Consider the following 144,179-nt stretch of genomic DNA (forward strand, 5'->3'; position numbering starts at 1 on the left):
TTAGTGTATGTTTGTTTTGAAAGTAAACACATCATGTTTGTAGTAAAGCCCTCACTCACCAACCTAGTTGGTGACATGCTTCATCATCGGGCCCCACCCAAGGCACCGAATGCACCTTGGGTGTGCTACAACGCCTGGATACAGCGGAGCTGGAATTGTGCCGTGAGAAGGAGTGAGTGAATATTAAAAAGGCTGTCCTAAGGGTCACTGGGATAAAAAAGATCATTTTAATCAATGGGCCCTCGGTGTTGATAAAAACGAGAGGCGCAGCTCCATGGTGGCTGAAGCAGGTATCGAGGAGGGTCCTTGACCTTGATGGGGAAGCATGTCACCAATGAGGTTAGTGAGTGAGGGCTTTATAATAAACATGTGTTTCCTTCCCAAAACAAGCATACACTAGGAGCACCCACTCCAGAGCCGGTTCTCTTTGATAAAACGTTTATACCAGGGTAGGTGAACTGGCTCCAGTACCTTCCCTCCCTCTCCTTTTGATTCCTAATACAAATAAAGGCTTTTTAAATAAAGCATTTTTTTTAAATGCAGCCCGTTTTCCATAAAGAAAAACAAGATGCATTTAAAAAAGAAAAATAGTCCACTGCTTGCTCCTAAAAATTCTTTTCGCACGCACTTCCCATTTGCGAGTGCCTTCCAACCTACTTAAAGTAGGTGGTAAACTGCGAGTGTTTTGCAACTGCAAATGCTGTTGCAAATCAATCATAGATTGCAGTTAGACTCGTTATTAGGAAGGGACGCCCTTGGCAAGCTCCTTCCTAATAGCGAGTCGCAAACCATATTTTGCAAGTCAGTATTAAGTTACCGTCTCGCAAAATAGAGTTTGTGCATCGGGCAGACCAATTTTGGGGTAAAAAAATGGGCCGAATTCCCGTTTGCGACAGTAAAAAACGGCTGTACGTCTGTCCCTAAGTGCTGGTGCCCAACCTCCGGTCAGAAGCTGGCAGCTGGTTCTATTACATGTCGGCATGCCTAATAAAGAGGCTGAGTAGTCTGGAGCCCACCTCATGCCTCTTTAATCCACTGTCACACACTCCCTGCCCCTTCCTCTCTGGAAGGTCTCTGCTTTCTCCCTTAATGATGATTTTCCTTAATTCTATTTTTACCACTTTTTGTGTTTTTCTCTCTCTTGCTCTCGGGAAATGTCCCATGAGGAAAGATAAGTGCTGGTCCCCCAAAAATTAGTGCAGATGGACCCCTGGCGCAAATTAAGCCCTGGTGGTGACTATTTTTGGCGCTGAAATAGCTGAGTGCAGTGTTCTGGCATGTGGGGTGGCTCTTTCACAGTAGAAGGTAGATGTGAAAAAGCCCTGCACATGCACATTAGGCCTGCTTGCGGCAGGTTCCTGGCGCGGCCCTAATGCTCTGGAAACAATGGCGCCTGCTCCGGGATAACCACTTCATAGAACGGAAACAACAACATTGCGAAGCTCACGTGAAAAAAGCTCATTTGTCCTTTGATTTGTTTAAGCATCATGAGCCAAAGTAGTTTTTAGAACATTCTAGTGTAGCAAGCCCCAGAGAATTTGGATAATAGATGCATTTTCAGAAGCATGTCAGCCGCCACCTCCGATGCTGTTTAAGGACAGGGGTGTAAAGAAACTTGCGGAGCTCCCCTGCAAAGTGCATCAAGGGGACCCCCACACTCCAGACCCAGTCAGAAGCTCTCAGGTCTGCCTTGCAAAGTGCATCAAGGGGACCCCCACACTCCAAACCCAGTCAGAAGCTCTCAGGTCTGCCTTGAAAAGTGCATGAATGGGGCCCCACACTCCAGACCCAGTCAGAAGCTCTCTGGTCTGCCTGCAAAGTGCATAAAGGGCCCCCCCACACTCCAGACCCAGTCAGAAGCTCCCAGGCCTGCCTTGCAAAGTGCATCAAGGGGGCCCCCACACTCCAGACCCAGTCAGAAGCTCTCAGGTCTGCCTTGCAAAGTGCATGAAGGGGGCCCCCACACTCCAGGCCCAGTCAGAAGCTCTCAGGTCTGCTTTGAAAAGTGCATGAAGGGGGCCCCACACTCCAGACCCAGTCAGAAGCTCTCAGGTCTGCCTTGCAAAGTGCATCAAGGGGCCCCCCACACTCCAAACCCAGCCAGAAGCTCTCAGGTCTGCCTTGCAAAGTGCATCAAAGGGGCCCCCACACTCCAGACCCAGTCAGAAGCTCTCAGGTCTGCCTTGCAAAGTGCATCGAGGGGGCCCCCACACTCCAAACCCAGTCAGAAGCTCTCAGGTCTGCCTTGCAAAGTGCATGAAGGGGGCCCCACACTCCAGACCCAGTCAGAAGCTCTCAGGTCTGCCTTGCAAAGTGCATCAAGGGGGCCCCCACACTCCAGACCCAGTCAGAAGCTCTCAGGTCTGCCTTGCAAAGTGCATAAAGGGGACCCCCACACTCCAGACCCAGCCAGAAGCTTTCAGGTCTGCCTTGCAAAGTGCATAAAGGGGGCCCCCACACTCAAGACCCAGTCAGAAGCTCTCAGGTCTGCCTTGCAAAGTGCATCAAGGGGGCCCCACACTCCAGACCCAGTCAGAAGCTCTCAGGTCTGCCTCGCAAAGTGCATAAAGGGGGCCCTCACACTCCAGACACAGTCAGAAGCTCTCAGGTCAGCCTCGCAAAGTGCATAAAGGGGGCCCTCACACTCCAAACCCAATCAGAAGCTCTCAGGTCTGCCTTGCAAAGTGCACCAAGGGGGCCCCCACACTCCAGACCGAGTCAGAAGCTCTCAGGTCTGCCTTGCAAAGTGCATGAAGGGACCCGACACTCCAGACCCAGTCAGAAGCTCTCAGGTCTGCCTTGCAAAGTGCATCAAGGGGGCCCCCACACTCCAGACACAGTCAGAAGCTCTCAGGTCTGCCTTGCAAAGTGCATCAAGGGGGCCCCCACACTCCAGACACAGTCAGAAGCTCTCCGGTCTGCCTTGCAAAGTGCATAAAGGGGCCCCACACACTCCAGACCCAGCCAGAAGCTTTCAGGTCTGCCTTGCAAAGTGCATGAAGGAGGCCCCCACACTCCAAACCCAGTCAGAAGCTCTCAGGTCTGCCTTGAAAAGTGCATGAATGGGGCCCCACACTCCAGACCCAGTCAGAAGCTCTCTGGTCTGCCTTGCAAAGTGCATAAAGGGGGCCCCCACACTCCAGACCCAGTCAGAAGCTCCCAGGCCTGCCTTGCAAAGTGCATCAAGGGGGCCCCCACACTCCAGACCCAGTCAGAAGCTCTCAGGTCTGCCTTGCAAAGTGCATGAAGGGGGCCCCCACACTCCAGGCCCAGTCAGAAGCTCTCAGGTCTGCCTTGCAAAGTGCATCAAGGGGCCCCCACACTCCAAACCCAGCCAGAAGCTCTCAGGTCTGCCTTGCAAAGTGCATGAAGGGGGCCCCACACTCCAGACCCAGTCAGAAGCTCTCAGGTCTGCCTTGCAAAGTGCATCAAGGGGCCCCCCACACTCCAAACCCAGCCAGAAGCTCTCAGGTCTGCCTTGCAAAGTGCATCAAAGGGGCCCGCACACTCCAGACCCAGTCAGAAGCTCTCAGGTCTGCCTTGCAAAGTGCATCGAGGGGGCCCCCACACTCCAAACCCAGTCAGAGGCTCTCAGGTCTGCCTCGCAAAGTGCATGAAGGGCGCCCCACACTCCAGACCCAGTCAGAAGCTCTCAGGTCTGCCTTGCAAAGTGCATCAAGGGGGCCCCCACACTCCAGACCCAGTCAGAAGCTCTCAGGTCTGCCTTGCAAAGTGCATAAAGGGAACCCCCACACTCCAGACCCAGCCAGAAGATTTCAGGTCTGCCTTGCAAAGTGCATAAAGGGGGCCCCCGCACTCAAGACCCAGTCAGAAGCTCTCAGGTCTGCCTTGCAAAGTGCATCAAGGGGGCCCCACACTCCAGACCTAGTCAGAAGCTCTCAGGTCTGCCTCGCAATGTGCATAAAGGGGGCCCTCACACTCCAGACCCAGTCAGAAGCTCTCAGGTCAGCTTCGCAAAGTGAATCAAGGGGGCCCCCATACTCCAGACCCAGTCAGAAGCTCTCAGGTCTGCCTCAAAAAGTGCATCAAGGGGGCCCCCACACTCCAGACCCAGTCAGAAGCTCTCAGGTCTGCCTCGCAAAGTGCATCAAGGGGGCCCCCATACTCCAGACCCAGTCAGAAGCTCTCAGGTCTGCCTTGCAAAGTGCATCAAGGGGGCCCCCACACTCCAGACCCAGTCAGAAGGTCTGAGGTCTGCCTCGCAAAGTGCATCAAGGGGGCCCCCACACTCCAGACCCAGTCAGAAGCTCTCGGGTCTGCCTTACAAAGTGCATCAAGGGGGTCCCCATACTCCAGACCCAGTCAGAAGCTCTCAGGTCTGCCTTGCACAGTGCTTCAAGGGGGCCCCACACTCCAGACCCAGCCAGAAGCTCTCAGGTCTGCCTTGCAAAGTGCATCAAGGGGGCCCCACACTCCAGACCCAGTCAGAGCTCTCAGGTCTGCTTTGCAAAGTGCATCAAGGGGGCCCCCACACTCCAGACCTAGTCAGAAGCTCTCAGGTCTGCCTTGCAAAGTGCATCAAGGGGGCCCCCACACTCCAAACCCAGTCAGAAGCTCTCAGGTCTGCCTTGCAAAGTGCATGAAGGGGGCCCCCACACTCCAGGCCCAGTCAGAAGCTCTCAGGTCTGCTTTGCAAAGTGCATGAAGGGGGCCCCACACTCCAGACCCAGTCAGAAGCTCTCAGGTCTGCCTTGCAAAGTGCATCAAGGGGCCCCCACACTCCAAACCCAGCCAGAAGCTCTCAGGTCTGCCTTGCAAAGTGCATCAAGGGGGCCCCCACACTCCAGACCCAGTCAGAAGCTCTCAGGTCTGCCTTGCAAAGTGCATCGAGGGGGCCCCACACTCCAAACCCAGTCAGAAGCTCTCAGGTCTGCCTTGCAAAGTGCATCCAGGGGGTCCCCACACTCCAGACCCAGTCAGAAGCCCTCAGGTCTGCCTTGCAAAGTGCATCAAGGGGGCCCCCACACTCCAGACCCAGTTGGAAGCTCTCAGGTCTGCCTTGCAAAGTGTATCAAGGGGGCCCCCACACTCCAGACCCAGTCATAAGCTCTGAGGTCTGCCTTGCAAAGAGCATCAAGGGGTCCCCCACACTCCAGACCCAGTCAGAAGCTCTCAGGTCTGCCTTGCAAAGTGCATCAAGGGGGCCCCTACACTCCAAACCCAGTCAGAAGCTCTCAGGTCTGCCTTGCAAAGTGCATCAAGGGGGCCCTCCATACTCCAGACTCAGTCAGAAGCTCTCAGGCCCACCCTGCACATGGGGCACAGAGGGCCCCCGATGCTTGGACCCAGTAAGAAGTTCTCAGGCTTACCCTGTACAGTGCCAGAGGGGGCCCCCCACATTTCAATCCCAGTCAGAAGCTCTCTGGCCCTGCACAGTGCCAGAGGGGGCCCCCATGCTCTGGACCCAGTCAGAAGCTCTCTGGCCCTCCCTGCCCAGTGCTGGAGGGGGCCCCCATGCTCCGGACCCAGTCAGAAGCTCTCTGGCCCTCCTTGCACAGTGCCGGAGGGGGTCCCCATGCACCGGACCCAGTCAAAAGCTCTCAGGCCCTCCCTGCACAGTGCCGGAGGGGGCCCCAATCCCCAGACCCAGTCAGAAGCTCTCAAGCCCGCCCTCCACAATAAGAAATTGTTTTGCTCCAAGCTGTACCAGAATGTTCATGGGGTGGTGGACAATGGAGACAATCACCATCCACCACTAATCTCTCTATTCTGCCCTCAGCAAGATCAAAATACCACAAACACATCTTCCATGAAGAAGCGTCACACTTCAGAACCCTCCTTGACTCTGCAAAAAACAGACCACAAAACAATTTGACCTCATTAAAAATACAAACGTCTCTCCCTCAACCTTGAAGCCTGACGATCCTCCAAAGAAAGCAGCAGAATTTGCTATATTCTTCGATGAAAAAGTGAAATCACTAGTGGATCAGGTCATTCACCCTACCCCCAGAGAAGCGTAAATCCTTAGTCACTTGGCTGCACTTTGACGTCATCTCTGAAGATGTCCTCCTCAAATGCATTCTTGAAACAAAACCCTCTAACCATTTTTCCGACCCCATCCCGAGTGAAATCGCCAATGACTTCTACACCCACACTCTTTCCTATTGGACCAGTCTGATTAATCTCTTCCTCAGTAAAGTCTTCCTTCCTATTGCCCTTAAAACAGGACAGGTTACCCCACTTTAAAAAAAAAACTCTGCTAATGCGAACGACCACAACAACTTCCGCCCCATCACCAACCTCCCTTTTCTTGCTAAAATCCCAGAAAGATGTGTAGCAAAACAACTTTCCCTGAAACAGCCCTGCTGCAAGTGATCGACAATGCCCTGCATGTACTTGACTCGGGGGAGTCTTGTCTTCTGATTCTTCTAGACCTTTCTGCAGCCTCTGACTGGTATCACAACGCTCTCCTAAACACTTTGAAACAGAGAATGGGCGTGGAAGGCACAGTGCTTAAATGGTTTGCTTCATTCCTCTCGGACAGATCTCAAGTGATTAAAATAGTGAACAGCCTTTGGTCTTCAATGGTGGTAGGTCAAGGATCTATCCTCGCACCCACTCTGTTCAATCTGTACGTGGAACCATTGGGTAATCTCTTAAGGAAATCTGGGATACTTTATCACCTTTACGCTGATGAAACCCAAATATACTTTTAGGTGTCTTCTGCACATGATATCTCATTACTCAACTCTACTCTCAACTCTATTCAAAACTGGATGTTAGCTCATCAACTCATTCTGAATCCTTCCAAAATGGAATTCCTTCTCCTCTCTACCTCACTCTCTCCTCCTGTTCAATCTTGGACGAATAAACGGAACTTTCTGAACAACAAACCTATTGTTGTTGACAGCACTAAATCCCTTGGTGTCATTCTTGACAAAAGGCTCAATCTACACTCCTGCATCAATTCCATTGCACGTTACCATCTGCAACTTCTTTGGGGGATTCATGTTTCTTTCCAGAGCAAAACCTAAAAACCGTGGCCCAATCTCTGGTTCTCTCTAGATTGGAATATTGCAATTCTCTGCTTGCTGCCTCCCCAAATCCCACCTTTACCCTCTTAAATCTGTACTCCATTCAGTGGCTCTTTTTGTCATTGGGGCCAAAAGAATTGACCACATCACACCCATACTTATTTCTCTTCGATGGCTTCCCATCGAAGCAATATCAATGTACAAGCTTGCCTGTATCTCCCACAAAGCCTTGCACACTTCCTCCAATTGATTGATTGTGAAATGTCCTCCTTTGCATGCCCCTCACCGCCTATTTATGTGCCTTCAGCTCACACTGTAATGTACTCACAAGCCTGGGAACCTTCCTTTCTACAAGTTGTCAGTGCTTTCTTACAATTTTCTTTTTATGCATTCTCCCTTCTGTTTATTCTCTGTTATCTTTACAAGTTAAGCTGTGTTCTCAGGCCTAGGATGCGAAGCATAAAAACATATAAATAAATTAAATGAATCTCCATTCGGTCGCCCATAACGCTTTATTCTCCAAAATTACTATTGACACCTTTTCGGTTGGGGCAAGAAAAAGGAAGGACCACCAAAAATGTGATTTCTCATGTGAATTCTCATAGAAAGTTTGCTCTCCAATACAGAAAAAGTGGCTGAACGGAATTACATCACATATGTCAAAATGTTAGAACTCTACTCAGAGAGAGTGCTTTTGATATTTGATTTAAATCCATTCTGCCACTTTTGAGAAACTTGCATTTAAAAAGGTTCTAGGGTGGGCATGAAAGGGTTAGCGTTGGTAAAAAGCTAGAGATAGCTGGACCGTTGGTGTCCAAATATGCTCTGATTGGCCTGTTTGAAGTGGATGGGTGGATCGTCATTGGCTCGCCATAAAATGGTGAATATGTTGTGGCAGCCATACAGGAATCCTGGAAAAAATATGAAAGGCCAAATAAGGGGCAGAGTGGACACACCCACCATACGGGGGCCATGTGCCTGAAGAGACCCCTCCTGGTGGATAGAGTGGGCAACCAGGAATAAAAGGACACCACAAATGTCAAAAAAGGCCCATCAGGGGCCGAGACAATATTGAAAGAAGCCAAGTCTACCAGGGCCAGGAACAGCAGCGAGTGTAACCCCGGGGGAGGGCCAAGTACAAAGGAGTGGGAGGGGGCGTGCTTGCATCACCTTCAATGACTACTCACTCCAGGGGACTTACATCACCCTGGGCGTCCAGAATAGGAATGACTGACAACTTGCTTTTTAGTTTTTGGTCCCAGGGGGTCTCATCCCCCCAAGCACAAAGAGGACGGAGAATGTCTGGGATGGGCTACCTGTGTCTTGGTGGTCTGGAGCAGCTGGCCGGAGGTCTAACTGCAGGTGGGAAGAGTGTCCTGTTCCTGGACGGGGAGCAGGATGATGGCTCCCTTGAGTCACGAAACATAGGAGACGGCAGGGGCTGGGGGGCCCTAAGCTCCCCTCAAGGCCTCCAACACATAAAAGGCAATGGGAGCCCCAGCTGGGACTGGGGCACCCAAGATTTAACAAGAAAATACAAATAGACGAATGGCTGGGTTAACAATTGCGCATTGTTGTGAGATTTATAAATTTAAGTTCAATTACTTAGAGCTCAGGATAAAGTGATGGCCATTCAACATTCACCAGAAGGTGTGGAAAATCCAAACCATTAAGTAGAACATAAGGTATATCCTGAGCTCGGGATATACCTTATGTTCCACCCAAGATTTAAAAACAAAAACAGGTTCCCCTGGGTGGCCGCACCAAAGGGCTGCAGCGGGGCTCAGATCAGCTGGAGAAAAACGGGCCCGATAAGGAATTGAGCAGCTATTTGAAATGTGTGCGCTCCACTTGTGGTGCCCCAGAGAGGGCAGGAGCACTATCATCATGCTGCTAAATGTTTGTGGGGCTGTCAGGAGTGCAGCAGTCCCCACAGGAGCTTTGCTAATTTATTTTTTATTTTTTATAAGTTGCCCCAATTCTCCTTTGGGATTAAATTGGTGTCCCCAGTGGAGCTTTCATCACACAGTTTCAAGCATTCTTTGCCCTTAGGCGTTTGCTTGAAGGTTCTGAGGGTGTGAAGACGTAATTTATGGGATCAATTATTGGGTGTTGTTTGCACTAGAGAACTGCCGCCACCACCTCCCCTGCGCAGCCTTTGAGCGGTTCTACCTCACAGCCCAGAGAGAGTCAAGTACTACAACAGGGCGCTTGGTTCCCAGTAGATGGAAGGCGTGGACTGAGTGCTTGAGAAGGACTCACTTTCATCTCAACCAATGACCCATGTTCTCACGTTGGTCGGAGTTGGCCATGTAGAGACAGGACTTCGGGACCTGCAGCGGGTTGGTTGCAGGTACTACTCTGCAGCCAAGCCCTCGCTGTGCACGGCTAAAGTCCAAAGGCCATGAGCAGTGGGGTGTTGGGTGCAAGTCAACCGAATGGTTTGAGAGTATGCTCACGTTTAAATATGATCAAAAAAACTCAGAAACACACTGAAGAAAAACAATGATTAAAAAAACAGGGTTAAAGTGATGCTACTGTTTGGTGTTGAAATAAAATTAGAACTAGCGATTAAAAAACAAAACACTACTGAAATTCGACAGTTGCATTTTAGTGATTGAGCTATAACTTATGCCCCAGTCATGAACTACTTACTACCTCACATATGACATCACTCCTGACATGTTAAATGACATAATTGATGACATCACTGATGCCAGCCCTAATGACATAATTGAAGACATTACTGATTGCATCACTGATGACATCATCTGTGATACTACTATTCCCAGTGCTTCATAAACGCATACATCACTTTGAAGAGAAAGGTTGTTAGTAAAGAAATTACAGCCAAATACAGCACAGAGCTACAGTGAGTAGCCGTTTGGGTGAATCGAAGGGAAATAGGGTCAGCCCTGGAGGCAAATGTGGTTATGCATGTTTAGAATTATAGGGTGCCCTGTTTTATAACCAGTAACGGGCCAAGGGCCAGAACAGGTTTGACCGCTCATCACAGTTAACCCCTCCCCTGCTGTGCTGGGGTGAGAGGGGGCACGCGCAGCGCCGAGGTGCTCATGACGAGCTTGGCTCGTCATGCAGCACGGTGGCGCTGTGCTCCTGACGAGCTGAGCTCGTCATGACCACGCCCGTTCCATGGGAACGCCCCGCATAGCAGGGAAATTATCCCCGCGTGGGCGCGGTGCAACGGTCATGAAGAGCTTAGCTCGTCATGAGCACAGCTCAACCATGCCTCATGACGAACTGAGCTTGTCATGAACACGGAACGGGTTAAAGAACGAGAGTCAGATAACCACACTGGGAGGAAATGGCTATTTGATGAACTCTACTAATTCAAGAGCAATTAAAAAATGATCACCCAGGAAAAATACAGCAGTCTCAGCTCCAGCTATAACTGGTCCCAAGTTAAGACACGCAGCCTTTATGTTTTTACAGAAGAAAGGGGCTTGCACACCCACAGAGGCAGGAGAGGCCACTGTTAACCATGTTGTAAAGAAAGTTCAGGCCAGTGTCCTCCTGTGGATAAGGCAGCAGCAGTTCAACAGCGTGGATGACCCAGGAGCTGTCCAAGGTCCTGAAAACAAGACATGTCACCTGAGCTCTTCTGATCTCCAAGTTTCTGAAGTTTCTGCCTAACTTTCTGTCACACTGAGGAATGAAACAACAGATAGATGGAATGCTTGAATTAATATCAGCCGCTGTTAATTACTCGGGCCTCATTTTAGTCCATCAGTTTTTGCCCACCTCAATTAATCCCAGTAATTTGCCAATCAGTCTTGACCCGGCTCCAATAGGAACATTCTAGCCCACACCGCCGGGCCAGACCCTCTGAGCCGGGAGACAAGCAACACAGTATGTATGTATATGTATAAATGATTTTGTAACGCGCACTGTTACTGGGGAGTATCCTGGCGTGGTGGGAAAAGCAAAGAAGGGTGAACAAGGATCAGCTTATGTACTGCTGCTGAATAGGTAGGTATTTAGATTTTTTTTAATTGGGCTACAGATTGACTGGAGCGCAGATGAAAGGGGAGAGCATTCCAGGCGCGGGCCGCGACCACAGCTATGGACTGTCCCCCTAGTCTGGTTCGCCTGAATTGGGGAAGGGTCATTTTGAATAGCGAAGATGATCGAAGTACTCTCGTAGGGGCATAGAGTGTAAATCTTTTCTTTAAATAGGCTGGACCATGGTCATGATCACAGGGACGGGTTCACCCTGGTTGGAGCCCTTCAGTCAGGTGCAGCTTGCCTCAAAGGCACAGTGAGCGCGGAACCCACGTCCGGGCATATCTGTTGAACTCAAAGCACGGCCTGAAGTAAACAAAAAAGCAATGGGTGGAATGCTTGGATTGGTCGCAGTGACTGTCAATCGCAAAGCTACATCTTGCTTTTGTTGGACTGCAGGCAACCTCCTCAGGCTCCATCTGAACTGGGCAGGACAGCTGTCCCCCTGGGCACAAGGGGTGAACCTCTGCCCCCAGGGGACAGGATGTCAGAGCTTTCACATTGCAGGTGCGGCTTCTCCACAACAAGAGCTCTTTTTAAGGTTCAGGAGCTGGAGATCTTACTGTTTACCAGGCAGTGCTTAATTTGAGCCAATGGTTTACGGTGTTCGGCACTGGCACTTAATTGTCAACACCGGCGCTTATGACAGAATGCCACATGGTGGCGCTGTCCAGCTAATCTAGAGATGAGCACATAACAGTTGTTTATTAATTTAGTATACATGAAAAATGACAAATACTTGTCCCCCAAGCCACTCTTATAGCTTTAGGGTAGTGGAATAGTCGAAGTGTCACACTTGTAGGAGTGTGATGGTTAGTTGTGATGGTGCTGTCATTGGCAGCACTGGGAGGGGCAATGTATGGGGCAAGCTGCAGTGGCCTCCTGACGAGAACCCTGCCACTTATTTTGTTACAAATTAAGCAGTGTACATGGGGCAGCCTTGACTAGACTATGGTGCCATGAGACACTGGGCTATGGCCTTGTCAACAGGTATTAAAATACTTATATCAAGGGCACCAGCACTAGTTAGTACCTGGTATCTCACCAGAGGTCAGGTACTAGTTAGTACCTGGTATCTCACCAGAGGTCAGGCACTAGTTAGTACCTGGTGTCTCACCAGAGGTCAGGCACTAATAGTACCTGGTGACTCGCCGGAGGCCAGGCACTAGTTAATACCTGGTATCTCACCAGAGGTCAGGAACTAACTAGTACCTGGTATCTCACCAGAGGTCAGGCACTAGTTAGTACCTGGTGTCTCACCAGAGGTCAGGCACTAATAGTACCCGGTGACTCGCCAGAGGCCAGGCACTAGTTGGTACCTGGTATCTCACCAGAGGTCAGGCACTAACTAGTACCTGATATCTCACCTGAGGTTTGGCACTAATTATTACCTGGTGTCTCACCCGAGGTCAGGCGCCAGAGGTCAGGCACTAGTTGGTACCTGGCATCTCACCAGAGGTCAGGCACTAACTAGTACCTGGTGTCTCACCAGCAGTCAATTGAGGTGATGTTGTATGTGGAAGCTCACAACACGAGTTTGAATGAGTGATTAAGCCCCGTTTCATGTGAATGGAATACATCATAATGCAGGTTAGGTGAGGTGGGGTGCAGAGAGTTGGTTCAATGCACAAGCTGTGTTTTAAATGGGCCAGTACTCACCGGTACCTAATACCAGCACTTCTAAATCTTCTGTGCTTGAGTACCGGAACTTCTTCTTGTCCAAAGAGAGTACCAGTGCTCATGGGGCAGCAATCCAACTCAGTGCAATTTGGCATTTAAAAAAAGAAGCGTGACACACAGCTGACGAGTCAGTCCATCTGTTTTTGTGAAGCACTCGAGTGCTAATCTCCCTGTACTAACTGAGCAACGCCCCTCCCTTGTCGTACTCTCCAGCCCGGGCTGTTGCAGCCTCCCGGACACACAGGATTCCCTCAGCATACCTGCCCGCTGGGCTATTGTGCTCTGTTGGCCATCCAACTATCTTCGAAAAGCGGAGGTAGCTCTGTTTTTATTTTTACATTTCTTCTTGTGCCCCCTGCAGTCGAGCTGTCTTCAACCCATTTGCAAGGGGTGAAAGACTTGGTGGGGGACAGATGAAAGGCCTAATTTGCATCTCGCCCCTCTCCCTACTAATAAACCCACTGGAGCCCTACCTTGTCAGAGCTTAACTTATAACAAGCATTTACAATGCAATGGTTTCGCCTTTGGAAAAGTTTGAGCTATTGGCATTGTAAATTACAAAATTTGTATTTATGTGTTGTTTTGAAAACAAATAAATAAATGGCATTGTCATTTACATTGCCATTAGCTTAATCTCTCGCAAATGCGAGAACTATTGCATTGCAAATGCTTGTTTGATGAAGTGTGAGAGCCAGGATCTGAACGCAGGAGTCATGCCTCGTGTCAAATTACCCTCTAGCATGTCTGCTGTGCCCCGAGAACAGTTTTGTTTTACAGAAGGATTAATAATCCTCTTTCTGTAGTACTGAATGCAGTTCCATTCTTGCACGTCTGGCCCCATACAAATGAAAGAATTCCTTTGCCCATATTCCATATTACTGAAACATGCCTACACTCGGAGGTACAGGGAAAACTGTAAATGAGCGCTGCGCAGGAGGTGGTGCACATAAAGGACTATGCAGGATGCCACTTGGTAGGAAGTTAGGAGGACTCAAGAAAGGGACCATATCAGGCAACCAGGGTGAATACAGTGACAGTGCGGGCGGGGCTAAGCTTCTAGTATCCACACATAGGGACTCAGCCCCTGAGCACTTAGCCTCTTCGCTGCAGCGGACCTTCGCTGCAGTACTGAAAACTAGCCACCACTTAACTTCATTCATCCACAAGTCATTGAACTAAAGTGCGCTAACAGCACTTTTCGAGCAGCGCCAGCGAGCTACTCTGCTAATCAATTCAGCCCATGCGGAGTGCTGGATTGAGCAAAAGCAACCATGAACACTAAAAATAAACCAAACAGGAGCAAAAATCTCGATTTATGGTATGTGTAGAGACAGGATGCGGCGTGGAAACCAGCATATTCTCGCCTTTGGCGGCTTAGACGCCCATTATGCCATCCCTAAAACAAAGTTATCCTCCATCCAAACTAATGGTCAGAAAACTCGCCATAAACACCACAGGTGGAAACACTCCTTTGAAACACGAGGCGGAGTTAATCTACAACCATGTGACCGCAAACTGAGACAAGAAATAAAAGAAATAGTTCAAAAAAGTAATAGAAGAAAAAATATATAATTGAACAGGACAGAAAACATTTTTGTGTGCACAGTTGTACATTATGTAATAGTGAGCATGCGGAAAGCCCTGTGCATAGCTGCAAGTATAAATTCGCAAATGTTTTTCATTTAGGAGTGTTACAGAAAATCTGAGATTGTGAATTCTAAGATTCTGAAATCTCTAAGCCGAGTATTAGAAGATAACTTGTAGCCATTGGACCATTATTGCACGGCACACAATATTTTTTACTATAAAAAAGCCAAGTCTGTTGGCTTTGACAATATTTGTTTTGCAATATTTGCTTAACAGCTCACAGTCCAGACATCAAAGCATTACGACTGTAAATTTTTTAACCTTCTAAAGAACTAAAACCAGGATGCTGCGTTGTTCCAAATGGAACCGAAAAGGGAAACTTTTTTTTCGTTGTATTGTTTGTTTTTCTCCCTAAAACATTTTTGTGTAAACAAACCTGAAAACGAAGGCGCCAAACTTGAGACACCAGAATAAATGGAAGCCTTGTGCAGAGGCCACATCGTAAAACTATAAAATTCATCCCCCGGTGCCGACCGGAGTCCTTCTGCAACCACCGCGATGCCCCCAAAAATGAAATAAAACAATAAACTTTGTCAGTGTCCTCATACGGCTCGAAACGTTTGACAATAAGGAGCCATGTAGAAATAAAAAATAAAAATAGACGCTGCATCTTTAAAGCCCAAGGCTGCGACATTTTTCGAGTTTAACAATGGAACATTTCTGAGTGTTTCCCTGCAGCGGCCTGACAAGCATTGGCAGCGGCAGGAGAGCTAGCAGAAACTTGTCCCGTTCGGCCCCGGACAGGCTTCACAACTTCCTTCCTGACTTCTAATTGAACAGAAAGAGGAGAGCAGCGGGGCTGGGGCAGCCCGGTGACCTCTGCAGCGCACCGGGGGCCGAGGTGGAGAGCCACCTATGAGGCAGGGGCGGAGCCTGGCCCGGAGGAGCAGGACGGAGGGGCTGGGGCCTGCCGCCGCGGCTCCCTTTCGGGAGGAAATGGACTCCGCAGGCGGCAGGGAGGAGCAGGCGGTAGCTGCAAACAGCTGCGTTCCTGCTGCTCGGGGCGGCTCCGGCCAGGCACTGATGGGACCTTGAGCCCGGGCAGGCTGCAGGAGCCCGGGGGGCCCGCTCCAGAGACCCCGCATCACACCGCAGGTAAGGGCTTGTGTGTTGTGAGCGCTTGCATTCTTTTGTGAGCGGGAAGAGGCGGAGTGTGCCTTCACCCTGTGCTTTGCAGCTCCCTCGTTGCTGCTAAGAGAGCAGGGTGAAGGGAGACCGTGTTACAGTATGGGCAAACTACATATACATGGTATTTAATTATCGCTTCCTACCCCAATGCGAGGCGTTGAAGCGTTTGAGCATGTGTTGTCTCAGTAGGATTTGGCTTTTACCACGTAACCCGTAGTATATCGAGAATTAGTCCAGTCTGGAGCAACTAATCTTCTGTAGAGTTGTATAGACGTTAGCGCTTAGAAATAGGAGTGCGGTTCGTGGCGCTAAATATATAAGCATTACTTCTTCGAACAATAAAAACAACTAGACTTCTTCTAAACCACTGAGAAGATGGAACAAAGACACGGACAGAGGGAGGGGGGACGGACAGCGGGATACAACCAGGCGGGACCAGGACGATCGAACAAATGGCCATGTAAAAAAAAACAAAAAGTACACGCCCACAGTGGACACGTCTTCATGACGTTGCGAAAAGCCTAAAAACCGCCGGAACGCCGACAAATCTGCTCCGGCTATGACGGACAGATCTCTGTTCCAATGGCTAGCCTCCATTTATGGAGCTAGCCAATGGAACAGAGAGGCGGTGACCAAGCCACATACTGTTCTCATTAGATTTCGCCTGCGCCGAAAAGCTGCGCGGTGCGCAGCTTTCGACCAGGCAAAACCTAAAAAGGAGAAATAATATGCATACCTTTCCTTTCAAATGTAATTGAACAAGAAAGTTAGTTATATTGTGTTATGTATGTTTGATTCCTATTGCACTTCCCCAATGCTTGTTGAGGCCCAAGGCGCTATTACCCTGGAAACAATTTAAGAAGGGGTTTACATTCAAGCAAAAGTAAAATCTATATGACAGAAAATAAATGTTAGTGAACTTTTTTCTTAGTGCCTTTGAAAAGCGCCAATTAAAAAAAACTTAAATGAAGAGTTGCATTCGGTCATGAGGTTTTATCAATGATTTTAATTAATGGCCAGCCCTCCACGTTCATGCGCTCGTTGCAGGTAACGAGTTTATTGTGGGTGCGCATGAACTAAATACCCTGTATGCACGCACGAGTGCTTCTATGTCCCTGTGTGTGTTCCTGTATGAGCGAGTGTTGTCTGCAGTGTGCACATCTGCACACCAATTAAATCTCAATCAAATGAAATGTGTGCCTCTGACCCGGTCCCTTAGCACTATCCATAGCCCCGCCCCCATAGCCCCACCCCATAGCCCTGCCCACCCCGAACCCCACCCCCAGCCCACATCTCAATTTGGTGAGCACCTGCACTTATTTTTTTTCTATTTAAAGCACTGTGCACAAGGCATGGTAGGGCTGGCTGGTTGCTTCAACCAGTGTACTCCTGCAATGCTGGCTCACCTCCTGCAGTGGTAAGTAGTACCTGTAGGGTGATGAGGTGTAGGTGCGCCAGCAGCGCCACCCTTTCAGGAGCTCCACCCACCCTTCAAAGCTGGTCCTCTGTTTGCTGGGCCGGCCTCACATTGTGAGTGGGTCAGGCAGGAAGAAGTAGCCCCTTGGCCCAGGGACAACTTACACCTGGTGCAGTTGTTAGAAAAATACCTTCTTAAAGGGCCTGGCCGGTGCGAGCAGTGACCTGCGGGGGGCTGGGGGGGGGGGGGGCTGGGCACAAGTCCTTCAAGGGCTCCTCGGGGCTTCCTAAAGATAAGCTGCTTCTTTTTCATACAACTGCCATACTCCTGTGACATGGAGAGAGGGTCTCGGTATGGGGGAAGAGGTGGAATGTATGAGGGGGCTGCGCCAACAGCCCTAGGCCTGCCAGGTGTCTGCACCAGAGAAAAACACAAGATCTCAACTGAAAGGGTTCTTCCTTGTCAACGAGGCTGCTCAAAGAGGGACCGGGCACTGGGGGTACACTGGGGTGCCCCTGAATGGGGGGTTATTAAGGCACCCCACAGACATGGCACCCTAGGAGATTCCTGGAGTTCAGGCCCCCCTAAGGGTGAGGTGGAACGGGAGAGTCGAGAGGGAAAGCAGGCTGGGGCTGCGAGCAGGGACGGTCCTAGGCATGGGCGGTATGGGCAGCTGCCCAGGGCCTCGCGCTCAGGGGGGCCCGCCGCTGGCCCCCCAGTAGACCACAGAGCAGTGGGCCCACCGCTGGCCGGCCCGCCATGAAATGGGCCCACCGCCGGCCGGCCCGACATGAAATTATTAGGCTGCGCAGCTGAGGCAGTAACCGTGCACGCACCCCACCACCAAGCTTAGTGACCACTTAGCTTAGTAGTGGTGGTGCCGTGCCACGCGCAGTGCACGGGCGCCAGACCAGGCCGTTGCGGGTCCCAGGGCCGTCAATCTAGTAGCGCGCGAAAGCGCTACCAATAACGGCCCTGGACATAATTTTGGCCAGCCCCCGCTCTGCAGACAGTTAACAGCACACTGTGATGCACAGACCTGGTGACGCAGCATCCATGCACCCCATACGCGCCGCACGCTCCCTGGCCAGGAGAAGGGTGGAGTCGGGAGTCGGGACTCGGGAGTCGGTTCGGGATGGGCAGCGTTCAACGGTTGTTGCTGGTTGGCATAAATAAAGTGTTAACATGCGTCTTAAGGTAAGAAAGACGAGACGAGACCTGGCTGGTCCATCGCTTGTCATTCATTCATTTTTTCATTCGTTTTCATCAAGCCCTGCCCTGAAATCCTTGCTCTTAAGCCCCTGACTTAAGAAGTAATGTTGTTCAGCGACGAGGTCACAGGTGTCTACTCGCTTTGTTAGATTGCCTTACCTACATTTTTTATGTCTGGTATGTATTATAGGTAAAGAGGTATGAAAAAGTGTATGACATACAAAACAATGAATTGCCTTCAGACTTTCGGGTTTCTTGCTGCATCTTGTAACAGTACGTGTCATTTGTGGTGGATACTGAATGGATGATGGGTTACTCATTCAGCCTGCCGAACTGCAGTAATGTGCACTACCAAAGTAGGACAAAAAGACACACAGAGCGGGCTCTGGTTCGACCCCATTAAACAGGTAGCTTTCGTCGACCAGCCACTTTTGGCTTAACTCTCCTGACTGTCAGCGATTGACAAGATTGTTATTGTTATTGTTATTGTGGTTTTATATCGCGCCTAATCACCTGCAGGTCTCTAAGCGCTTAGAAAGATGGTAACAGACAATAACTTGGCAAGGTGGAAACTGAGGTCATAGCTGGATTATACTGTGCTCATGCTTTTGCGGGACAGAAATGTTTTTAGGCTCTTCCTGAATCGTAGTAGATTCCCTTCCCGGCGCAGCACCTCCGGCAGCCTGTTCCATAGCTGAGGAACTAGCACTGAAAAGGCTCTCCCTCCCTTGGTCACTAACCTGGAGCGAGGACAGACCAGTAATTGGGAGTCTGAAGATCGAAGTGTTCTCATAGGGCAATACAGCTGCAAACGATCTTTAATGTAGGCTGGGGCCTTGCCATAGATTGCCCTATGGGCCGTGCATAAGTTCTTGAATTCCACTCTTTCTTTAATGGGGAGCCAGTGCAAGCTTTGTAGTAGGGGAGTGGCTTTAGATCTCCTTGGGAGTCTGAAGATCAACCGAGCAGCGTCATTCATTATGACCTGAAGCCTACTGGTCAGAGTTTTAGGTAAGCCAAGGTAAAGGGCATTACCATAATCAATAGAGATGATGGTGGCTGCTACTATTGATCGCATCATGGATTGTGAGAGGACAGGAGTTAGCTTCCGCAGTTGCCGAATGATGTTTGTACAGCTTCCCACAACCGAAGAGATCTGAGGGGCCATTGACAGGTCACCATCCAGCTTGATCCCCAAGCTCTTTACAAATGGGCTTGGTTTTGGAGCAGGGCCTAACTCCGTGGGCCAATAGAGATCACACCAAGGTGAGGTAGTGGATGAGATTACTAATACCTCCGTCTTGTCTGGATTAATTTTTAACAGGTTATCCGTCATCCATTGCACTGTGAACCGCAAGATCTTCTGAGCTTGTAGTTGTGCGGCCGTAGTGTCATCGACACTTAACCGCAATTGCGTGTCGTCCGCGTAGTTAAAGACTTTACAGCCCATGGTGGCCAAAGAAGCAATCAACGGTTGCAGGTAGAGATTAAATAGAAGCGGGGACAGGGCAGACCCCTGTGGTACCCCGCACTCTAAGATCCCCATCTCAGATGTTTCGTCCCCCAGTTGTATCTTTTGGGTCCTTCCTGTAAGGAATGATTGCAACCATTGAAAGGCCAGGCCCTTAATCCCAAAGTCCTGCAGTCTTTCCAAAAGCAAGGCATGGCTGACAGTATCGAACGCCGCTGATAAGTCCAGCAAAATCAGGGCGCTCGGTTTCTTGCAGTCAGCCATGCCTCTTAGTTCATCCAGCACCGAGAGCATCACCAACTCGGTGCTGTGATGAGCTCGGAAACCTGCCTGTCGCTCATGGAGTAGATGATGGGATTCCAGATAGAGGGACAGGGATTTTAACACGTGCTGCTCGAATTTTTGAGAGAAAAGGCAGCTGTGAAATAGGTCTGTAATTCTTTAACACCGCAGGGTCCGACCCAGGTTTTTTCAATAGGGGTCTTACACGCGCCTCCTTAAGTTCAACCGGTAGGTACCCCGTATCTAATGATCTATTGAGGAGGGAGATGATACATTCCTCCAATAAGGGGCGTGCAACACGGAAGATCTCAGGTGGGCATGGATCAGCTGGGGAACCAGATTTGATTTTACCCATCAGCTGTTCCAGAATCAATGCATCCATCTCTGGAAACACTTCAAGGGAGCAGTCAATCACGTTCTCAGATGCTGATGTTATAGCAGTCCCCATTGCCACCCCGTTCTTTATCTCCTGGATGATGATCTTCACCTTCTCCAAAAAGTAAGCCTGAAAGGTGTTACAGTCAATGGGAGCCTTGGAGTTGTCTGGTTTTTTACTCAACTCTGCCAGTATTTTAAAGGTCTCTTTCTGAATATTCCCCTGAGATTCGTAAAAATGTAAACCTGGATGTTTCAGGGACTGAATGAGGAGTGGTACAGGTTGTGTTGCCACTCTTTGAAGAGTAGTATTTACCTTTTAGCTGTTCTTGGGTTGGGCAGGACTGAATGGGATATGCAACAATTAGACAGGATGCTTAGTTCGTCCTATCTGGTGGCGGTAAGAATGTGAGTTTTGCAGTATTACCTTGGCAGTTCAAATTATGATGATGCACCGCATTCTCACCTGGAATGTCAATGGTTTGTTGGACCTATCAAGAACGGTGTGCTCCTCAAGGCAGGACAAACTACACAATTCAGACATACTCTGCCTAGCAGAGACCTGCCTCATGGGTAACAAAGTCCATTTTTGCTCACCTGGGATTCTCACAGGAGGTGCATTCAGGATTTACCAGACGTTTTAGGGGGATAGCCATCCTCCTTGGTAGCCACCAACCTCTGCAATCACAATAACTTGGTACAATAACCTAGGTCGATATGTGTAGGTCACTGAATTGTTCCATGGGAGACCGCTATATTTAATTAGCTTCCCTTACCTGACAGTGACTTTTGTGGAGGTTATGGCATACTGTTGCGCAACTACCACCAGAACCTTGGTTTCTAGAGGAAAACATTTATGGAGAAGCCATGACAGGTGAAGGGGTCCCTGGGGTTTCTCAAAAAGGCACTTTGATATAGGAAAAAGTCCTGGGACCATTGGGACTGAATGATATGTGGTGAGACATCCGCCCACAGGAATGTGGCTCATGGTACGTTCTCCACCCATAATTATTTTCTGTTCCCAAACTCGGAGCAGTCGGGTTGCTTGAGAGTGAATTCTGGTTAGAGGCCTCTCTGATCACTCACTGGTGGAACTTATTCTTTGGGTGGACCTGAAAAAAGCCTGCATGGAAGTGGCATTTGAGTGCCTGGTGGTTGCAGGCCGAACAGTGCAGAACACACTTTAGAGATGCTTTTGAGGCATACTTTAGGGACAATCTTGGGCAGAGGCGCTGACTGCAGACGTGCTGATCAGCTGTATTGCAATGTGGTGAGTGATAAACACACACAGAGGAGTCGGCAAGTGTTACAACCATGGATATTTGCAGCTCTCCTGTTTTCAATCCCCTCTACTTTTGTCCATGTTACTGATGTCCACATTAGTTTACTTCAGTGATGCCAAATAACTAAGATCAAAAGTCCTGCGAAGTCACTTTCTGTGATGTCACTTCTTGCAACACAATATGCAATTAGAGGGGCCTCACATCTTCCCTTTCGCCCGGGTCCTCAGAAGGCCTAGGACCGGCCCTGGCTGCGAGCTGCTCACAGCTCAACACTTCTACAGCCTATCAACAGGCTCTGATACAGGTCGCTTTCCACCCAGTAAGTGAGAAATAGCCAAGTATGTAGAGCCAGGCACGGGATGGAGTCGGGCACCGGTACGAGATGAGTCTGACAGATCCCAGATCGGTTCATGGGCGCTCTGGAGAGATGTGCCGAGGAGCAGACAGTCACCAGCTCCTCCAAGAAGCCGCATATCAGCCAATCTTGATTTTTTAGTGAAGAGGATTTTGACTTTGAGTCTTGACACTTGTTTTCGTTTTAGAAATGAAGTAAGCTAAAATAACATGTTGACTTTATATCCAAGATGTACACGAAAAGTTCCAGAAAAGTTATGCCCAGCGGAGGTTTAACCATGGCCTGGCAGCCGCCCGGGTGATCTAGGAAAGGGGGGGCCGCTCGGCCCCCACGCACGCATGGCTGGGCCCGGCCCCCCTCACCCCTCCTGATTGGTGGGTCCCACCGTTGACCCGGAAGCTGTGTGAGTGCTTCCGGGTCAAGGGGCGGATCTAGGGGTGTTTAAGAGGCCTGGGGGGCGCGGGAAGCGCCATCTTGCACCCGCGCTTCCCAGGCTCGCTCCTTGCCCCGCTGTAGGGCTGATAATTTTTCTCTCTACCTTTATTTTTCAGGTATTCCAGATCGGGTCATCGAGGCGAGCTAAGAGGCGGCTACATCGGAGGAGAGCACCGTTTGGGGCGGGAGGAGCATCGGCCCCGGGATCGGAGCGCGAGTCAGCTCTAGCGCCGGAGGAGAAGCTTGTCTCTGGTCGGGGAACCGTGTGAGCTCTCGGGTTACATCGGCCCAGTGATCCGAGGCCAGATATCAGCGTTCCTGGAACCTTGATTAGTGCCGCCAAACAAAAAGTAAGGTGTCCGAGGCTGGGGAACACGTCAGTGGGTAGCGCAATTACTCAAAGGTAGCGCAACTGCTCAATTGCTCAATGCTCAAGTTGTGGTGAATTCGGGCGGCGGTGCGGTAGTTAAGTGTGAGCCCTTGCCAGCGTCTGTCCTGCGGGGTCGTGTCCGGGCGTTTTCGCTCGCGAGCGTGAGGCATTGTCGGTGCAGGCGGAGGCGGGGGGGCAGCAGTCAGAGAGGCTCCCTTTGTTGGTTTTCTGCGCACTCGGGAGCAATTAGCTACGCGAAGCACACAGGGCAGTTCCTACCTTCTACCAGCGCTAACATCTAGCACTAAAAGGAGTGCATGCGCATTGTGCTAGCGGTTATTGGGGCAGGGGGGACAAGTGTTGCCGGAGTAGTGCTGCGAGGCCATTTAAATTGTGAAAGGACACATGCGAAGCAGGGGCGGCCCTGGTTAGTAGCTGGATGGGAGATCAAACGTAAAGGAACATCCCAAGTAAGCGCTGCGAGGCCATTTAAATTGTGAAAGGACACAAGCAAAGCGGGACATAAATGTGAATTTTGAGCCCCTTTCATTTTCTCCAGGGTCAATGAGTCGGTTTGTTAATTTTAGAACAGTTCGACGCTAACCTGGGGTGCTTCATTCTGGGTAGTTAAGGCTGCCACAGGTGCTTCTACATTGTAAACTACATGTTGGGGGTGATGGTTTTTTCAGCCAGGATTTGCTTGTTAACTCTCCTCTCATCATAGGTCTGCATTCAAGGCCACAGCGGAACGGACTGCCGGGGCAACACATAGTGGACGCTGAGTGCCGAGGACACGGGCAGGCCTGCATTTCCTGCTTCTGGCGGGCCGCGGGGCTGGAGTGCGCTCACCCAAGCACCCAGGCTAGCTGGTCTGTTGCAGTCACAGTTGCGTGGTGCATACGGCCAGCCTGTGAGCTTCCAACTTTGGTGCAGGTACAAGGCACATTGTGCCCAATACATACGTTTTTGTGCAGTGTAGGGGTGTATAACTGTTAAGAAATGTCTAGTAAGCGGGGTGCAGGAAGTTCCCGCATGGAACTCATGTTTCAGACCATGATGCGCAGAATGTCAGCGATGGACAAGAGATTGGGGAAAGTCGATAAGTTGGGAAAGACCATGGCTGAATTGGGGGAGAGGATTGAGACACAAGCAGGGCCATCAGGGAGCCCCAAGCTGGTCATAGTGACACCTAGACCCAGGGGGGAATTAGATGCTGCGCCTAAGCGTGGCAGAGCTAAGAATAGTTATAGTCGCCCGCCCAAGTCACGGGAAGTAGGGGGGTCCCCTGGCTCGGCCCCGGGCGGGGTGCCTGCATCACCTGAGTCACCCATACCAACCCCGCCAATCCCAATAAGTGCACCGGTAGCACCTGCTCCAGCCATGCCGACGTCACCCATAAACTTAGTGCTGCCAGCGGTCCCACCAGTAATTCCAGGGGTGCACACGGTGCCGTCCATGGCGTCACCCCTCCCGGGCAGTCTGCACCCTTGGGTGGGTCAGGTTCCCCCAGGATTGGAAGCACAAATAGCGGCAGTACTCCCCTGGTTGGGGATTGGGGGAATGCTACCCTTCGCGGCTGACCCCACGGAGGAGGCACAGAGAATGTTAGCTAAAACCATGGTGGCTAGGGGTAATGGCAGAATGCCAAGCGCACCAATTTCTCCCCAAACAGGTTCAGCCAGCGATGCTGGGGAAGTCAAGACCTTAGAACCGATGCGAGTCGCTGAAAGTGGTACAGAGGTTGCTTTGCCGGTATTCGGCGAAGGTTCAATACCCTCCAGGGGGGAGAACCTGGCACAACATGTCTCGCAAGGAGTAAAAGAACTGATTTGGCAGACAAATATGTGAATATATTTTCATTGCTGATTGACAACAGGGAGTGGGAGTACGCCAAGTCACAGAAAGATGTGATGTTGCCTAGCGAATGGCGGTCTCAGTTGTATAAATTCAGGGTGGAGGAGAAACGGATTACCTGGATTAGGGCTTTTTCTGTATTTATGGCAGTTACCGCTGAACGTTCTCCCACCTTGCAGGCAGAGATGGCTTGTTACCAGAGTAGGATTACAATGTTCAGTGACAAACATGGGAGGATGCATGGAAAGAATATGACATCGCTTTCAGGAAAGCTAGGGAATTTGACAAATCTTTAGCCTGGGACAAAGTTGATTCAATTTCTTGGCATTCTCAGTTTTCAGGGGGTCAAGCGGCAGGCGCTACCACTAGCTGGGACAAAGGATATTCGCCCGAGCCCCAGCAGCCCTTTCAGCAACCCTTTCAGTCAGCCCAAGGGGGGGATGCGGCCAATAAGGCCAGAGGCAATGCAGGCGGGAAGGGCGTGTGCTGGGATTTCAACAGGCGAACATGCTCCAGGGCACCGAGCACGTGCAAATTCAGACACGCGTGTTACATATGCGGCCACCCTTCCCACCCAGAAACGGCATGCCGTTCAAAGGGTAGTACTTCAGGTAACAGGGGGAGAAAGAAACCAGAATAGTAGGGGGACACCCCCAGGTTGCTCACTCCCCCATTGACGTGTTGGCTATGATTCCTTGGCTGAATAGATACCCAGACCATACCTCTGCATGGATGGTGCAAGAAGGTTTCACACATGGTTTTCGGATTCCAGCTGGGGGATATACCGGGACACCGCAGTGTAGGAGCCAGTTGTCAGTGAAACACAATCCTGGGGTGGTAGCGGCAAAAATTGAGAAAGAACTGCGCCTAGGTAGAGTAGCGGGTCCTTTCATTGACATCCCAGTACCGGATTTTGTCTGCTCACCCCTGGGGGTGGTCCCGAAGAAAGAAAAGGGCGAATTCAGACTCATACACAATCTCTCAGCACCTAGGGGCTTGTCATTAAATGATGCGATTGACGAGGGCATTTGCAGCGTAAAATATGCGTCGTTTGATCAGGCATTAGAGATGTTGAGAGTTTTGGACCCCAGGGCATTGATGGCGAAATCAGACATTGAATCCGCGTTTAGACTACTGCCAGTACATCCATCTGACCAACACCTGCTGGGTTTTTCCTTTAAAGGCAAATTTTATATGGACATGTGTATGCCCATGGGTTGCTCCGTATCATGTGCTTACTTTGAGACATTCAGTTCTTTCCTGGAATGGGTTTTGAGACAATCTACAGGACACCAGCATGTGATGCATTACCTTGACGATTTTCTTTTGCTGGGGGTGGCGGGCTCACAGGAGTGTGCGTGGGCATTGCGTGAGTTTTGCGTGCTCATGCGTGCTTTTGGGGTCCCGCTGTCACCAGGAAAAACAGTGGGGCCATCTACATGCCTGGAATTCTTAGGCATCGAACTGGACTCCGTTGAGGGATTTTTTCAGGTTACCCAAGGAAAAAATTGCGACGTTCAGGGCAGCCCTACAACAGTTTTTGGTTAAGGAGAAAGTCACATTACAGCAATTGCAGCAGACTGTGGGCCAGCTGAATTTTGCACTAAGGGTCATCCCTATGGCGCACCCATTTTCCCACTCAATTGCGCAAGCCATGAAGGGCCTGCGAGAAAAGCATCATCGCACAAGGCTGTCAGTTGAGGTTCGCCAGGACATGCGGATATGGATTGCATTCCTGGAGGATTTCAATGGCAGAGTAGTGTGGGGTGCCCCCCCATGACCTCGGCAGAGTTAGGACTATGGACCGACGCTGCTGAAAGTCTAGGGTTTGGCGCCATACTTGGCAACAAGTGGGTGGCACAAAAGTGGCCCAAATGGTGGGAAGAAAGCGGTTTGACAGCAAACATTGGGTTTCTGGAACTTTTCCCAATATGGGTTGCTTTAAGGGTCTGGCCTGATCAATTGTCTAATCGATCCGTCATTTTCTGGCCGGATAACATGACTGTAGTGGAATGCATCAATCAACAGGCAGCACAGTATAAGTTGATACTCCGCCTTATGAAGGAGATTGTGCTAAGATGCATGAAGTTGAACGTGGAATTCAGGGCCAAACATGTTCCAGGGGTCTTGAATAACTCAGCTGACGCCCTTTCCCGCTTTAAGATGTAGGTATTCAGGGAACACCTACCAGCTGCAGAGGCTTCACCAGCACACTTCCCAACAACACTTTGGCAGATTGGTGCCCCCAACTACAGGACCTCGTGGCAGCCAGCCTAGCTCCCAGGACCAGGACAGCTTACGAAGGGGCGTTCAGGTCTACTGTAATTTTCTGGGACAGGATTGGGAGGCCAAATGGGATCAGGAGGCAAACTTTACTGGGTACATGGACACATTGCACAAGGAGGGGCACTCAGCTGCAACAGCTAGCAGACACAAGGCAGCTGTTTTTTTCTTCGCACAGACAAAGGGGGCCAGGGATCCTACGAATAGCTTCTTAGTACGAAAGGCGATGAAGGGGTGGTGGCGCCTACATGCAAACACTGCCGATGGCAGAAGGCCAATAGGTCTAGAACGGTTGGCAGTGGTATTAGTTGCCCTGCCTGACACATGCAGCTCTTCGGGAGAGGTACTCCTATTTAAAGCTGCCTTTTCCCTCGCATTTTATGGGGCATTGCGGGTAAGTGAACTTGTGGCTAGCACCAAACTTGACAGGTTAGGTGGCCTGCAATTGGGAGATACTACTATACGGGGCGACTCCATGTGGGTTACCATTCGGAAATCCAAAACTGATCAGGAGGCCCAGGGAGATAGTTTGGTGCTACACCGGGCGCCGAACAACCCGTGCTGCCCAGTGTCGCATGTGGAGGCATTGCTAATACATGCGGATGGTACCCCTTTGACCAGGTTTCAGTTCCAAAGAGTGTTGGCAATGGCAATCGCCAAAGCGGGTTTGAACCCCAAGGAATTTGGGACACATTCTCTCTGGATAGGGGCGGCCACCGAGGCCACTGCGAGAGGATTGCATGCCAACAGTGTGAAGAGGACTGGGAGATGGTCTTCCAATGCCTATAAGCGTTATGTGCGGCTGCACATGTTGTGAGGGTCAGTTACACCTCCCCTGACACCTGCCTTGTTTATGTTTATCTTTCAGTTTCTCGGGCCTGTGACGCCGGACGGAAACTACTACAGGGTCAGCAAATGCAACCACCAACAACTCAGCAACGGCAGGAATACAAGAGGAGGACGCATGTAGTATGGGTTGTTGGTAATTCTTATGTGAAGCGTGCTAAACCATTTTTCCTTTCAAGAGGGTGTAGACGGAGGGCGGAGAGCGGGGGTTTCAATGTTTCCTTTCATGGCAGAGGGGGGCTCTGCCTTAGCCAGCTTAGGGGCTTCATCTCCGACTTAATTGAAATACACACCCCACCGCCCTCAGTGGCTATCCCGCACCTGGGGGGGGGAACGATTTGGTGACGCTAGGCAGAAGGGTCTTGTTGGAAGAGATTATTTCAGCGGCAGGTTGGCTGGAAAAGTTGCTACTGGGTTGTACCATAGTGTGGTCACATTTGATACCTAGACTTCAATGGAGGGGAGGGGAATCAGTTAGGGCTTTGAATCACTCAGTAAAGAGGGTCAACAACAAGATCGAGAAGCTGTTTCGAACACCTCAACTGCAAAGTATCCCACATGGATGCATTTGGGGAGATCAGTTCTACTTACGGGATGGGGTCCACTTGACTGAAGCAGGTAATGACCTATTAGTAAGGAACATACTGGCAAGGTTAGAAGGTTTTGCGGGGTAGGTATGACCTTTCAGTGTAGGCATTTTGCGGGGGGCAGATAGTCAGTCAACTATGCTGGCCTGTGACGGTAAGGTCATAATCGGTGAGCAGCAATTTAAGGTCCTTAGGGGGCAGCACCATTATCGAATGGGGTTGCCCAGGGGGAGGGGCCACTGGTCTCTCCTAGAACTTCAGGGGCAGGATATCCGCTTGCTTGGAAGGGTGCAGGGGAGGAAGTCACGCTTTACTCGGGCTGGTAGCCACCCCGCACATACACTATGATGTCAGCAAATGGGGCGAGTGAAAGGGCCCTCCTTTTTGGTTAAATGGAGTTCACGGAGTGTACGAGGGTAACCAGGAGAGGGACGAACTCTCCCGGTAACCGGGCCTTTGTTGCGCATGCGCACTGAGGCATGAGGGCGTAGCTGGGGAAAGGATCTGACACCGGTTAACGACCTTGCCGTAGGCCCAGACATTATTAGAATGCAAAATTGATATGTAGGATGTTAGATTCGGTTAGGAACACGCTGTATTAGACATTTGTTAATGTTAGTCCTTCATACCTGTCTACCTTGCTGTAAATCTAATGTCTGAATTTTGTATTTAATAATTATGTAAATAATGTTTATTTTACTCACTTTCTATTTGTTTTCATATTTTAATAAATACGGCCTGGGGGTCGTGAGACCCCCTGCCTTCCAAAGAATTCTCTCGCCTGGCTAATTACTACGTGGATTGTAAATGTTGTTTGCATGATGGAGAGGGGGTGGTCGGTAGTCCCAGACCATGAGGAAAGGGGGGGCCGCTCGGCCCCCACGTACGCATGGCTCAGCCCGGCCCCCCTCACCCCTCCTGATTGGTGGGTCCCACCGTTGACCCGGAAGCGGTGTGAGTGCTATCGGGTCAAGGGGCGGGACCAGGGGGTTTAAGAAGCCTGGGGGGGGCACGGGAAGTGCCCTCTTGCACCCGCGCTTCCCAGGCTCGCTCCTCGCCCCGCAGTGGGGCTGATAATTTTTCCCCACCCACCATCCCTGATAGCAGAATTTCATTTGGAACGTTGGTAGGTATCACCGGTGATGGTATTGAACGCTGTAGAAATGTATGTAATTTTCTTCCTTAGGCCTTTTTTCCGTGTATAGGCAATATTAGTGTAATGTGCTCAATTTGATATGTTGATGCCTATTTACTTGTTTTCTCCTTAGGCCTTTTTTCCCTTCATAGGTTTTTTAATTGTTGTATTTATTGCGCTGGTCAGGCGGTAAGGTCATAATCGGTGAGCAGCAATTTAAGGTCCTTAGGGGGCGGCACCATTATCGAATGGGGTTTCCCAGGGGGAGGGGCCACTGGTCTCTCCTAAAACTTCAGGGGCAGGATATCCGCTTGCTTGGAAGGGTGCGGGGGAGGGAGTCACGCTTTCCTCAGTCTGGTAGCCACCCCGCACATGCACTATGACGTCAGCAAATGGCGCAAGTGAAAGGGCCCTCCTTTTTAGTTAAATGGAGTTCACGGAGTGTACGAGGGTAACCAGGAGAGGGACGAACTCTCCCGGTAACCGGGCCTTTGTTGCGCATGCGCACTCAGGCATGAGGGCGTAGCTGGGGAAAGGATCTGACACCGGTTAACGACCTTGCCGTAGGCCCAGAAATTATTAGATTGCAAAATTGATATGTAGGATGTTAGATTCGGTTAGGAACACGATGTATTAGACATTTGTTAAGGTTAGCCCTTCATACCTGTCTACCTTGCTGTAAAGCTAATGTCTGAATTTTGTATTTAATAATTATGTAAATAATGTTTATTTTACTCACTTTCTATTTGTTTTCATACTTTATTAAATACAGCCAGGGGATTGTGAGACCCCCTGCGTTCCAAAGAATTCTCTCGCCTGGCTAATTACTACTTGGATTGTAAATGTTGTTTGCATGATGGGGAGGGGGTGGTCGGTAGTCCCAGACCATGCGTCCCCTCTGCTCATGAAAGAGGCGGGAGATCTTAGACTGCGAACTCCTCACAGCTCACAAGTGACGGGATTTACTTTCCCGCCTTCTGGTTTCAGCCCTGAGGGCACCAAACGTGGCACCGAGGCTGCGCGCACGCAGGGACTGGAGAACCCCCCCTGGCTACGTCAGGAAGGAATGCGACTTCCATTACAGCTCCTAAAATAATGGGACTTTCTGATACTTGGTTTATTGGCTGTAAGCAGTGGTCGAAGTAGGGAATAAAAAGTAGGGGAACTGTGGGTGGAGAATCAGGGGGCGGGAATAACCAAAGATTGGATCAGTGGGCGGAGTCAAGGGTGTGGGTAGAAATCGCAAAACATACCAATTTTTTGTATGTTTAGCATTTCACTGACCAGTTACAGCTTATAACGTTATTTAACTCAAACTATGGATAAACATTTTATTTGAGGTTTAATTCTGTAAAAAGCAAATACTCATAGGGAATACAGGGTTATGTAAAGCGTGCAAAATAGAAGCAGGAACAATGGCATGGGTGCAAATTGAGGATGGTGAGTGTAAAAATTCAGGACAACGGGTCAAAATTCAGGACAAAAATTCAGGACAGGAGGTCAAAATTCAGGACAAAAATTTGGGGCAACAGATATGCTTTGCAGACACAGCAATGGTTGTCATGCAATAGTATATAAATAAATAGGCAAGTAACAGAAATACAAGTCATTGCTCCTGACCCGTCACCGCTCCTTCCCTGTCATTTCCCCTGCCCCGTCACCACTTCTGCCCGATCACCGCTCCTGCCCCGTTCACCACTCCTACCCATTCACTTCTCCTGCCCCATCACCTCTCCTTTCCTGTTGCCTCTCTTGCCCCATCACTGCTCCTGTCCCGTCACTGTTCCTGCCCCGTCACCGCTCCTGCCCTTTCACTGCACCTACCTGTTCACTGCTCCTGCCGTTCACTATTCCTGTCCAGTCAGCACTTCGGCCCGATCACCGCTCCTGCCCCATCACTTCTCCTGTTCCATCACTTCTCCTGTCCCATCACTTCTCCTGCCCCGTTCACTGCTCCTATCCATTCACTGCCCCTATCCGTTCACTGCCCCTATCCGTTCGCTGCCCCTATCTGTTCACTGCTCCTGTCCGTTCACGGCCCCTATCTATTCACTGCTCCTGCCCGAGCACCTCTCCTGCCCCATTACTTCTCCTTTCCCATCAATTCTCCTGCCCCGTTCACTGCTCCTATCCGATCACTGCCACTATCAGTTCACTGCTCCTGTCCCTTCACCGCTCTTGCCCGGTTACCGCCCCTGCACATTATCACTGCTCCTGCCCCGTCACCTTTCCTGCCCCATCACTTCTCCTGCTCCGTCACTTCTCCTGCCCGTCACCTCTCCTTTCCTGTCGCCTCTCCTGTCCCGTCACTGCTCCTGACCCGTCACCTCTCCTGCCCCGTCACTTTTCCTGCCCCGTCACTTTTCTGCCCCGTCAATTTTCCTGCCCTGTCACTCTTCCTGCCCCGTCACTTCTCCTGCCCGTTACTTCTCCTGCCCGGTCACCTCTCCTGCGTCGTCACCTCTCCTGCCCCGTCACCTCTCCATCTCTGTTGGCTCTCCTTCCCTATCAATTCTACTTGCCTCTTCACTTCTCCTGTCCTGTCACTTCTCCTACCCTGTCACTTCTCCTGCCCCGTCACTTCTCCTGCCCATTACTTCTTCTGCCCGGTCACCTCTCCCGCCCCATCATCTCTCCTTTCCTGTCTCCTCTTCTGTCCCTTCATTGCTCCTGCCCAGTTCACTCTGTGTATAACACTGACACATTTCACATGGTGGCAAGTTCCCCACAGTACTCTGTCTGGGGGAAAGCTCCTCTGTAATCACTATCTCAGCATGATATGCTAAAGGCAGAAGAAGGGGATAATCAGCCTCAATCGGAATGACAATGGGTCAGCCACAGCCTGTGCGAGCTCAGGGAGGGGCTGCTGCAGCCTCTGACGTTCAACAGAGAAGTGCAAGCTGCCCCTGGAAGCTGAACGAAAAAGTTATCGTTTTTAAGTTGGACCATTCTTGCCATCCCGGGATGCTTTTTGAATGAAAGAAGTAGGGTAACGGACTACAATAATTTTTAAAAGTAGGGGCGTGGTCGGTGGGGGTTGGAGCTGTTCCCAGTGTGGTTGGCCACATGGAGTTGTGCCAGGCTGAAGGGGTGGATCCGAGGATGAGGACCTCCGTCTTGTCCAGGTTCATCTTCAGTCAGCTGGTCCTCATCCATTCGGCGACGGATTTCATTCCTTCGTGGAGGTTGGTTTGGGCGATGTGGGGGTCCTTGGTGAGGGAGAGGATCAGCTGGGTGTCATCGGCGTACAAGATGATGTTGAGGTCCTGCAGTCGGGCGACGTGGGCGAGCGGTGCCATGTAGATGTGAAACAGTGTTGGGTTGAGGGATGAGCCCTTGGGTACGCCGCAGATGATCTTGGTGGCTTCGGAGCGGAAGGGGGGGGGCGGATGCTCTGTGTTCTGGCGGAGAGGAAGGAAGTGATCCAGTCCAGGTCTTCTCTTGGATCCCAGCATCGTGGAGGTCTGTGTGTAGTGTAATGTAGGGTATATGGGCATCAACAGCACGTGCCTCTGACCCAGGGGCTAACTTGGCCAGTTAGATTGGGGGGGTCGGGGCTGAGAATCAGATTTTCCAACAATCACGTTGGCATAAAATCTTAAAATACATTATACGATAAGCAGGGCATACGAGAGGACCTGGAGGGAAAGAGAAAAGGGAGAGGAATGCTGATTTGTAGGGGGTCTTAGTGAGAGAAAATACAATATTTTGAAAAATAACGGACATATTTGAAGACTTTCAAAACAGAAAGTGTGCATTCATTTTTGTGTGTAAATGTAAACATTTCTGGTGAAATCCAACACAAGTCTCATAATACCTGACTGAAAGCCACTGAATCCAACTATTTACCAGAAAATACATTTATTGGGTGAGTGTAACACCCCAAACCACCCTATGAAGCTGCACCCCTGCTCAGGGTCCTGGCGTGAGGGAAGAAAGGTCTTTAATACCTGCCACCTTCTTTCAGAGGCAGGAGCTGTTATCACTCACACATGCAACTCTATTCCATCCAGTCTCTGGTGGGCTGCACACAGCTGTAGTCGCATTACGCAAGAAACACGGAGGGCTCAGGTTTTCATTTATTGCTCCAACTTTCTGGAAGGCCCTCCCCTTAGAATGCAGGCTTACTACTTCCTATACTCACTTCAGATCTGCTCTCAAGACCCATCTGTTCCGTAGAGCACACAACTAGATCTTCCTCTTTTCTCTCTTCCGCCTTAACAGTTCCTCTTCTGTCTCCATTTGCTCACAGCGCCAAGAAACCGTCTGGTGTTAGTTGCGCTTTACAAGAACGTTTACATAACATTAGACCTGCCTGTCTCTGGAGTAAACAGAGATTACACCTATGGGCCGACGAATAGCAGCGCTTCCCATCCAGGAGCTAGGCTCTGGTGCACGCGCGCCTGGGGCTCTGTGACACACACCCAGACAAGGTAGGAGAATGGGTTTGTAATAACACTAATGGAGCCAGACACAGCCATTTATCACAAAACCACTACATTTCACCCTCCCCTGCTCCAGAATGCTGTACTGATGTTGAACAAATAGATCTAAGCCGCTGTGGACCGAAGCGCGAGCGCGCAGGTTTGCGCTCCCGGGGAGCACGTTGAGGGCTGCCAGGTGCACTCTGCGTCACTCAGGATCCGCTGATGTCTGCGTGGGGAGATGGTGTGCTTGGTGATTTGTCTGCTTCGCGAAGGAGTCGCGGAGGGTTCAGCACGCGCTGCACATCTGGGCAGGAGGGGGTCTCTGCAGGACCTCTCCTGCCAACAGCAAAGCTGTCTCCTCTACTCTGGGCTGTCTTGGGAGATCCGGGCCATCAAAGTCAAGCTCTCCAAGAAGCGATTACCCCTGGCTGCCATGAGCGGACGCGAGGCGGGATAATATGCAAGGGCATTGGCGGCCCCATCCGTTTCTATCTTTGGGCGGCCATTTTGATGTCTGGCGGGAGGAAGTCAGGGCCCTCATCCGTCTAATGGAAGCACCATCTTATTCTTTCAGACAGGCCGAGTGCAAGGAAACCTGAGAGCATACTTTCCGAGGCGTTCTTGACCCCTCCCCCCCAAAGTGCAGCGGGCAGCTCTGAAAGCTTTTTCCAACTCTCTCTGGGGTGAGCTTATATGTGTAATCTCAAAGCTGTTTTCTAGGCTGGAGAAAGATGACAAGTGGAAGTGGTTTAGGGAGAAATGGATGTGCTGGTCCACAACTTAAGTCACACATCTCAACACAAGCCTCATAAAGTCTGAATTAGCACAGCCCGCGGCTGTTGCAGCACAACAAACTTGCTTAGTTTCCCCAACACGCCAGAAAGCTGCAGTGAAGAGAGACAGCTCTGTTGACAGGTCTAATAGCACGAGTGGCGAGTCTGATTAGAAGAAAGAACAAACAATGACTTCAATGGCACATGTAAATGAGGGAAACATTACTGAAGACAGTTGAATGTTCCAAGGCAGCAGACTGTGTATTTCAGCTTTTTTTTATTAGCGTTTAGTTGAAACTCAGCTTTATTACAGCTTTTAGGGCCAGTTGCATGAACAAACCGTTTTGCGATTTCCTAATAGTGAATCCTTGCATTTCGCAATTAGGAAATCGCAAAACGACATGCATGAAAGTGTGCTGAACACTTTTTGTGATTCATAGGGGATCGCAAATGACCTACCTCATGAATATTAATGAGGTAGGTGACAATTTGCGACCCCCAAGGATTTGCAAAAATCACAGTGATGGTGGCCTGCTGGGGTCAGCAGACCACCAAGTCTGTGATTGCTTTTAAATAAAGCGTTTATTTTTTAAATGCAGCGCGTTGTCCTTAAAGGAAAACGGAATGCGTTTCTAAAACAAAAATTTTAAGGTTTTCTTTTCATTTTTAAAGAGTAGGCAGTGGTCCGTGGGCCAACTTTCTGCCCATAAAAAACACTGTAACAAACATTCACAAAGGGGAAGGGGTCCCTTGGGGACCCCTTCACATTTGCAAACGAGTTACCACCTACTTAAATTAGGTGTTAAAATGCGAATGTTTTGGGACTGCATTCTGGTCACAAAACATTCCCACATACCGATGCGATTCGGTATTAAGAAGGGACGACCTAAACACACTCCTTCCTAATAGTGAATCGCAAACCCATTTTGCGATTCAGTAACAGGTTACCTAATCACAAAATAGGGTTTGCTGTATCTGAAAAGCATTTTTTGCATTTGCAAATGGGTCGATTCTGCCCATTTGCGAAGACAAAATGCTTGATACATGTGCCCCTGAGAGTGGTGTGAGAGTCGGTAAGTGGTGTTAATAAGTTATGTGAACATATTCAGGTAGTAATTTAGCCTGTGTGCAATGCCTTCATTTTTTTTCTTCTGTATTCCTAATAAAACTGCAGGAACCTTAAATATCCTTCATAGTTCGGTTTCGGGGTGTGCTGAAGCCAGAGAGCTTTCTGTGTGAACACGAGAAGGGCCATTTGGCCTGAAGTATGAAGCCACTTTGTGTTCTCAAACGCCCTGATCTGCAGAGTTGGACATTTGCAAATGCATAAAGGCATTTTGGTAAGCATTCATCCAAAATCTGGGCTTGAAAATACATACTAATTCAGTATTTGGAAGGAGAGTGTTTAGGGCGCCCCTTCTAAATCTCGAATTGAAATGGTATGTGTTAATGTTTTTGAGCTGAATTCTGGTTGCAAACCATTAATATTTTAACACCAATCCAGAGTTGGTGGTAGTCTATTCACAAATGCAAAGGGTCCACAAGGGACCACTCCCTTTTGAGAATGTTTAAAAAAAGATTTTTCTATAGCTGGTTGGCCCAGGGGCCTACTCTTAAAAACTGCCTGCTCTTAGAAAACAATACTTAAAAGTTTAATTGTATTTTTTTCAATGCATCCTGCTTTCCTTTAAAGAAATCACACTGCATGTAAAAAAACTAAAGATTGCTTATCAAAAAAACAATCACAGAGGTGGTAGTCTGCTCAACCAAGTGCTTCCTGTCAGAGATTCCTAATGGGTCTCTCAAATTGCCACAAACCTAATTAATATTCATGAGGTAGGTTGATTTGTCACCTACTAGCAATCTCTTTTTGGAAATGTAAAGCTTCTGACATTAGTAATACTGATTACGTAATTGCGATTCGAATAAAATCACAATTAGGAAATCGGTCTTCCTAATGTTGAGACATCTGGCCCCTTGTCTTGAGCTAGCAACCCTCCTATGAGCAAACCTGTGTTTACTGAATGAATTGTTGGTTAATCAATCAATCAGGGCTTGTAAAGCGCCGCATATCACCTGAGAGGGCCTCAAAGCGCTGGGGTTGCTAACTCTCTGCAGTGATTGTTCAATCTCACAGCCAAGTCTCGAGTCCTTTCCTGAATTGTCACAGCGATGAGGCGCTCCTGAGGTGCAGGAGAAGGTTGTTCCAAGCTTTGGCCGCCAGGTGTGAGAAGGAGCATCCCCCGCTGTCGAAGAGGGATGCGGATCGTAGGTGTCTGATCGATTGGTGGAAGGTCATGCACTTGTTGATGCTGCTGGTCCTTCATTGCGCAGTGCTTTGTATGCGTGGGTCAGCATCTTAAATTGGCATCTCTTCTGGTTCTGGAGTCAGTGTAACTTCTTGGGGTGGGGTGTGATGTGGGGCCGTCTGGAGAGGTTGAGAATGAGTCTTGGTGCTGAGTTTTGTTTATAATCTGTAGTCTCTTCAGGAGGTGTGTAGTTATTCCTACATAGAGTGTGTTTCCGCAGTCCAGCCTGCTGGTGACGAGAGCCTGCATGTGTTTCCCTAGTCCAGCCTGCAGGTGACGAGGGTCTGCATAACGGTCCTTCTGGTGCTGACTGGGAGCCACATGAAAATCTTCCAGAGCATGAGTAGGGTGTGGAAGCAGGTGGACGAGACTGAGTTTACCTGTTTCTTCAAAGATAGCTTGCTGTCCAAGATGATGCTGAGGTTGTGGGTGTGGTCTGTCAGGTGGGGGATGGACTGAGTTTCACAAGACACTATGCGTTGTTCATGGTAAGGTGTTGTTACCAAAGCTGAGGACTTCTGTCTTGTCGTGTCAGCTTGAGACGGTTGTCCTTCATCCAGTCAGTGATGTTCATCATACATCTGTGGAAGCTGCTCTGGTGGTGGACGGGACTTCTGACAGCAAGAGGATGGCCTGGGTGTCATTGGCATTAGAGAGAACATTGAGTCTGTGCAACATGGCAATGTTTGCTGGGGGTCATGTAGGTATTGAAGAGGATGGGGCTGAGGGAGAATCCTTAGGAGACACCGCAGACGATCTTCTTGGGCTCAGAGGTGAACGGCTGGAGACGGATTCTCTGGGTTCTTCTGGTGAGGTATGAGGTGATCCATGTGATGGCATCTCCATGGATTCCGATGTGGTGGAGTCTGTTGATCAAGGGCTGCCATTTTGAAGAGGCCAGGATGACCCTGATGTCGCTGGTGGCTGTGAACAGTGCTGTGGTTGGCTTGGAATCCAGATTGAAAGGATCCAGGAGGTTGTTGGCCGGTGAGTTGGTGGTTGATTGCCTTCTGGAGAACCTCCACTGGAAAGGGGAACAGGGAGATGGGACGGTAGTTTTTTGGTTCTGATGGGTCAGTGGATGGTGTCTTTGGGTGGGGGGTCACTTCAGCGTGTTTCCAGTCTTCTGGGAAGGAAGCAGAGGTGATGGAGGTGTTCAGGACTTTCTTGAGCTTGTCGCCGACCATCTTTCTCCTGAGGTTGAAGATGTGGTGAGGACAGGGGTCCGTGGGTGCGCGAGAGTGCACGGAGTTCATGAAAAGTGTTAGAAGTGTCATCATTCAGAAAGGCATTGAGGAGCACTCAAGCCCACTCTTGTTTGAAAACCAAACACTGTCTGAGGCACCAAGGATCGTGCTACCAGACCGTGCATGGTTTGTTGGTTGGTTTGTTGGTTGCGAGGCATATTGTTGCTAATCCCAGTATTCCTTTTATCTCCCTCCCACCCTTTCCTGTGTTGTTTATGAGTTCCCCTGTCCTCATCCTTTTTGCTTCAGCCTAACATTTCTTATGGTCTCAACCCCCGGCTCCAAAAGGAGAAAAAAAGCACCAATGTCATGTTATAGGCGTGCACATGCGTGGTGCACACACCTATAAAATGAGACAGGTGGCTGCATCAAAGGCTTTTAAAAAAAAAACTTTTGGCATGCTGCACAGCTTCAGGGATGCTTTGGAGCATGTCTAAACACCTTGGCAAAACTCTTACGACATAAAGGGGAGACCTATATGCTTTGCCAATGCTTGTTGCATTGGGCTATGGTGCCATAGATACAGTTCAGAATACCCACCACACACAGTGTTCATTATCAGAGAACAGTAGGTGCTGAGCAGATGATAAACACACGTCGGAGGGGTGTTGGAGGGTTATCAATGCAGCTTATCCAGGAAACTCACCAAGGGCCACACGTACAACATTTTGAAATAGCGAGCTCCTAATTGCTATTTCCCATGAACTGAAATTAGGAACTCTATATTTCAAAAGTATGAAACTCTTTTGAGTTTCATTTGTGATTCCCAGTGGGTAATAAATAGACCTACCTCATGAATATTAATAAGGCAGGTCTCGGTTTGCGACTCATTGGGACTCGCAAACGCCACTCGGATGGTGGCCTGCTGGGGTCAGCAGATCACCATGTCTGTGAATGCTTTTTCAATAAAGCAATCTTGTTTCCAATGCAGCCCATTTTCCTTAAAAGGTAAATGGGACTCATTTAAAAAATGCGGGACCACTGTCAGCTCTTAAAAAATATTTTGCCAACCATTCTCAAAGGGAAGGGGTCCCTTATGAAACCCTTTCCATTTGTGAATGGGTTACCACCATTTTTCAAATGGTAGGCAAATTGTGAATGTTTTGCGATCGCATTATAGTTGCAAAACCTTAATACATAGCATTTGAATCTGGTATAAGGAAGGGACGCCTTCGACACTCCCCTTCGGAATACCAAATTGCAAAACCCAAATTGCCACTTGGTACCAAGTTACTGAATTACTATTTGGGCTTTGTGCATGGCTGTTAGACCCGGCTTCCTGGGCACCTGGGCACTCAGGGGTAACTGCGCTCCAATCGCATCACTGGAGTGTTCCCTCACTGGTGTCCTGGGGCCTCAGTACTAAGGGACCCAAAACTGGATAACCAAGTACTCCTCTCCAGCACTTGACTCTCTCAGAGTAGCGAGACAGAGCAGTACAAGGCTTACTCAAGGAGGTGAGGTGGGGCTAGACATTCAGATTACAGTGTAAACCGTACCACCAGCTGATAAACTCAATGTCCAGTCAGTGCTTTACTTTTTATAAAAGAAAAGTACTTTAATACACATAAGATAATTATACTGCACATAACACTAGGATAAACAGTCAAAACCAGAAGTCTCTACAACCCTCTGGGGCAGAGTTCTGACCCCAAACAGTATTATAGCGCCTAGACGCCAAGCACTATAAAAACACAGTTAACATGAAAACACACAGTAAGCATTACAGATCATGTTACACAGGGCTGCTCTCATTCACTAGAGCCTCGATACCAATCTTTGGATTGAAAGGATATAGTTTCAGCATATGATGTGAAGTCAAAGGTTATTGATCAGCCCAATAAACCCCACCCAAAGCAACAGAAGTGCCCTCCCATTGTGAGTGAGGACACCGCTCTAGTGGTGTCAGGGATCTGATCACAGGTGGCGCATGTCTTGGCACAGTTTACTGGAGTCCCACTAGTCCAGTAGCCACTGGCTAGCTGTTGGAGGGTAGTGGCTGGGCAGAGTGCCAGTTCACCCTGATACCCTCAGAGATCACAAAAAGAAAGGTGGGGGCCTGCTTCACTGGCCTCTATTCCCAGTTACCGCTTGTACAGGCTCCCACAGCGCAAGGGAGGAGCCTAGAGGGGACTTGATCTCACCTTCAAAGACTAGAATTAAGCTTCCTCCTCTCTGGCTCTCGTCATGTGCTGCAAGCTTCTTTCCACCAGCCTCTGTGATGTGCTGTAAGCTTCCTTTCCACACCTTGGATGATGTGCCGCAAGCTTCCTTTCCACACCTTGGGCAGCTGTCTGGGATTTCCTTGGTCCAAAACGAACGCTCCTCCAAGCCTCACAGAAACAGCTGGTCCTTAATGTTGCTGATGCCTTCCTTTCAGACGCAGCGAACAGAGTCTTATCTTCTGTCTTCACACCGTGGGTCCGTGCCTGGCTATCTTCTCCGTCATAGTCCAGTCTTTGAACAACAGCTAACCACTCAGGCCAGAGTTTTATCACCTCTGATTGATAGGCTCATCCAACCAGAGGGTCTGCTACTTTTGCATCCTGAATACACCTCCAATCACAAACCATTCACGGCGTGTTCAATGCATTGGTAAAGCATGCCCCAGTCCACCCCATGTTCTCCTGGTATCAGGCTGTGCAACTCTCTAGAGAGGAATATTAATTAACTCCAGCCCAGGAGGCCCTGACCAGTGGGGGAGGGTCCTCTCCACAAAGTTAGTGCAGCTAAACCCAGATAAGAGCTGAGTGTCTACCCCAGCCCACCAGGCCTTTCCAAGGAAATAGGGATGGTCGCGGGGGAGCTGGGATGTCCAGCATAACAGCTCACATTCCTCACACTGGCTCAAATCACCATTCTTCCCCTGTGCACCCACGGGCTCTCAAACATACATCAGTCAGACAAAGGCAACAGGCCCACAGGTATGGCAATCTGCACAGACTTGGTCAGGAGGGTGCCTAGGGGCTCACCCCTCCTGACTATAGATGTATTGCTGCCACCACTGTCAGTCTACCACAGCCTGGGTAGAGAGGGCAGTAGCCACTCTATGAAAAGTAGGGGTGTACTAGGCATGCCCCCTCGACCTCAGAGCCAGGCTCTAGGGTCTCAATCCATGTAAACAGGGAGACCCTCAGTGGACATGTATGATTGTCAGGCTCACTGAGGTAGGGATCTAGAAACTATACAGTAGCTTTTGAGTGACTTGCCTGGAGATTAGCATAAGGCAGGGGAAGCACTCTCTCCAGAGACATGCAGGAGACTTCCCGTCCCAACAATGGCACTCGGAAATGGGCCAATTCTGCGAATCGGCTTATTTGCGACCAACAAAAAGGTTTGTACGCTAGGTAGATATAAATAAAATGGACAATCCTGCCGTTGCTGTTCTCTGCTAACTTCCGAGGTGCAATTCCAAGGCCAGGGCTGCCCTGACACAGCCCATCCTTTGGCACTGAGGCAGCCAAATAGAATAGTGCCATAAAGGGAGCAGAAACAAGTCTGCTTTCCTGTCTGCAATATCAGACGACATTCATATTGGAGCAGAGATGTTTTAAGGCATGGGCAAAGCGGGCCCAGGGCCCCCAGCCGCTAAGGGTCCCCCTGGTAAGGTGACATTTCTCAGTATCTCTCACTCTGTCTCATTTTTACCAATTTCTCTCTCAGAACCTCCCTCACTCTCCCTTTCAGCTGCTACCTCTGACTCTGCCTTTCACGACTCAGTGTCATTTTAAGGATTTTGGGTCCCTGGACAAGGCATATTTCAGGTGCTTTTGTGTGAAAGTGTAAGTATACATGCCTCAAAATATGTCTTGCCTGGAACCCCAAAATTCCTAAAGTTGACACTTTATTGGAGGCATGAAGAGGCACTTTGTGATGCACAATGCGCACATCCGGCAGCTGGACAGCAATTGAAATAACATGAAGCAACAACAAAAATAAACAAGCCTTGCTCAGAGTTTTAGTTTTTCGTGACACGTGATGAAAAATGCAGGCAGTGCACCCCTCGGCCTACATTGTGGGAACACAGATTTGCCCCATCGCTATAAACTGGGGGTGTCTGTATAGAGTCAGTCTTATTTCCGAACAGAAAATTTTTATCACGATCAACTTCCAATATTCAAGGTTAAATGAGGCCCAACACAAGATGGCGGCCTACTCCCTGATGGGAGCTTGATGCTCCTATTGCCTGTTTTGCCCTATGGAGGTGAGCACCCGAGTCCTCTCTTCAAACACAGTTTGAGTATTTTTTTTCCGATTAATTTATCGACGCCAGTTCTCCTTTCCTGTTCCTTTTCTATGTCTCTTAGATTGAGGTATCTGCATTTTCTTCCTCTTGCTCCAGAAGCCGATGCCTTGGCCCCAGTTTCAGATCTGTGCTGGGTGCTGATGTACTTTAAAGTTCTTAGTCAGCTGCTGGATTTACAGATCTAACTGGAGTCTTTTTATGCTGCCAGGCTTTTTGCATGGCTTAAAAAATCTGACTTAAGGTTTGCGTCGCTCCTGCACCACGGTGTGGGGTGCAAAAGTGATGAAAACCAGGGTGTAAATATGGCCCCTAGTGCTTATAAATGTATGTTGCCCTTGTAAGGGTGCAGTGGCCACCAGAAGGCTTCACCCTTTCCTTGGGCAAAGCCAGAGACAAGGTCCAGAACACAGCGGCGGCTAGCACGGATCGGAGGTAGGGGGCGGGGGCAGGAGGGAGGAAGGACACGGGGGAAGCGGGTATTAAAAAAATAATATTATAATAGAAAACGTGCCTTCTCACCAATTCCTCACCACGTCTCTCCTCCATAGTCCTCCCTTGCTGGCCTGAACAGGAAGCACACCCAGGCTCCCAGTCAGCCAATCATAACGCTGCCTTAGTTTTGGTGCACAGATGCGGACTGGAGCCCAGGCATGTTCTCCACGTGAAGAACCGGGTTCTAGAACCCAGCAGCGCCAGGGGCACGCCCAAAGTCTTCGGGTTCACCTGTCTTAGAATACAGAGACACGGGATACTTCTCAGTGGCGTCAAAGATCGAATTTATTGGCTGCAACCAGGAACAGAAGTCCTCGAAGTACAACACAGGTATATTCGTCGGAGACTGCTCAAATTTAAAAGACAAAACATCCTCTTTTATGCCAAAAATCACATTCCGGACAAACACCCAGTATTTACAATTTGTCCAATCATAGGCATTATTGCAAAAGGTATCGCATGACGACAAACCCACTTTTCAGTTGTCCGGCCCACCATTAATTACACAGGAAATCCCAACATTCCTTGCTACACAAGCCGGACAAACCCATAATAAAAGACCACAACCCATATCATAAACAGACCATAAAAGAAGGAACAGAAACAGATAAGAAGCAGGATAAGGGGTGTGTGTGCATACCAAACTCTACAATGTCCTGTGCTTTGATCCTCAATCTTGATCAGCTATCGGGCAAGGAACTGGCCTAACAAGGTCAGCTTCAGGCAACGAGGTCAGCTCACTCGGTTCATCCAAAAGTCAGCATGAACTCGAGCTAACGCATACGTGTACTAAAGACTTGTTCGGCCATAGTAATCGGCCTATGTGAGGGCAACCACAAAATGGCTGCCATACACAAAAATGGAACCCAAGGTTCAGATTGAAATCCCTAAATATACAGTGAATCCATTGGTCTAACATAGCACAATCACTAGTACTTGCCGTACTCACTAGTTACGGTTCGCTACTATCAAATTTGTAACAAAACCATGACATTTATAAAACGGGTTCAGAATTCACGGAACCTCAGACCTTCCTTTTGCCCTTACATAGGCAATCACTCAGTCTGTATCTGAATCGATGTCAATATTCATCAGATCATCAAGATGCTGCTGGAGCATCATCCTATTACTTAGTACTTCTCTCGAGACAGGTCTCCTTACACACGTAGTAGCACAAAGGCCACATATAGCAGGAGCACACTGTACACAAAGACAAAATGAGAAAAGAATCGCTAAAGCCATCCCAATGATCATCCGAATCTTCCATCCCCAAGTGGATAACAATTCCCAAAACCAACCAGTCAACGACCAGTCTCCTTCGTCCACATGTATAGACTCTGAGACCCTATGTAACTTGGAAATGGCCTGGTACACTGTCAGAGCATTGTCTGGTATGAAAACGCAGCAACTCGATTGGATCATTTTACATACTCCACCTCGGTCTGCAAGTATGACATCTAAAACCATACGATTTTGTAATGTCATAAGACGATCCGATTGAAGCTCGGCAGTCAAATTACTAAGGGCACCAGCAGTTTCATTTATGGTGGACTCAACCACTCTCGTCAATTGCCGTATATTTCTACTGTTAGCCATAGGTCCCCAAAACGGTAGGGAACCCTTGAGAAAGTCTCCCACTTCTTGTCCTGTGGTATCTTCCTGATTGAAGTTCTGTGGTAATCTGCGGCTGCAGTATACGCAGGGGGTAACAAATACGCAACATAACAGGTTCCCAAAAAATCAGGGGGCAACCATGTATATGCTCTGTCATAGCAAACAAAATATGTGCCCTTAGCTGCTAAAAACGGTGGGGAAGTCTGCGACGCAAAAACATACGTCCGTGTACAAACACTCTTCCCCAACTGAGCTCTCGGATTCTTGCCACTACCTTGCAGACAAAAATTACCACGATGGGGTATGATCCAAATCGGAGGTGACTTCTTTCGTCTCTGCTTTTCACTCAGACTAACACTATCTTCAGTCACGTTCCATCCGATATAAGCTAATGCCTCATCCTTAGGAATAGTCTCATATGTATCGATATCTCTGATCATATCTCTTATTCCCTTCACTAAGGCACTATTACTCAAGTTGTCTTTCATGGAACGCAGGGGATAGACTTCATGGGCATAAATAAACATCATCTGATACGCCCATACAGACCCATTGTAGCTGAATGGCAGGACCAAATAAGGGATACCTCTATCCGTAGTATGCGGCATAAAACCACACACCAAACAATTAGTGGTGTTCACTACTAACTGATGCTGATGCAAAAGCTGCACAAAAGAATTGTTTACAAACTCTGATCTTCTAACTAATTCATGTTCAGGCAAAGTATGAAAATAATGCAAAGAAGTAGTAGTAGGATATGGCATAGGTTGTGAGGTGGGTGCAAACGTCAATTGGCTAGCGAAAACAATCCAACCCACCAAAGACAACGTCATGCTAAGAAACACCATAAGACACGTTATTAAAAAACATTTTCTACAAATCAATTCAATTCAATTCAAAGTTTCTTTATTCGACTGACAGAGAAGCAGTCATAAAAGCACATAATACAGTAATATACAGTTCATTCATAGAAAAAAATTTATCTTCCATTAGCCATATAAGGAAAAAGTAATAAGCTATTTTTTTTTTTTTTTTTAAAAAGACAAGATACAGTGGTCCTATATGAATGAATATACTTAATCAAGACGAAATTGTATCTGTAATATAATTCAGTTTGGAGTCATCCTTCCATACTTGATCTATACTTTAAGGCTGTTTTTAAAAACTTGCAGATAAAAAAGTACTGTCTTCATGCAACATTTGAAGGTATAGAAGTGCAGGCTTAATTTGTATAAAATTCATCTTTTTAAGCAACGGTTTTAAAAACATATTGCGTGGACTTGAGTAATAAGAACATAGGAATAAAAAGTGAGCCAAGTCTTGCGGAGACTTATTGTCGCAGCCGCAAGCTGGCAACACTTGACCTCTATGGGCTCCACTTGGCACAGCTAAAAGCAGATGGTAGAGATCAAATCGAAATCTGCTCAGCAGGAAGCGTTCATATCTGGATATATTCCACGATAAATAAGGTTCAGAGAACACACAGGTCTTTGTTAGTGCGTGGCTCCTTACGCTGGACTTTTTAAACTCAGTTTCTTCCCTGTAGAGTTGTCGCTTCAGATAAAAAGTGTTTTTTACAAAATTGACAAGACACGTTATTAAAAAACATTTTCTACAAATCAATTTACACAGTTTTGTCTTAAAGTTAATTTCTGTAACAACTCTCTTGATCTCAAAAAACTCCATCCTCTAAACGTGCTGTTCGCGGCAGTTGGTCCTCTTCGCTCAGGTGTACGTCTGTAAGTCCAGGGAATGCCCTAGAACAAACCAGAACCGTCGACCTTGTGTCTACACAGTTTGACACTCCAAGTCTTGATACCGCAACCCTACAGCTGAACCCAGATGGCGGTTCGAAAAAGAAAAATAGATCAAAACAGCTTTTCGGATGAGAGAGTGCAGTTTTCAAAAACAAAAAGGGATCATTTTTTTATTAGTCCATTGTTTCTTGGTCGCAAATTATAGCGGCCTTTACCAGGCACTGTCTGATCTCGGAACAACAACTCAGGCTCAGTGGTGTCCAATCTTAAAGGCGGAGGAACAGCTGCTTGCAAAATATCATCGTCCTCTCGCTCAGACCTTGTCCCAACCAAACGTGCGTCGCTAAACGGCATGAATTTTGGCACTGTCTCTGTCTCTGAATCGCCAACACCTTCCCGGACCCACTGGTCGTACGGCAGAGGTAAAGGAACCCTCTTACAATGTACGCCGTGGATCTAATTCTTCTTGCCGTGGACTCTCACTGATGTTTGTGTTGATAGAAGCACCTGGTATGGTCCTATCCAACGGGGCTGATCATTCTTGGTCCGTTGAAAATTCTTCACTAGCACCGATTCACCAGGAGTAATGGCGTGTCCTGGATCTTCAGATGCTGGTGGAAGGTTATCATAAACCTGTTGATGTAAGACACGCAATTTAGGCGTCAGGTCATACAAGTAATCAATCAACACAGGATATTCAATATCATTGAATTTCGTTGGCCTCGGCACTCCCCATACATTCGCCGGGCTGCCAAACACGATCTTGGATGGACTAACGGTACAAAAGGGGGTGGTGATGGACGGAGCATCTGAATCAATCAAACACTCACACCCAGTCAAAAGATCTGGGTTTAATCCATCACCGTTCTTTAGCCCACTCTGCCACCCCAGTTCAGACATGGCTATATGCAAATCAGTCTGACCCTGTGCCTCATGGGAACTGTCCAGCCCGAACTGCCAAGCCATGTCTTCCCTGGAACGGAAACAAGCTTCCGAGGACCGGTTTCTGGCATTCCAGCCGTCTTCAGCCCGGCTTGCTTGAATCCAGTGGCAAAGTGAGCAAGGGACTCACGTCTGAGCATACCCTGCCACACTTATGGCGGCCAAAAGTGGTACAAAAGGGGGTGGGGATGGATTTGCATATAGCCATTGTCTGACCTAGGGTGGTGTGGAGTGCAAAAAAAACGATGGATTTAGGCCCAGTTCTTTGTACTTGGGTGAATGTAAGACCTTGTTCTGCATTCTGTCCATCAACTGTGTTTTTTGCAATTTTCACCCCGAGTGGGCTGGATATGCTCAGACGTGAGTCCCAGGCTCTACACATCACTGGAGTCAAGCTATCCAGGTTGAAGAAGGCTGATAGCCAGAAACCGGTCCATGGATGCTTGATTCCGGTCTGAAAAAGACATGGCTTGGTAGTCCGGGCTGGACTGTTCCCATGAGGCACAGGGTCAAGGCTGATTTGCATATAGCCATTGTCTGACCTAGGGTGGTGTGGAGTGCAAAAAAACAATGGATTTAGGCCCAGATCTTTGTACTGGGGTGAATGTAAGACATTGTTCTGCATTCTGTCCATAAACTGTGTTTTTTGCTTGTATGGACTAAGGCCTACTCGAGAATGCACTGTAGTTCTAGTTGACAAAATTTCCAACGGCAAAGCATCGGGCCATTGGAGACCAGAACTCGCCTGAATCTTGGCTAATTTCAGCTTCAGAGTGCCATTATAGCATTCGACTGGACCAGCTGATTGGGGGTGATTCGCAGCATGGAATTTCTGCCTAATGCCCAAACCCTCGCACACTCTTCATAACCAGGCCCACAAATTCACTTCCATTATCACTCCACACCATCCTTGGCAATCCAAATCTAGGGAAAAATTCCTTGAGCAAGACTTTTGCTGTGGATAAGGCAGTATTATCTTTTAGGGGGTAAGCCTCTACCCATCTTGAAAAGGCACAGACAACCACAAGGACGTATTTTAAATTATTACATCTCTCCATGTGGATGAAATCCAATTGCAACACCTCGAACGGATACGTCGGCGGCGCAAAATGACCAGCTGGAGTTGGAGTTCCCTTGCCAGGATTATACATCAGACAAATCATACAATTCTTGATCACATTCTCCGCACACTTAGGAATTCCAGAATTCTCCCACACTGGAGCCAACAACTTACAAATCCCTTTCGCACTAATGTGAGCCATTCCATGTGCCATCGTAACCACTGCAAGGACATACGCATCAGGTAACAACCATTGCCGATGTTCTGACAATTCAATCCAACAACCAGTCGAATCCAACATTCCCGTACTCTCTCTCCACACACTCAATTCTTTCTCAGTAGCTTCAGCCTGAATTGACTTCACACTCTCTATTGTATCTTCACACATTCCTCTATCCGGAACCCATCTCGCTGGACCCGCAACACACATTCGACTCATCACATCTTTCGCCGTTTCTTTCGCATTACCACGACCAACGTCATCGGTAACCTTCTTATGTGCACTGCATTTCACGATCGCAACTTGCGTCGGCAACGTAAGTGACTCAAAAAGTTCATTCACCAACTGACCATGCTGAATCTTCGTACCATGAGAAGTAAGGAATCCACGTTCCTTCCACAAACGCCCAAAACTATGGACAACACCAAACGCATATTGACTATCGGTGTACACAGTCACTCTCTTTCCTTTCGACAACACACACGCTCTCTTCAGTGCAATCAACTCTGCTGCTTGAGCTGAGTTCTGTGGAATACGTGAAGCTTCAACAATCGTATGCAAAGTCGTAACCGCATATGCTGCAGTCGTATTGCCATTCGGAAGCTTAAAGCATGAACCATCCACCCATAAGGTACCATCAGACTTCACAAGAGGAATATCTTTCAAATCAATTCTACCCTTCGTTTCTTCCTCTGTCCTGAGAAAGCAATCATGCTTTCCTGAACATCTGTCTCTACAGAAATCGGCAACAACGTAGCTGGATTCAACGTGTTGCATTGCTTTATGTGCACATGACTCGCCAAAAGCGTCAACTCATAACCTGACAATCGTGCACTAGTCAAGTGCTGGGTTTTAGTTCTATTTCACAAAGTATCCACTGCATGTGGAACCATCACAATCAACGTATTATCCATAACCAAACCAGCAGACTGTCGAATAGAAACAGCCGTTGCCGCAGTAGCTCTCAAACAATTCGGCAACGCTCTAGCTACCGGATCCAAAGTCGACAAAAAATACGCACATGGCCGCTGTTTATCACCAAATTGTTATGTCAGAACTGACAATGCACATCCCTCTCTCTCGTGAACATAGAGTGTAAAAGGCTTACTATAGTCGGGAGTACCCAACACCGGAGCCGAACACAATGCATCACGTAATTCAGAAAAACTTTTCTGACATTCGTCAGACCAAGGACGAGGATTCTGAGTATCTTTAAGGGTAAGTGCTAACAGAGGTTTTGCAAGCAATGAAAAATTCGGAATCCATTGTCTACAGTACGAAGTAATACCCAAGAAGGCACCCACTTCTCTCGGCGTGGTTGGCACAGTCATTTGCGCAATCGCTTGAATTCGTTCTGGAGTCAACCTTCTTCCCTCCTTCGACAAGAGATGACCTAAGTAGGTCACTTCTTGGCGGCAATACTGCAACTTCGAAGGTGATACTTTATGATGGAGGGCAGACAAATGTCGCAACAAAGAAAAAGTAGCTTCCTTACAAGTTTCCTCATCATCTGCAACAACTAACAGGTTGTCCACATACTGAATTAGAGCAGCACCAGCAGGCAAAACAATCGCATCAAGCTGTGTTTTCAAAGCCTGACTATAGATGGAGGGACTTTCACAATAACCTTGTGGTGCACGCTTAAACCGGAAGCTTCGGCTACCTAAAGAGAAGCCAAAAATATCTCTACTCTCCTCGGCAATCGGGATGCTGAAGAAAGCATTCTTCAGATCTATCACCGAAAACCAGGCAGCTGAAGCAGGGATCATAGTCAACAAAGCAGTAATGTCCGGAACAACCGGAAACTGTGGCACAACAATTTTATTGACCTCTCGAAGGTCAATCACAATCCTATACACAGGCGGCTGAGAAGAGTCAGTATGCTTCAGGACAGGCAAAACAGGACTGTTACACACATTACCTCTCGTTTCTTCAATCACACCTTTCTCAATCACATCATAGATGATCGCTAAAAGCGCTCTTTCACCATCGCTAGAAATCCTATATTGGGGAATACGTGGCAATCTAGCATTCGCTTTCAGCGTCACAACATAAGGTGGAATCTCCAAAAGACCCACGTCATTAGGACTAGTAGCCCAAAGAGTATCAGGGAGAGAACGCAATTCCAATGGAAGCCGATCTTTAGACAAATACATCGGAGAGATCACTCTCTTACCCAATGTAAGCTGTACTCCCGAAGGAGAACAATGCAATGTCGCATGTAATCTCTTCAACAAATCCAAACCCAGCAAATTCTCACCACAACCTGTCGTTAAAATGAGGGGTGCTTCCAATTCACAAGGCCCTATAGAAAGAGATAAAGGACTGGAAACTGGATTACGAACTGGGGCGCCAGAGAATCCTACCGAAACATTTGTTAAGCCAGACAAAGGTGCGCCAGGGAGATTAGAGTGCATGATAGAACTCTTTGCTGCACCAGTATCCAAAAGAAAAGGCTCTACCACACCTGATGTAACTACTGCAACATAAGGTCCACTCTGGTCTACTGGAACCAACACTACTCCCTCTCTTTGTCCATGGCTGTCCTAGCAATCATTACAGTCAGCCTTCTCACTCTCAACATAATAGTTATCAGCATAGTATTGAGTCGACTGACCAGACGCAACATTCTGTTGATGAAAGCAATTCATAGAATTCTGCGGGGGAAAGGAACGTCCATTCTGGGGGAACACACCACGTCCTCTACCTCTAGGTACGTGCTGAACGCCTCGACCTCTCACACCAGACGCACCATTCGTACGCTGTAACAGAACCGGACAACTATTCTTGAAGTGACCTTCTTCCTTACAATATGCACACTGATTAGCACCAACTAGATTTCGCTGCTAAAAAGACTCGGGCTTCTGCGACCCTCTCTGAAACTGTTGAGGTTGCTGAAACTCAGGCTGATTATAACGAGGCAAATACGCCTGTTGCAAAAGAACCTTCGTCTTTAATTCTTTAGTCTTTTTCTCTGCTTTCTCTTTCTCATCTTTATCTCTATTTTCGTAGTACTGTGCAGTAGCCAATATCTGGGCCGACGAAGAAACAGCCCATGAACTCTCGGAGTCCTTCAAATTATTACACAACTCGGGGAGCAAATTATGAACAAACTTATCTATGAACAACCTTTGGCCACCTTCCGTACTCATATCCTGACCACTGTGATCTATGAAAGTCTCTTCAAACCTAGTGAAGAAATCAGACACACTTTCGTCCTTCTTCTGCTTACATGCTGCTAACTTATCCCAACTCACTCGCATAGCAGGCATCAAAGTCTTCATGAAAGTTATGATCCTACCAGGAAGTTTCGCAACTAAAGGCTCAGGTTTAGCTCCACCACCCTGTCTACCTTCCGCAGCAACAATATTCGCCCATGTATCACCTAACTCTTGCGCATGATTCTTGTGACGAATCTTCGCCCATAAAGGTTGAGGAACTACGTTACCCAACAACATATCTATGTCAGCTAAATTCATGATGCATGCGTCAACTGACTGTGACAACTCCTTGTAATACCCTGCAGGATTCTTACGGGGATCAGGTAAAGTCTGCTTAAGAGCCAAAACTTCAGCTCTCTTACACGGGACATGTACCCAAACACGCTGAAAATGAGCCGGTATACCCTGAATACCCTGATTAAGATTAGCCACAACTTCCTGTTTCCATACCGGAGGAACTTCTCTCATGGGATACTGTCTCACTTTTCTCCTAACCGAAGGATCAGGCTCAAACAGTGGCTGAGAAGGAAACCGCTCCTAAACGCAAGCAACGTCGCAACTGCTTTCTCGACACCGGGACCCACTATTGTCCCTTTCGCAAACTCGGACTGTATATTAAGTAACTCCAATGGGATCTGACCCAACTCACTATCTTCAAAATTAATTGGTTGAGGGTCCCGCACTCCCTTTAAATGATTGTTTTGAAAATTGTTAGATAAATGTAATACTTTCGTTGGTGCAATGGATGGTGATCTTGCTGGGCTCCCAAGATCGAGAAGTATATCATTCAATTATGTATCCTGTGAACACAAGATGCATTTCCTCCATGCACTCCTTTCCAAACTTTCATGAATGTTCGTACAAAAAGTTTTTTGTGTTTGTTGGATGATTTATTATTTTTTCATTTTATACGTTGTATATTATTAAATTCATAATTATTCAACATATTCCATGTCTCAGAAAAGTTTATCACAATGTCATTGCCCAATGCATTTCAAGCGTAACGCCCTTCCTCAGGGGACTTCGTATACTCTAGAAACAATAATCATAAGTCACAATCAGTATAGTAACAATGGTTCCTCAATGAAAACAAATTCTCATATTAACATTGCACATCAGTAATGCCCCCCGTGCTGTAGTAAAAAACTTGTGATCAGTATTCATGATACTTCTATACAATGGTGCTAATGTCCAAATAACGGAAAAAACGAATAACATACAATGAAGACCCGTTCACTGGGTACTGACCTTAATGCATGGAATAATTCGTGCCTTGCACTTAACTGTAATGAGGAAAATAAAATCCGGGTGTAAGTATATAACGTGACGCATGTGTCTGGTTTCTGTGGGAAAATATATATGTTAGTAGTCTCTTACCGAGGTGTTGTAAACGTGGAGTCCTCCTCGCTAGTATTGGCGTGCAGCGCTCTGTACGTAAATACTCTATGGTTTTAACGGCCTAGCGTTCTACGTTGTCAGGGTTACCGTGACGTGTGTTATACTCTATGATAGTAACTTGCGCTAGGAAACAGCGCTCTGTACACGAGTACTCTATGGTTCTCAATTGTCAGGGTGAATTAAAAAAATGTAAATAAAGAAGCAGACTATGCCGCTGTGTGGATAGACTTTTTGTGCACCCTCCAGCCGAAAGGGCTCAATGAAAGATTGGACTTTCACTGTTATCTATGAACTTTGATACTCTGTAGTTCAGCTCACTTTACCATTTTAATTTTGTCATTGGACAATATGGAAATTGTGTTTTTACGTTATGCTTTGTTATGTACATATAATACATCTAATTACATATGCACACCTATCATGTATATACCTTATTTTATCTATGCATCCCCCCAGCGCATAACGATTCCACCGTTTTTCCACACAGCGGCATAGTCTGCTTCTTTATTTACATTTTTTTAATTCACCCTAGCAACCGCACATCGCATTAACAGCGGCACAGTCCTTTTCTTATGTTTACCATCTAGAGCACGCGCAGTTACCTAGGGCAAGCTAGAGAGTCCGGCATACGTCACTCGCCCATGGGCGGTAACCCTGACAATTGAGAACCATAGAGTACTCGTGTACAGAGCGCTGTTTCCTAGCGCAAGTTACTATCATAGAGTATAACACACGTCACGGTAACCCTGACAACGTAGAACGCTAGGCCGTTAAAACCATAGAGTATTTACGTACAGAGCGCTGCACGCCAATACTAGCGAGGAGGACTCCACGTTTACAACACCTCGGTAAGAGACTACTAACATATATATTTTCCCACAGAAACCAGACACATGCGTCACGTTATATACTTACACCCGGATTTTATTTTCCTCATTACAGTTAAGTGCAAGGCACGAATTATTCCATGCATTAAGGTCAGTACCCAGTGAACGGGTCTTCATTGTATGTTATTCGTTTTTTCCGTTATTTGGACATTAGCACCATTGTATAGAAGTATCATGAATACTGATCACAAGTTTTTTACTACAGCACGGGGGGCATTACTGATGTGCAATGTTAATATGAGAATTTGTTTTCATTGAGGAACCATTGTTACTATACTGATTGTGACTTATGATTATTGTTTCTAGAGTATACGAAGTCCCCTGAGGAAGGGCGTTACGCTTGAAATGCATTGGGCAATGACATTGTGATAAACTTTTCTGAGACATGGAATATGTTGAATAATTATGAATTTAATAATATACAACGTATAAAATGAAAAAATAATAAATCATCCAACAAACACAAAAAACTTTTTGTACGAACATTCATGAAAGTTTGGAAAGGAGTGCATGGAGGAAATGCACCAACTCACTATCTTCCCATTCCTCACGGAGAAAAATACACATAACATTGAAGACATACCTTTGCTTCGGTGCTTCCCATTGCTGGAAGACATCCATAACTGATTCTAGATTATATCTTGAAACATTCGAAACCCATCTTCGAGCCAAAAGATCTAACACTGCCCGCTCTTCGGGACTAGGAAGCTGGCTACGCAATTGTTTACGCGCAGAAACAGGGGTCACACTCAATGACCCAAAGAAAGGAGACAAAAGACCAATAACAGTATCAGTCAGTCTTTGTCGAACAGAAAGAGAAGCTGTCATAAGGACAGGAGAAAAAGTATTTTGAGATGAAACAAACATAGGAGTAGTAGCAGGAGAAGTCACAAGTACAGGAGAAGAAAATAAAGGAGTTTGAGGCAGAACTGATAGCAAAGTCGGTGGCCCCTGAGGAGGCTGCGCCAGAGGAGGAGTAACCAGCTGAAGAGGAGCTGGCAGCTGTGCAATAACAGGAGGCTGAAAAACTGGAGGTTGCGGAGGTGCCGTAGCACTCTGCACATAAGGGGGTGGTAATCTCAACAAATGCGACATCAAAGGTCCTTTTCAGGGTCCTTCGTTGCACCTTGTAGAAGAGGCGGCAAAGCTGGATAACATTTATCAATGGCCATTTTAAGTTGCCTATGCAACTCCTCAATCACTTGATCTTCTTCATTATCTTTAAACTGCCTAGCAGCTTGCATTATCGATATACTCTTTTCTCTCTTATCTCTTTTCGCTTGTTTAATTTCTCGCTGTTTGGCTTCCTTACGCCAAAGGCAGAAAGAGTCAAACATTGCCGGCCGGGCTTTCTTCCTAAATAGTACAGTTTCCAAATTTTTTAAAATCTCGGTATCATAACTACCATGTTGGGGCCATCGTAAGACACCATCTTTCCTAGTATAGTGGTCCCATACTTCATTAAACGTGATGGGGCCCACGCCATATTTAGAATAGAGCTCATAAGTCGGAGTTCCAACCAGAGGTATCGGACACGAGTCCTCCAATCGGGAATCCCTGTTACAACTACAACAAAAAATCTTTCTAATTTTGCTAAAACCAGGCATCTTCACTCACTAATCTAGCTTCAAACTTCAAGGGATTACCAAAAACGATAGTCTCGCAAATGTACGAGTCCCTCTGCTTTGGTGCTTGCAAGAACCAAATCAAAGACCTAAGGAACCAAAAACAAAGGACTGGGAGCGACCCACTTATACTTAACTAAGGTATCAATCACGTCACCAGAAGACCCGTCTATCATCTCGCCATACAAATCGTCACAAAGGGGGTCCAAGACAGGGCGACAGTCAGGGCAGCAGTCCTTCGTAGCCGTCAGGAAAGCGGGAAGCCTCACAGCAAAAACCTTCAGTCCACATTCGACATGCCGGGGTCGATGGAGTGGGGGCCCTCTTCCAGAATTTCCTCACAAAGCTCCTCACGATCTTCAGGCTTGGACCGGTACCACTGAAGTTGACCTACGTTGGGTGCCAACTGAAGAACTGGGTTCTAGAACCCAGCAGCACCAGGGGCACGCCCAAAGTCTTCGGGTTCACCTGTCTTAGAATACAGAGACACGGGATACTTCTCGGTGGCGTCAAAGATCGAATTTATTGGCTGCAACCAGGAACAGAAGTCCACGAAGTACAACACAGGTATATTCGTCAGAGACTGCTCAAATTTACAAGACAAAACATCCTCTTTTATACCAAAAATCACATTCCGAACAAACACCCACTATTTACAATTTGTCCAATCATAGGCATTATTGCAAAAGGTATCGCATGACGACAAACCCACTTTTCAGTTGTCCGGCCCACCATTAATTACACAGGAAAGCCCAACATTCCTTCCTACACAAGCCGGACAAACCCATAATAAAAGACCACAACCCATATCATAAACAAACCATAAAAGAAGGAAACAGAAACAGATAAGAAGCAGCATAAGGGGTGTGTGTGCATACCAAACTCTACAATGTCCTGTGCTTTGATCCTCAATCTTGATCAGCTATCGGGCAAGGAACTGGCCTAATAAGGTCAGCTTCAGGCAACGAGGCCAGCTCACTCGGTTAATCCAAAAGTCAGCACGAACTCGAGCTAACGCATACGCGTACTAAAGACTCGTTCGGCCGTAGTCATCGGCCTATGTGAGGGCAACCACAAAATGGCTGCCATACACAAAAATGGAACCCAAGGTTCAGAACGAAATCCCTAAATACACAGTGAATCCATTGGTCTAACATAGCAAAATCACTCGTACTTGCCGTACTCACTAGTGACGGTTCGCTACTATCAAATTCGTAACGAAATCATGATATTTATAAAAACGGGTTCAGAATTCACGGAACCTCATACGCAGACAGTAATGCAGCCTACATAGAAAACATGAGCAATGCATGGATGTTTGGCCGGCCCGAGCGGGTCGGCCAAACAGTCATTGAGCACAAAGGAGGGTGCTACGACTCCTCCCCTGCCCCGCCCCCTCATGCAAATCTTCCAGAAGTAGGACAAAATAATATGATAAAGATGCAAGTTATTTTCGTTTTATTTTCCCTTTATTTCATTGCTAAAAAGCAGTGGAGCAACGCTGCTCCGCCTTAGGAGCCGCCACTCTTTTAACGACTCGCGGCGTCCTCCGTTGGCAGTGATTTTCCATTGGGGTTGAGTGTTCACACATTTATAGATGAGGTGCACCGATGAGAAATCAGACCGGAGGCGGTCCCGGGGGAGTCCATGTAGCACTGTAAGAGGGGTAGACGCCGAGTCCCCACAATCAATGACTGCCACTAATAAGCACGTGTGTCCACAAGATGTCACACACGGATCAGCGGTGCGTGAAATGATGATCCCCCTGGCAAAATTAGGCAAAGTCAAGGTACACAGGAGCTTCATGATGGGGCAAGCTGTGATACCTTTCCACATGTTCCCCTCAGTGCAAAACGTACCCATGATAGATGCTTGCAAGAGAACTGCTCTGCACACAGATACTCCCGGGAAAGAAAGCTTTCTGAGCTATTTCTTGTGCAAAATCTGCTTTTCCAAGATTTTTCACCTAATCTGTCAATATTGTGAAACTAGAAATATATTTTAAACATAAACGTTGATGAATTTAGCTAAAGTTAGTTTCATAGTGCGCCCCCTTTTGATGGGTTTCATGGGGGACACGGTGGAATCTGGATGATGGGTGCAGAGGACCCCGTTATCCAGAGAGGCAGTTTCAGAAGTGTGCCCCCATTGTTTGATTTCATGGGGGACCTGGTGGGATCTGGATGATGCCTGCAGAGGACCCCGTTATCCAGGGAGGCAGTTTCATAGTGTGCCCCCATTGTTTGATTTCATGGGGGACCCGGTGGGATCTGGATGATGCCTGCAGAGGACCCCGTTATCCAGGGAGGCGGTTGTCCTTCTACAGAGCGGACAAATGGACCCGGAAACGATCATTTTTCTGCAGTGCCGCAGACGCAAGGAATCACAAACTCATTGCAGCTACCAGGACATGTTTATGACCCTTTATTTACACGCATGGAGTCAGGCAGCTCTCCCGCCCTTTGCCTGCACGTGGGGTTCCCAGCATGCTCTCTGCCCGGGGGTCTGACGTCACTGCAATGGCTGCCAGACTGGCGGGAAGAGGCTCGCTGTTCAGGGCCAGGAGAGGAGGGAGTGATTAGCAGATGACTTACAATAACGCCAAGCTAATGGACGCGTGATGTAGCGGGCATTGATTAACACCAGCGGCGCGCGCCATTGTAGGCATGATGGAGGACGGTTTGATGGCATCGGAGGCATATTGATTAGCTTGGGCGTGGGAGAGGAGTCGGGGAGAGCAGCGCACTTACGATGAATGAGGGGACAAGTGCGATGATTAAAGGCAGGGATGGGGACAGACGCTTGTCGGCTGGTGACGAATGGGCCCGCGCAGGTAGGTAGCGGCTGGAGGGCGCATGTTCAATAACAGTTGTTGTTGGGAGGCAGAGTGAATGAACTGGTGGGTGATGGATGGCACAGCGAGGGTAGATGATGAACGCCTGGCGAAGGGATCGATGGGCAGAGGACAGGTGATGGATGGGTGGGCCCTGAGGAGAGGATCGCGAGAAACAGAGTCTACACCGCGCGCGCCGTGACTCAACTCAAGGGGAGGCAGCATTGGAAGATCTCTGCATGTCCTGGCAGCCACAGGACGGTGAGTGATTTATGAGGGTGTCACATCAGCACTGTGTTGTGCAGGGATCTCCAATATATCTCCATGGGCACCTCGATGTTCAAGTGACGGAACGAAGTGACGCGCGACAGTGGTGTACACGACACGAAAAGCACTGCATCCCTTGAGACCCTGCAGAACAGACAGATAAGCCAAGAACCTGGAGTCAGTAACAATGTAGTAATAGAGAATCCTGGTTAACCATGAAATATGAATAGATAGACAGACAGATAGATAGACAGACAGACAGACAGACAGACAGACAGACAGACAGACAGACAGACAGACAGACAGACAGACAGACAGATAGATAGATAGATAGATAGATAGATAGATAGATAGATAGATAGATAGATAGATAGATAGATAGATAGATAGATAGATAGATAGATAGATAGATAGATAGATAGATAGATAGATAGATAGATAGATAGATAGATAGATAGATGGATATGTCTCATCTTGCATACACACATAGATGAAAAGATATTGACCGTCCTTATTAGCCCTGAAGTCCATCTCGCCTTTTCAGTTACATACATATAGGCAGATGCATAAGTATCATTGGCAGATGGTGGCACCAACGCTGCCTTGTGCTCTTACAAAGATATGTATCATCTTGCGTAGATATATCTATACATTGATGATGTCCACAGGTAAAGGCCACCGGATGCCTCTGCGTGTTTTATGTAAATAGACAGCTTCTGCTTCATGGAAGGTTCTGTACCAAAAACCCATTTGTGATTCTAAATTAATGGGCTTTTTGAATTGCTAAAGGCTCGTTTGATGGGCGAAAACTCGACTTTCGGTCTTAAGCACATTCATAGGTTCTGGGGGCGTATAAGGACGGCCTGAGATAAGAACCATTATCAGTAACAAGTGTGACTGATAAAACTGCCAGACCTTCTTCCATTCTAAGCACATTCATAGATACTGATGGCAGAGTCAAACCACCAAAGACAAGGCCAGAAGGAATGAAGGCCATGAGAGGTCATGAGTTAGGGAATGCCAGAAGTAAGGTCCATCGGAGATAAGGTCCATCCATCCGAGATAGGGACTGCCAGAGGGAAGGTCCATCGGAGATAAGGTCCATCCATTAGAGACAGGGACGGCCGGAGGAAAGGTTAATCGGAGATAAGGTCCATGCATCAGAGACGGGGACTGACAGAGGTAAGGTCCATTGGAGATAAGGTCCATCCATCAGAGACGGGGACTGACAGAGTCAAGGCTCTGACAGATGAGGGCCATGCATCCGAGATAGGGACTAGCAGAGGTACTTTCTATCAGAGAATAGGTCCATTCATCAGAGACCGCGATTCCAGAGGTAAGGTCCATAGGAGATAAGGTCCATGCATCAGAGACCGCGACTGCCAGAGGTAAGGTCCATAGGAGATAAGGTCCATGCATCAGAGACCGCGACTGCCAGAGGTAAGGTCCATTGGAGATAAGGTCCATCCATCAGAGACGGGCACTGCCAGAGGTAAGGTCCATTGGAGATAAGGTCCATGCATCAGAGACCGCGACTGCCACAGGGAAGGTCCATTGGAGATAAGGTCCATGCATCAGAGACGGGGACTGCCAGAGGAAAGGTCCATTGGAGATAAGGTCCATGCATCAGAGACGGGGACTGCCAAAGGCAAGGTCCATCGGAGACAAGGTCCGTCCATCAGAGACAGGGACTGCCAGAGGTAAGGTGCATCGGAGATAAGGTCCATCCATCAGAGACAGGGACTGCCAGAGGTAAGGTCCATTGGAGATAAGGTCCATGCATCAGAGACCGCGACTGCCAGAGGGAAGGTCCATTTATTTATGAAGCTTGTAGAGCGCACAGCTACCTCCGATGGAGGTGTCCCGGCGCTACTGGAGATAAGGTCCATGCATCAGAGACGGGGACTGCCAGAGGTAAGGTCCATTGGAGATAAGGTCCATGCATCAGAGACCACGACTGCCAGAGGGAAGGTCCATTGGAGATAAGGTCCATGCATTAGAGGCCGCGACTGCCAGAGGTAAGGTCCATTGGAGATAAGGTCCATGCATCAGACAGGGACTGCCAGAGGTAAGGTCCATAGGAGATAAGGTCCATGCATCAGAGACCGCGACTGCCAGAGGTAAGGTCCATTGGAGATAAGGTCCATGCATCAGAGACGGGGACTGCCAGAGGGAAGGTCCATTGGAGATAAGGTCCATGCATCAGAGACGGGGACTGCCAGAGGTAAGGTCCATTGGAGATAAGGTCCATGCATCAGAGACCGCGACTGCCAGAGGGAAGGTCCATTGGAGATAAGGTCCATGCATCAGAGGCCGCGACTGCCAGAGGTAAGGTCCATTGGAGATAAGGTCCATGCATCAGACAGGGACTGCCAGAGGTAAGGTCCATAGGAGATAAGGTCCATGCATCAGAGACCGCGACTGCCAGAGGTAAGGTCCATTGGAGATAAGGTCCATGCATCAGAGACAGGGACTGCCAGAGGTAAGGTCCATAGGAGATAAGGTCCATGCATCAGAGACCGCGACTGCCAGAGGTAAGGTCCATAGGAGATAAGGTCCATCCATCAGAGACGGGCACTGCCAGAGGTAAGGTGCATTGGAGATAAGGTCCATCCATCAGAGACGGGCACTGCCAGAGGTAAGGTCCATTGGAGATAAGGTCCATGCATCAGAGATAGAAACTACCAGAGGTAAGGTCCATTGGAGATAAGGTCCGTCCATCAGAGACAGGGACTGCCAGAGGTAAGGTCCATAGGAGATAAGGTCCATGCATCAGAGACCGCGACTGCATCAGGGACTGCCAGAGGTGAGGTCCATCGGAGATAAGGTCCATCCATCAGAGATGGGGACTGCCAGAGGTAAGGTGCATTGGAGATAAGGTCCATCCATCAGAGACAGGGCCTGCCAGAGGTGAGGTCCATCGGAGATAAGGTCCATCCATCAGAGACGGGGACTGCCAGAGGTAAGGTGCATTGGAGATAAGGTCCATGCATCAGAGACGGGGACTGCCAGAGGTAAGGTGCATTGGAGATAAGGTCCGTCCATCAGAGACAGGGACTGCCAGAGGTAAGGTGCATCGGAGATAAGGTCCGTCCATCAGAGACAGGGACTGCCAGAGGTAAGGTCCATTGGAGATAAGGTCCATGCATCAGAGACGGGGACTGCCAGAGGTGAGGTCCATTGGAGATAAGGTCCATCCATCAGAGACGGGGACTGCAAAGGTAAGGTCCATCGGAGATAAGGTCCATCCATCAGAGACGGGGACTGCCGAGGGAAAGGTCCATCGGAGATAAGGTCCATCCATCAGAGACGGGGACTGCCAGAGGTAAGGTCCATAGGAGATAAGGTCCATCCATCAGAGACGGGGACTGCCAGAGGTAAGGTCCATCGGAGATAAGGTCCATCCATCAGAGACGGGGACTGCCAGAGGTAAGGTCTAGCAGAGATAAGGCCCATCCATCAGAGACGGGGACTGCAGGGCAAGGTCTATCAGGGAGAGAGTCTTATATGACTGATGTGCACCCTAGTCTACCTTTGATTACTCATGTGCACACCCGCTATCTTCCATGACTCATGTGCACACCTGCATATCTTACATGACTCATGTGCACACCCGCTATCTTCCATGACTCATGTGCACACCTGCATATCTTACATGACTCATGTGCACACCCGCATATCTTCCATGACTCATGTGCACACCCGCAAATCTTTTATGACTGATGTGCACACCTGCATATCTTTTATGACTGATGTGCACACCTGCATATATTTTATGACTGATGTGTGCACTCGTCTACTTTCCATGACTCATATGTACACCCACCTCCCTTCCATGATTCAAGTGTAGACCCCCTACTTTCCATGACTCGTGTGCACACCCTCAGACCTTCCATGACTCATGTGTGCATACGGCTGTGTTCCATGACTCCTGTACACCCAGTTATCTTCCATGACAAGAAAAGTAGACCAGAGTTAACAGTTTCTGGAGCTTCTGATCCAAGAAACATTATCTAGGGGTCTCTTTTTACTAGTACGTGTAGGGTACCTGCAAGCCAGTCCCAGCTCTCTGATTACCTGTCACTCTCTCCTCACCAGCCCGATCGACCAGTACAGTGAGTCCTAGGTGAGCTGTGGCGAACGCATGAATCCACCTCTGTCTCCTCAATAGCCCGATCAACAAGTCCAGTGAGTCCTAGGCATGCTGTGGCAAACATATGAATCCACCTCTGTCTCCTCAATAGCCCGATCGACCAGTACAGTGAGTCCTAGGCGTGCTGTGGCGAACGTATGAATCCACCTCTGTCTCCTCAATAGCCCGATCGACCAGTACAGTGAGTCCTAGGCGTGCTGTGGCGAACGTATGAATCCACCTCTGTCTCCTCAATAGCCCGATCGACCAGTACAGTGAGTCCTAGGCGTGCTGTGGCGAACGTATGAATCCACCTCTGTCTCCTCAATAGCCCGATCGACCAGTACAGTGAGTCCTAGGCGTGCTGTGGCGAACGTATGAATCCACCTCTGTCTCCTCACCAGCCCGATCGACCAGTACATTGAGTCCTAGGCGTGCTGTGGCGAACGTATGAATCCACCTCTGTCTCCTCACCAGCCCGATCGACCAGTACATTGAGTCCTAGGCGTGCTGTGGCGAACGTATGAATCCACCTCTGTCTCCTCACCAGCCCGATCGACCAGTAAAGTGAGTCCTAGGCGTGCTGTGGCGAACGTATGAATCCACCTCTGTCTCCTCAATAGCCCGATCAACCAGTACAGTGAGTCCTAGGCATGCTGTGGCAAACATATGAATCCACCTCTGTCTCCTCAATAGCCCGATCAACCAGTACAGTGAGTCCTAGGCGTGCTGTGGGCAACGTATGAATCCACCTCTGTCTCCTCAATAGCCTGATGGACCAGTACAGTGAGTCCTAGGCGTGCTGTGGCGAACGTATGAATCCACCTCTGTCTCCTCACCAGCCCGATCGACCAGTACATTGAGACCTAGGCGTGCTGTCGCGAACGTATGAATCCACCTCTGTCTCCTCACCAGCCCGATCGACCAGTACATTGAGTCCTAGGCGTGCTGTGGTGAACGTATGAATCCACCTCTGTCTCCTCACCAGCCCGATCGACCAGTACAGTGAGTCCTAGGCGTGCTGTGGCGAACGTATGAATCCACCTCTGTCTCCTCAATAGCCCGATCAACCAGTACAGTGAGTCCTAGGCATGCTGTGGCAAACATATGAATCCACCTCTGTCTCCTCAATAGCCCGATCGACCAGTACAGTGAGTCCTAGGCGTGCTGTGGCAAACGTATGAATCCACCTCTGTCTCCTCAATAGCCCGATCGACCAGTACAGTGAGTCCTAGGCGTGCTGTGGCGAACGTATGAATCCACCTCTGTCTCCTCACCAGCCAGATCGACTAGTACATTGAGTCCTAGGCGTGCTGTGGTGAACGTATGAATCCACCTCTGTCTCCTCCCCAGCCTGATCGACCAGTACATTGAGTCCTAGGCGTGCTGTGGTGAACGTATGAATCCACCTCTGTCTCCTCAATGGCCCGATCGACCAGTACAGTGTGTCCTAGGCGTGCTGTGGCGAACGTATGAATCCACCTCTGTCTCCTCACCAGCCCGATCGACCAGTACATTGAGTCCTAGGCGTGCAGTGGCGAACGTATGAATCCACCTCTGTCTCCTCACCAGCCCGATCGACCAATACATTGAGTCCTAGGCGTGCTGTGGCGAACGTATGAATCCACCCTCTCAATCAGTCTATTACAATCAGAACATTCTAGCTTCATAATCTGGAACGTGCCTCCCGCTTGCTCTTGATCCCTGAATGTCCAGCATGAGGGGGTTCATTCCATAGGATAAGTGAGTGTCAGAGATGGTCCTGCCTTGTGCACCCCTGCTTTGAGTCCCCCATCCTAAGCCAGAACCTGCCTGCTGTCCAGCATGGAGAGAGTGACCAGGGAGCATTGCACGCGCTGCCTGCAGAGCCTCTTTCCTATAGTAGCTAATCTGTAGTTCGGTGACAATCTGTGCAACTTTACCAAGTGTCAGGCCAGGTATGTGGGCGCTGCACTGCCCCAGAGGAGCTGGGGGCCTCTCTGAGAAGTATCACTGCTGTTCTCGTCAGTACAAGATTTTACTCTGTTCTCAGTGAAATGCCAAGTGCTTCTTTTTAGGTGTAGATACTCAAGGGGTAACAGTCAAGACTTACTCGGGGGGGGGGATATGGGGTGGATTGTGTAGTCACGGTAGCACACGTATCACTGAGTGTCACAGGTAAATGTGCTCATTGTCAATTATTCTTTTGAGACAATACCTCCCTTACTCTGCAACTTCTCTTTGTCTATGCTCTGTGCACCTTTATTATGGATTATATTTAGCAGGACTAATTCCATTTAATAGCCAAGCATAAGAGTCACTGCGTGAGCACAGTTTGATTCCTGGTTTCCCTTTTTGGTGGTCACCTCCATACATCTTCACTGGAGCCAGTGATGTGGACCGTGCTGCTCAGAACCACGCGGCTGGAAGCGGTCACTCGGTCTGTGACGGGTGGCTGTTCTGGCTGCTCAATGGGCAGGAGGCAGGTGGCAGTGCACTGGTTGGGGTGCCAGGGCAGCATCTGAAGATGTCAAGTCTGGGCATTCTGGGTAAACTGGGAAGTCATTTTAATAAATAAGCAGCAGGAGCCACCTGTCCACCCTGATGCTCTCATAAATTGCCAGCTGACCGACCACCATCACCTCCTGAAAGCCTCTAGACAGAGGACACAGGACCCCATCGCATCCTGCTTCTCGCGGTACCACATGTCAGTTGTGCTGTCTGTCAGGACCAGCACTGACCTGCCGTTGAGGGATGGTAGAAATGCCTTGAGGGCTCTGTACATTGCTGGCAGCTCCAAAAGTTGATTTGGCGATGCTGCTGCACCGGAATCCAGAGACCTCTGATCTCCACCTCATCCAGGTGGCCTCCCCAGCCCAGAGAGGATGCATCCGTCACTACCGTGAGCACTGGATGCGGCAGGCAGTGCAGTCTGTCACATGTCATGCTGGCGTCCATCATCCATCACTCGAGGTCCTGGGCTGCTACATCTGATATGCAAATTATATGCAAGAGGAGAAGATTCCTCTACAGAGTCGGCAAGTGCCAATTGACTTGAGGAACTAGCAGTAAAAATGAGGCCAGGAGACCAAGAAGTCTCAGAACAATCTGGGCCAGAACCAAGGCGTGAGTCGAAACATTGAAATCTTGTTGCAGAAGCAGAAAGTCTGCAAACGCCATTTTGTTCCTGACCACCCCTATGAAGGAAATCCTCTGCACAGATGAAGATGGGATTTCAAGTCACAGATAGGAAACCCTTTGTTGGACCGCAGGAGACCGTGGTTTTCAAATGGTCCAAGGCTGAGCCGAACTCTTCTTCAGGAGACAGCCATCGAGATACGAGAATATATGAAGCCTGATTTGTGAAGATGAGCTGCTACAATTGACATCAAACTTTTACAACCAAGGGGGTCCAGAGATAGGGCAGAAGACCAGGACGGTGAACTGAAAGTGTTCTGGTCCTACCATCAACCTGAGAAAACACACGAGAGACTGCGGAGTCGGTAAATAAGAGTATATGTTCTGCAAGTCCGAGGCGACAGTCCAATATCCAGGATCCAAGGCCACCGGCACATGAGTCACCATCAGCATGTTGAGCCTGTCCTACTAGAGGAAGGCCTTCAGAAGTTTGAGATCCATTATCAGTCTCAAATCCACTTCCATATCGACCCTCGTGAGAAAGGCTGAAGAGGCTACTAGACAGGCCGCAAGGGCCGCCACTGTCAGTGGCCATTTCATGGAGCTTCGGTGAGTTCTGTTGGGAAGCGCAATATCTTTGCATAATGCTCATGTCATACACTTACATATAAGGACCAACAAAGGATAAAAACAACACTTACGCGTCAGGGCTCGTGTCAATGGACATTGAAAGAGAAAGAGATCAATTAATGATTAGACACAACACACCAAAGTCTGCAATTCCTCAGTATATTCTTAATCATATACACAATTGAAAATGTGTGGTCTCATATATGGCTATTATACACAAATAAATGGACAGGAGATTTTGTGACACAACACAAAAAATAAATCTAAAAACCTAAATCAACAAATGACATAGACGTAGGGCATAGCAAAAGTTCACTGAAAAAGCTCCTTTTTTCCAGTCTATTCAGTTCAAGAAGATAAAGCCTATTGTGCTGACAGCACCTTCTTTAGGCTTGTTGGCCGAGGGTAGGGATCCTTAATGTTATTATCATCAACGTTTCAACCCTGCAGGTTTGTGTTAATGGCAAATCACCACAGAAGGCCTTCCTCAGGACTATAAGTATGTGAACAGAAAGGATAGAGAACGGCCCATTGATAGGTGTTTGGAAAAAAAAGAACTCCTCCGGGCCTGGATGTAATCCTGAAAATGGATCAAAACATTAAAACAATCCTCTCACAGCTGCTTGCATTTAAATCGTGGCAAAAAAGGTATATTGAGATTGTCCAGAGTGCAAAGTTCCAACAAGGATCCCAGAGGGATTCCCATATGATGGCGCTGCCAATATTCCTTGTCTGAAAACCATGTATGCGGTAAGTGCAAAGTATCATCACGCTCCCCAAGGGATCCTCTCCCGGTTGGCTCACTTTGGTGTTGTCTTCCCTCCTTGTTTCAGAGGCCTGTGTCAGAGGCAAGGCCCCCCGAGTACCCGCGGAGGTCCCTATACTGTTGATGGAACTGGCGAACTAGAGGAAGGAATCTTAGAGAGCAATCCCCAGCCCAGCTATCCTTAAAGCACTCCAGCGCAGAGTCTGCCTTCGCTCCAAAGAGCCTGGCTCGTCAAAAGGCATAACCATCAGTGAGGCCTGGACGTCTCAGGAGAGCTCGCGAGCTCACATCAGAGCATGTCGCTTAACAGGAGCGCTAGCACTCCTGACACAGCAGACACAACCTACACCGCCGGGGCTGGCCCTCAGGACGCATTTGGCTGCATCCTGGCTGTCATGTACAATTTGAGCAAATGCATTTTGAAAGTACTCAGGGAGAGCAGGCAGGATTTTGCTCATCATGTCCCAAAGTGGGTGTGTATAACAATCCTAGAGACAAACAATGTTCAATATACTTAGGGCCAGACTTGCCTAGAATGCCAACCTTCTTGTCATCTGCGTCCTCCATTACTTGGCCAATCTCCCAATCTGGTTCCCACAGCGTTGGTTCCGCTCCCTGAATGAGCTGTTTTGTGAGCTGATATAGGTTGGGGGGATGCACAATAGGGTGTCCCAGAGCTCGCTGCAAAAAGTACGGCGAGAGAGGGGCCTCGGAGTACCAAACTGGGAATTGTAGTCTTACGCAGTTGCGTCTCCAGTGGCTGGTTGATGTGCAGCCGGCACTGTTGGGGCAGAGTTTTTTTTTTTTTTTTTTTTTTTTAGTTTTCAAAAACCTTTATTGAAAATCGTGCACGTCAGGTTAGAAGGTAATCAGATAGTACTGCGACACATGACGGGAGAAAATAAAAACATTGCATCAGTCATAAACAGCATGAAGGCAGTGGTACAATAGCGGCGCAAAGTAGCAGGATGTGGGGAGCTGGGGAAGTTTGGTCAGAACCGTAAAGAGGAGGCTCTCTTGGCCATCTTCCTTGGGGAAAATTTGCTTCCACTGAAGAAACCAAAGTTGCTAGCCATAGCCCTCTGGTGTTGCAAAAATGCGCTCCAAGATTCAAGCAAGCCGGGCTGAAGATGGCTGGAATGCCAGAAACCGGTCCTCGGAAGCTTGTTTCCGGTCCAGGGAAGACATGGCTTGGCAGTTCGGGCTGGACTGTTCCCATGAGGCACAGGGTCAGACTGATTTGCATATAGCCATGTCTGAACTGGGGTGGCAGAGTGGGCTAAAGAACGGTGATGGATTAAACCCAGATCTGTTGACTGGGTGTGAGTGTTTGATTGATGCAGTAGCTCTGTTCATCACCACCCCCTTTTGTACCGCTTTTGGCCGCCATAAGTGTGGCAGGGTATGCTCAGACGTGAGTCCCTTGCTCACATTGCCACTGGATTCAAGCAAGCCGGGCTGAAGACGGCTGGAATGCCAGAAACTGGTCCTCGGAAGCTTGTTTCCGGTTCAGGGAAGACATGGCTTGGCAGTTCGGGATGGACTGTTCCCATGAGGCACAGGGTCAGACTGATTTGCATATAGCCATGTCTGAACTGGGGTGGCAGAGTGGGCTATAGAACGGTAATGGATTAAACCCAGATCTGTTGACTGGGTGTGAGTGTTTGATTGATTCAGATGCTCCGTCCATCACCACCCACTTTTGTACTGCCAAGGGGTGGGTGGACGGACCTTATATGGACCAGCACTCCCATTAGTCGGGCTCCCTACCATCAGGGGGGATTTTTCCCAGTGAGGTTGATGGAGTCCTGGACAGCAGCAGACCGGTTGACGATGGGGGACTGTTATGCTGAAGGGACCTTTCAGACCCTGGAAAATCTGATTGCTGACTCCAGGCCACAGGGCATTGAATTCCTGATGTGGGGGGCCTTAGTGTGAGCGATGCACCAGCTCCTTGGGACATCGGACCCTGAGCCTCCCAGGCATGAGCTACTTCAGACAATCCTAACATTATTGAGGGAAGACACTGGATACCCTGGCTCTACATGACGATGCTGACCATGACAGTCGATAGTCTACTGAAAGTGCGGGTCACGTGGGAAACCATAATAGGGTGACAACTCACAGGGAAGGAGTGGATTGACTGCAGGAATGTACTCCCATTGTTTTCATGAACACTCAGTTTAAATACACCCAGTTCAATTATCTACACACCACATATCTCACCCGCACCTCCTGAAAACGATGCCGCATACCACTGACACAAGATGTCCTACATATCACATGGATGCGTGTTCTGCCCACATGGTCTGGACCTGTCCAGTGAACACCCTAATTTTGGAAGCGGGTAACTTCTGAACTGGAACAAACCGTAAACAGGCAGGCTGTTATTGGTAGGTGTAAGTATGCACCTAGCACTAGTAATCAGTCCACTAACACGTTATAGGGTCCAGTAAAGGTCTCAGTATATTAGCCCCTTGCAAACGAGATGAAGAGAGGAGAAGGCCAGCCGGGGACGCAGCAGACGCAGCAGATACGGTAAGGAGCTTTAAACTTCTTTTTAAAACTTTAGCAATTGTTATTATAGGGCTGGTGGGAGGCGGGGGCAGGCCAACTCCACTCTGCCGCGGAGTGTGTGGGGTTTTGCCTACTCTGCATTCTCTGTGGAACGCGGAGGTGGCAAAACTCCGAACACTCCATGGGCAGAGCGGAGTTCTCCGCCCACGGTTATTAGTTACATGACCCCCCACCCCAGGAACACCTAGGGAAGGCCCTGGTGTTACCTAATATGTATTAATAAGGTAGATTGTCACTTTTAAAGGGCCCATACCACCAAAGTTGAGCTTTACTTTTAAAGACAGTTCTGCAAGGCCAGGCTGCCTTTAAAATGACATCAGGCGCTCAGCAGTGCTCACACCAAAGTGCAGGAAATCTGCTGGCCTCTAAACTGCCATGCCCCATTACATATTAGGGATGTATAGGTAGCAGGAACCCCCAGCCCTATTATATACTAATGACTTACAGGGCCTGTCAACTTTAATTGTGATGATTACCTTTAAAGACAGGCTGTAGGGCCGGACTGCCTTAAAAAGGAAAGCAGGCACACAGCAGCGCACACATTCAAGTGTAGGAAATCTACTGGGCCCCTAAACTTCCATGCCCCATTATATATTAAGGACTTAAAGGTATATTGCACCCCTGGCCCTGTTATCTACCAGGGACTTGCAGGGTCTGTCATTGCCAATTGTAAGTGTACTCTATTACATGTACCTTTTTACATATAGCGCTTGCTCTGGGCTGGGTTAGCTGAGCTCAGGTTAACACCAGTATCTTTCAGCAAAGAATCAGGGGGAACAGGGCAAAAGGATGACTTCCTAACACCGGCATCATGCAATGTCGAACTAGCCATGCTGGGGCTCTATCGCAGGCATCCAGGGAACCTGGCAACAGGATACGCGGTCTGGACACAGCCAGCGGTGGCCTGCACTGATCGGAGGTAGGGAGTAGGGAGGAGGAGAGGACACAGGGGAAACAGGAATATATATATATTTTTTTTTTAATTACCTTCTCGTCGCTTCTTCGCCTTCGTAGTCCTCCCTCGCTCTGCCTCACTGGAAGCACACCCAGGCGACCAGTCGGCCAATCACAACGCTGCCTTAGCAGCATTGTGATTGGTCTGAGCGCCGTTTTTCAGCACTTAGATATTGCCTGGAGACCTGGGTATGTTCTCCGTGTAGGCTGCGAAGCAGCCTGCACGGAGAACATGCGAAGTGCGCATGACTGTTTTGGCCTGCCTGAGAGGCCCGGCCAAGCAGTCACTCCAAACTTCAGGAGCGTGTCCCCTCTCCTCCCCTGCCCCGCTGCCTCACGCACAGTGGGAAGTGGAAGTAGGAGAAAATAAAATGATAGTGACGCAAGTTATTATCATTTTCTTTCCCTTGTTGTGACTGCAAAAAAGCAGTGGGGCGACGCTCCTCCGCCTTAGCGTAAGAGCCACCACTGGACATAGCCAGACATAGGAAGCCGCTGGAGGGCCCTCCACATAGTAGGCGGAAGTCTGATGTGGAAAACTTGGCGCTTGTGGAATATGCGCCGTACGTGTAGGGGAATAAAGGGTGATACGTAGGAAACCACTAGTGGATCAATGGCAAGAAGTAGTGCACAGCTTCTTAACGGGGAAACATAGAGCGTGTTAGAGAAGTATGCAAACAGGGCATCGCATGCGGAGGCTGCCACCCGAGTAAGAACGGAGAACTGAACTACACGAATCCCATTTGGACATTGGACCCTACCCGAAACACATATGGGGGATATTACCAAGGCGGACAATATGTGATTACCGCCGCTTTAGCTGCCGTTTTCGGCCTCTAACCGGCGATAATTCTACCGCCCTATTAGCAAGCTGTCGCTAACAGCAGTTAACGACAGCTTGTAGGCGATAGCGAGCGGTTTGGGGCCCCCTTTGCATGTCAGCGATATTTATCGCTAATGACATACAAAGTGGGTGTACCCAACCTGTTAGCGACTGAAAGCAGTCGCTAACGTTGCTATAGCCTATTAGCAAGGCAGGCGTAGCGATGGAAATATTCGCGGTAAGCGCGTATATCTCCAAAAACTAACACCTGCTCAGACCAGTTCTTAGCCTGTATATCCAAGGGGAGGTGGATATAATGGTTAAGACCCTGTTAGCGATAATGCGTGAATATCGCTGTATTCTCAGCAATATTCACGGATTTCGCTGCTATCGCCGGAAATATTATCGCTTTTGAGATAAACTTTGTTAATAGAAAATAAAAAAATTGCAGCTAAGCCTACTTAGCCTACTTAGCTATAAATATCGCTAGTTGTTTGTAATATGCCCCATAGTGAGCTGCAGATAACACCACAAGACATATACTCAGGGCCACTGGAACTATGCGATTGTGCGGCCGTGGCGATTTTTGCATAATTCTAAATTTGCTGCCATTGCCATATAATCCATCATCTGCTGCATCATCTGATATTTCAACCCTTAGCACAAACAGTTCAAAAGTTACTATAAACGAAGTAATAGTTGCAGTGGAAGGCCCTTTGCAAAGGTTGACTAGTCAACTTTCTGTTGCTTATTGCTGTATTAAACTGGTACAAATGAGGGGCGAACAATGCCCAGACAGTGTTAAAAAGTTAAAAATTGTCAAAATAATGAAGTAATACTATCATAAAATGTGCCACATTACACCATATAATTTGCCTTTTCTTGCTGCATAATTTACTCACGCCTGCTGCATAATTTGACCTCCTTCAGCATGATTCTAGTGACTCTGCCGCACAACAGCAGGTCACCGAGACAACTCCAAGCCTGGCTATCCCAACATTGGAACTCGGCCTACCTGCTTTAGTGTACACTGCCTGTCTCGCTGTCTTTAGCGCCGGGGCGCTCAGTGGAGTAGCCGCGCACTTTATAAATACCTAGTTACATCACATGCACTTCATATATAGCAGCTTGGATCAGTTGTAGACATTGACTGAAAGTTAATGCCTTGTTTTTATTTCTGCAAAAGTGGGAACCTCGTACAGAATGCATATTTGTAATGTATATCTGGGACACGAGGAAATGCTCAATAAAAACATGTAAAACAAAATCGAAATCAGATGGAACAGTGGGGAAAGCATTCGCGTTCACCTTAGTTGCCGAAGCCTGAATAACGAGTCTCTCCGGGGTTGGATGTCGCTTCACGAGAGGAGCAGTGGTACCGTGCACGGGTTGGACCAGGTATCTATAGGAGCGTCCATGAGGCCCTCGTTAAATGGCGGTAAAACTCAGGCGCTGATGGCCCAGGCTGCAAACCTTTGGTCAGTAAGTTCACCCTGGTCTCCACTGCGGATGACTGCAAATCCCAGCCCTGGGCTGCTCGCGGACAATCACGGCAAAGGAAGCCCTTTCCTCAGTAGCGGTGGCCCAACTGTCATTCCAGTTCAGTATCAGGGGTAGCGTCTATACCATAATCAGTGTTGAGGTGGAGGTATAGGCGGTCATCAGTATAATGAGGAGGAGGTGAAGTGTCTGCCTCCTTGTTATCTTCCTCATTGTAGGAACTTGTTCACGTCGCTGAACTGTATCGGAGTCAGAGCTGAAAATGGCTTCCAACCTCTGGTGTAACTGGTGTTGACGCAAGCCAACCGTTGCAGGTTGCATTTTGTTCAATACTGTGATGTAGGCCGAGATCTGGCTGAAGTTAGTTCAAGATCTGACATCGGAATCCAGTCTGAGGGTCAATCCTAGATCTTGGCGGATAGGTCACTCCGTCGCAACAGTGACAGAGATCCCGTCCGTCGAAATATAAATCCCATTATATCCTATGGTGCGTATATTTTGGAGGACAGTTGTCCGCAATTGTTGTGATGGAGTAACCCGCCAACCAAGATCTAAAATAGACCCTGAGTTTAAAGACAGCTGCTCCGGAGCAAGGCTGGTGCTGATCTGGACACTGCGGCCAGGGCCTGTAGTGGAGGTCTGAGGGACAGGATGAGGCTACCTGGGGTCAACTGGATCCAGAGAAGAACCAGCCAGTGAGATTCTACAGGAGGGCCTGGCGGGTTCATAGGGCCCAGAGCGAAGCTGTAGAGACCCAGAATCCTTCGGAATCCTTCGGCATGGCCTCCACGAAGACCACAGTTTCCTGCAGAGTTTAGGGCGCCTCAGCTGCAGTCTCAGAATCAGGTCTGAGTTGGACTCTACCACTGGAGCCTGAGCTCTTGAGTGCTGTCTGCACAACTTCTCTCTTTAGTGGGATGTAGGGGAGGGTCAGACTCCGCGTGGCCTTCTGATGCTCGCGTCGAGACGTGTTTTACATTTTTCATCTTGGACTTACCTGAGGACGGTGACAGGGATTAGACACGGAGTGGGAGCAGGCTCGAGACCTCGAAGGGAACCCCCCTCTTCTGCTTGGCCACCTTGGCTTCTGGCTCCCCGATGGCCTTCGGATTCACCGGTCAGCACTGGTCCTCAGCCTTGGAGTCGTGTTTGGAGCCGAGGCACCACAGACAGATGCCGTGCGGGTCAGTGACGGACATCTACACCCTGCAATCGTGGCTTAAACCCTGCTGTTTTCGAGGGAGGCAGCCCTGCACTCTGTCAAAGAATTATTTTGCAAAATGTGTAAAAAACACCAAAAACGTTGGTAGCAGCAGAGTTCTGAATCTGCTTCGAAGGGTGCTCAAATTAAGGACCATCAGTGTGTGCTAGTGGTGCCTCTATGCAGCCCCACGGCATCACTTCTGGAGGTGGGTCACAGCAGCCACAGAGACTGATTATGCTGCTTGCTGGACCCATTGCACAGACATTTTTGGGATAAAGTCTGGCGGCTGAGAGGGTGCAAAGAGTAAAAATACAAAAGGTGAGCAATCTGCAGTTTGAAGCATCCCTTTGAATCCAAACAAGAGAGGAGAACAAGAAATAAAGTACACGGTGTGACCGCCTACTAACTCTTCTGTACCCCGTTGCAGCCTTGTGATACGTGGGATTCTGCGATTCCTGTATTGAAAACCTGTCTCTAGTGTCTTTATATTCGGCAACTTGTGATGCACCCAGTGGCCGATAATAAAGAAATGATGTAGCCACTCAACTGTAATATCTTATTGCAGGTAAGTTGTGACGTCACAATGCCTGCTGTGGGAGCCAGCTGCTGAGGAGAAAGGTAGGCGAGGGCAAAGAGCACTATTAAAGCAGATGTTGCAAGAAACAAAAGGGAATGTTGCTTTTCTCTCTTCTGCTCTGTTTTTCGAGCTGTACAATGAGAAGCAAAAAGGGGACATTTATGGCAACGTGTTTATTTTTGCATCCCCTGGGTAATTATAGAAAACGTAGAATATGTATGCATGTTTCTACACATTCTGAGCTACTATGCCATTTTTCGTAAACTGCCTTGTGTTAAACAAGCTCTGATATATTTTTTGCAATAAATATCTAACAGCTTTCTTGATGTACTTAATTTTGCACTAGAGGTTCTACTTTTATTCTTCATGTTAGCATACACGCTCTCTCCTTATGAAAGAACTACACACCAAGGACTTAGCTGGTTTGTGGAAAAGGTGATGTATGACCATGTATTATAAGGAATAAAGTACTCCCTGAAGTATATAATAAGGATGTTGCTAGTCACCTCTGAGTTCCAGAGCCTTATAAGGGACTCAGCCTCATTCCTCTATATGGCCATGGAACTCCTCAATGACTTGTTATACCCTTATAATGTACAGAAGGGGATACTTTATCCCATATAGAATGTACAGTTGGGGTACTTTTTCCCATATACTTGACATTCTGTTCTTTGAGGCGTACAGGCATGTTTCTTCTCAGGTGGACTGGATTGTCTGATACTTACCTCCAGGGCTTTAAGTGGGATGAAAAAACTGGGGGTTCCCTCAGAGGGGCGTGGTCAATGTAATTAAGGGTGTGGCTTAAAACACAAGATTAAAAAAATGTGTTTAGCACAGTGTGCCGCCCGACCTGTATTTTGCTGTTTCTGTCATTGCCTCCAGATATATGATACAACGAGTAACATCATACCGACAACAAGTCAGGACTATTGGCTTTGTCAATGGTTGTTAGCAGCATAAGAAAAATAAGCAGCAACTATGGCTTGCAAGTAATATTTAAAACGCTTCCACTTAAAGCCCTGGTGACACCACGACGATGCTGCTGCTCCTGAGTTTTAAAAAGAGAAGGGAAATAGAGAGAAAATGACTCTTTAAAGGATTTCTCTTCCCCTCCAACGCTCACCAGGCATGACGTCATGCCGTAACTTATCCACAAGTTAGAAGTGAGCAGTGTGAGCAAGCACACTAAGTGAGCAGTGCGAGCAGCGCACACTAGTGAGAAGTGAGCAGTGCGAGCAGCGCACACTAGTGAGAAGTGAACAGTGTGAGCAGCGCACACTAGTGAGAAGTGAGCAGTGTGTGCAAGCGCACACTAGTGAGAAGTGAGCAGTGTGAGCAGGGCACACTAGTGAGAAGTGAGCAGTGTGAGCAGCGCACACTAGTGAGAAGTGAGCAGTGTGAGCAGCGCAAACTAGTGAGAAGAGAGCAGTGTGAGCAAGCGCACACTAGTGAGAAGTGAGCAGTGTGAGCAGGGCACACTAGTGAGAAGTGAGCAGTGTGAGCAGCGCACACTAGTGAGAAGTGAGCAGTGTGAGCAGCGCATACTAGTGAGAAGTGAGCAGTGTGAGCAGCGCAAACTAGTGAGAAGAGAGCAGTGTGAGCAAGCGCACACTAGTGAGAAGTGAGCAGTGTGAGCAGCGCACACTAGTGAGAAGTGAGCAGTGTGAGCAGCGCACACTAGTGAGAAGTGAGCAGTGTGAGCAGCGCATACTAGTGAGAAGTGAGCAGTGCAGGCAGCGCACACTTGTGAGAAATGAGCAGTGCGAGCATGCACACCAAGGGCCCGATGTAGGTACCAAATACCGGTCGGAAACGGCCGATTTCGGCCGTTTCCGCCCGGTATTTGGCCTACTGAGATGTAGGGGACCTTTTTTTGTCCGATTCCGTATTTTACAGATTCGGTAAAATTGCCGAATCGCAAAAATACCGAATCGGTAATTTTACCGATTTTTTAAATTTGGGCTGTAGGTGGGACTACTTTCAGTCCCACAGGCCCTTCAGATTCGGTATTTTAACACCCAATCCAATTGGGTATTAAAATACCGAATCCAGGTGTGCATGCACATGTGTGCATGCACACCTATGCCATGTGACAGACAGACATGCCCTTAGGGCATGTCTGTGTGCCACATGGCTCACATGCCTTTTTTTGGGGTGCTGGAGGGTGTCAAAGTGACACCCCCTGCACCCTTGCACAAATCGGTAATTACCGAATCGGTAATTACCGATTCGGTAATTCCCATTGATTCCTATGGGCTTCAAGGCCCATAGGAAGCAATGGGGGATACCGAATCGGTATTTACAGAATCGGTAAATACCGAATCTTACAGATTCGGTATTTACCGAATCTGAAATACCTACATCTCCCCCACTCTAATTTACCACTTCATAAATACCGATTCGGTATGATTTGGTATTTATGAAGTGGTAAATGTAGAGTTACCTACATCGGGCCCTAAGTGAGAAGTGAGCAGTGTTAGCACGTGCATATCGATGTGCCTGCTGTCACTGTGGGACCGCCTGTGCCAGGGCACAAAACAGAGCCTCATAGAGACCCGTTTCGAGGCCCCCTTTAAAAAACTGCCAGTGCTCAGCACTGGTGAGACCCGGCCCACTTAAAGCCCTGCTTACGTCACACTGAACCGGTTCCCAGCTAAACATCAGCCCGTGAGCGGACATCTCTGACCACACCGGCGAGGTACAGCGCGGAGGCTGCAATATCACTGATGGATTCACTTTAATAATGAAATTACAGAGAATAAGGAGCTGGGTTTGGCCCACAGAGCACTTTGTCTCAGTGTCTGAGCTCCTGAGCCGAGTAAGAGGCTCAGAACCGCGCTAAATGCCTTTTTAAATCACTCGCGCTCCTAAGACCAGGATATGAGCTAAACATCCAGCGCCAAAAACAGCCTCTAAATCCCCTGCCAGAGCCTGGTGCTTGGAGGTGGGCTTCTTGCAGCTACACTGAAGGTGTGTTGAAGGGTGCGGTGTGGTGCACTCTGGGGGATGAGGTGTGTGGCACAGTGTGGCTGCAGTGCTGGAATTGGAAAATCTATACTTTGGGATGAAAGTGGGCCAACAAAAACGGGGTGCAATCATGGGGGGTGCAGTCATGTAAAACAGTCTGACAGTCAATGTATACTTCTATTTATTTTTAACTCTGCTGGAAACAAATTAGAAACAAGTAAAAACTTGACAGTAAATCGGTTCTAGCAAAATGTATGTAAAAGGCTGCTTTCTAATTAAAATATACCATGGGGTTAAACGCCTTCTGCAGAGATCTCTTTGTGGCCTGTGAATCTCGGGAATAGTATATGGTAAGGTCATTCTGGTGTTTAATGCACATGCTGGGGAGATCTGTGGTTTGTCTGATCACAGCTCTGCCTCAAACAGTAGAATAGAGGGTTAATGCGTCTGCTGCAGAGCACATCTTGTGACACGCAGAACACACGTTATTATTTCATGTCGACAGGTAGGAGAGTTACTGCTTTCGATATAGAAAACCTTTTCGAGTAAAGACAACTGTGCTAAGTTTTAAATCCTGACTTTGTGTTTCTCCCGGCCATGCACTCTTAAAATATAGGGCCGTAATATCAAGAAAGGGCGATACATTATCGCCCATTTATCGGCAGGAAACTGTCGCTAAAGTGGCGATAATGGGCTTGATAATAGGCCCTTGAGAATTCCCATTGAAGCCCAGGTTAACACCAGAACATGGGCTGCTATGGGAATTCACAAGGGCCTATTATCAAGCCCATTATCGCCGCTTTAGCGGCAGTTTCCTGCCGATAAAAGTGGCGATAATGTATCGCCCTTTCTTGATAATATGGCCCATAATCCCTAGCAGTAAAGATGCTGTGTGACTCCTGCACCTTGAAACCCTCGTTGTCTTATGCAACATCCTGTATACTGGTTTACACATTTACACAATCAGTATCAGTGTACAATGTGTGCAAGTGATATAGAGCGCTCAGACACCCTACTTTAGGATTAGTGGCGCTATAAAATAATTATATAAACAAGCATTGGAAATGCAATAAGTCTCGCATTAGAAAAGTTGTAGCTATTGCTCTTGTAAATGAAAAATATTTTATTTATGTGTTGGTTTTTAAAATAGCTAAATTGATAGCTTTGTCATTTACAATGCCAATAGTTATAACTTTCGCGAATGTGACACCTATAGCATTTGTAATGCAACATGTTTTGTATTTACGTGACTTAGATGGCAGCTCTGGTCGTTGGGTCGCATCTGCGGTTTACCTGCAGCACAGAGTACTACTACATTAAGTGGTGTGACAAGCAGAAGTAAAAGAACTCCAGTTTCATTCTACCCATTTCACATGAAGATAATTAAGGCTGATATACAAACCACATGATTTAGTTCAGCACAGCAGAAGTTTCCATCAACAACTGACGCAGATGATCGACAGGCTCATTACACAAACATGTCTTCACATTACGGTGTCAATCCCACCGAAAAGCCTTGTACATAGTACATGGGGGAAGCACACACCATACTATGGCTGGCTTCAGACAAATGTAATTTGCCAGCAATCTGCCAAGGTTATCAATGTGACATATATAGAGGACAATGTCCCAATAGGTACCAATAGATCAGGCAATTTCAAGTATGCATGCATCAAGCATTACAGGCAAAGGACAACAAGGAGTCTCAATTCATTAGTGAAAGGCTTATTAATCACCGTTTTTTCAAATGGGAATACAGTTGTAAAGCAGCACTGTACATAAAAACATTCATGTGACAACCCAATGGCACTTGGTGACAAGGTGATAATAAAGTGAAAGTGACGACGCAAGTGAACGTGGTGAACAGTGTGGTCGGCGCAAAGTGACAAAAAATATATAGTGTGGGCTCAAAAATAAATTCAAATTATTTCAGATTGCAAGTAGAACACAGTTATGAGCCAAAAGTAATGCACCAGAGAATTGCGCTGCAGTGTCAATGTGACAGCACTCTTCATAAGAGCAGGCTGGCTACACGTGCCCTGGTTTATTTTACCATTAACATCATGGCCGTTTTCAAAACTAGAATTCAACATAAAATCAGAAATGTCGCTCGAGCCCTTGCCACACATTTGGCCAGTCTGCACTTATTTCGCTCAAGCCATAGTTAGGCTAGTTTACTAGCCAAGAAAATGCTCTTACGTATAACTCATAACTCATTTATGTATTTTCCAAACTTTAGTAAGAAAAAAATACTACCTGTACCTTTCACAAGTACAGTTACTGAAACCTAGAAACAATCCAGACAATAGCAGGAAATGAAGAAAAACGCCCCGGCCATTTGATGTTAAAAGGCTGATTGGTTAACGAAAATGACCAAGCAAAACCCACCCGTCCCTTTCAGAGAGCTACCTTCGACCTCGTCTTATTTTTAGGTGCGAAAACCGCACATTACGGTGCACACAGCATCACATGACATGATGCAACTGCTAGAATGAAAACTGCCTCTTGAAATCAGAAGCACGCTAAAGGGGGAAACAGTAGTGAAAGGACACGTGCTCGGTGTGTAAAATGTATTTACGACTCGATGCGTATATATTAAAAAATAAAAAATCACAACATCTGTGCTTAATTCTCAGTTGTTTACATACAAAAAAGGAGCAAAACTGAGTGAAGTTGGGCTTCAATACTACACATTTTCCGTTACTTGGAAATTTTAGAATATGTAAAAGTATAAGCCAGCTTGCCATTCCCTCTTCCCCGCCACCACGTATGTTAGGAAAACTGAGACTGGTATAAAACTATGTTCTACAAATGTATCGTTTATACCTAGCTCCGAGAACACCCCAAGCCAGTGTTTAGGGCAGACAGTAGTTGTGGCAAAAGAATGGATGGAGGCAAGATGGTGAACTAGAAGGCTGAGGTGGGGAATGGTTGGTGAAAGATTCTTAAACAAGGAAGTCCGTGTATAGAGGGGACAGACATAGAAAAGAATGGAACGGCATGGGTGGCAAGGGTAAGACTCTCAAACAGCTGGCTGCGTTCATGGTGTGGTTAAATGAAGAATGGCCACATAGGATGCAACAGATGAGAGAATCTCCAGCAGCACGCTAAGTGCAGAACAGAGGTAATGGTCGAGAGGGATGTCCAAACAGACGCTGCGCAGAGAAGCGAATACCATACAGCAAGAAGAGGGGAAGACCAGTGACGAAGAGTCTGCGGAAAAGCCAGGCAGTATCCAGAGGTGATAGGAAATACTCAGGCCAGACTAAACGAGCATTCAGAGATATTGAATTCAGGACTCGTGTTTTAAGAGATGCAAGCATAATCGCTGATGATTTTGTGCGTTTCCAGGGTCGGCTAAAGCCCAGGAACCACTGTCCTGAATATGTTCCCATTTCAAAAGGACGGTCGTACAATGAATGAATGTAGCTACTAATAAAGAAGGAAACTTAAGCGACCTTTGCAACGTCCAGTCCTTGACAATTCATGACTGTACCATGAATAAGCCAGTGATATGGACGTCACAGGTTGAATTTTGCCATTTGTTTATTTCTCAGACCAATTAAGATAAGAGCTAGAGGTGTAAACGCATAACTTTGCCTCTTTTTCAAGTTTTGAGGGCATCATAGGCTAGAAGCCTTGACAAACAGAGAGGATTTTGATGGAACTACTTATTAAAAATACCTGCACTTTTTTTATCCATGCATTGGATGGCATGAACAGGAGTAATAGGTAAACCATTTAACCAATAATTGCAGAGCTATCCAATGCAAGTTCATTGAATAAAATGCAAGACTAAACATACACTACACACACTTAAGCCGAAGCCACACTTTACCAACCAAGTACAACAAACTGAGTAGCCACTGGCTATTTTAGAAGGCATTTTAGTGCTTCGTTGAGGGTTTCTCAGTAAGAAGCAAATGATACAATACAAGAATGAACCACACATGCAGATTTCAAAGCAGGCAAACCTGCTCTCAATAATCCTCATCTCACACCCGTTATGGATGCCAACATCAAGCAAACTGTCCTTCACACGCAATAACAAAACCGATCACAATTTTTAGAGTACATCCTTGGAGGTCAAAACATTCATTTCGACGGATTGGAGCAGGCCGACAGAAGAAGTTTTGCCAACTGGTAACAAGTCTGCTCCTTGTAAATTAGCCTAAAGTAATTTTGCTGACTCACTTGATGTGAAAGACGTCAACATTGTAAAAAGTGCAAACTGGGCAGATCAAAGATTGAGTCTATTATTATACCAGGTGCACTTTGTGTAACAGAGCCCAAAAAAGCAGTGGCCAGTGGTACCCCAAATATTTAGTCAGGCAACCACACATGCAATACTGGCAAATTTATTAAGCCCCAAATCGCGCCAAAGTCGCAACTAGAAACTAGCCCAAAAAACAACTTCCCAAAGATCGACTTTCTAAAGATAAATAACACACTAATTTCTAATCCCCAGCTATCAGGAACATTAGCCAACTAATAATTAAATAAAATAAAAATTGCAATTGTATTTATATAGCACTTACTACCCCTGACGAGGGATCGAGGTGTTTTACGCCAGCAGCAAGCTGCTCCGGAACCCAAGGTTAGTGGTTTGTTTAGTGCTGTTAGTTACACTTACTTAATTGGGATAAGTCTTGGGCCCTTAGAGCAAGCCAATCCATGCAGTCATTTCAGTTTTTTATGATGTGCTCCAGGCTATAGCTGATAAATGCACTAATGCGCAGGTAGAAAAAGGATTTGCAGAGGATCACACAATGTTGGTCCGGGCTGAAATCCGGGATTGGAACTGAAGGTTACAGGTTCAAAAAAACTGAACCAGAATGACGAGTTCAATTCACAGCAGGATAGATCTAAAGGAACAATACATTTCCTATAAACCTGGACACCACAGCGCCCTCCAAGAAGCCGCTTTCACTGCACCTCCTCCCATGAGCACGCTTTGCAAAGGTGGAGGGGCCTAACCCTTAAAGACTGAAATGAAACTACTGATGTTTTAAGCAGGAACCTCGACAGACCAGCCTGCTTCCACTTTACAGAGGCATTCCTGCTGCACATTCTGGGGCAGGCGACAGTACACAGTGAGTACAAAGGTTGAGATGTTTATTCAGAATTTTTTTTATAGCTTACAACAGTACATGCAGCACTGGTCACAGAGTTGTTATTCGAAACACCATGTTGCAGCTTCACTGGTTAACGACACTGTGTGATCCTAGGCAAATCATCCCTTAGACTAATCAAATGACTACAAGCCACAATCTGCTAGCCACGCCCCTCAAAAAAATAATTGGGCAGAGCTTAGAAAACAGACAAAAACTAAAAGCACATAATAAGGGAAACATACAGGTAAACCTTTACCCAAGCAAGTATTTGATCTAAACAGATGAAATGCAGCTTTCCAAAAGCAATAGACGAAGTGCTGCAGAACTGGAAGCTGCCGGAGCCGCACTCAATGCACATCAGGACTGGAAGGAGAAAAGCGTAACTTCTCACGAGCCCAGTTACTTTCACAGAAAAATCGGAACATTCAGTGGAGGCTGGTAGGGGACAGGGGGGTGGGGTTGGGGGGTGGGAGGGTGCTAGGAAAACAAGACGGAGGGAAGGCAGAGAAGGGGGGAGGGGGGAGGAGAAATGCGACACGGCAGGCAGGGGAGGGTGCGGAGCGGGGAGAGACAAAATTACAGAAATGCAGCTTTCCAAAAGCAATAGACGAAGTGCTGCAGAACTGGAAGATGCCGGAGCCGCACTCAATGCACATCAGGACTGGAAGGAGAAAATCGTAACTTCTCACGAGCCCAGTTACTTTCACAGAAAAATCGGAACATTCAGTGGAGGCTGGTAGGGGACAGGGGGGTGGGGGGTGGGAGGGGTGCTAGGAAAACAAGACTGAGGGAAGGCAGAGAAGGGGAGGGGGGAGGAGAAATGCGACACGGCGGGCAGGGGAGGGGGCGGAGCAGCAATAAGGGTGTAAACCAACAGGGGTCTTTGAAGTGAAGCCAAGCCTCACTTCAAAGGTGTGGGAGGAGTGCTGCTGGGGAATAGATGATGTGCACGCACATTTTAGGTCAATGCGCTTGCGCATTGACCTAAAAGCGCACGGGTACAGCATCAAATCGCCAGTCAATCGCCAGTCTAGGTAAAGCTTATTTAAGCCCCTATAGTCTCGCTCAATGCGCATGCGCATTGAGAGGCGAGACCTAAAAAGTATGTGTTATTTCAATTGTTCTTTGTGTAAATACTGTTCCAGACACACACATCTGACTTCCTTACTGTATGTGCATCTCTTATATTCAGGAATGGAACAAAGTCGAATGCTCGACTCCAAATCGTAGTTTCTCTTAAATACTTGCGTAGTGGTAACAAGCTGTGCACCTTTGTTTCCTTCCATTGCATTGGGTCTATGTGTTAGGTTCCAAATAGCTCCCAGCCCGGTTTATGCTTGAACAATAGATGGACTGTTGGCCCTTTTAAATCCTGCCTTTGTTTTGCGCCCAACTGGAATATAAAGAAAGCCCATAGTCACGTGCATGTTGCTGTTCTGAACAGAAGAGGACAACGTGGGGGCGCTGCTGAGTTGTGTCCTGGTGTTGCCAAATGACACTTGGACAAATTCAATCAACTCCGTGAGGTATGCAGTTCCTAACTGGGTCTGGGGACAGGTCGACTAGGTGGTCATAAGTCCTTAATGATTATGGGGCAACAAGGAGCTCCTCCTGTTAGAATTAGGGCCCTCCACAACCGGCTGGGCGTCATGCTTCATCATAGGGCGTGCCCCTCGTCATGTCGGCGCTGCAATACCAGACGGGCTCTCTATGAGGGGCTCTTTGGCTGAGATCTTTCATTCCAATCAGCCGTTTGGTGCCGTGGGGGTGAGGGGCCTAAATGTGCAGATGTGAGGAGCGAAGGTCAGTGGACCAAGGGAAGTTAAACCAGGAATTGGAAGTACCAGAGAAGATCATTTTAACTAAAAGGGCTTCCAACCTGATTAAAAGCAAAGAGGCTTACTACTGAAGTAATGTTTCAGAATGGTGCACTCTGTCAAGTGGTCAACATGTTTCGTGTCTAGTTGTCCTATGAGCTAGCAGCGATTCATCAGGACCAGTATAAGTGAATCTATGTACACAACAGGTGGTTGTCCGGTAAAGTGTCCCTCATAAACCACCTAACAAACCTATTGTGTGTACCTGTAATACCAGAGTCGCACTCAGAAACGTTTGCCTCATCGACCTCTACCTCACTCTCTGTAGTGACTACCTCTCGCCCCCCACTCACCGGCAGAACCTATCACTGAGTTTTGGGTTTCCCTTCGACTACCTCATGCAGTCCCTGTTCAATCTACTGTGATATATTACTTATGTGTAACATGTTTTCTTTAAATATACTAAATTGCTTAATGTATCCTGTGATCGATCTTGCTGTAAAGAGCTCCGATACCTTCAGGTCTGGCTAGCGCTATATAAAACTCATAATAAATAAATATAAATAAATAATGAGATAAAAAGCAACAGGTATTCCACAACAGATCATTGATGCAGCCCAATACAAAGCACATGTGTCCCCTTAACCCCTCCCCTGCTGATGACGGAACCGCTCCGTCATCAGCTACGGTTGGGCTGTGCTGATGACGGAGCGGTTCCGTCATGGCCCGGCCGCCGCGCCTGCGCGGCGCAGATTTCGCGCCTGCGCGGCCGCTGTATTGAGCGGGGCGGGTCATGACGGAACCGCTCCGTCACCAGCACAGCTCAACCACGGCTGGTGACAGAGCAGTTCTGTCACCAGCATGCGGCCGCCGTGCGGCTGCCCCACGCCGTTAGCGCTGCAGCGGAATAGCCGCTGCATCGAAAGGGTTCAAAACCTACATGCTCAACGCACACAGCGGTGAGAATAAAAACAATTGTGGTGCAGCACAAGAGCCACGTGAGTGTCACACTCTTATGGTGATATACTGGCTCTTAAAAAGTTGGGTGGATGGAACCCCCATCAAGGTAGCGGAGTAAATAATCTAATCCATGGTAGCTCACACCATCGACTCCCGGCAGGATTATAATTATTAATAATAATACCAGCATTTGTAAAGCGCCCAGTGCCTTCTGGAGGCGCTGGCTGGCTTTCTTTCAATCAAGCATCAGCAGAACAACAATGACAGCCCAAACAAAACAGTTTATTTATTGCAGGCATTCTCAAAATAAAACAAATTCACTACTTATGCCTGGTAAAGTGTTTGCAAACACTTTTCACCCAAAATCGATCCTCAGACTGGACCAAACACAAACCAAAATGGTACCATATCCATAAAGAACCAAATCAAACTCACCTGATGTATGCGGGTCAAACAAATGTATTCTCCACTGCCGACTCTTCGGATCAAACGGTCAGATCCATTTTGCCGTTCAGGACTCCAGTCGTGATGACAACCGGGCAAGGCACCGTCCGGCAGGACAGAAGGGGCAGCTGCGAGTTCAGGAACTCTCTCGTGCAGGGATCCCTTATCCGTACGTCCAACCTGATGATAGTCCCGACCTCCCCACCCCTCTGCGGGAGGGGATGGGTCACTCACCTGAAGGAGTTCCTGTTCGGGTGCCAACTGAAGGAAGTGGCCCTCTTAGGGTCACCCGGGTCACTCACGACCACCTCCCAGCCTTCCATAGCAAATGAAGAGTCGGTCAGACAGTAGAGAAAACAAACCAAGTATATGTTTATTCTGATACATTCGAGTGGCGCCCCGTCTGCCCAGTCGCTTAGGGGTCCTGCAGAGAGGATTGACTTCATCAAACATAACAATACATTATGTACATTCCAGAACCAAGGCAGACCCGCCCATAATGGTATTTTCCAAGCAGGTGCAGCTAACACAAAGAAGTAAAGTAGGATGGATTTCGATTCTGTGGCCGGGCAGACAGTATCTTCTACCCAAGGACACTCTGTCCAGACAGTGGGAGGAGGCCTCCATCTAGTGGGAAAGGTATGCGTGAATAAGAACAGTGTATTCATTAGCAGAGCAAGGCCTAACCTTGGAGAATTTAAACTTTCCACAGCCTGCTTCGTGAGGAGACAATAAGCAGCTAATTACATGATTCAAAATGGCGGCTAAACAAAAAATGGTGCAGCAAATGCCAACCAACATAAAACAATTGCGCAAACAGAATAGCAAAATCATAGGATTGCAGAATCACATGTATTATATCCTTTTAAGGAACCGCAGTTGGTACTGTACCCATATACAATGTACAGTAGGGGCCATTTTTCTTTATACTGGACATATTGACCCTCTGCGGGGGGCCTGGGTGTCCCTTCTCAGGTGGGAATGAATATTTCACACTTTCACACACTGAACCTGTCCCTAAGTCACCATTTGCATGTGAGTGGACAGCACAGGCTGCACCTGTGACGTGGACTGCGAAGATTGCAATAACACTGATGGCCTCGCTGTAATAATGAAATTACACGGAGTAAAGCCAGATTAGGCTCTCAGAGCACTTTGTCTTGGAGATCTGGGCGCCTGATCCCCAGTAAGAGGCTCAAAATTGCAATAAATGCCTTTGTTTTTAACACACTGGTACTTTCTTCGAAGAGAGGACATGAGCTAAACACCCAGAAGCAAAAACAGCTCACCAATAACCCACCGAAAGCGGTTTCTTTGAGGGTGTGGTCAGTGTTTGAAGGAGTGCTTTTTGCCTTCAATGAGTGTCATTCAGGCGCCAGCACAGGTATGCTGCGCGGTGGTGTGTGCTGCTGCATAGGGCAGTGTGGGGTGGTGCAGTGAGGTATGCTGCACGGTAGTGTGTGCTGCTGCATAGGGCAGTGTGGGGTGGTGCAGTGAGGTATGCTGCGCGGTGGTGTGTGCTGCTGCATAGGGCAGTGTGGGGTGGTGCAGTGAGGTATGCTGCTCGGTGGTGTGTGCTGCTGCATAGGGCAGTGTGGTGTGGTGCAGTGAGGTATGCTGCGCAGTGGTGTGTGCTGCTGCATAGGGCAGTGTGGGGTGGTGCAGTGAGGTATGCTGTGCGGTGGTGTGTGCTGCTGCATAGGGCAGTGTGGTGTGGTGCGGTGAGGTATGCTGCGCGGTGGTGTGTGCTGCTGCATAGGGCAATGTGGGGTGGTGCAGTGAGGTATCCTACACTGTGGTGTGGTTCTGTGCATTGCAGGCATTGTGTTTCAGCCTGCTGAGGATTGTTGTGTTGATGTGTGGGGCATTGTGGTCACGAGCATCACAAAGAGAAGGCGAGGGGCCATTGCTCTCCAGGCCCCATTCTTTTGCTGGACCCGCACTCCACCCTAAAATATATTTATAGATTTCTAAAGCCAGAACCAAAGTTTTCAATTGTTTCATTGACCATGAAGCAGCTAACCTAGATTGCGCCAAATGCTGTTGATTGCGTAATATCTTTTTTCTTCCAGTTTAAAATAAAATGTATTTAGACCTTTAACCAGGTGCTCATGACACCTGGCATAAATGGAACAAGTAGGCCCTGCATCTGCTCTATTGACCCAGGCCCTGCACACGCTTTTGGCATGCATGTGCTGGTGAATGGTGCCATGCATTGCTGTCTGCTGTAGTGTGATGTGGTATATAGTGGTGTCCTAGGATACTTGATTCCGGTCCAGGGAAGACATGGCTTGGCAGTTCGGTCTGGACTGTTCCCATGAAGCACAGGGTCAAGACTGATTTGCATATGGCCATGTCTGAACTGGGGTGGTGTGGTGAGCAAAATAATGATGGATTAAACCCAGATCTGTGACTGGGGGTGAATGTTTTGCCACTGTGCAACGTTATATAGTGGTGCGCCATGCATTTATTTAGGTTCTCGCCAGTGGTTCATGGTGCTCAACACGCATCAGAAAACTGAACTTTGGTTACAGAAGCTAACTCTTGGTGACTTTCCAAAATAGTATCATCTTCTTACATGTCAAGTTACTGAGGGTTTGGTCCTCCTAACCCCTGACTTCCAAAGCTCTTCCTCCTTGGCAGGTCTTGTAAACCTGGGCCCATGGCTGGTTCTGGCTGGTTCTGGCTGGTTCTCAGTAGGTTCTGACTCCACATATTTTGTTAAACTCCCCTACGAAGAGCCTGACTACAATGCCGGTCGGAAAGCCTCCAACCGCTGGTCAGAGGCTTTATGGACAAAACTGTAGGTTTACACCGCGACTGCTGTTTTACAATGATGGCGGTCAGAGTGTAAACCGGCCGGGGGAACCAACTCGGCCAGTCGGAATGGTCTCATAATCCCTTAGGGACGGCGTTTCCGCCATTGGGATTATGATGTCAGTTTTCAACACCCTCTCCATGTCTGCCTTTCTGGCATGGAGAGCTGTTGGAAAGAGACTTGGGGGTGGGGGGGAGGGTGTAGTGGGCCCCCATCCCTCCTGGGGGACACCTATAGTGTCCGATGGAAAATCCAAGCACTGTGTGGCAGGCACCGTTTCTGCCTGCTGCACAAGCTCCCATGGCGCTTCGTATTATATTCAGTGTTTTCGAAACCACCGACCTATGGCCGGCCGCTCCCGCACTGAGACGGGTTCGGTCAGAGGCAACTCCGACCGACATCGTAATAAGGCACTTTGACTTTTCCATGCAGGACGGTTGGCCAGGTGTTACCCAGCGTACATACATTGGTGTCGTTTGAGGTCCGTGCCCTGCATTAACCTCATCATTGGCAGATATACTTGGACCATTCATAGATGACCGTTAGTTATCCGGGCAGGGGCCAAAAGGCATTTGTTGGAAAACTCCAAGACCTTCAGAGGGCTGTTTTGATTTCCTTTCCTACTCACTGAACTGTTTCTTAATATGTCCAATATGTGTCTTCTCTAAGTGCAGTAGAATGGCTCAGAAGAATCTGTACTGTGTATGGTTGTCGCAAAAGCAGGCGCTTGCTGATTGCATCAGTAGGGCTGATGGACATGCTTGCTTTGTTGTGCCGGTCTTTGCACCGAACCAGCTGTAGGGACCTCCTCCATACACTCTGACGTAGTTTGCATGAAGTGTGCATGGATGTTAGGTCTCTTGCTTGGTTGTGGTTGTGCAGTGCTCGCGTATGATTGACGGTGCCTGCAGATATGTGATTGGGCGAGACCCGGAAGAGGTGTGTTCGATACCAAGAGAGGTGAGAGTGTTCTTTCCGTTTTACGTTAGACTTCTGCCGGAGCGTAGAGCCAGATTAGGTGCCAGAGGCCAACGGATGGGTGAGGGTCTCCCCTATGATCGACAGGACACCCTGAAAACCAAGGACGGGTGGTGTTGTGCAAGGAGAGGTCTGGGATGCCACCAGGCGGATCCCCCCGGACTATCCTGGTCTCCAGATCTCCTGCACGAGGCCTGGTGCTGCAGAGGACGAGGAGTCGTTGACGGGAGCCCAGGCCGGTTGACATGGAGTGGGAGCATGCAGGTGATGCCTGCAGGTCATGTGTTAGGGCCACCAACCCCGCTCCATTGGCATTAGGGCTGTCACTGTTCCCACAGAAAGATACCGACCAATTGTTCACATTTTAAGATTCTGCAAAGGCCCATACATGAAACTGAAATCAAACTTAATATACCACCTTCTGTATTCATTGTCCCAGGGCTTTATGACTGTGGTTACTTTGAATCAGTCAGTGATGATTCAGGCAGCGGCAGAGCACACCTTAGAAAGGTTTCTTCTTATATTTTAAGTATGTACTGATAAGAGGAAAAAACACTGGCTTCGGGGGATTTTCATCATTTGTGTTCCTGCAGGAACATAAAAATACAGGTCATGATGGTGAAAACATGTGACACGTGAGGTTCCGTTTTACAAAGGTGCCACACAACGCAGCACCGCACACAAGGTTGCAGCGCTGAATTGCGTCAGAGGGAGACAGAAGGAAAGTGCCGCACGTACTGGGATGCGGCACTGACCTGCTCTCCCCTGCGTCGGCGCACAATCAGGCCGTCAGTGTCACGCACACACCTTTGCACCATCAGGTAACGGTGTCTGCTTCATGTCTAGCGTAATCCTTCCAGTACAAAAGACTATACCTAGACACACTCTAAAACAACCCACTTGGATGTGTGCGGTGCAATGCCGCACTCGTGCTGGATACGAGAAAGAATACCAGCATTTCTCCCTTCTTAAACCCTGCTTCAAAGCGGCGTTATTTTTTGGTGCAAAACCCTGTCTACTATTTTTTGCAGATATGGTTTTGCTTAAAAACTCGTGGGTGGTTGCACAGGACATACGTGTACAGGTGGGGTACCACGCGGGTGGACGGCGTCCCCCCACTTATTTTACCGGGGGGACACTGTCCCCACTGCCAAACAGCTGAACTTCACTCTTTGGCCTCTCTGGGACGAGGAGCTCGGCACCTTTCGTGACGTCACTTGCTGCCATGACGTCACTTCCGGTGACAGCGTCCCCCCACTTCTTTATTTAGGACTTGTGCCCTGCATGTAACGCCTCCTTGACGCAGAGTAACCCAATGTTTACTTTGAAGCAACTTTCCTACGTAAAGAAAGTGAATAAATACAAATACAAGCTTTCACACAAATGTTTATAAATCGAGGCCCAAATTACTGAGCCAGAATGAGATGAGGCAGAGGGAGATGGCAGCGTGTAACTGGGACTGCACACGGCACAGCTGTTGCTTCCATATTTAAACGTGTTTTTATGACTTGTAATTCAGTTTCAGGAACACACAGTGGAAGTAATTTCCCCTGAATGACACAAATCGATCATAGAAAATGTCACATTAGGGTCGCACGCGCTATATAAATACATTCACACTTTACCGACAGCGGGCTTCGAAGCAGGGCGAGCAATCGCCAGGGTCAGGTGTTTCGCCCAAGAGCACAGCCCTCGGGCGGGGCTGCGCTGGGACCGCTCCTCGCGGCGTGTGGGCGGCAGAGCCTGCAGAGACAGGTCTTTACAAGGCATGCATGCGGCTTGTTTCCGCCACCCTCCGCTCACGGCTTCAATCATTCACGGGCGCCTGCTGGAAGTGATAAGACAGCTTTATATGGGCCCATCTGTGCGCCTTGCGGTGGCCTTCTGTCTGCTATGCGCGACAGCCGGGCCTGGGTGCGGGACTGCCCCCGCATATGGATGCTCAGTGCGACAGCTCTGTGTGCAGGGGGTCCCCACTGTTCCGAGGAGCTGCTTTAGGAGCTAGCCCGTAATGCAAATAAAGGTCATATTTATAGCACACATCACATGTTGAATCGGCTCTAGGCACGTTAGTAGTTTGATGTATAGGGGGTATCTGCAATGCACATTGGGCACGGTTTCCTTATTATAATGCGCGGTGCATCACCCCACTGTTATCTCGTGTATTAACATGAGCTCACTGTAAGCAGGGCGTTAAGTGGGATGGAAAAACTGGGGGGCTCTCAAAGGGGCGTGGCAAGTGTAATTAAGGGCGTGGCTTAAAAACACATAGGTAAAAATCTGTGCTTAGCATAGTGTGCCGCCGGACTTGTATTTTACTGTTTCTGTCATTGCACCAATATATATGAAACAACAAGTAACATCATACCTACAAGTCAGGACTATTGGCTTTGTCAATGGTTGTTAGTTGCATAGGATAAATAAGCAGCAACTATGGCTTGTATATAATATTGAAAAAGCTTCCACTTGAAGCCCTGGTGACACCACAACGATGCTGCTGCTCCTGAGATTCAAAAAAGAGAAGAGAAATCCAGAGAAACAAGCATTTACAATGCAACGGTTTCGCCTTTGTAAAAGTTAGAGCTATTGTCATTGTAAATGACAAACTTTTTTATTTATGTGTTGGTTTTGAAAACAGATAAATAAATGGCATTGTCATTTACAATGCCAATAGCTTAATCTTTCGCAAATGTGAGACCTATTGCATTTGCACCCACACGCACACACACACACACACAGAGCCACCCACACAGAGCCACCCACACACACACAGAGCCACCCACACAGGAGTGAGGGCGGAGGGATGGAGGGAGAGAGCAGCGTGAATCTCTCCGAATCTAATGAAAGCCCTTCCTAAGCCTGATGTATTGCACCTGGCAGTCACTTGGTCTGCTCTAGCTATTGAATAATTGAAAGGGTCTGATCGGGGGGAGGGGGGACCTTCCAGAGGAAGTGTCTCTACACATGTACATTTCCAGGCGGACCTGCTCGGCTCCCCCTCTCTGGAGCAGCTTTAAGTGTTCCACTCTTGGTTGTGTGTCTTTCCTTCCCTTGTTTATTCGTTTCCTGTCCCTTGCGCTCTTTCTATGGCGGGCGTTTTTGCGGCGGTGGGAGGCGCTGTCTCTTCTGGTGACCAGAGAGAACAGACACGAGGGGCACAGATTGAGCGAGGAAAGAGGAGGGGTGAGAGGAAAAGAGACGGCAGGAGGGGAGAGAGAGTGAGAGAACGAGAGAAACCGAAACTGTAAGAGGGAAGAAAGAAAGCTGAGAGGGAAAGATGTGGAGAAAGCACAAGAGAGAGGGAGAGAGAGAGAGAGGGAAAGGGGACGGAGTAAAGGGGTAGCGGCGGGTCATGGAATGAGCCGAGAGGGCAAGAGGTACATTTGGAAGAGGAAAGCAAAAGAAAGATAGGGCGAGTACAATGTATCAATGGAGGATGTGAGAGGATGGGAGGGAGAAAGGAAAGGAGGGGGCATCCGAAATGGAGAGGAGTGTGTGAGGACAACGGTGAGCGGGCAGGAGGGACGGCGAATGGAGGAGGTTGAGCTGTGTAGGGTGCGAGGAGAAGAAAGAGAGGGAAAGGCAGAGCGGGGAACCAACAAGGAAATAGAAGGGAAACGCGAGAGGGGACGGCTGGGGCAGAGGGGTGAGTGAGGGCAGAAGAGAGGAAGGTAGGGGGACATTTAAAAAAGTGTGAACGGGACTGATGAATTGGGAGGAGCTGGGGAGGGAGTCTTATGGGTGAAAAAGACGCGAGGGACAGATAGGAAAGAGGACGAGAGAAGAGAGCCAACGGGGGATGGAGTGAAGACAGGCAGGAAAGGATCACCAGGGAAAGAAGAGAGGACAGTAAAGGGAGGGGACGAGATTAATGAACAGAGGCCACTGGGGTAAGAATAAACTGTTGGCGAAGTGTAAGCTTACAAGAGAGGCGGAAAGGAGTGCGGGGGAGATGACGAGTTTTACTCCGCCCCACCAGGCAAAACATTTGTAAACCCCAACTCCACCTGGGTAGATCCAGTCAGAAGGGACACCAGTTTACTGGGTGCCGCAAAGGAAGTTACGGCGTGGAAGGGTGCAGAAAGAGGTGCGTGTATATTTCTGAAGATTTATCAATATGCAAACACACCATATGTAAAGCTGTCACTGTGCCTCTAAACGCTGTTAACAACAATGGCTACAATAAGCCGACTAACAAAACGCTAATTGTATTGCCTCCCGGACACACTTTCCCAGCGATTCGACCAAGTGATAAGCAGATCTCTCCAGGAAAACATTAACCCGCTCAGCTACCTCATCAGCACGCATTCAGGCTGCCCCGTGCCAGCCCCGGCCACCCACCCTCTCAGGCGCGAGGCTAGCGAAGGAAAAGAGCCATCGAAAGCAATATGTCTTGCTTGGCGGGGAAGGGGCCATTAAGCACGGGCACACGGACAGCGGGAGGGGGGGCGGGAACGGGCAAACAGACAGCAGGAGGGGTGCGGGTTAACGGGCACACGGACAGCGGGAGGGGGTGGGAACGGGCACACGGACAGTGGGAGGGGGGGCGGGAACGGGCACAAGAAGGCAAGAAAAATAAAAAAGCACTCACCTGGACATCTTCCGGCGGCAAATGATCAAAACATGGCGTCCAAAAAAATAAATAATAGCATCCGCCCACCGCCGCATGACGTGGGCAAAAGCCTAAAATTCTCGGGAACGCCCACGAATCTGCTCCGGCATTGACGAACAGATCTCTGTTCCAATGGCTAGCCTCCATTTATGGAGCTAGCCAATGGAACAGAGGGGCGGGACAACACACACATACTGTACACATAAGATTTCGCCTGCGCCGAAAAGCTGCGTGGGGCACAGCTTTCGACAGGCGAAACCTAACGATCATATTACCCATGACATCCCTAAGGTAAGAGACCTAAGAAAACATGGACTGTATGGGCATTTGACTTGTGGAGATATATGAGGCAGCCTCGAGGCACAAAAAAGTAAAGGAAAAAGGACCAGTTATTGAAAAAAGCAAAATATCAATAGATTCCAAATAAAGTGAATGTCTTTTGTTATTGACTACGAGGTTTCAAAGAGTGCAGTACGAATCAGAGTCGTTGCGGGACAAAGGAGTGGAACCCCATCGTACCTAAGTGCATTTGATATGATCAATAATATTTGACAAAGTGGATGGTCGCAATTTGGTAGCAGATGAGGCTCAGCTTGAAAAGTGCCGAGGCTTTGCTAGTGAGACAGCAGAAGCAGAGCATGCGCAGGAGGGTGAGGACGTCTAATTATTGTATCATTAATAGGCAAAGGATTATTTGCAAAGGAAAGTTTCGCAGTATTTATTAAACTATTGGTGGCTCTCTTGTAACCACAGGGAGAGATTCAGGTTGTGCAACAACATGAACCCCTCTCCACTTTGGCCCTCGTGTACACAGTCCTTGTAGAGCTATAAATGTGTGACATTGGCATCATCACACATTTTACAATCACTGCAGATTTAGTTCCTCGTGACCCGTGATCATTTCCTTATTTCCCGCACCAGAATTACCATGACCTGCCTGGGATCTTGGTTATTAGGGGACAGGAAAGTAACAGCAATTCGGAGTTTTGGAGAAACAACATACGGAAATCGGATTTACTGTGCCGATTTTACGCTTTTGCCCAGGTGCTGCATTGAGACTCTGCGCGCGAGCAGGAGGTGAAACACCGTGGAACTCCAGTGTTGCCTCACACTTCTAATTTCACTGGGGTAAGTAACGGCTGTTAACAGCCTCAACAGAATTACCGGGCCGCTCACAATTTGGGCTTTAGAGTCACACTGCATATGTGGTAATATGACACCACAGTACCGTAAAACATTGTGGGGTCCACCAGCAAAAATTACATTCGTTATTCTCCATTTATGGGTGGGAAAAACCTAATACCGCGGAGGGAGAGGAGGAGAGAGGGGGAGAAATAGAGGGGGAGAGAGATAGTGTGTGTGTGTGTAACAGAGGGGTCGTGGGGCAAGCGATTACAACATTCTTACATTCTTCCAAGTTCAGTGTGATGGTTTGAGTTCAGGAATATCACGTGGACTCTGCTCTGCTGATAGTCCACAGCACTGACCAGTGCATTTACATGGGACGTGAAAGCCTGTTCCAAATCCATCAAAAACACCTGGCTCTCGTGCATCTCCCAGTAGCTGTGGCCAATCAATGGTAGTTTCAATGCTCTACTGGGCCATTGGAGCGCCTCAGTCTCTGGTCCATTGAGGCAGACCTCCACCATCTAGCAGTGAATACGTCGCATAAACTTGTACATATAGTTCCGGTACTGTGATTTGACCCCCAGTCAGGGGATGGGCTGCGCACACTGGGTAACATAGATGGTGTGATTGGATGAGGTTCACCTGGGAGCACACGTGTTGATCGACATTGGTGCTAGGGGGGATCCCTGTGGAACCTGCAGCGGAGCCTCAAGTTCTTGGATACGTGGGTGCAGGGCGAGGACTGAATGAGGGTTATTATTTAGGTGGCGCTACAACTATGTGTAACTTCAACTTGTAGCGCATCTTCTCAGCGTGCGGCCAGAGCGCATCTTTTAGCACAAGCCACGGCTCCCTCTCCTTCCTAGAGATCAGGGCGTCACTGCAGGCGAAGTCACGTCAGGCCGTTCCCCCTCGAGTGTCACTCGAACTCCTCTTCTATCGTACAGTGTGAGGCGTGTGACTCACGAGCTGCCGCCCAAACCTCGGGGTTTCACTGTTGGCGAAGCAGGGCCCCTCTGCCAGGCCGAGCGAGGAGACAAATGCGCTTCATGTGCACTTCCCATAGGCAAGAGCCACATGTGTGTAACGCGCCGGCACTAATGACAGGGAAGGCTGGTATTGATTGAGGGGTGCAGCATTGCGGTGTAGGGCGTCTGGGGCATGAAAGTAACAACAAGATGGATTGGTTATCCCACGATCACATAGGGGCGGGAACCGCACACGGACAACGGGAGGGGGGGGCGGGAACCACACACGGACAGCGGGAAGAGGGGGGGGGCGGGACCGGCACACAGACAGCGGGAAGCAGGAACGGGCACTCACCTGGACTTCTTCCGCTTGCACACATTTTACGGGATGTAATTTCTATCTTCCGAAACATCGGGATCAGCTGCGGCTCGGCTCGGGAGGCGGGGATCTGCTGTGGGAGGGGAGAGGGAGGCGGGGATCTGCTGTGGGAGGGGAGAGGGAGGCGGGGAGAGCGGATCGGGATCAGCTGCGGCTCGGGAGGCGGGGGAGAGGAACGGACGGCGGGAAACGTGCACAGGACAGCGAGGAGGGGGGAGGGGGGACGGTGGGAGGAGGGACACGGAAGAAGGCAGGACAGCAGCAAGCACGGCCCGACCGGACCAGATTCGGGGGCGTTCCCGGCGTCGCGTGACGTCGCCAAAAGCCAAAGAATCTCGGGAACGCCCCCGAGTCTCCTCCGGCCATGACGGACGCCTCTCTGTTCCAATGGCTAGCCTCCATTTATGGAGCTAGCCAATGGGACAGGGGGGCGTATTCCAGAGTCCTTACTGTAATCAAGAGATTTCTCTGGAGGCGGAGCCTAAAGGCTCCGTTCCCCAGCGAAACCTAAAAACGACTCTTTAAAGGATTTCTCTTCCCCTCCAACGCTCACCTGGCATGACGTCATGACGTAACTTCTCCACTAGTGAGAAGTGAGCAGTGTGAACCTGTGCCAGGGCACAATACAGAGCCCGATATGGATCCTTTTCGAGGCCCCCCAAAATGCCGGTGCTCAGACCCGGTGAGACCCGGCCCACTTAAAGCCCTGACTGTAAGGATGAAAAGCTGAATGTGTATTGGACAGTTGTCCCAAGCTCACACTTTGCGTTTGCTGCTGGCTGCTTTCTAACCCCACTGGCAACCCAGGTGCCAGCACACACCTGGACTCCATCTACTGAGGAATCTCACAGGAAGCCCCTTCTCTGGCCTCTATGGAGTGATCACACTTCCCTGGTACAGCTGGTACATATGATGTGCTGTGAATGATGAGTGCTGCACCCCCTGCCACCAGTGTGGTGCCCGCTGCCAGGTGTTTGAAGCTGGGGAGCGCGTGTTGGGTCCTGCGTTTATTTATTTCTTTATTTAATGCAATTTTATATAGCGCAGACTTTACCCAAAGGTGTCAGAGCGCTTCACAGTAGAACCAAGAACGTTACATGAGGAAATTTACATACATACATGTTATAAATGCAAACGAGATAGATGAAGAAGAAGAAAAAACAAAAGGAGGCAGTCACACCAAAATCAAAAACATAATAGGATGATCGCACAGCCATAGATTACATATTTACAACATTGTAAGAACTTCCTTGAGCAACATGAAAAGGGGTATATTAGTTCTGGAAGTGTCTTTGAATGAGAAGAGATTTGAGGTCAGTTTTGAAGGTCCGGGTAGAGGTGGTGGTACGGAGTTGTGGAGAAAGCGAGTTCCAGATTCTCACTGCATTGCATGAGAAGGATTGAGCCATCGATCTTTCCCTTTCGAAGGTGGGGGGCAGTAATCTTTCCGCATTACGTGAAGATCTACGGCCTCCAGAGATTTTACGTTTATTAGCCAGGTATCGAGGGGAGGAAGTGTGCAAAGCTTTGTGGGTGATACATGCAAGCTTGTACATTGATGGGAAGCCATCGAAGAGAAAAAAGTATGGGTGTGATGTGGTCACTTCTTTCGGCCCCAAAGACAAAACGAGCCGCTGAATGGAGTACGGATTTGAGAGGAGAAAGGTGGGATTTGGGGAGACCAGCAAGCAGAGAATTGTAATAGTCCAATCTAGAGAGAACCAGAGATTGGGCCAGGGAAGGCGCAGTTGGCAATGTGCACTCTTTTCAATGGAATTGATGTGGGAGTGTAGATTGGGCCTTTTGTCAAGAATGAAACCAAGGGATTTAGCGGTGTCAACAACAATAGGTTTGTTGTTCAGTAAGTTCAGTTTATTCGTCCAAGATTGAACAGGAGGAGGAGAGAGTGAGGTAGAGAGGAGGAGGGATTCAGTTTTGGAAGGATCAGAATGAGTTGATGAGCTAACATCCAGTTTTGAATAGAGTTGAGAGTAGAGTTGAGTATTGAGATATTGTGTGCAGAAGACACCTAAAGGTATATTTGGCTGTCATTAGCATAGAGATGGTAAAGGCATCCCAGATGTCCTTAAGAGATTACCCAATGGTTCCAAGTAAAGATTGAACAGAGTGGGTGCGAGTATAGATCCTTGACCTACCGCCATTGAAGACGAAAGGCTGTTCACTATTTTAATCACTTGAGATCTGTCCGAGAGGAATGAAGCAAATCATTTAAGCACTGTGCCTTCCATACCCATTCTCTGTTTTAAGGTGTTAAGGAGAGTGTTCTGATTAATAGTGTCAAAGGCTGCAGAAAGGTCTATAAGAATCAGAAGACAAGACACCTCTTAGTCAAGTACACGCAGGGCACCATCGATCACTTGCAGCAGGACTGTTTCACAGCTGCAGTCTTGCACGAAACCAGACTGGAATTCATCGAGAAGATTGTAATCCTTAATATGTAGGGAAAGTTGTTTCGCTACACATCTTCCTGTGATTTTCGCAAGAAAAGGGATGTTGATGATGGGGCGAAAGTTGTTGAGGTCATTCGCGTCAGCGGAGGGTTTTTTAAGAAGTGGGATAACCTTTCCTGTTTTGGCTACAGGAAGGGAGCCTTGGCTGAGGAAAAGGTTAACCAGACTGGTTCAATCAGAAAGAGTGTGAGTGTAGAAGTCAATGGTGATGTCACTAGGGATGGGGTCGGAAGAATGGTTAGAGGGTTTCTTTTCAAGAATGCATTTGTGGAGGGCATTTTCAGGGATGACGTCAAAGTTCTGCCAAGTGATTAAGGATTTGTGCTCCTCTAGGGAGTAGGGGGCATGACCTGATCCACCAGTGATTTCACTTTTTCATCAAAGAATAAAGCAAATTCAGCTGCTTTATTTGGCGGAGCATCAGGCTTTTTGGTTAAGGGAGAGACCTTTGGATTTTTGATGAGGTCAAAAAAATGTTGGAGTCTGTTTTTGGCTGAGTCAAGGAGGGTTCTGAAGTGTGACGCTTTTTCACGGAAGATGTTTGTGGTATTTTGATCTTAAAGAACGTAGATTGGAGAGATTAGTGGTGGATGGAGATTGTCTCAGTTTTTTCTCAAGTCTTCATAAAGTCATTTATTAAACTGTAGTAAAAAAGGAATAGGCCTATTCTTTTTGCTTTGAAGTGTTTCGATATTATCCATTTTGACTGCAAGACTGGAGAGGCATTGGGAGGTAAGATTGTTGACATCAGAACTGGGGTCTCACATTGGAAGAGAAAGTATAGCAGAATTGCAAAGAGTGTCACGGTCAATGTTTTTGGTGTTACGGAACCAGGTAGTAGACCTTTTAGGTTGGGCAAGAGATACAGAGCGAGAAAGGTGAAGAGAGAAGGCGGTGAGGAAGTGGTCCTCCAGTCAACTTGAATAAGGACAGCAATAGTTAGCATATCTGCTTTGGATATAACAAGGTCAAGAATTGAGCCCTTCAAGTGTGTTGGTTCCGTGCAGTGTTGGATAAGATAATTTGCTGAGAGTAAAGTGGCAAGCCGATTGGCAGCTGAGTCTACCACAGAGCCCCAGTAGAGATTGAAGTCTCCCAGAAAGATCTGTCTGTCACTTTGAGAGTACTGGTCGCTGGCAAAGTCGGTGGAATCGTCTAAGGAGGACGAGTAGTCCACGGCAGGTGATAAATGGCATGAAATCTGAAAGGGGGCAGTGTTACACTTGAAACTCCAGAAACAGGCATTCAAATATATGGAAGGAGCTCTTTGGAAAAACATTGAATTGTAGGGAGTTTCTGAAGATGACTGCAACTCCTCCCCCAACTTTGTCTGTTCTGTCATTTCTAAAGATGGAATAGTCGGTGGGTAGCTGAAGATTAAAAAAGGTATGAGAGGTTGAGCCAAGTCTCAGTGAGGAAAAGAATGTCAAGATTGTGAAGCTTGATGGTGTCTGAAATGTCGAGCTTGTGTTTAATTGTAGATCTGCAGTTGTGGAGCAAGCAGCGCAACTTTGACAGGACTGTTTTGGTGCCCGGTGCGTTAGTGCTTTTGGGGATGATATGGATAAAGTTGCTGAATGAGGGAGCCAGGGTAGAATACGGCTGAAGGTTAGTTCGGGCAGAGGAGATGGTCAAATAGTGCAAAGATTAGACTTAACTGGAGAGGAGAAGGGGGTGGAATATTGTTAGAAGTCTTGTAACTAGCTAATACAATAGAGATGTCTGAAGGTGACAGATTTTGTGAGGCTTTTTGGGGCACAGGAGCAAGGTACTCCTCGGGAGTTTGGGGAAGTGAGTACTTGCCAGGGGGATTGGGTAGTAGGGAAAGGTGGAAATCTTAGAACCTAGGAGTGAGATGGTAGCTTCAAGTTGGGGGATAGAGGAGATGAGAGATCCTAATTTGTTTTCTAAGGGGAGAAGGGCTGAACATGGAATATTAGGTGGCTTAATCGGTTCCTGAGGGAGTGCAATAAGCGAAGGAAGCCACAGAGAGGAGGGGGTGAGGAAGGAGTAATAGAGTGCAGGAGTAAAAGGTGGAGGAGGATGGTTGGTAGGGGTTATTGATGCATCTGAGTTGGAAAGAAGACTACCTGGGCAGATGTTGAGCAGAGGAGAAGAACTGAGTTCAAATTTAGGAGGAGACAGATGTGAGGTGTGGTATGTGGGCGGGAAGCGAGGAGGGGAAGAAGAGAGTCATAGACGGGCAGGAGGTTAGGAGAGGACTGGACAGGTCACATGGGCTAGGAGTGGTGAGTGTATGAGGACTGGCAACAAGCAGAGTGGGGAGGATTGATCTAGAGGGTAGTTGAAGAGAGAGTATGGATCTGCTGGCCCAGGGGAGGGGGAAGGAAGACATTGCCATAGGGGGATGGTGTGTTGAGCAGCATTATTGGAGAGAAGGGATGATGAAGAGAGATGAAAGGGGTTCGTGCAGGATTCAGGAAACAAAGAAGCAGGGAGAGCGGGTAGGGTCTAAGAAAAGGGAGGGAAGAAGGAGGAAAATCTGCAGAGTTACCTGGGAGATCAGGCTTCAGGAAAGATGGATTAAATAAGGGGATGGTAGGCCTGATGGGGGGAGGAGGTTACTTCGGGAATTCAAGGATGGTGCAGAGGGGGGAAGGAGATTGCTGGCCATAGGTATGGATGGATGGATGGTATGTTGAGGGAAGCATCCCATTTGGAGGGTGGCATAATGAGAGGTGGGGAAGCAGGAGAGAGGGAGGGCAAAGTGTCAGCTAGGGGGGAGAGCAGCCTATTGGAATTGAGAGGCATCAGGGGATGAGGGAGGGAGTAAAGGGAGGAGTTAGTTGAAGAATCAGGGGCGATCACAGTCCCAGGAGTGGGGAGTAGGGAAAGAAAGAGCTGGTCAAAAAGAGAGAGGCAAGTGTCTTCAGCTTGAATCAGCTAGGTGTACTGTGTTGGTGTAAGGTGTTTGTTTTGTGTTTGCTTGCACCTTCTATGTTTGAGGTTCATGCCTGCACTATTAGTTTGTATACATGTGTGATGTGCTCCTTGTGCACATGTGATGCGCTCCTTGTGCACATTTGATGTGCTCCTTGTGCACATGTGACGTAGTCCTGGTGCATGAATGATGTGCTGCACGTGTGATGTGTTCCTTGTGCATGAACGATGTTCTCCTTTTGCACGAGTGCTGTGCTCTTTGTGCTTGAGTGCTGTGCTCCTTGTACACGAGTGATGTGCTCCCTGTGCATGTGTGATGTGGTCCTTTTGCAGGTGTGATGTGCTCCTTGTGCATGTGTGATGTGCTCCATGTGCACGTATGTGCTTCTTTTGCACAAGTTATGTGCACCTTGTACACAAATAATGTGCTCCTTTTGCACTGGTGAAGTGCTCCTTTGCATGAGTGATGTATTCCTTGTGCACGTGAGATGTGCTCCTTGTGCACGAGTGATGTGCTCCCTGTGCATGTGTGATGTGCTCCATGTGCATGTCTGTGCTCCTTTTGCACGAGTTATGTGCACCTAGTACACAAGTAATGCGCTCCTTTTGCACTAGTGATGTGCTCCTTTGCACGAGTGCTGTGTTCCTTTTGCAAAAGTGATGCGCTCCTTTTGCACGAGTGATGTGCTCCTGTGTATGAGTGCTGTGCTCCTTTTGTATGAGTGATGTGCTCCTGTGCATGAGTGATGTGCTTCTTTGCACTAGTGAAGTGCTCCTTTGCACGAGTGATATATTCCTTAAGCACGTGAAATGTGATCCTTGTGCAAGAGTGCTGTGCTCCTTTTGCACGAGTGATGTGCTCCTGTGCATGAGTACTGTGCTCCTTTTGCATGAGTGATGAGCTCTTGTGCATGAGTGATGTGCTTCTTTGCACTAGTGAAGTGCTCCTTTGCACGAGTGATGCATTCCTTGTACACTTGAGATGTAATCCTTGTGCAAGAGTGCTGTGCTCCTTTTGCATGAGTGATGTGATCCATGTGAACTAGTGATTTGCTCTTTTTGCACGAGTGATGTGCTCCTTTTGCACGAATGATGAGCTCTTGTGCATGAGTGATGTGCTTCTTTGCACTAGTGAAGTGCTCCTTTGCACAAGTGATGTATTCCTTATGCACGTGAAATGTGATCCTTGTGCAAGAGTGCTGTGCTCCTTTTGCACGAGTGATGTGCTCCTGTGCATGAGTGCTGTGCTCCTTTTGCATGAGTGATGTGCTCTTGTGCATGAGTGATGCGCTTCTTTGCACTAGTGATGTGCTCCTTTGCCCGAGTGATGTATCCTTATGCACGTGAGATGTGATACTTGTGCAAGAGTGCTGTGCTCCTTTTGAACGAGTGATGTGCTCTTGTGCATGAGTGATGTGCTTCTTTTCACTAGTGATGTGCTCCTTGGTATCTGATGTTAGTGCCCACACTCGTAAAGTGACACTTACTCATCTTCATTGGATGGTCTTGTGTAACTCGTGCAAAGAAGCACAAGGCCAACGATGTTAGTAAAACGGCCCCGCAACTCCCACACGCAATCACTCAAACCGAGATAAAATCCCCTTCAGCCTGAAAGGCCTCTCAGCTGGGACCCCTGGTTATGATCTGTGGCCTGGCCTCTTACTCCCAGGTTATTGCCATGGTTGTGATGTCAGAAGCTTTTCCTGATGACGAGCATGATGCATGCAAATGAGATTGACTCGTTAGGTAAACGGGATTGCATCAATCCTTTGATGTGTATGTGGAAGGCTTAAGGCCCAGGAAGGCAGTGTTTGGAGCCCTGATACTAACTAACAGAGTGTACAAGATCACCGGATTACTTCATAAACAGGCTGACATTAGTCTCACTAACAGAAATAATAGAATGCAGCAAAACTTACATTCTGCTGTTTAGGAAGCTGCGTGCACTAACCGTGCACTAATCACCACTGTGAGGTCGTCTGGCCGAGCACGGGGCTAATGTGGAAGGAAGCCTGTCCTGGCGCAATGGCCTGCCAGTCCAATGTGTCTGAGGCAGTGTTCACGCAGTGATGTGGATGCAACAAGCTGCACACGCACCCCCCACCTCTCTACAGAGAATCATTGAGAAGAAAGGTATAAAGAGACCTACGAGAGAGGGGGGGGAATCAGGGAGACTGGTCGCTTGGGGAGGATGCCGGGGAGCTGATATCCACTGCACATCTGGAAACCTCTTCGAGCTATGTGGATATATACATCGTTTAAAGTGGCGGCTGGGGATTTTTGAAAAGTGGCGGCTGGTGAATTTTGAATGTGGTGGGCGTAAGACCAGATCCTGAATTAGACTGTGCGAGCCGGTGTACTGAGCGAGTTCAACTGACACGGTGGGACTTCATGGACTCAAGATGTGTAGGTTTAGAATTAAGGATAGTAAATATATATGCAGCTATATGCGCGTACATGACATATTTTGGCAGTTAATATCCTGCCAAGATTATTCCTGTTGCACAATACTTTTGAGGATGACATTCAGAAATAAAATCCCCTTGTTTGTCCCCTGTGTGCCCTTCTGTCTCCTTCCCTCCATCCATTACTCTCTTCCATGCTCTGTGGCCGGGCCAACCAAGCTAGCCAACTCCTTTCCATGTCCTCTCCCTCCACCGCCTCTGCTCTCTCCGTAGCTTTCGTTCCCTCCCGTTAGCTTTGTGTGCCTGCTCTGTTCCTTCGCTCATCCAGTGCCTCCCTGGTGCCTCTCACCCTCTGTCCTCAGAGATTTCAAGTTCTGTAACTCTTGTATTCCCCAGTACATTTCCTCCGTCTACTTCCATTTTGTTTTTCTGTGTCTCTCTTCCCTGTATATATCATTTTCTCCTTTTTCTACATTTCGCTTTATTTCTCCTTCATTCTCCTTGTCCTGCTTTACCCCCATCACTCTCCTTGTGTGCTGTTGCTGCCTCTTCTTCACTTTCCTCCGCACACCTATTGTATTGCAACATTATGTAGCGCTTACTACCTATGCAGGGCACTGAAGCGCTTGCCTATATGGGTGGCATGCTACACCTTCTACGGTGTGTGGTTGAAAATGTGTTTTCTTTGTTTTGGTCACATGTGAGAAGTGTTTCTGTGTCGTTCTGCCGAGGTGTGGTCATGTTGTTATGGGACACAGCACTTAGTTGTGTGATGGATGAAGAAGTGAAAGAGACCGGCACACAGTTCACTTCGATCCATAAAAGGACAACCCCCGAAAGCCTCAGCGGTGAAACTCTGTCAGTAGTCGAGCGCAGCCCCCTTGGAGACATTGGGTTATCCTATGGTTATATTTCTACAGTACAAGACCACACTGCGCACCTTACTTGAAGGAAACCACGTTCACTATTTGTATAATGTTTCTGATCAAAGTAGACAATGTTTGCCTTGAGCCAACTATTTACTGCATTAAAGCACACGAATAAGAGGCGCAAAGTCCATTACACAAAATACTTAAGATGCTAAACTCCAACTATTTGAAATAAACCTTTGTGGGGACTGAAAAACATGTGGCATTTAACTGAATATTACATTACAAATCCAGTCCTAAATGATTTTGCTGGGCAGTTCCTGCGGCAAGCATAGTTGATAAAAGTAAAGATCCTTCAGATCTGCCTCGTATTTACAGTTTTCTGACTAAAGACGGCGTGTGTTGGATTTGAATGTGAAGCGCTGGTAAAATGCAGCAAAAAGGTAACAGAACTACCACCTTTTTAGATCTCAGTTCTAGACAGCGCATGCAGTGTCTCAAAGAGACATGTTGTATATACTTTGTGGGCTTCAGATCCCCCCATAGGTTTCCCATGTACTGGCTCCATTGTCGCTATTATATTCCTTCTCCCCATTTGTGTACGGCATGCATGCCTCTTCCTGTGTTTAGCCCTCCCTGAGAGCATGGACCAATTATGACTATCTCTCCCTAGCTCCAATTTTGGCAAATGTTTTTGGAACTACTGTTTTCTGGGATTTGTATCACTTTACAGAAACTCTTGCTTTTTCACTCCCGCTCCGAGTTCCGTTGCAGTATATTGTTCCAACCCCAGGGCGACACCATCTCTACTATGCAGTGCGGGGCTCTGGTTACTGGCAAGGCAGCCAAGTAGAGCATCAGCATTTACCTTGATCATCCCAGCGCCCACTTTAGGGCCACCGCACTTCATCTTTCAGTATGGCGGTCACTTTGGTAGCCCTCGCACCTTTCTTTTTCCAGCACGAAACCTGCTTGTTTTAGGAGGGAATCATGACATCCTTCTATGTGGTAGTGATAATATTTAAAATTTAAATCCCATGCGTGTATGTGCCTCTCAGTGCTATGATGAACTACATTGATATGCACAATCTATCCCACATCATGCCCAGTAGAAACTGCAGTTCCCATGAGGCTTCAGTTTCTCTATACATGGGCTACTTTATGATGTGATAAGGAGTCATGCTTGCATACCTTTCTCTACCCGGGCAACCTTACAAGTTAGATTCCACTTTGTGCTTTGCCAGAATCTTCCCTGTTCTTAAGGCAACACATTTGGTGGGCAGAATAGGATTCAAAGTAAGCGGGCACTGCAATAAATTTGTACAAGGTTGTTTCTCTCCTGCTTTCTTTTACCCTCAGTTCATGCTAATGCTATAGTCATCGATACAGTAACTTTATAAAACGAGGCTACTCCGTTTTTAGTTAATTCTCGATTATGGTCCCAGCATGAAAATCTACATTTACTTGAGACCATAAAATTGTTACATCAAGCTATTCCCTCTATTCACAGAAATGTTGTAGACATTTATACTTGTTAACATACTAATTTGAAACAAGTCTATTACATGGATATTTACATTGACACAGTGTATTCAATACGCAGGAGCCATTTTCTTTATTTAAAAAAAAACCTTTACTGGACCTTCAATATTGCTTTTCATATGCGTACTATTGGAGTGTTTTCTACCCGTATGACCTATTTACTTTTTGTGGAAAGTGGTTATGAGTTTCCTTTTTGCTAATTTCCCAATTGATTTATTTTCACATAATTCGTGTTTTGAATTGAGCTTGATTCAACATTAGTTGTAGCAATGTGGAAAACATAACAGATGTTTCAACCTATTAATTATACTATGGATAAATTACATTGACATTGCCAATAGCTCTTGGATTGCTGAGACCTATTGGCTTTGCCAATGCTTGTTCTTTAATGAAAGCTCTACCCATCTCGCTATTCTTATTCGCGAGAAGCGATGCACTTTTCAAGGCATGCACGTGCAAGGCTGCTGTGGTGCACTTGAAGGATGCAATATACCACATGTATCGGTGGGAACTGATCAGATACAGAAGCAATGAATCCATGTTGTATGGCGGCTGCTTCAAAGACCCTCGCACCCCACTTAGCTACCAGATACCTGGCTGCGCTGGATCCAATACAATGCCAAGGATGACTAAACAAACTTTTTTTTTGCTCGCCTTGTACAAAGAAGTTCAGACAAATGCGTCATGGTGGAACAGGGCAGAACTTAAAAAAAAGAATTACTAAGTTCCATTTGTGTCTCAAATTCACACAAACATTACCTCCAAATTTGCAGTGCTCCCCCAGATTGCCCTCAAATTCTAACCCATAAGCATCCAATCCTGGCCTACTGTTTCCAGCTCGTCATAGAGGGGGTTGGAGTCAGTGAGCCTTGCTGATCGCCACAGGCTGTGACGAGTTGCGAAAGAGGAACCCTCGTCGACTGATGCACTGTTTTGGGAAGCACAGGCCGCAACATGGAGCGCCCAAATGCAGTCAATCAGCGAGGGTGGGGCACATCACCGGGAAGAGTGGCCCTACACTCAGCCAGGCCACACAAGCCATGAATACCCTGCAACAGTAAGTGCATGTGTCTGTCAGTGCTGTGTGCAGAGCGAGGGTCAGACATTGGGCTGAACCATCAATATTTACTGCAGTAAGTAGGATGAATGTAATTAATTAAAAAAAATTGAGGGAGCAACAAGGTGGGCCGGAGTCCCCACGCCCTTGTTAGGAAACCAACCCTAATGACTTGCAATATCGTTGTGAGAAAAGGCGCTAATTACAATCATATTGCTGTAGAGTTAGGTAGAGTTCAGACTCATTATTATAGACAGTAGGAATGTGCGATATGTGATACTGTGGGTTTTTCTAATATTTATTGTGTTTTATAATACGGCTGGTGAAATGATAACGGTTCTTCTTGTTATTAATAGCCTGCAGAGTTTGTGCAGTGATTGTGCATAACACGTAACTAATTATTATAAGCACCAGTTTCTGTGTGTCTATACTACCCTCAAGAATCAGTATAAGTGGCTGTACAGCCGCAAATAAACCCTGCAAAAAAGAGTGTCTCCAACAGGGTTGTCTGACTCGTAACAAGTCTAGATGAGCCTCTGTAGGTACGAAATTGGGTAACTGGTTGAGGGGGTTAAAACACCACTCATGCACTAACCCTAACTCTTCTCAGCGTGAAACACAAGCAAACCCCCAATTCACTTGTGCTTAACTCTCTGGTTGCTTGGCACAAAAGCAGCCAGGCTTAACTTAGAGGCACCGAGTTAATCACTTATGCAGCACACAAACAGTAATAAAATTAATACACAGCACAAGAAAAATACCACCCCAATTTAGAAACATAGAGTAACATTTATTACATTATTTAAGACCAAAGCAAGAAAAATCTAATTAGTAAAACTGGAAATGTGTCGAGCAATGGCAGTTCCGAGGAGCTGCAGGGCTGCTACGCCAGGTCCTGCATTGAAGAAGCATCACGCAGCGGTGTGTCCGAGGAGCTGCCGGGCTGCTATCCCAGGTCCTGTATTGAAGAAGCATCACGCAGCGGCGTGTCCAAGGTGCTGCAGGGCTGCTACGCCAGGTCCTGCATTGAAGAAGCATCATGCAGCGTGTCCAAGGAGCTGCAGGGCTGCTACGCCAGGTCCTGCATTGAAGAAGCATCACGCAGCGGCGTGTCCAAGGTGCTGCAGGGCTGCTACGCCAGGTCCTGCATTGAAGAAGCATCATGCAGCGTGTCCAAGGAGCTGCAGGGCTGCTACGCCAGGTCCTGCATTGAAGAAGCATCACGCAGCGTGTCCAAGGAGCTGCAGGGCTGCTACGCCAGGTCCTGCATTGAAGAAGCATCACGCAGCGGCGTGTCCGAGGAGCTGCCGGGCTGCTACGCCAGGTCCTGCATTGAAGAAGCATCACGCAGCGTGTCCAAGGAGCTGCAGGGCTGCTACGCCAGGTCCTGTATTGAAGTAGCATCACGCAGCGGCGTGTCCGAGGAGCTGCAGGGCTGCTATGCCAGGCCCTGCATTGAAGAAGCATCACACAGCGGTGTGTCCTGGGAACTGCAGGGCTGCTACGCCAGGTCCTGCATTGAAGAAGCATCACGCAGCGTGTCCAAGGAGCTGCAGGGCTGCTACGCCAGGTCCTGTATTGAAGAAGCATCACGCAGCGGCGTGTCCGAGGAGCTGCCGGGCTGCTATGCCAGGTCCTGCATTGAGGAAGCATCACGCAGCGGCGTGTCCGAGGAGCTGCCGGGCTGCTACGCCAGGTCCTGTATTGAAGAAGCATCACACAGCGGTGTGTCCGAGGAGCTGCCGGGCTGCTATCCCAGGTCCTGTATTGAAGAAGCATCACGCAGCGGCATGTCCAAGGTGCTGCAGGGCTGCTACGCCAGGTCCTGCATTGAAGAAGCATCATGCAGCGTGTCCAAAGAGCTGCAGGGCTGCTACGCCAGGTCCTGCATTGAAGAAGCATCACGCAGCGTGTCCAAGGAGCTGCCAGGCTGCTACGCCAGGTCCTGCATTGAAGAAGCATCACGCAGCGGCGTGTCTGAGGAGCTGCCAGGCTGCTACGCCAGGTCCTGCATTGAAGAAGCATCACGCAGCAGCGTATCCGAGGAGCTGCAGGGCTGCTACGCCAGGTCCTGCATTGAAGAAGCATCACGCAGCGGCGTATCCGAGGAGCTGCAGGGCTGCTACGCCAGGTCCTGCATTGAAGAAGCATCACACAGCGTGTCCGAGGAGCTGCCGGGCTGCTACCCCAGGTCCTGCATTGAAGAAGCATAACGCAGCGGCGTGTCTGAGGAGCTGCAGGCGTTCTACGCCAGGTCAGTGGCATAACGAAACTCGACGGGGGGCCCCCATGCAAAGCACATGGAGGGCCCCCCCCCCGGCGGCCCGGTCCACCACCTACCACTTTGCCCTACCACCCAGAAATCTAGTATATTTTGATTTGAAACCTTCAACATTCAAATAAAATGCCTCTATATTGTCTTTCTCTATGTTCTAATGGGAAAATGGGAAATACTCAACATACAAGCTATGCCATTTGTAACAATACTGTCAAAAGCAGATTATTTAACTGAGGCAGCAATCCGAACAAAGCCAAGAAGCGATCCTATTTTCTCAGGAACTGACTTTGGCTGAAGAATAACTATGAAGGGTCTGAAATAGAATTGACATTAATGGACAATACCTTGAAACTTTGAAAGACAAACCCAAATCTGCAATTCCATAAAAACTCGACTGACAATATACATGAGTAGTACACAAGCTATAACTCAGTATCCTGCGAAAGTCAAGAGAAATAGACAGGTAAATTATCTGCTTGCCACACATTAGCGACTGACAAGGGTTATGCACGATAATAACGTGAACTGAGGAAGAAATTTCAATTTCTACCATCATGTCTTTGTTAGTAAGCATTACAAAACAGGCAGGCAAAGAAGGCTGAGGAAGAAAACTGTTTGAAGCTTCAGAACATTGATGCAGATGTTTGTTTTAATTCATGACTTCTGTAGTGTAAAGAATGCTAAATACACATTTAAGGCACATGTACTACAGACAAGGGAAAGCAACACCATAAATACCACCGCATGTAGAATAAAAACAAACCATATCAGCAAGTGCCTATGACAATCTATACAAACTGTAGTTGGTAAAGCAACAGAAAAAGTGCAAATACTTTCAAAGTGCATAAAAAGGGAATCACCAGTCCAGCAATATACATAAATCAAGCATGTTTTGTAGAACAATCGACTTTCTTCTTGCATCAAGGTGAAAATACTTTTAAAGTGCATGATAAAAACAAGTCCAGCAGTATGCAAAAATGAAGCCAGGTTAGTCAAACAACTCTCCGTTTTGTGTGTGCATAAAGGCACATATATTTCAAAGCAACTGGTAAACAACGACAGCACCATACAATAATCAAACCAGTTTAAATTAACAATTCCCTTTTTGAAGCCCCAAATATTTCAAAGTGACTAGCAAAACAGTAACAAGTGCAGCAGAGAGCAGCATACAAAAATCAAATCACTTTAGTCAATCAATGTCTCTTGGTTTGTGCATGAAGGTGCAAATATTTCAAACTGACTGGTGAAACAAGTGTAGCAAGCAAAAGCATGCATAAATCAAACCTATTTAGTCAGACTAATTCCCCTTTTGTTTGCGCATGAAGACATAAATATTTCAAAGTGTATGGTAAAGTAATAACAATTTAGCAACATAAACAAACTGGTCCAGTCAAACAATGCCCCTTTTATGTGTGCATAAAGGTGCAAATATTTCAACGCTAGTGGTAAAAACGAAAACAAGTTTAGCAGCATGAACATTAAACAAGTCGACAAAGTATGCCCCGTTAGTTTGTGCATAAAGGCACAAATATTTAAGTGACCAGAAAAACAATAATAAGCTCAGCAGCAAAATAAACAAAACTGTTTTACTCAAATGATGCCCCTTTTGTCTGTGCAAAATAAAATGTCAAGGGGGTGCATATAGTCATAATAATAATACACATTTGTATAGAGCACAACCACCCGTAAGGGTCTCTAGGCGCCGTCAGGAAGATTAAGGAAGCTATTGCCCAGAGTCACATGGTGCTGTACTGATCTGCCGCCGGCGATCGAACCGTGATCCTCAGATTCCGGAGTCAGTCGCCCCAGCCGCAGCGCCACATCTCTTCCAGTTTAAACTGATTGCATTTCTCCTTGCCACTATAAATGTATGTTCAGAATATTGTGGTAGCCTATATATAAGCAAACAATATTTAAAGTATGATATACTGGCAGAATACCATACTACTTACTGCTTCCTCGTGTGATTCAAATAACAGATACATATAGAAAATCAGACCATGAGTAGTTACAGTACTTGCAGGAGCCTGGGGAAATTAATTGCAGAGTTTGAAGGCTGGTATAGCAGAAAAAAAGTAAAACTATTGTTATTCTGGCATTAATAGGTATCAAGGGTGTAGGAAATAATGTGCTGATCCTGCAACAAACTTCCAGTCTTGTGATTAGGGTTTCAAGCTCATTTTAATTCCCCATAGAGGACAAAAATAGGCAGTCACCTAAAGACATATTTTCAGTACTTATCTGTGCACACTTCGAACAGCAAATATAAATAGAAAACACTTTTAATTGTGTTTTAGGACTGCCTTAATGATTCAAGACTGATAATTAAAGGGAACAAAGACAGAAAAGTCATATTACAAATGAATACATATATTTTTATTTATAACCCTATTTAGTGTCAAGACAAGGTCTTTTAGTGTCTTTAAACAGATGGCTGTATTTTTCTTTTAGCAACCCTACTTTATATTCATTCCTTTTCGGGAAATGTCTTCTCACACTGCTGTAGTAATTGTAAATTTCAAATGTAAGGAATAGGCCCAGCGGGTACTGCCCGGAACCATAAAAAAACGAAGCCTCTGAATCCAGCTTACAAAGGTACGCAGTGGTGCATTACCTAATAAGAAGTCGGTGCTGTGCATAAGATAAATATTGCATCCTGTGCATTCTGCGCTTAGCGCTCTCCTTGCATTCTTGTGTGCATTGAGATGGGTGCCCTGTGCTGCTCATTGGACGCCTTTCACCTCTTGACTGTAACGCTTACTGTGACATATCCAATGGGGAGAGAGCCATATAGGCTGGCCACAGGGTACTGTTGCCACAGACAGCCCATCTGCGCTCACCAGCAGCAAATAGGGGCTGTTGAGGGTCAGCCACAGTCTCTAGGAATGCGGGTCAACACTGTATGACACAGTATCACCGATTTTGAGTGTGGGGCCTTCCTGCCCTACAGTTGCACCTCTGGCGTGTGTTCGGCCTCGGCAGTGTCACAATCCGGGGAGGGGAGCCGCTCCAGCAGAGGGTGCAGCGGGTGCAGTGTAGTCTGGGTTGCTGCTGGCTCTGTCTGCTTCGTTTTCCAGATCCTCTGGTGCAAGGCGAAGAAAGTCAAACCCCATGTCAGATAAATAGTATCAATCCAAATAATAATATGGAAAGTGAAAGTGCTGGGCCTGGGAGCGGGGGCGGGAGAGTGAGCACTCCTGCTTGTGAGAATCCGCGAAGATCTTTGCAGGGAGGAAAAGGTCAGAGGCAACGGGCGCTCCTCTGCTGTTGTTCATCTTGGATGGGAGTAAACCATACTGTGCTGTGTGGTTAGGTTTGCCGTAATTTCTAGCTGACAAAATAAAAGTTCAAAGCATTTTAAAAGTATTTTAAAGTTGTGTAAACTAATTACATGGGTGGTACTCATAGTACAGCCCGTGGGCCGCCAGCGGCCTGGCAGGCCTTCATTGGCGGCCCACGGACCTTGCCTTGTTGTTTCTAGGCAGAGCAAAGATGCAGGGGATGTAAGAAGGGGTGAAAAAAACATAACAAAGCCTCATTAACAAGCAAATGGAAGACCTGTAAAGTACTCAGGTGCACGCCCGGGAAGCTGTCTCAGCACAGGCTGCCACACACAATGGGGTAAGAGGGGGCTGTGGCTGAAGCCCTTTGAGCCCAACAGGTGTTGTGAACCTGGATGTAAGCACATTCAGAATTGCTCCTAGAGACAGATACAGAAAGAGACAGAAAAGGACAGATACAGACAGATAGGGACAGAGACAGACAGATGCAGAGAGGTAGAGAGAGTGGGAGGGAGAGGGGGTAGATGGAGAGGGAGGACAGGGAGGGAGGTAAAGGTACTGGGAGGTAGAGAGAGAGGGAGAAGGAGGGAGGGATAGAGGGAGGGAGAGGGGGGTAGAGAGAGAGAGGGAGAGGGAGGGACAGAGGTAGGGACAGAGAGGTAGAGGGAGGTAGAGGGAGGGAAAGGGAGGTAGAGGGAGGGAAAGGGAGGTAGAGGGAGCTAGAGGGAGAGGGACAGAGAGGGAGAGGTAGAGGGAGGTAGAAGGAGAGGGGGGGAGAGGGAGGTAGAGGAGGGAAAGGGAGGGAGAGGAAGGTAGAGGAGAGGAGAGGAAGGTAGAGGTAGAGGGAGGGAGAGGGAGGTAGAGGGCGGAAGGGAGAGGGGGTAGAGGGCGGGAGGGAGAGGGAGGGACGTAAAGGGAGAGTGAGGGAGAGGGAGAGAGGTATAGGGAGGGAAAGGGAGAGGGAGGTAGAGGTAGAGGGAGAGGGAGGGGGAGGGAGAGGTAGAGTTTTTGCTACTTCTATTGGCATTGAGGACATTGCACAGCCTTTAATTTTAAACGTTTGTGTGTTCTAGGAGCAAAGTTGAATGTTTTCAGATAAGAAACGATGACTTCGCCCATTTCTTCTTTATCCCTCCATTTCCAGTCCCTCACAATCAAATTAAATCCAATGGCAAAATAAGAGATGCCAATGTCTAAGTTATTGTTGCGTGCTTAATAGACTGTCTCTCCAATATCTTGCCACTTTTTTTTACATAACTGTCTTGCAGCGTTTTAAATAAACGTTCTTCCAAAGGTATTGCAGCGTTTTTAAATCAAGTTGCTTGCGCTAGCCTCTCCCCTTCTTTCTTTCCTCTATCTTCTTCACTCCTTTCTCTCTTTCTCCTTTCATTCTACTTGTTCACCCATCACCGACCTCACCTCACTCCTCTCAATCTTATCCTCTGTCAGTCTCCACATCTCTCCTTCCATATTTCCTTTCTTCGGGTCTCTATCACTGGTCTGTCTTTACCCCTCCCACTTATTTATATCTCAGCTTTTCCTTCTCGGTTTCTTTTGTGTCTCCCACTTCTTCTCTTACTCTTCACCGTTGCTTCGTATCGTCCCCCTTTCCATTCTAATCTCTCTTCCTTACGCAACAAACTATTACCCGGTCTCACCTCTCCACTCAATACCCCTGGCCCTCAACCCCCAGCTGCACCTTGAGGGCACAAACAATTGTAAGGCCGCTGACAAGTCTCTCCTGCGGCCAGCAATTCTATACCATGAGCTCATTCCCTAGCCTTCTATGTAGCCCCACTAGTGCGCCCCCCCCCCACTACTCTGATGCGCCAGGACCCCGGAAGCTGTAGTATCAAAAAAGAGAAAAGATATGCCATGCGCTATCATGCGAGAGGAGTGATTGGGTCCCCACGTTCCGGCGAGAACATCAGCCTATAAATAACATCAGCACTATGATGTTTACATTCATCCATACTGCATTTCTTATCCAAGCGGCCCACCTCCCTGAGCACTCCCTGCCCCGCATCTAGCTATGCACATTATGCCTCTCCCCCACTCAACAGCACCCTCACTGAGGTTCTGCCCCCTACACTCAGATCACCAACTCCCCACCCATCGCACCGTTTTACCTTAGACCCATTCCTGACTGGTACACTATGTTTTCCTTTTATTCCAGTCCGGACCTCACCATGATGGTCCGCCTCATTCCAAATTAACGTTGCATCTGAGTCTCCACCCGCCACCCACTGAGACTCCCCCACCCACGGACCACTCCTGCCTAGGCTCGCAGCCTCGGACGCAGACTCAGCTCCTGACCTGAGGGCTGGGGCTGGGCGGGCCTGGCCCTGGCCACCCGCCACCCACTGAGACTCCACCCCCCATGGACCACTCCTGCCTAGGCTCGCAGCCTCGGGCGCAGACTCAGCTGACCTGAGGGCTGGGGCTGGGTGGGCCTGGCCCTGGCCACCCGCCACCCACTGAGACTCCACCCCCCATGGACCACTCCTGCCTAGGCTCGCAGCCTCGGGCGCAGACTCAGCTGACCTGAGGGCTGGGGCTGGGTGGGCCTGGCCCTGGCCACCCGCCACCCACTGAGACTCCACCCCCCATGGACCACTCCTGCCTAGGCTCGCAGCCTCGGGCGCAGACTCAGCTGACCTGAGGGCTGGGGCTGGGTGGGCCTGGCCCTGGCCACCCGCCACCCACTGAGACTCCACCCCCCATGGACCACTCCTGCCTAGGCTCGCAGCCTCGGGCGCAGACTCAGCTGACCTGAGGGCTGGGGCTGGGTGGGCCTGGCCCTGGCCACCCGCCACCCACTGAGACTCCACCACCCATGGACCACTCCTGCCTAGGCTCGCAGCCTCGGGCGCAGACTCTGCTGACCTGAGGGCTGGGGCTGGGTGGGCCTGGCCCTGGCCACCCGCCACCCACTGAGACTCCACCACCCAGGGATCATTCCTGCCTAGGCTCGCAGCCTCGGGCGCAGACTCTGCTGACCTGAGGGCTGGGGCTGGGTGGGCCTGGCCCTGGCCACCCGCCACCCACTGAGACTCCACCACCCAGGGATCATTCCTGCCTAGGCTCACAGCCTCGGACGCAGACTCACCTCCTGACCTGAGGGCTGGGGCTGGGTGGGCCTGGCCCTGGCCTGCAGGCTGCAGCTTCACTCTTCAGAGGTAGCTGCGAGCTGGCCGGACACAGCAGCAGAGAAGGCACTGTCAGCAGGGCAAGGCTAGCCAGGCAGGCCAGGGGCTAGTAATAATTTAAATTATTATTATGGTCGGGACAGGATGGTCCTTCTCAGCGTGGTCGCGTCCGTGGCTGGGTCCTGGGATCGGATGTGCCACACCCAAGTCTTACGCAGACGCCGCACTTTTAGTAACGCGCGCCCCCCATTGCGCGCGATAAATTCAATCAGGGGCCAGCAATGCAGTTCATTCATTGGTCACCAGCCCCTGAGACCGCGCACTGCGCAGACGCGTCGCGGAGACAACTGCACGCCACGCGCACCCGCCCACACCATTTATTTCATATATTATAAAGAGCAGCAGCAGAGCCTCGTCGGGCCCGTGCCTGCGCACCTATTCCTGAATGAAGAGGCTCAGAGGTCAGAGCAGGGAAGAGGCCTGGCCGGGCCCGCTCGTGCGCACTGCGCTGCTGTAACTTGCGCACCATTGAAATATAATGAGAGCCTCTCTCCTGACCCTCGGGCCCAGGCGTGCGTGCGTGCCATGTGCAGTGCACCATTTAATTTATTAAGAGGCCGGGCGTGTTTTAATTCTCCTTGTTGAAGTGAGGGGACCCCTGGAGCGCGGCCTCACCCCTCCCCCCGCAACGCGGGGACTGCGGGGGCCTGTGTTACGCCCCTGGTACAGTGTGTTAAAGGATGTATGACGTTACAGCGCATACTTTTACCACGCATGCTGTTACAACGCAAGTATTACAACGAAAACCTTTACAACGCATGACACTTGGGGGTGCTGGATAGTGAATAGTTTAATTTACTATTCCAACTCCAGTCCCCGTGGACACTAGGGAAGGTGTTGGATAGTAAATTAAAACCATTCCTTATCTTAGAGCGCCCCCTAGAGTAATGCGTTGTAATGGTTTTCGTTGTAATAGCACTGCATGGTAAAAGTTGCCTTGTAAAGGTTGCATACCGTGTTAAATATACAGCAGACCTTGTGAGAAGTGCTGGTCGCGCCCATTCATGGTTTAGCCGTCCTGTGTGTGGAGGACTGCTAGTGCTGTAGGAGAGTTGCTGCTGCAGACACGTGCTGGTACTGCCCAATAATGGTACAGCACCCCTGCTGAGTATTGCTAGTGCTGTCTATCAGAACAGCAGCCCCGCTAAGAAGTGCGGGTACAGTCCATTACTGAAACATCAGCCCTGGTGAGAAGTGCTTGTTCTGTCTATTACTGGAGCACCAGCCCTGGTGAGAGGTGCTGGTACAGTGCCTTATATATACAGCAGCCCCGCTAAGAAGTGCTGGTCCTGCCCATTCATGGTATAGCCGTCCTGTGTGTTGAGGACCGCTAGTGCAGTCCTGTACTACATTTGCTGCTGCAGAGAAGTGCTGGTCCTGCCCAATCATGGCACAGAACTCCTTTTGAGTAGTGCTGGTGCAACTGGTGGGACTCTTCAGCCTAACAGCGCGATTTTAACTGAATACAGGACCTTTTACCTGCTCTTACCTCCTCAGCTTTGCTCTTGTCATCTGCAGCAACTGTTCGCCGGACCCGCTCTGCGGGTCCCGCTTCACAAGGAAAGCCAGCAGCGGCTGCGGCTGCTCAACGGGGCTGCGAGCGTGACGGCAGGGACTCCATTGACCAGGAGTGCCTGCGAGGCCAATTGTTGCCACCTGGCCCGCTCTCCCCAGAAGCCACGCCCACAGCACACTGAACCAAGTAAATCAGCCCTCCTCAGAGCAACTGGTGGGACTCTTCAGTCTAACAGCGCGATTTTAACGGAATACAGGACCTTTTACCTGCCCTAACCTCCTCAGCTTTGCTCCTGTCATCTGCAGCAACTGTTCGCCGGACCCGCTCCGCGGGTCCGGCTTCACAAGGAAAGCCAGCAGGGGCTGCGGCGGCTCAACGGAGATGAGAGCGTGACGGCAGGGACTCCATTGACCAGGAGTCCCTGCGAGGCCAATTGTTGCCACCTGGCCCGCTCTCCCCGGAAGCCACGCCCACAGCACGCATCGTTATATCCTGACTCATAACCGCGCTCGCGGGACGCGCGCGGGACAAAGCGCGGTGCGAAGCCCGGGCCAAGGGCAGATCCGTTTAAGCCCGTTAAAGACCGGGTAAGACTGGACTGGGCTACCCCATTAACATTTGTAGTGCGCTACCTGTCATCCCTATATTACTATTATTCCATATTTGTTGTTACATTGTAACTACCCTGATTGTTAAGCTACCTTGATCATGTCCCCAAGAGGTACCAGAAGCAGAAAAGCACAAAGTGCCACCCAGGTAACCGGCCCAATTGACCAATTCATTTCTAGGGTAAACGAGGCTATAAATCAGGGTATAATCCTGCTGGAACGGAGGGTCTCGAGGGATTTGGCCACAGCCAAACGGTCCTCATTGGGCTTGCTGGCCGCCGCTAAAACTCCCTTGCGCCCTTCAGAACCCGGCTCACTATTGGAAGAGCGGATTGATCCACATACCGTTCCAGGTATTGTCGATCTGTCTGTATCTTCTGAGCTATCAGATCTACAAACATCATTGTCATTGGAGAGAACCCCGACTCTTTTTACCAGTCCGGGTAGGGAGGACCCCACCTCAGCACTAAACAGGGGATTGAGGGAGGGAGCGATACCCAAGAAAAAGAAAAATCACAATAAAAAATCCCGCAAATCTAACTGCACCACGAATCAGTCAAACCACCCATCCCCTTCTATCCCCCACTCCCCCCATCAAGTTGCATCATTACACCAAGAGCCAAACTCTACACCAGTACAAACAATTAACCTTTCCACGAACACCGCTGACCTCAGTGTTAACAGTAATACTGGAGGAGGGTGTGAACTCTGCCTCATAAATAATCAACTACTGACCAGACTAGGGGAAATAATAAAATCCTATGTGCAACCTATTGAACAAACTCTGTCAAAGATCGACAAACAGATAGCTGCGTTGTCCTCAGTTTTAAAAGCCCAAAAGGGTACAGATCCCGGTCCAACTGCGGAGCAAAGATCTAACCCCAAAACCAATAAAGAAGGGGCGGCAGCCTCAAAATCGGCTACCACAGTGCCAGCGGTTTTAGAAAAACCTTCATCTACAGCGGTGAAGAAGAAGGGCCCCGCTGTAACAACAGCTCCAGCTCCTGTACCTGCTCTGGCACCTGTCCAATCTAAGCCACCAGGGGTCCAAAACTTCATCCCAAGGACCAAGAGGGGGGGTGGCCATTCGACCCACCTCCCCCCTGAAGCTAGTCCGTACGTGGTGATCCTGACTGGGGTTCCCGAGTTGAGTACTAACTTGGAAGAACCAGGCTGGTCACTGCGAAACAAAGTATTACACGGGTAATCCATTAATAGACCCCTTCCACCGTATTCAGTCCAGAGTAAAATCGGTCCGTAGGGTCTCATGGATAGGTACAGAGCCCAAAAGAACCCAGGGAGACTGCGTCATCATAAATTTTGAGGATCCACTCACAGTTGAGCATATATGCTCCTGGGTAGGCAATCAACCAGTGACGGTATTGATACCAAAAGACTTTCTTATTTCTACCCACTGACACCCAGTTTTAACGACGGTCCAGAATGGAACTGGACCCAAGTTGGAAACTGGGATAGAAGACGAGATTGGATAGACTGGCCAGGACACGGAGGTAGAGACGCTGCTCCTTCTTTTGGATGGAGAGGTGTTCCACTAACAAATAGATATGACTGCTTGGAAATGGTGGATTGACCACCACCCGCCATTAATCAGGATAGCACAGGTCCTACCTCTCACGAGGCTAAATTATTGCATCCAGCCTATTGCTCTTTGATTCCACACTGTACGGTTGTTACCGTAGTCCCAACGGCAAATTCCAGTCCAATAATACCTTCCTCTATTGTACAAATGGCCCTCGAACCATCAGTCCCCATCGCAGTATTAGTACTGACAGAGCCCCCAATTGTTATCAGGCATGTACCCTCCCCAAGGTTAATAGGCCCAGACTTAGAACAAGTTATTCCTTCTGGACCTAACGAACAGCTGGTACCCTATTCTCCTGTTCCCATCATACATACACTCTCACGCCCAGGAACTTCCTCTCCTGAGACTTCTCTGAGTACAAGTAACACAGTTACCTCTAGCCGGCTGTTATCTGTTTTATATTGGAACGTAGCAGGTCTCCGTTCTAAGATAAACCTTAAACCATGGTTAGATATCGTGAACGCTCACCAATTAATATGCCTACAGGAAACTTGGGCCATTGAGCCCATGCACATTCAGGGCTACAAAACCTATAACGTTCCAGCTAGTACAACAACACATGGTAGATCAAAGGGAGGCCTAGTAACATATTATTCTAACAACCTTCCTCCAGCGAACATAACAGTACTGCTTATTAATGTGAGTTTTCAAATTGTAAAGGTTTCATTTAATAGGTATACGTTGTATCTGTTTATTAATTTTTACAATAACCTTTATCCAGCTGACTGTGTTAAGATTTTAACCGAAATTACTTCTTTTATAAAGGAACAACGAACTAAGTACCCCTTTTGTGCTTGTTATGTGATTTGGGGGGGGGGGGGGGATTTCAATGTTCCTCTGTGTAACAATTACTAGAAAAATATTTGTGGTCTCCAAGACGAATACGGCTGCCTCTTGACCCATTTCCCACATTCGCATTTAGGCAACACCCTGAATGACTGTCTTTCTTCCCTGGAGCTGGAATTTGCCAATGACCTAGTGGACCCGCCCGTTGAAATCAAGCCTACATTTCACGGTAGGGGTCTGTCAAGTCTCATTGACTTTATTCTATGCTCCCAATTATTAAAGGGACAATTGCTACAATTTAATACAGGACCTGATATTTCCAGCAATCATTTCCCAAACAGCATCACCCTATCTATTAACATTCCCTTACCTCAACCCACCAGGATTAGTCTTCTAAACCAACAGTCCTAAACCATGGATAAGGTAAATAGCTTTTCAGTAAAATGGTCTAAAGTCGACCTCAAAATAATCACTGGTAAAGTCAGTTCCAAAGCCCTCCCTTGGTTGAACAATTGTCTGGCAGAGGATTCCACCCCCCCAGTTGATTATATCCAGCTTTTTGGAGATCTTAAAAGTCATACGGGCTGAATTGTTCCGTCACCATAAACCCCGCCATCAGGAATCCTTAGGTTGGTTTGACTCCACCTGCCGTAAAGCACAAACTGCCCTAAAAAGAGCCCTCCACAGCCATAATAGAGATCGAGTTGAGATTGCTAATCTCAGAAATGCTTACAAATCGGCACAATCCAACCGGAAAAAGGAAATAAAGAAACATCTTTGGGCGCAACTACATGAGAGCTGTCTACGTAAAGACAGCTCCCAGTTTTGGTGCATAGTTAAATCACCCTTCTTGGTGGATGCCACAGCCTCCCAACATTTAAATGTGGCTGTGTCGGCTGACGAGTGGGTGGCTCAATTTTTCAAAGATATTTGGTGGTCCTCCTGTCGACGTTACAACTGTGGTCCAGATGGGCAATGACAGTGCCAAAGAATCAACTTTTCCCATTGACCTCCACTTCGATCTAAACTAAGTCATTAACGCACTTTCATCCTCTAAATTAGGTAAGGCCCCTGGCCCCGACGGAGTCCCCCTCGATTTCTTTGTAAACAACTTAGAACTTTGGGCACCCCCCGTCACCCAGGTAATGGCAGCAGTGTCTAAGATAGGCCTATTAGATTCCTGGTCTTCCTCTATCCTGCTTCCTATTTTTAAAAAGGGTGAACGCAACCATCCAGCCTGTTACAGGCCTATCTCCCTCCTGGACTCCTTGGGAAAAGTCGCAGGCCGCCTGATCCTGGAACGTCTTCAGGATTGGGCGTCGGAGAATAACATCTTAATTGATCTCCAGTATGGATTCCAGGAGGGACTCGGCACAGTCGAACAGGCATTGAATCTCACCCTTTTAATAGGCAAGTATGTGGGGGCAAAAGGAGGTCACTTGTACCAAGTTTACGTTGACCTCACCGCAGCATTCGACTGCGTGATACATTCCAGGCTGTGGCTTATTCTTAGCGAATTAGGGGTAGACCCCCCACTTATAAAATTTCTCTGCGTGCTTTATTCTGACGCTTCCGCTTGCGTGAGATATGGGATTGGTGGTGAACTATCTCCCACATTTCAAGTAAACAAAGGAGTTAGACAGGGTTGTGTCCTGGCCTCCTTTTTAGGTTTCGCTGGGGGGCGGAACCGTTAGGCTCCTCCTCCAGAGAAATCTATTGAGTATAGTAAGCACTATGGAACACGCCCCCCGTCCGATTGGCTAGCTCCATAAATGGAGCCTAGCCATTGGACGAGGGGCCTGTCCATCAATGCTGGACCAGACACGGGGGCGTTCCCGAGATTCTTTGGCTTTTGCCGACGTCACGCGACGCCGGGAACGCCCCCGAGTCTGGTCCGGCCGTGCTGTCTGTTTCTTACAGCCGGCCAATCCCTGTGCAGCCGGCCGGAAGTCCCGCCCCCACAGCCCGGGAGACAGGAGAACAACTATGGCGGGCGCTCTGCCCGGCTCCCGTGAGCTGAGGGAGCCCGGCGGCATCAGAAGCGGGAGAGTCCTGCAGCGTGCAGCCAGCCGGAAGTCCCGCCCCCACAGCCCGGAAGACAGGAGAACAACTATGGCGGGCGCTCTGCCGGGCTCCCGTGAGCTGAGGGAGCCCGGCGGCATCAGAAGCGGGAGAGCCCTGCAGCGTGCAGCCAGCCGGAAGTCCCGCCCCCACAGCCCGGGAGACAGGAGAACAAAAGGCGCACACCTAAAATCAGTAATAATTCATATACCCAGGCTGTCCCGGGGTTTTCCGGAGAAGGGAGAGGCGGGGCCCCGGTGATTCAGCACTTAGTGCTCAGAGATCACGGTATTTCCCAGAAGAGCCACTGGACTGTACCCAAGAATTATTTCTGTGGACGACACGACAGCTGAAACGAAAGGCAGAACCACCACCTATCCCAGAATGCACTGAGTCAATCCCTCCCCGACCCCATTGCACTCTCCCGCTCGCTGTTTGGAGGAGGCGCTCGCTGTTTGGAGGAGGCGGGAATCCCTCTCATACAACACTTCTGTCAGGCCGCGCCTGCAGCAACTTCCGCCCAGCAGGGACGCCGCGGGCAGGAAGAAGCCGCCCGAGCAGCTGCCCCACCCGCTCCAGTCCCCGTCCGCACCAACCACTGACCTTCCTTGTCTGAAGGATCCGCGCGCCCCGCCCCCGGGAGGGAGGGCGAGAGCGGGGGCGAACAGAGACCTATAAACTATGGAGGACGGCGGGTGCGCGCACTGGGCTTGGACTTTGAGGCGATCACATCTTGCTCCTGTCCAACGTCAGCTAGCCAGCTTTCAAGATGGTGCACCACATCTGCAATCTGGTGAGTTTGGCGGGGCACGCCACCGGAGAGTCCGGTAAAGAAGTTGTTTCGGGTGGAAGCAGGGTAATGGTGTGTGCATGGGATGTTTTTCGCCAGCCAGCACCTGCCGAGCCCCGTGGTTGCACGAGGCTCAATGGGGTTTGCTGACGGGCCCTACAGCACCAGCCTTTGCAAGACCGGCCACAGAATAAAAGTCCATTTATCTCTGTCTTCGAGCGAGTTATTTAAGTCTGGGGTTGCAGGCTTCTCTCCTAATGGGGCATCAAGGAAGTGAAGTTGTGCTCAACACCTGTGTTTCTGTGTAAAATGATCTGTCTTTCACCCGCACCCTTTTGAGAGAGGCTGGCGTTGACCGTTAGCTGTTCTGTGGGCGGCCTCGGGCACGCTAGCACGAGCCTGTCCCCGGTGGTGCACCCGTCTCGTGATGTTCAGCATGTTTGCTGGCCCACTAACTTCGTATAACGGGATACAGTAGATTACATCATTACACTTTCTTTCAAGGATCTGCCACACCTCTGTGCCCGTGGGCGCGTCAGGTGGAGTTAGTGTTTCTTAAGGAGGATCACGAGGCGGAAGTGCTTCGTTTAACCCAAAGTTGGAAACTGCCTCCTATTATTATACATCTAGTGCTCTAATCACAGCAGGATTCTTGATGGCAAGGCAGAATCCTCTTCCATCTGTTACTGTACACTTCGTATATGCTAATAGTTGTCCCCTTGATAGGAATATTCAAATAGCAAGTTCGCTTTTGCGCGATACGGATACATCGGGGCAGTCAAGGTGAATGTGTGCTGTCGATTTTAAAAGTAGGGATGGGAGAGCCAACAGATTAACTGCGAGCCCTTTCAGTTCTTGCACGAGCCGAGTTTTAAAAATATGTGGCATGTAAATTCTACAACAAACAGCATGTTAGAATAGGATAAAGTGTCTCCAGCATTCATTGCAGTTGGTGCATCAGATTACGTCACTCCATCACGAGGCGTGCATTTTAAGTGCTAGTTTCTAAACGTGCACGTAGAACATTTCTGCTGTCATTGCTATGAGTGAGACAAATCAGTTGTATGTGGCTTAGATGATTATGCATGGATCAGCAGTATAGGCTATTAAATCGAACAGGAGACCTGTTTGTACAGCGCACATCAAGAATTTACGAATTTGAAGGTGTTCCCGTGATAGTAAACAGAGTATGCTTGCTCTGAGGCCTGCTACGTGAAATAAAGTATTTGCCCAGGATCACAATTTGATACGCTGGACTTGATTCCCGATTTTCTGACTTTACGCTAAAATTCAGTCACTAAATGGGCATCACTTTTCGACATCAATAGTTAATGCTTTGGCCTTCAATCTTGGAGGCTGAGTTAGAGTATGGGTGATTGGTTGAATTCACATTTTATCTTTAGCACTTTTACATTCGAACCTGGTTCAACATGTATGGGCGGCAGGTATAGCCACTAGAAAACATCCCTTCCTGGAAGATCGGCTCGTTTAAGCTCGAGGTTCCAAGAGGACCTCAAACAGAGCCAGGCTTAGAAGCTCGAGTTTACAGTGGCTCACCAGCCTTAACTCAAAAGTAAATAATATGGGCTCCTACATCGTTCCAAAGTGAATCGCGCCCCACCGAGTAATGAAGGTTTGCATTGAGGTAATTATTCCCTTAGAAAGATCTGCTTTTTGACTCCAGCATTGTGACTCCGTATACTATGCACCCAAGTAAACAGATTACTGCCACATTGGTACAAAGCCAGTTTGTGTTAATCTCAAAGCATAGCGGATTTTCATTTACAAAATAAAAATTCACGTCATCGTCCCAAAATCAGCAATGTTGTACTTCCATGGATCGTAAAAGGGTAACCTAACACATATTTAAATATATTGAAATATATTGTATGGCGTAAATACAGGTCAAATTCAAGGTCTTTGTCGATCGTGCAGCCCTGGATAATAACGTATACATTCCCCTCTATATTTGCTGCAGATAGAATGACTACAAAAGCATGCTCTCGTGGTCGATTTCTCGGCATGTTAGTTTGGAGTTAACCATCTTTTGCCCCCTCACTTCTTTCAAGAAAAAACCTTTGCAGCACTGTTCCTGGCCTCTTCCGGGGCTCCCGTAGTGAAGAGAGGGCCCAGGGCTGCGAGGGGAGCAGAGATGACCAGAGAAGCCGAGCGGTAGAGTGCTGGAGTCCCCCGAGAGACGCCCGGTGAGTGATGGCTGGGCAGGGGGACATGGCTGCGTGGCGCTACCACTCCAATGTTGGGGGCACATTTTGGAATAGAAATGCTTTGCAGGTGCGCATTAGCAGTATAGAGTAACTTGGATTTCTAAGGGCATTCAATGCAAATCATATCGTGAGATTGCAATGTCCGTCTGTCTGTGTGCCTGCGGTGATCGGCTGTCTGCCTGCCTGCAGTGTCTGTGGTCCGTCTGTCTGTCTGTGTGTGTGCCTGCAGTGTCCGTCTGTCTGTGTGCGTGCAGTGTCCGAGCAACCCCTCCTTCCATCGACTTAATGTCTCTTGTCAAAGACATACCTCCAGCTCCACAGGCAGGTCCCATGGTGAGGGTGTGGCCTGCTTAGCTTCGAATCATGCCATAAGGGAAATTGTGACAAAGACAGTGCTCTGCCTGCCTCCACTTTAACAATTTTTTTCGTCGACGAGTGCAGCTCATGAGGCATGCATCTACTTTTTTTTTTTTTTTTTTAAACTCGCCTATTTCCATAGTGAGTTGTTGTAACTTCATTCATTTCATTGAGTGTTACTTCAGTATTACTGGTAAAAGTCATCATCACGTCGATTATGTCAGGTTAAAGTAGATTAGCCTTGCCTTTTTATGCAATATTGGGCGCAAACTCTTAGTTAGCTTTTTTTATATCTACTATTTTTGGCAGCCTTGTCATTTGGAATAGAAATGCTTTGCAGGTGCGCATTAGCAGTATAGAGTAACTTGGATTTCTAAGGGCATTCAATGCAAATCATATCGTGAGATTGCAATGTCCGTCTGTCTGTGTGCCTGCGGTGATCGGCTGTCTGCCTGCCTGCAGTGTCTGTGGTCCGTCTGTCTGTCTGTGTGTGTGCCTGCAGTGTCTGTCTGTCTGTGTGCGTGCAGTGTCCGAGGTCCGTCTGTCTGTGTGCCTGCAGTCTCTGTCTGTCTGTGTGCCTGCAGTGTCTAACGTCCGTCTTTCTGTGTGTGTGCTGCAATGTCAGCCTGTCTGTTCGTTCCCCCAGCAAAAAAAAGTGAGCAACCACTGTCAAGGAAACCACAGTGTCATGGAGCAGCCCCTCTCCTATCTGTTCCTTCCTTCAACAAATCTCGCACAGGGTGAAACGCCGAAGATGCACCACTCCGTGCCAGCAGGAATAAGAGGACTTTGCAAACAGCAAAAAAAAATGGAGCACATTAAAACTTGGCTGCGCAGCCATGTAAGAGGCAGGGCATGTCTGCGCTTGTGCAAAGTAGTATATTATAACCAGCCACGTAAGAGGGCCGATCTGCGCTTGCGCAGAGTCCCCATCTCCAGACCTCACACGCGTCACCCAGCATCACAGGCACTGGTCACGCTCGAACCCGCGCCATCTTAAACCTTTGCACCTAGGATCTCCGTGCAAACCAGAGCGCTCCACAGCCCGGGGATGAAGTGCTGTGTAAATGTCACAGTGCAGTACATGGTATAGGCCAATTCTACTACAGTACCTGCTTCAGTGCACACTTGCACTGAGAGCAACTGCTGTGCTGTGACAGCTGTGTGGGCGGATGGCTGTGAGAGCTGTGTGGGCTGTGAGAGCTGTGTGGGCTGTGAGAGCTGTGTGGGCTGTGTGGGCTGTGTGGGCTGTGTGGTGAGGGCTGTGTGGTGAGGGCTGTGAGAGCTGTGAGGGCTGTGTGGGCTGAGAGAGCTGAGAGCTGTGTGGGCTGAGAGAGCTGAGAGCTGTGTGGGCTGAGAGAGCTGAGAGCTGTGTTGGGCTGAGAGCTGTGTGGGCTGTGAGGGCTGTGTGGGCTGTGTGGGCTGAGAGAGCTGAGAGCTGTGTGGGCTGAGAGAGCTGAGAGCTGTGTTGGGCTGAGAGCTGTGTGGGCTGTGTTGGGCTGAGAGCTGTGTGGGCTGTGTTGGGCTGAGAGCTGTGTGGGCTGAGAGAGCTGTGTGGGCTGTGAGAGCTGTTGGCAATGTAAATAACAATGCCATTTATTTATAAGTAAAAAAAAAAGAAATGTCATGAGCAATGCCAATAACTCTAACTTTTCCAAAGGCGAAACCATTGCATTGTAAATGCTTGTTATTCAATCTGTATACTAATGGGCTGGAAAAGGCCATGTTAGTTGGGAGCCAGGACCTCCCGTCCATTAAACACTGCCCCATTCCCGCTCTATTATATGCGGACGACTCAGTCATTCTAGCAAGAACACTAACACTGTTACAAAGACAACTAGACAATTATTGGCAGTTTATGCTTTCTCTAGGGTTGAAAGTAAACAAAAGTAAAACATCTGTCATGCATTTCGGGCCAAAGGCGAAGAACCCCAAATCTGTTTTTATCGAACAAGTTCGATTGGAACGCGCCAGAGAATATCCCTATTTAGGCATTCTAATGGATGACCAATTATCCTGGAAACAAGCAGTGTCCAGTAAAAAATTACTATATCAGAGAGCAACCTTTGCCCTTGTTTCCTTTTCAACTAAATTGGGCAAACCTGCCCCAGCCGAGTTGCTTAAAATTCATCACGCTAAATGTCATAGTGTAGCAACTTACGGCGCAGGTGTCTGGGGCTACGTTCCTGTAGACGACCTACAAAAGGTTCAAAACGGATTCTTAAAATACATCTTAGCACTCTCGCAAAGCGCCCCAACTTACAGTTGCCATATTGAGCTCGGCATCGACTATTTAACGGATAACATCAGATGCCAACCGATTCTCTTATGGCACCGTATTTGGAACAAACCGCAATGCCACTTTACCCGTTCATTAATAACTGACTGTTTATCCTTGGCTAGCTGGAGCAAAATCCCCTGGCTCCTTTATGTCTCCAACTTTTTAAAGGATATGAACTGCACGTCTTACTTCTCTGAGCCCACCTCAACAACAGATATCTCCAGGAGCGCTCTGAAAAATCTTTGTTTAAACCATCTCAGAGATTTGCGACTCTCTTAAGAAGTAATTAAGCCAAATAATGTGCAGATCTTATTGGTCCAGACCTCGCCCGGTATCCAGCCTTATTTAACCTTTTTCCTTTCTAATCATGAACAATTTGTTCTTACTAGGTTTCGATGTAATACTTTTTTTCATCTTGTTTCCTTCCCCACTGTGCAAAACTGGTCTCATGAATTGATTAAATGTCCATGTGATGGAATTTCACCTCAGTCCACAATACATGTAACTTTGTTCTGCCGTTACTATGAGCAACCCCGAAAGCGCTGGATTATCCCCCTTCTTCGTGCAATGGGCCTGCGAACGTGTCGACCAGCTCTCCTGGCCCTGCAGTCGTTAGACTCACAATATGCTGCTAAATGTGTAGCTTGTTTTCTGAAATCATGCCTGAAAAACCGCTGTACAGTTTGAGTCACAATCCACAAGATTTTATGCCTGAATGTACATAAATCTGTTATCAATGTTTTTAATTATAGTTTGCAAGTTAATTAGTTTTATTTTTTATCTGTATTACCCATCGGGACTTAAATATGTACTGCAATGTTATAATGTACTTTTTATGATTTAGCTGAACGCTAATCGAATAAAAGTTTTTGAAAAAGAAAGAGTAGTGCTGGTGCTGTCTATTATCAGCACAGCAACCCCGCTAAGAAGGGCTTGTACTGTCTATTACAGGAGCACCAGCCCTGGTGAGAAGTTACCTGGTAAGAAGTGCTGGTACACAGTGGCGTCACTAGGGGGAGTGCGGGGGGTGCGGACCGCACCGGGTGTCACCCTATCTGGGGTGACACCAATCTAGTTAGTTAGCTGCCTGCCTGGCCACTAGGCTAACTCAGCTGCTTTAAACTTTAAGTTTAGTGCACTAGTGCACAAGCGCACGCCACGCACGCACCGCACCAGATGTACTATGTGATCATGATCGTCACTAGTGGTGCGATGCTGATGCGCGCGGGGTACCCAGCAGGGTCCCAGGGCCGTCAATCTAATTAGCCCTGCCAATGACGGCCCTGGGACAGCCCCCCAGCGCTGTGCGCAGTGCGCACCTGCTGCTCTGATGCGTCACGGCTGTCACGCGCCCGCCAGAGGTCGGAGATGAGAGTGCGTGCACAGTGGTGCGTCGTCGTGAAAATAAAGAATTAATACCACCGACGACATCAGACACAGGCTCTTTTGATGATATATCGCGATTGGATTCGCGAGCGCCGTCGTGGTCTCTCCAGTCTCCCCTTTAAATTTGGGACGGTGAGAGAGAGAGAAATAATATCATGTATTTATTTGAATACTGCTGCTGCATCATGCATGAACTAACTAAGTTAAAAATGTGAACAAAACAGGTGATGGACCGAATGTGGATCAATGTCACACATTCACCCCAGTCCAAAGATCTGGGCCCAAATCCACCGTTGTTTTGCACTCCACACCACCCTGGGTTAGACAATGGCAATATGCAAATCAGCTCTGACCCTGTGCCCCATGGGAACAGTCCAGTCCGAACTACAAAAGCCATGTATTTCCCAGAACGGAATCAAGCATCCGGGGACCGGACCGGTTTCGAGTTAACACCTCTCATCAGCCCGGCTAGCTTGACTCCAGTGGTGTGGAGTGCCTGGGACCCACGTCTGGGCACCCCCAGCGCACTTATGGCGGCAATTGCAAACAAAACAGGTGATGGACCGAATGTGGATCAATGTCACACATTCACCCCAGTCCAAAGATCTGGGCCCAAATCCATCGTTTTTTTGCACTCCACACCACCCTGGGTTAGACAATGGAGATATGCAAATCAGCTCTGACCCTGTGCCCCATGGGAACAGTCCAGTCCGAACTACAAAAGCCATGTCCTTCCCAGAACGGAATCAAGCATCCGGGGACCGGACCGGTTTCGAGGTAACACCTCTCATCAGCCCGGCTAGCTTGACTCCAGTGGTGTGAAGTGCCTGGGACCCACGTCTGGGCATCCCCAGCGCACTTATGGCGGCAATTGCAAACAAAAAACGATGGATTTGGGCCCAGATCTTTGGACTGGGGTGAATGTGTGACATTGATCCACATTCGGTCCATCACCTGTTTTGTAGAGTGCAAAAAAACGATGGATTTGGGACCAGATCTTTAGACTGGGGTGAATGTGTGACATTGATCCATATTCGGTCCATCACCTGTTTTGTAGAGTGCAAAAAAACGATGGTTTTGGGCCCAGATCTTTGGACTGGGGTGAATGTGTGACATTGATCCACATTCGGTCCATCACCTGTTTTGTTTGCAATTGCCGCCATAAGTGCGCTGGGGATGCTCAGACGTGGGTCCCAGGCACTCCACACCACTGGAGTAAAGCTAGCCGGGCTGATGAGAGGTGTTACCTCGAAACCGGTCTGGTCCTCGGATGCTTGATTCCGTTCTGGGAAGGACATGGCTTTTGTAGTTCGGACTGGACTGTTCCCATGGGGCACAGGGTCAGAGCTGATTTGCATATCTCCATTGTCTAACCCAGGGTGGTGTGGAGTGCAAAAAAACGATGGATTTGGGCCCAGATCTTTGGACTGGGTTGAGTGTGTGACATTGATCCACATTCGGACCATCACCTGTTTTGTTTGCAATTGCCGCCCTAAGTTAAAAATGTGGCAGCACAAATGAACTGTCCTGATTCAGTTAGTAGTACATGCTTTTTTCTTTTACTGGCATGAAACAAACGAAAACACCCCCCAAATCAACTGAGGCTAAGAGCATAGCACAATGTAAGGTGCCTCAGGCGGATGGGATTTATTTATTTAGCAGTTTTGTAAACTACACACATGACCTCATAATCTCCATTCTCTAGCAGGAGTTTGAGCAATCAAGCATACGCTGCACGTGACCTAAGGTGCTTTGTGGAATCGTAATATATAACTATATGAAGACTCACATGTCCACCATGAAAACACGGCCCTCTTCGGGCGGGTGCACCACTAGGCTAAAGCTTTCTTCCTCCTTAGTTGGGCAGTCACGATAGATAGACCTGGGCCCCTAGGGCCCCACCACACCTCATGTGCTCCCTGCTGTACCCTGCCACCAAAGGTAAATTGTGACACAGTGGTGTCCCTACATCAAAAGCACTGGGATATTGGGCATGCACTCATTGTCACAAAAGTATGCATCACTACGTCCCGTAGTGTGCCCACGTTTACATCACCACTCACTGCATAGCTTATTAATTGACCTATAAGGGGATGCATGGATGCATGGTCCCTACGTTACAAACGGCACTCGGGCACCGACAATACATTTGAATTCTGTAAATTCTTTTATAATAAAACGTTTTGTACATCTCACGCCAAGCTCTGCATGTTCTAGCTCGCAGGGCAATAAATTGGAGGCAACATAATTCTCAAACTGTTTGTCATATGGAGCAGTGCTTTGGCACTGCAGCTTGAATATCTGTAGATCACGACCCCCTTTATTATGAACAAAGCAGCATGCACCCAGTTTTCTGGGCAGTCACATTTCCTGAGCGGTTCAGGTACTGCCTCCACTTACCTCGTGCACAAAGTTTATGCCCAGGTAGGAACAGGAGCGGGGCCTGCCGCCTGCATGCTAATTCTAAAGGTCTCCCCACCCTTTCTTAAGTCGTTATAGGGGTGGGGGTTCAGTTAGTATCACAGGCACCACCCTAATGCAAGCTAGAGTGGGGTACCTTACCATCCCAGCCCCCACAAGGTCTCGAGTCGGGGCCACTCTAAAAGCAGTAACTGCATTGAAGCCCACCTTTCGGCCACCATCAAGCGCCACTGCCGGACACCAGTCTGCTTCTTCACGCTGCCCTGTAGGGCAGCCGACCCTGAAGCTGGAGAGCCGGGTTGCTGTCTCCGCAGGGAGGCCCAACATACAGAGCTTCATTCTGGCCAAATCGCACATCTCCCTGTGCCTAAACATGAAGGAGCCCCCCTGTAATATCTAGGTGACAAGTCTCTCCCCCCATCTGTACTTGATCGATCCCTTCAATCCAGTTGTGAACACAATGTTGTGCATATTCAATACAACCGGTATTCGCACATTCTATGTGGGTTTATATTAATGATTAAGGGAGGGTGTTTCCGCAGTGTTCATTGCGTCTCATTTGTAAAGCAGTACGGATGTCTAAGGTGGTTATTTAGACAGACCGTGTTCTGTCTGGATGTACAGTTGGCGTTTTGTTTCACAAAAGGTGTAACCCATGCTCCTTCTAGCACAATAGGAATGCAGGCAGGCACATCTCATGGTGTGCCCAATGGGGGTGATGCTCTACAGAAAGACTTTCAGATGTTGTGCACTTGATCCTCTTCAGATTAACACAGTGGGTGTGTGGACAAATCTACCTGGGTGGAAATATAACGATGCTCTCCAGTAGACAAAAAGGGCACCTTGGCAGATCTTTCGAGTGAGTGTTGCCGGGGACTGCGCAGTAATGGCATTTTGTTTGCTCTTTGATACTTGCACAAGTGCCACCATAGCCTACGAATGTAACGTTTGTTCTTGTGCTTGAGTGCCTACCATATATTGCAGTATTATACCTCTTCTAATTGTACTTTGTTTTCTCTCAAGCAGACTTCACTTTAAAATAGTTTATTGGGATTAGACTGTAGACACCTGGTGCAGAGATCTTTGTTTACCCAACAAATTCCAAAGCATTGTAGCTGTAAGATAACTTTGGTGGTGAATACACTTGCTGGCGAGATCTGTGTGCAGTCTAGTTACAGGCCGGCCTGACTCATACAAAGTATAAAGAGACAGAGTTAATGTGATGTCCCAGCTGCAAAGTGAAGCATGCACCATGCAGGTCACAGATTTGTATTTTACGTAGGAAGCTCAGCGAGTTACTGCTTTCATTGCAGACCTTCTCGAGTGAGATATGTCTTAGGTTACCATTGTAATATACCTGCTTAATGAATTATGAATCATCTTTAAGGAATTGCATGCTAACTGCAAAGTATAAGTTTAGAAACATTGCTTTTTGCTCAGTATTTCATTATTAACATTTTTCACAAAAGTATTGCTTTAGTAATAAAGACGCATTAGTAGTTGCTTTTATACACTGTTATTAGTTTAATTACTCGTGTAGATAATGCATATGGCATTCAGACAGTGGATGTGAAGCTCTTACATTCAGGGGTTGAAAAATTCAAAACCTGCCTTCAGTCATAGTTTATTTTGTAAGCACTTGTAACCTGCACACATGTCACTTTTTCCTCCTGTAATGCGCTGTTTGCAACCTCATGTATTTTGTTTGCTCACAATTGTCACTTATGCCTCTTGTAACTTAACATTTGCTATTGTAATTTGTTCACTTGTAATTTTCTCCTCAATTTTCATTACTGTTCCTATTGTGAAGCGCTTTGACGCCTTTGGGTAAAGTCTGCGCTATATAAAAAACGCATAAATAAATAGAAGACCGGAAGACCCTGTCCGGCCCCGCCCTTCCAGCCTCCTAGGCTAGTCCTGACCCGGGCGTTGCATTGTGCTTGCAGTTGCACATGGCCGGCTGCATGTTTCATTGCTCAAGGCAGGGAGCAGGCCAGGCCTTTCCTTGAACTCGTCATTTCACTTGCAGGTGGTTCACTTCACAATTAGTTCACTTGGATTGGTGTCACTACAACGCATGCTTTTACATCGCGTGCCTTTACAACGCGGTTTTTACCACGCAGTCCATTACAACGCATAATGCTTTTAGGCGCTGGATAGTGAATTATTTAATTTACTATTCCAACTCCAGTCCCCGTGGATAGCAGGGAAGGTGTTGGATAGTAAATTAAATATATTCCCTATCCTAGAGCGCCCCCCAGCGCAATGCGTTGTAATGGTATGCGTTGTAATGGTTGCGATGTAATGGTAGTGCGTTGTAAAAAATGCGTTGTAAGTGATGTTCCCCGTTCACTTCATCGGTATACTATAAAGTGAACTGCTTTGGCTGAAATATGCCTGCTTTGCTGGCCGATCTTCATCCTGCTGCCTTATTGTCCATCCTGGCAGTGGCAGCTTTTATGTCCCTGTGCTTTTGGCTGTAGATTTGTGTTTCTGCTGACTGGCTGTGCCATTTCTCTTTTGGGTTTCTGGTCTGTTGCAGGTAAAATCGGCGTTATGGGGTTACCAGTTAGAAAATAGAGCATTCATACTGCGCCTTTCAAGTGCCCACAAAGAGAAGAGAGGAACCAGATTTTAAAGTGAAAGAGACAGTTCTTAACTTCTTACAATCTTTTACCTCCGTCCTTGTTGAATTACATTTTTCTTCTATGGCCTTTGTAAATATAGGAACTAAATTTACAAACGTTACTAAGGATTCTGTATGGTCCCGTTATTTGCCATCTGTGTCCACTGGCGGACTTGGAATGGAGGAAGTCCATGCGGTAAGTCGTGAGGGGGTGACACCATGAGTTACCCGCACCGGGTGACACCAACCCTAGTGACGCCACTGCTGGTACAGTCTGTTACATATACAGCATCCCTGCTAAGAAGCACCGATAACATCCTGTATATATTTACTGCAGCCCTGTTTACCAGGGCTCGCTCGTTCTGTCCGTGACCTCACTTGTTTTCACTCCTCAGAAGTCTTCAGGAATTATAGTTTTGAAATGGCCAGCTGGGTAGTGACTGGGCGACCACACTCCTGGTCCATTTCATCGGGTAACTAATCGAACACTACTTTTAGAATTGTTTGCTTAGTTTACAGACTCGCAACACCCCTTTTAACTGGGGCATGTAACTGTTCAGAACACCAGGGGCATAACACAGGCCCCCGCAGCCCCTGCGGTGCGGGGGCCCCCATGCTCCAGGGGGCCCGGGCCCCATGCTCCAGGGGGCTCTCTCAGCACAGTACTTCCGCTGCAGAGCTGCTGATTGAGCTCCAAGGGAGCCCCTCTGCGTCCCTGGCAGGCAAGCCCTCTCAAGTTTTATGACAAAAAACAACCTAGGCAACTCATATTGCACAATGTAATATACTTAAGGACAAATGGCTACAATTTATTAGGAAAATATATGTTTTTTATTATAGATTTTATAAAAACACGACATATGACATAAATAACAAGGAAACAATAAACACAAGTAAAATCGTATATCATATAATGTGATTCGGAAATTCATACATTCATAACATTTAATCTCAACATATATTAGATAAGTTAAAAAACTGAAAGTGGCAAAATAGGGTCTCTACGCGCGTTTCGGCGAACCAGCGCCTTCTTCTGGAGTAGCCACACAACTCCTCTCTCTTAACTCTAAGGGAGATCTTTTTAACCCTTCAACTTTAAGAGCTCTGCCGAATATCTCGGGCAGGGAGATCTTTTAAACAAATCATCATATCTCTACGAAATTTGAAACATCTGAGAAACCCAAGATCAATAAAATTTAATAAAACCAAACTAGACTCATCCATGAAAGCTATCCGGCAGGCGGGACAATCCAAGTCATGCTACATTATATAAGCATCTAAAATACATCAGTTAACCAGAACATATCTGGACATCAACCAAACTTTCTATCGACTTGTGATATAAAATTTGAATATTACTTAGCTTGTGTGGCTACTCCAGAAGAAGGCGCTGGTTCGCCGAAACGCGCGTAGAGACCCTATTTTGCCACTTTCAGTTTTTTAACTTATCTAATATATGTTGAGATTAAATGTTATGAATGTATGAATTTCCGAATCACATTATATGATATACGATTTTACTTGTGTTTATTGTTTCCTTGTTATTTATGTCATATGTCGTGTTTTTATAAAATCTATAATAAAAAACATATATTTTCCTAATAAATTGTAGCCATTTGTCCTTAAGTATATTACATTGTGCAATATGAGTTGCCTAGGTTGTTTTTTGTCATAAACCTTAATTTCCCTGGCCTAGGAACTATTGTATCCGAACCTTCAGGGGGTCCTTGTTAAATACACGCGAAGCCCTCTCAAGTTTCCTTACCAAATCTCTGAATTCTGCACGAGACGAGTCTTCCGATATCCTGCAGGTTTCTCGTTGTCTGATGGCACCAGGCTTTCCCAGTGTTCGGGGGTAAAATGGCGCACTTCCAAGCAATACTGAGCTCCCCTCGCTCAGCCTGAACTCGATCCGCCCCCTATTAACCCTTGGATTCCCAGATCAGGAGGCATGTCTCCCTTCCACTGAGGAGGCAGCCGACACCCTGCACACTAGGGCTCTTTAGTCTCAGAGGAATCTCAATCTGTGATTCTCCTTGATGTAGTGAGGGGGGCCCCTGGAGTGCAGGGGCCCCCCCGCAGTGCGGGGTATGCGGGGGGCCTGTGTGACGCCCCTGTGCCAGATCCTGCATTGAAGAAGCATCCCGCAGCGGCGTGTCCGAGGAGCTGCAGGGCTGCTACGCCAGGTCCTGTATTGAAGAAGCATCACGCAGCGACGTGTCGGAGGAGCTACAGGGCTGCTATGCCAGGTCCTGCATTGAAGAAGCATCACGCAGCGACGTGTCGGAGGAGCTACAGGGCTGCTATGCCAGGTCCTGCATTGAAGAAGCATCACGCAGCGGCGTGTCGGAGGAGCTGCTGGGCTGCTATGCCAGGTCCTGCATTGAAGAAGCATCACGCAGCGGCGTGTCCGAGGAGCTGCCAAGCTGCTATGCCAGATCCTGCATTGAAGAAGCATCACGCAGCGACGTGTCGGAGGAGCTGCAGGGCTGCTATGCCAGGTCCTGCATTGAAGAAGCATCACGCAGCGGCGTGTCCGAGGAGCTGCTGGGCTGCTATGCCAGGTCCTGCATTGAAGAAGCATCACGCAGCGGCGTGTCCGAGGAGCTGCAGGGCTGCTACGCCAGGTCCTGAATTGAAGAAGCATCACGCAGCGGCGTGTCCGAGGAGCTGCAGGGCTGCTACGCCAGGTCCTGCATTGAAGAAGCATCACACAGCGGCGTGTCCGAGGAGCTGCCGGGCTGCTATGCCAGATCCTGCATTGAAGAAGCATCACGCAGCGGCGTGTCGGAGGAGCTGCCGGGCTGCTATGCCAGATCCTGCATTGCAGAAGCATCACGCAGCGATGTGTCGGAGGAGCTGCCGGGCTGCTATGCCAGATCCTGCATTGAAGAAGCATCATGCAGCGGCGTGTTGGAGGAGCTGCTGGGCTGCTATGCCAGGTCCTGCATTGAAGAAGCATCACGCAGCGGCGTGTCCGAGGAGCTGCAGGGCTGCTACGCCAGGTCCTGCATTGAAGAAGCATCACACAGCGGCGTGTCCGAGGAGCTGCCGGGCTGCTATGCCAGGTCCTGTATTGAAGAAGTATCACGCAGCGGAGTGTCCGAGGAGCTGCCAGGCTGCTATGCCAGGTCCGGCATTGAAGAAGCATCACGCAGCGTGACCGAGGAGCTGCTGGGCTGCTAAGCCAGGTCCTGCATTGAAGAAGCATCACGCAGCGGCGTGTCCAAGGAGCTGCCGGGCTGCTATGCCAGGTCCTGTATTGAAGAAGTATCACGCAGCGGCGTGTCCGAGGAGCTGCCAGGCTGCTATGCCAGGTCCTGCATTGAAGAAGCATCACGCAGCGTGTCCGAGGAGCTGCCGGGCTGCTAAGCCAGGTCCTGCATTGAAGAAGCATCACGCAACGGCGTGTCCGAGGAGCTGCAGGGCTGCTACACCAGGTCCTGCATTGAAGAAGCATCACGCAGCGGCGTGTCCGAGGAGCTGCAGGGCTGCTACGCCAGGTCCTGCATTGAAGAAGCATCACACAGCGGCGTGTCCGAGGAGCTGCCGGGCTGCTATGCCAGGTCCTGTATTGAAGAAGTATCATGCAGCAGTGTGTCCGAGGAGCTGCCAGGCCGCTATGCCAGGTCCTGCATTGAAGAAGCATCACACAGCGGTGTGTCCTGGGAACTGCAGGGCTGCTAGGCCAGGTCCTGCATTGAAGAAGCATCACGCAGCGGCGTGTCCGAGGAGCTGCAGGGCTGCTATGCCAGGTCCTGCATTGAAGAAGCATACCGCAGCATGTCCAAGGAGCGGTTGGGCTGCTACGCCAGGTCCTGCGTTGAAGAAGAATCATGCAGCGGCGTGTACGAGGAGCTGCAGGACTGCTATGCCAGGTCCTTCATTGAAGCAGCATCATGCAGCAGAGTGTCTGAGGAGCAGCAGGGCTGCTATGCCAGGTCCTTCATTGAAGAAGCATCACGCAGCGGCGTGTCTGAGGAGCAGCAGGGCTGCTATGCCAGGTCCTTCATTGAAGCAGCATCACGCAGCGGCGTGTCTGAGGAGCTTCAGGGCTGCTATGCCAGGTCCTTCATTGAAGAAGCATCACGCAGCGGCGTGTCTGAGGAGCAGCAGGGCTGCTATGCCAGGTCCTGCATTGAAGAAGCATCACGCAGCGGCGTGTACGAGGAGCTGCAGGGCTGCTATGCCAGGTCCTGCATTGAAGAAGCATCATGCAGCAGAGTGTCTGAGGAGCTGCAGGGCTGCTACGCCAGGTCCTGCATTAAAGAAGCATCACGCAGCATGTCCAAGGAGCGGTAGGGCTGCTACGCCAGGTCCTGTGTTGAAGAAGCATCATGCAGCAGCGTGTCCGAGGAGCTACCTGGCCGCTATGCCAGATCCTGTATTGAAGAAGCATCATGCAGCAGTGTGTCCGAGGAGCTGCCAGGCCGCTATGCCAGGTCCTGCATTGAAGAAGCATCACACAGCAGTGTGTCCTGGGAACTGCAGGGCTGCTATGCCAGGTCCTGCATTGAAGAAGCATCACGCAGCGGCGTGTCCGAGTAGCTGCCGGGCTGCTATGCCAGGCCCTGCATTGAAGAAGCATCACGCAGCATGTCCAAGGAGCGGTAGGGCTGCTACGCCAGGTCCTACATTGAAGAAGCATCAAGCAGCATGTCCAAGGAGCGGTAGGGCTGCTACGCCAGGTCCTGTGTTGCAGAAGCATCATGCAGCGGCGTGTCCGAGGAGCTACCGCGCCACTATGCCAGATCCTGTATTGAAGAAGCGTCATGCAGCGGTGTGTCTGAGGAGCTGCCAGGCCGCTATGCCAGGTCCTGCATTGAAGAAGCATCACACAGCGTGTGTCCTGGGAACTGCAGGGCTGCTATGCCAGGTCTTGCATTGAAGAAGCATCACGCAGCGGCGTGTCCGAGAAGCTGCCGGGCTGCTATGCCAGGCCCTGCATTGAAGAAGCATCACGCAGCGGCGTGTCCGAGGAGCTGCAGGGCTGCTACGCCAGGTCCTGCATTGAAGAAGCATCACGCAGCGTGTCCAAGGAGCGGTAGGGCTGCTACGCCAGGTCCTGTGTTGAAGAAGCATCCTGCAGCTGCGTGTCCGAGGAGCTGCCAGGCCACTATGCCAGGTCCTGCATTGAAGAAGCATCACACAGCGGTGTGTCCTGGGAACTGCAGGGCTGCTATGCCAGGCCCTGCATTGAAGAAGCATCATGCAGCGGCGTGTCCGAGGAGCTGCGGGCTGCTATGCCAGGCCCTGCATTGAAGAAGCAACACGCAGTGGCGTGTCCGAGGACGAGGAGCGGCAGGGCTGCTATGCCAGATCCTGCATTGAAGAAGCATCACGCAGCGGCGTGTCCGAGGAGCTGCAGGCTGTAATGCCAGGTCCTGCATTGAAGAAGCATCACGCAGCGGCGTGTCTGTGAAGCTGCAGGGCTGCTATGCCAGGTCCTGCATTGAAGAAGCATCACGCAGCGGCGTGTACGAGGAGCTGCAGGGCTGCTATGCCAGGTCCTGCATTGAAGAAGCATCATGTAGCAGAGTGTCTGAGGAGCTGTAGGGCTGCTACGCCAGGTCCTACATTGAAGAAGCATCACGCAGCGTGTCCAAGGAGCGGTAGGGCTGCTACGCCAGGTCCTGCGTTGAAGAAGCATCATGCAGCAGCGTGTACGAGGAGCTGCAGGGCTGCTATGCCAGGTCCTTCATTGAAGCAGCATCATGCAGCAGAGTGTCTGAGGAGCTGCAGGGCTGCTACGCCAGGTTCTGCATTGAAGAAGCATCACGCAGCGGCGTGTTCGAGGAGCTGCAGGGCGTCTATGCCAGGTCCTGCATTGATCACACAGCGGCGTGTCCTGGGAACTGCAGGGCTGCTATGCCAGGTCCTGCATTGAAGAAGCATCATGCAGCGGTGTGTCCGAGGAGCTGCCAGGCCGCTATGCCAGGTCCTGCATTGAAGAAGCATCACACAGCGGCGTGTCTGAGGAGCTGCCAGGCCGCTATGCCAGGTCCTGCATTGAAGAAGCATCACGCAGCAGCGTTTACGAGGAGCTGCCAGGCTGCTATGCCGGGCCCTGCACTGAAGAAGCATCACGCAGTGGCGTGTCCGAGGAGCGGCAGGGCTGCTACGCCAGGTCCTGCATTGAAGAAGCATCACGCAGTGGCGTGTCCGAGGAGCTGCAGGGCTGCTATGCCAGGTCCTGCATTGAAGAAGCATCACGCAGTGGCGTGTCCGAGGAGCTGCAGGGCTGCTATGCCAGGTCCTGCATTGAAGAAGCATCACGCAGCGACGTGTCGGAGGAGCTACAGGGCTGCTACGCCAGGTCCTGCATTGAAGAAGCATCACGCAGTGGCGTGTCCAAGGAGCTGCAGGGCTGTTATGCCAGGTCCTGCATTGAAGAAGCATCACGCAGCGGCGTGTCCGAGGAGCGGCAGGGCTGCTACGCCAGGTCCTGCATTGAAGAAGCATCACGCAGCAGCGTTTCCGAGGAGCTGCCAGGCTGCTATGCCAGTCCCTGCATTGAAGAAGCATCACGCAGCGTCGTGTCCGAGGAGCGGCAGGGCTGCTAAGCCAGGTCCTGCATTGAAGAAGCATCACGCAGCGGCGTGTCCGAGGAGCTGCCGGGCTGCTATGCCAGGCCCTGCATTGAAGAAGCATCACACAGTGGCGTGTCCGAGGAGCTGCAGGGCTGCTATGCCAGGATCTGCATTGAAGAAGCATCACGCAGTGGCGTGTCCGAGGAGCTGCAGGGCTGCTATGCCAGGTCCTGCATTGAAGAAGCATCACGCAGCAGCGTTTCCGAGGAGCTGCCAGGCTGCTATGCCAGGCCCTGCATTGAAGAAGCATCACGCAGCGGCGTGTCCGAGGAGCGGCAGGGCTGCTACGCCAGGTCCTGCATTGAAGAAGCATCACACAGCGGCGTGTCCGAGGAGCTGCCGGTCTGCTACGCCGGGTCCTGCATTGAAGAAGCATCACACAGCGGCGTGTCCGAGGAGCTGCAGGGCTGCTATGCCACATCCTGTGTTGCGTATGCAATGTGCAGTAGCAGTTCCGAAGAGATGTGAGGTCCTGCGTATGGGATGTGTTGAGCAGCGGAGGTTCTGATGTGAGGCGATGTGCAGCTCTGCATCGGTGCTACTACAACCACAGCTGGGCTGGCAGACCACCTTCAGGCCCACTTCCAAGGGTCCAACACTGGGTGGCACCACTTGGAGGCAGGACTCACAGCAGTTAGAGTCCAGGTGCAGGGTTCAAAGTGTTTGGAGCCTTCGCTGTCCCTAAAACTCTGATTAAGAGGTCAGCCAACTAACCTTGTAGTCACTCTGGTGGTCTTTCTTACTCAGGCAGCAGAGCAGCAGAGTAGCACAGCAGTCCTTCTTCTGAGCCTTTCATATTTCTATATGTGTAATAAAGACTTGAGTCTGAGGGTCCACTATTTTTACATGATTCCAGTTTTCAAGTGGGAGACGCTTCTGGTGTTTCCCCTTCAGTGGTGTCTGGAATTTCCTGCCAGCCTTCCCTTGTTCCACTTTGTCTGGGAGCACAATAGTGTGAAGTCTTTTGTGTGTGTTTTGAGGCAGCCCCATTGAATCGCAGGTGTGGTAGGTGACTGCTCCGCTCCCTTATCCTGTAAGTTTTAAATTACAATTCCTCAGACACCAATCATGGCTTTCCTATTTGCTCCCAATCAAAAGTTATCACTTATTAACCAATAAAGTAAAACAATGTTATCTAATGGGAGAGGTAGGCCTTGTATTAGTGAAAAACGCATGTAGGAATTTCCACTAAAATGACATGTAAAACTTAATAGTACAAGTCCAACTTTTTAAATACAATGCACACTGCCATGTGGGCTGTTTCAGGCCTACACTACGAGTGGCTTATATGTATTAAAAAGGAAGGTTTGGACCTGGCATAAAGGTTTTATTTTGGCAGGTCAAATTGGCAGTTGGGCTGTTTAGCCCAATCGCTGCTCATGCTGTGATGAGCACACGATCACCGTGGCTCATGATGAGCTGAGCTCGTCACGAACACCAGGGTGCTGTTCGCGCCTCTCCTGCCCCCCAGCACAGCGGGGGAATTACCCCTGTGCAAAGGAGTTAAAACTGCTAGCAAGCTGCAATGACATGCCTGAGGCATGTTTTAAAGGACCCATTCTTCTAGCGATGAAGCCGATCAGGTCACACTGCTTGCTGGTACGGGTGACCCCCTCTGGCATACACGGTCACCGTATCACTACTGCACACAAGTTTTGAACCGATTGGCACAGCAAATTCATGTACAGTGGCCACTCCTGGCATATGGGGTCCCATGCTCTCCACCGCTCAAGGTCTACGACCCACTCTGCACTG

Source organism: Lissotriton vulgaris, unplaced genomic scaffold, assembly GCF_964263255.1.
Source record: "Lissotriton vulgaris unplaced genomic scaffold, aLisVul1.2 SCAFFOLD_341, whole genome shotgun sequence".
Lineage (NCBI taxonomy): Eukaryota > Metazoa > Chordata > Amphibia > Caudata > Salamandridae > Lissotriton > Lissotriton vulgaris.